General features: G+C 37.0%; 2 protein-coding genes and 1 pseudogene across 3 annotated transcripts; 1 reads left to right on the forward strand and 2 right to left on the reverse strand.

Annotated features, from left to right (window-relative positions):
* Positions 1–258: 258 nt before the first annotated feature.
* On the reverse strand, positions 259–84,354 carry LOC306860263 (elongator complex protein 4). The gene is made up of 10 exons (XM_079401874.1): positions 84,145–84,354; positions 83,338–83,373; positions 79,173–79,294; positions 74,689–74,820; positions 64,718–64,851; positions 55,363–55,447; positions 44,610–44,798; positions 35,984–36,092; positions 32,261–32,367; positions 259–2,441 (listed from the first exon to the last, which is right to left on the reverse strand). The coding sequence occupies exons 1-10, from the start codon at positions 84,311–84,313 to the stop codon at positions 2,331–2,333; spliced, it is 1,194 nt and encodes a 397-aa protein (XP_079258000.1). The 5' UTR covers positions 84,314–84,354; the 3' UTR covers positions 259–2,330.
* Positions 84,355–84,414: 60 nt separating this feature from the next.
* LOC306860414 (mitochondrial inner membrane protease subunit 1-like) lies at positions 84,415–98,608 on the forward strand. The gene is made up of 6 exons (XM_079402116.1): positions 84,415–84,503; positions 94,071–94,207; positions 94,304–94,392; positions 94,504–94,630; positions 97,658–97,768; positions 98,479–98,608. Exons 2-6 carry the CDS (start codon positions 94,103–94,105, stop codon positions 98,539–98,541), a joined length of 495 nt encoding a protein of 164 aa, XP_079258242.1. The 5' UTR covers positions 84,415–84,503; positions 94,071–94,102; the 3' UTR covers positions 98,542–98,608.
* Positions 98,609–134,207: 35,599 nt separating this feature from the next.
* LOC306878866 (E3 ubiquitin-protein ligase TRIM47-like) lies at positions 134,208–137,346 on the reverse strand (annotated as a pseudogene). Its single transcript has 5 exons — positions 136,957–137,346; positions 135,201–135,362; positions 134,970–135,055; positions 134,649–134,877; positions 134,208–134,567 (listed from the first exon to the last, which is right to left on the reverse strand). The product of its transcript is annotated as an E3 ubiquitin-protein ligase TRIM47-like (transcript).
* Between the last annotated feature and the right edge of the window lie 6,833 nt (positions 137,347–144,179).

Below are 144,179 nucleotides of genomic sequence, written 5' to 3' on the forward strand. Positions count from 1 at the left end.
TCATGATTTTCCAAGAATGCAGAACTTTAAGACGACTCCTAATGAAAGTGAAAATCATTTTCAAGTAAAACCATTCATAATTAAAAACATTACCATTTAAAGACACACCAGCAAACTGGAAAGGATGGAGAAATCTCAAAATCACAACTAAAGCCAAGTTATACTTGGACAAAGCTGTTATATTTTATTTGCATGTCTTATAATACATGCAGTTTTGGGCTCAAATTAATTGATTAACTATGTTCGTTCTATTTTGTTAACAACTTATTCAATTTTATTCCTGAAACAGCAGTGACAAACAAAAAACAACTGTGCAAATTCAGAACCCACAATAAAATAATTCTCACATGGATTCCAGAAAAGATGACAACATCAAACGCTGAATGACACAAACTTCTTTTGGACATTTTGGAACGGAGCAATAAACTCACTAAAAACTGAACACTGATACAGCTGTATCTGTTTACAGACAATGAAAATGAGGCTATGCAACATTAACGTGTGTATAAAAACAAACCTGCCTCATGAATATATGCTTTTCGGATCTTATTTTAATTAAATTGTAAATGAATGCAGTATCTTATTGTGGAGCCTGTTTAAGAAATGGAGAAAGAAGATTATTGCATTATATCATATTATATTATTTTGGTCATGGTCAGTATTAAAACACTTGAAAAACAGGTCACCTTTTACCCCAAAAGGGAGAAAAACATATATATTTGCGTCAATAAAAAGAAGCCTATATTTTTAGGAAAATTAAGTTAAGTGACAATTATGCACATTTTCCTTATAAACTTTAATTACTTTAATGTATTCGGACATAATTACAAATAATTACCATTATTCTCAATGGTGATTTTATTTACTGTAACAGTATTTTTCTTACTTCACTAATGTAAATCCTAACTGTAGATAATGGATTTTTTTTGTTAAACAGCAGGAATTAAGCGCAGTACAACAAATCTTACTATGATGAATGCAAACAATTTAAGTACTGCTTTTATACAAAAAAAATGTATGTTATTATAAACATGGCAGTAAAGAGCATGGCAAAATGACAACACTATGCAAAACAGAGAAACTATGTCAAGTCCTATATTTATTTATGGGTAGTTGACAAATAAAAATTGGACTGTCCTATAGTGTGACATAGCAAAAAAAAAAAAAAAAAAAAACTTAACATACAAATAACATGAGAAAAATGGATCTTCATTCTTAGAGTTACAAATAGCATGAGAGATTTAATTTTCAATGTTAGAGGTTATTATAATTTTTCTTTTTTTTTCTTTACATTTTTCTGTCACACCATACACTCCAAAAAAATAAAATAAAAATGGTGCTATAAAGCACTAAAAGTGGTTCTTGGCTCGTTGGTGCTATACAGCACATTTGTCAAATGGTGCTATGTAGAACCATAAGAGGTGCCATATTGCATTGTATTTCTTCAACAATAATGGTGCTAAACAGCACCAACAGTGGTTCCTTGGCTCGTAAAGAACCTTTAAAGGGGCTTAACAGGTTCTTTGTATTGCAGTGGTGCTATATAGCACCTTAATCACCCCAAAGAACCACTGAAGAACTGCCGAAGAACCATACAGGAGCTTAACAGGTTCTGTATATGGTAGAGGTGCTATATAGCCCCTCAGTCATGCCAAAGAACCAGCGAAGAACTGCTGAAGAACCAAGAATTGGTGCTATACAGCACCAAAAGTGGTTCCCCTATGTTTACGAGCCAAAGAACCACTTTTAGTGCCATATAGCACCATTTGTTTTTTAGAGTGTAGGACACATTGATATGTTAACTACCCATATATTTCAGCTTTAATTATATTCTGAACAGAGCAACATTATGAACCAGATATAATCAAAAAAAAAAAAAAAAGGATCGAGTCAAAATGATATTTTCTGCCACAATCCTTGTTTCGAACGTGAATAAAAACATGACAGTGTTGACATTTTTGGTTGAAACTTAATTGATACCAAATATTTATTAGTTAACTAAGCTAATAAACATCAGGAAGCCATGAAGTGCATTGAAAAGACACTGGTAGCCAAACTACGTTACTGTTATTTGCATCACATTCTTGTTTTATCCAAAGATAGCAACAGGTACTTGTCAGATGTTTGTGACACTGAATATCACGGTCTTGTACGCTTCTCCATGTTGTGTCGTTACTAAACGTTGCTCCATCTTAATCTCATTCACTAATAATGAGAGTAAGTGTGTCAGTGCAGGTGTGACCGTAACCTAGTGCTGGCGTAGTGCAGCTCCAGCGCTCTCCTGCCCTTGAACATCACGGGGGTGGACGGTGAGGAGGAATGGGAATACACTAGAAATCTAGGTGCTTGTTGCCCGTGGCAGTGTTGCCACATCCTGCTGCCAGTTCTGTTTTACTCACTCGACTCACCGTCTCTGACAGGTCTGGAGGCAAATGCAGTCTCTGAAAGAGAAAGAGGGAGGATGTTAGAGGAAGGCGGAAAGAATAATGTGGAAGGCATGTGATAAAGCTACAAACGCAGAACAACTGGTACACTGGTATAGTGATGGTATTAGATGGTATTTTGGCGTAAAACATAATACTGGAGTACTATATTCAAGCAGCTCAGAAGAGTCTCTTATGCTTATCAAAGCTGCATTTATTTGATCAAAAATACAGTAACGAGGAAATTTGTGATATATTTTTATTATTTAAAATAAACATTTTCTATTTGAATATATTTTAAAATTTAATTTATTGCTGTGATGCAATGCTGAATTTACAGCATCATTACTCCAGTCTTCAGTGTCACACGATGCTTCAGAAATCATTCTAATATACTGATTTGCTGCTCAAGAAACATTCCTTATTATAGTTGCTTAATATTTTTTGAGGAAACTGAACTCATTTTCTCTTTGATGAACAGGAAGTCCAAAAGAGCAGCATTTATTTGCAACAGAAATAGTTAATAGTTAGCACGTTGCTAAACTATCAATGCACTTATCTAATAAACACAAAGCACACAAAAAAGTGGATATATTTCAATGAATTCTGCAACTGTCTTCTCTGGAAATATCATATGTGAAGCTGCTTTGTATATATTCTTGTTAATTATCAAAAGCTGAAAAAAAAGTACATACTAGATAAAAAAATTTAAACATAAAAAATAAATGAAAATTTGAAATGTCTTGGGTAATAAAATTACTAAAACTAAAATAAATTAAGATTAAATGGACATTGAAAAAAATGACAAAAGCAAAACATTACCAAAACTTAAACTTAAAATTATAATGAAAAATGAAACTAAAGTGATTTTAAAATATTAATAAATATTATAAAAGTATAAACAACAAATAAAATAACACTGGTTTATATGGGTAGCTATCATTTTGGAACAGAACTACAGTTGTTAGCGTCATTCAGTATTAAAGTTTCACATTGCATTAATTTAACATTTGTACAAACTGTAAAAAAGGCATCTGTATATTGCTGAATAAAACAAACTGAACCTTTACAATCTGCAAAACTACAATCAGTTTAAACAAGTGCTCATGAACACTTTTAGCCAGAGATGCCTGTTTCATCTTCTTTGCTCCACACTGAAGACCTGTAGACGTAAGACAGGCGAGAAAACATCCTAGCCTGTGTTTGCAGACAGACTAAACGGAGTGTGTGAACACAAATCGCGTTAGATGCTTGGCCATGCACCTTAAACGGTCCGAGAAGTGTAACTGTTAGTGTGCAGCTAAAAACCCTTGAGGGAGGCTCGAGCTTTTTGGCGGTTCAGGAGAAAGGTTTGTGTGTAGAATTACGGCTTTTAGGAGAGTCATTTGAATCAAGCGTTTTATTACGGTAACTTGGCCCCACATGGGCACTAATCTCTAACAAGGCAATGAGCTATGCCAAAAGCTTGTGCTAAAGAGGCTAATGAGGGAGCTCAGCGCAAGGTTTACACACACACACACACACACACACGGTGTCGAGAGTAGTCAAGTGTATGGTTGAATACACTGCAAGTCAGTCACCACAAGCTGAACATACCTGCAACTGCAGCCTTGATTCAGGTGACCTTTTTCCACAGGTTGATGTTTATCTCCTACCAAACAATGGGCTTCTAAAGCTCCTATTGTTTGTTGAACAGCAGGTAAGTCATGTTCCTAAAAGAGTAGGCCGGAGGAAGCTCAGGACAATCTGTAATTTCCCTGAGCCTCTTCCACATGCCTTTAAGAGCTTCAGATCCTTTTCCTTCAAAACCCTCCAGGCTACCTGGAGACACCCAGGATCAAAATGTTAAGCTTATCAGGAGGAAGCCTGAAGAACATGAGAAGGGATCTACAGATCAGAAAACGCTGGAATTTAAAGGGATAAGTCATCCAAAAATGACAATTTTGTAATTTTACAATTTCACTCTCATGTCATTTCAAATCTTTTTGAAATGTTTTTGTCAGTTTTGGACCTCAAAAGATGTGGTAACACTATATGGGTTTGTAACATCATGAGGGTGAGGATGATATTATTTAAATTTTTGGTTGAATCATTTCTTTAAAAGATGACCATGATTTCTTTAAAAACTGACCATGGTATCGAGGAGAATGGTTATTTCTTAAGATTTCCAAAAATAGTTGACAAAAAATATATTATATATATAGTATAATATTTAAATCTAAAAAAAAATAATATTATAATATAATATTACATAATTCTATTACTAATGGTAAAAACATGCAAGTTAAATATTTAGTACTTTCCAAAAAATATACCACTTTGACTTGGCTTTAATATAATATATTATTACATAATGGTAATAATTTATAATATGAATATAAAGTAATACTTATATTTATAATATAATAATAATATTTAAAAAGTGGTTAAATATTTATTACTTTGCTAAACATACAATTTTCAAGCTTCACAACATTCCCTCAAAGTGCAATTAAAAAATAAAACATGAATTACAACTATGAATATAATATAAGGTAATATTTTAGTTAAACATTATAATACTATAAAAGTGGCTAAATTATTTATCATTTGATTGCCTCCAAGAAAAATTGGGTTGAAATTACTTAGCAAAGCATACAAGCTTTTAAAGATCTGCATGCAACATTCTCTCATCTTGAAGTCACTCAAGTGTAATTAAAAAAAAAAAGAAAATATACAACTTTGACTTGGCTCCTCAAAGCCCATTGTTGCATAGACGTGCTGATATCGCGTTTGGTCTCGTTCTGTCTCGCGTATCTTGTCAGTGTCTACACTTGCTTGGCCATTTGTTGTGGAAAAATAAGGAAAGTGTGTTCAGCTAAATTCAATTAGTATTTTGTTAGATGGGTAAAATAGCTTCGTTTACCGTGGCAGCGGTCGCGGCAGTTGTCGTGTGAAGTCCTCCTTGTGTGATGACCGAAGAGTGTAAAGACCATCGACTCTACCGGGCAGGGACACCGGCAAAGGATAGAAGTATCACTTTTTATTTCTCCTCTTTTCTACTACTTGTTTCACTTCTGTTTCAGTTTGTGTAATGTGTAATTAAGTTGTTGTTTTTAGCATGTGTGTTTGGCAGTGTTATTTCTTAGGATTTTATAAACTACACTGTCGTGATTTGTATGTGTTATCTATTTTAATTTTTAAAATGTGCATAAGTAGTATTTATAAAGTTTTAGCTTTTAGTTGTTTTAATACTACAATTGATTGCTTCTGTTGTCCTCATTTGTAAGTCGCTTTGCATAAAAGCGTCTGCTAAATAACTAAATAATAATAATAATACAATTTGCAATATCATCATCATTTCGTCACATGATACTTTCAGCCTCAAGGCAGTCCAGACCAATCTGTATTAGATAGCGTGACTAAGACGACTTGAACATGACACATACTTGATTACACAATGTCCTACTGTGTGAGGGAATACAGGAACTCTACTTCCATAATGCATTTGGTACAGTATACGTCTTAGATAGAAAAGAGTTCATTTCTTCATCATTTACATCACAAAATGGAAAAATAATAAAGACTGTTTTCAAACACTTTTTCCAAATACTGCAGCTGTCTGCCACAGGCTGGATGAACAGAAAAGCTTGCCTCAAACTCACTGGTTGAGTCAATGCCGCAGTTTCGTGATGTTCCAACAGACAAAACCAGAACAGCTCCTTTATACTTGCAAGCTGGGATACAAGAAAATGACTCTTATAACATAATAGAAAAGACAGCAAACTGAGTACACAAAAACCTCTAGGATCATTAAAGGGATGAGTGGATTATTAAGAGGCAATCGTTGTCATGAAGTGCTTTATGCAAACAGCAACAACAATTTCTGCCAGGAAGTCACTTGAACAAAATCAGTTTAAAACACTTGAAGTGATTTACAAGAGGCTCTCGAGAGGAACATTAAGAGTGGCTTTCCTTAAGAGGGTTACAAATAACACTCCACGCTGAACAAAACCTTGCACTGATAATAGCTTCAAAGCCCTCCAGCTACTTCTTGTTGGTCGCACCGGCACTTGTGAAGAATCACCACAAATCTCACAGGAGATTGTGTTTCAAAACATTTAACATGCTTTGGGATCAGAGGAGCTTGGATTAAAGTAACAGTCTTTATATAGAGTGAATGCAGTTTAATTAGGCAAGATGAAATGTAAAAGTAGCCCAACTTATCTGAATTCACTCTGACTTGCCCTAGCTCAAAAAACAAACCAAAACTTAATTTGTTTAACCCAATATATTAACTTAATATATTCACATGGCAGACTCTTATCAAACATTGGGATTCTTATAGCTTGTGGTTTTTCTTTAGAGGCATGTCTTCATTTTGCACCAAGCTTTGCATTTAATAACCAAAATGTTAAATGAAGCATAGAAGTGCAAACCATAGTTTAAACTTGTTCAAAATACCATGTAATATTGAAGCATAGCTCAAATTGTAGTTTAAACTTGTCCAAAATCCCATGTAATAACAAGAGTCCCCGGCCGGCAGGAATTGTAGGTGGGGGGAGTGAATGTCCAGCGCTCTCTCCACCCTCAATACCACGACTGAGGTGTCCTTGAGCAAGGCACCGAATCCCCAACTGCTCCCCGGGCGCCGCAGCATAAATGGCTGCCCACTGCTCCGGGTGTGTGTTCACGGTGTGTGTGTGTGTGTGTGTATTTGTTCACTACTCACTGCTGTGTGTGTGCACTTGGATGGGTTAAACGCAGAGCACCAATTTCGAGTATGGGTCACCATACTTGACAATACGTCACCTCTTTACTTCTTTTTTTCTTTACTCTTTATAATATAATAGAATAAAACATAATATCTAAATATTTTGATATACATAAAAGCTTAAATTAATGTGTATATATCCATACACATACATTTCCAAGTCTTCCAACTGTGATTTCTGCATGGCAGGTTTTTTAATTAACCATGTTTAAACAAGTAACATGACTTAGTATTCTGAAATACAGCTCTGTTTCACAATGTGCAATTTGGGGGACTACATAATACATAATATCAGAACCATCGGACATGAAATAATGTGAAGCAATAACTTCTGGCGTCAGCCCTATAATTATCACAATTTTCTTTTTCATTTGCTTCTTTCTGCACGTTATTCAAAATCCAATCCAAGTGACAAGCACCCGAGGACATGCAAAAGTAAAGGAAAGGAAGGAAAGGGAAGTGGTGTGTGGCCAAGTATGGTGACCCATACTCTGAATGTGTGCTCTGCATTTAACCCATCCAAGTGTACACACAGTAGTGAACATACACCCGGAGCAGTGGGCAGCCATTGTTGCAGCACCCGGGGAGCAGTTGGGGATTCGGTGCCTTGCTCAAGGGTCTGACCTCAGTCGTGGTATTGAGGGTGGAGAGAGTGTTGGTTATTCACTCCCCCACCTGCAATCCCTGCCGGACCCGAGACTCAAACCCACGACCTTCGGGTTACAAGTCCAACGCTCTATCCATTAGGCCATGACTGCCCCGCATACAAGTAACCAAGAGAATTAAAAAAAATCCCAACTGTGCACCAAAATCAGTATCGTTCTCATTGCATCCCACCCTCTGGCCAGCTGTGTCCATTGTGCTGTGAGTCTTTAGGCCGCTGACTGCAGAGGTCAGGAGTCTAGGGGGAGTTTTCACTCCTCTCTGCTCGTTCGGATTTGGAGAGGTGCCATACGAAAGGACCCTGAGTGCTGTCGGATGGGTTTTGGGTGTATGTTAGGGGCTTAAGGTGCTCGCGGGCTAGCTGGCCAGAATATGAATGCAGGGACCCTCAAGCTACTCTGGGGTGCAAAAGGCACAGAGGACAAACACATGTAAGTGCTGCTTTCATATCCGATTGGCTGAGCTGAGAAATGAAGGCAGTATATGATATGACAGTGTATCACGAGAAACATCACCTCTGCTTCTGCTAGCTTCTCAAAATGCCTGTTTTAACCCTTGTGTGGAGAGTTACATAAACATTTTACATACAAGTGGCAGTAATATGTGTGTTAGCACTCAAGAACTGCTAAGCCACTGTACTACATCAATCTGAATGTATCCGTTTCTTTTCCTTTTCTGAAAACAGAACATAAAAGCAAAATGTGATTATTACACAATGATTGTGTACCCAGGAAATTTGGTGATCATATAAATGTAAATAATAATAATAAAAAAAATAACCTCTGACTGAACAGTTTTAATTGAATTACTAAATATAAATCCTTTTCTCACAGAAAATCAACATGCACTATCGTTCAAACGTTTGGGGTCGGAAAGATTAAGTCTCTTATGCTTACCAAAACCGCACTGATTTGATCTGATCTGATTTGAAATATTACAATTTAAAATAACTGCTTTCTATTGTATAATATTTGAAATTGTAATTATTCCTTGGATGGCAAAGCTGAATCTACAGCATCATTTATTACTCCAGTCTTCAGTGTCACATGATCCTTCAGAAATCATTCTAATATGCTGATTTGGTACTCTGAGAAACATTTTTATTTATTATTTTTATTTAACTTACTATCAATGTAAAAAAAAAAAAAATATGGAAATGACATATATTTGTTTTCAGTATTCTTTGAAGTTAAAAAAGACAGCATTTATCTGAAATAGAAATCTAGACATTATAAATGTCTTTACTGTCACTTTTAACCAATTTAATTCATACTTTCTGGATAAAAATGTTAATTTCTTTAAAAATCTGACCACAAAGAACAGATTAAAGGCTAAATACAAACAACCACAGGTTAGAGTAACTAAATTAATTATAATTCAGTATATAACAATTGTTTATTGTTAGGTCGACTTAAGGCTGATTTACATTTAGGACTTTTACCATCTGAAAAGAACAGAAATATGGACAGAAATGGCCCAAGTACATTTAAGTGGCATTATAAACACTTGAGATTCAGATTTTAGTCATCATTAATCATAAACTACCATATTAACTCCATAGTCTGCCCTAAAATATCAAACAGAAGGATATCATATAGTCTGATGATCATATAATGCTACATGATACATACAATTTGACAACTCCGACTGTGCAAAATATGCAGACTGGACTTAAAGGGCCACAGAAATACTAAAATCAATCTAGAAAAAGGCTGAAATCAGTGTTGTCAAGTAATATAATGCAGCCCTAAGGTTCATCCCATCACCTTATTGTTTCCTCTGCAAGTTTACACTGAAAAGAGCAACATGAAAGGATCCTTTGTTGACCTTTTTGACCTTTCCTGCTCATTAAAGACTGGAGGCGCTTGGAAACGGTCAGGGATAAACTCCCCAAAAGGGACCACAAACAAATACATTGTGAAGCCCTTCCAGTCCCTTCTCCACTCATCCAACAAAACCCAGTCCCTGTTCTCCTCCTGCCCACCTCCCCCCAAACCAGAAGTGGGGTTCAAACACAGTTTAAACACATTACGTGCAGCAGCGGCGAGGTCGGCCACGGGTTACTGTGCCGTTGCCTCTGTGGACCTGACCAGCCGGTGGAATGGTGGAGTCCTCTGGTTCACACTCATGTGTGCTAGCGGTTTCCCCTCAATGTCTAACAGAACACAAAAAAAGAAACTCCGTCTGATGCAACTACAAATGGAGGTGTGGGACTCAATCCTTCAGCCCAGTAAGAGCAACCCACAAGCTTAAGGGAAGTGTGCGTGAGAGTGTGTGCATTTGTGTGTGTGACAGCGAGCTAAAGGCTTCTGCTGTTAGCCTTCGCTGCTCTTTATGCGTGTGCAGCACCGTGAGGAAGGAGCTAATGAGCCAGCAGGTATTTTCAGCTATCAAGACGACATGGGAGGAGAAACGCTAGCGAGAGATGGAAAAGGAGAAAGTGGGGAGAGAGAGGAAAAGGATAATGGCAGATAAAGACGGGGTTTTGTATGGGCGACTTGCCTTTCGCAAGGCTGCAGATCAAAACGAGACAAAAGGAGAACCGGGTGTATGAGAGGAACTTGGAGACAGAGAGAGGGAGAAAGTGGGCGAAAGAGAGTCTAAGTGTGTGTTTAAGTGCTTCTCAGAGTGTTAATGAATTGGGGTGTAATCCATCACAGGTTGTAACTCTTCACAAGAAAGAGTCCCTTTAACTAAAGGACAGCACTTGTGAGGACAAAGGCAGGCATAGTGTGGACTTCATACTGCAGCGCTGAAAAGGTGTTGCCGTTAGTAACCCCATCCTGTTGAACCATAACCTGCACTTTAACAGTCACAAGCCTGACCTTAAACAAAAACACAGAGCTGAATAGAAAGACAACTTCAGGCCAAAATGGTATTTTTGTACACAAACATGCATATACATATTTAGAGAACGTTTTATCAAACTTTGATATAAGTGAATTAATCTTTTAAACAACCAAGAAGATGGTAAATGCATAGTTCATGCATTTAAAAATGTCACTACCCTAGCAAACTTTTTTCTATTGGACTGACGTTTATTCTCTTTAGCTTGCAGTGTGAAGTATTTCACTCAATTCCCTGATCATTCGGTTTCAAATTCAGTGAGTTGAAGAACAAATTTATACTTGCATGTGTACATTTATGCATTAGGTACATTATCGTACGCCATAAGCTTAGAATAAATTACACAGACAGTTGTTTGGCTTGTTAAAAATGTTACATTAAGCTGTCATAATAAATGAGTTGACTTTTAAGAGATTAAGAGGACTTTTAATAGGTTTTGATGCACACAAATGTTTTTATTGTCTTATACTACAAAAACCTTTTATTTAAACTAATCTTAAATTAAAAAAAAAAAAAAAAAATCACTTTTGAAAACTGTTGTTCCATTATTACCCCCTTATTAATAAATGTATTTATACACATATTATATATATATATATATATATATATATATATATATATATATATATATATATATATATATATATATATATATATATATACATACATATATATATACATACATATACATACATATATATATATATACATACACATATACATATATATACACATATACATGTTCCATTATTACCCCCTTATTAATAAATGTATTTATACACATATATATACACATATATATATACATACATATACATACATATATATATACATACACATATACATATATATACACATATACATGTTCCATTATTACCCCCTTATTAATAAATGTATTTATACACATATTATATATATATATATATATATATATATATATATATATATATATATATATATATATATATATATATATATATATATATATATATATATATATATATATATATATATATATATATATATATATACACACATATATACATATACACACACACACATATATATATATATATATATGTGTGTATAAATACATTTATTAATAAGGGGGTAATAATGGAACAACAGTTTTCAAAAGTGATTTTATTTTTTTTAATTTAAGATTAGTTTAAATAAAAGGTTTATATATATATATATATATATATATATATATATATATATATATATATATATATATATATATAGCACCGCGGAACGTTTCTCACTGGATGAGTTTCGGCGGACCGATTATACTGGAACACCAACTAGCGTTCAGACTAAAGGCTGTTTCTCAATTCCAAGAACGCAAAGAACGGACTTGCGTTCTCGTGGAGACCGGTCTTGCCAAGCTTCCTTGGAAGAATAAACTCGGAAGGACGCGAGAACACAGAACGCACACTTATGAGAACTGAGATGTACTGCATTCTTGCTTAACTGACCGCATAGTCTCAGCATAAGCAGCGACCAATGAACAATAAATATTACAAAATGTCATAACTTATTAAAACATTTCATACTATTATAGATATTACTTTCATATAATTGTATTGTTTTATTTTACAGCGTTATATGTTTTACTGTTAAGATTCATTTTAATATGCCAATAAAAATGCAGACTTTCTCCGGGTCTTATAACTTTATTAAAATTAACCAAAACAAAACGATAAATGTTTACTTTCAACTTGAAGAGCCGTTAAGTATTTGTGAGAGCGACTTTAAAGCTTACAGGCTTCCGTACACCGGCTGCCCACAGCGTTTTCTGGGATTTCTAACGGCTCGATTCTCTCAAGTCTGCACTCGATGCATCCTCAGTTTCAAGAACATATCCGGGCACTTTCATGCATCCTCTGTACTTGCGTTCTTGAGAATTGGAACTGAACTTCGACGGTTAATGATGACGTAGAACGAGAACACAAGGACGCAAGATCGCTGAAGAACGCATATTGAGAAACAGACAAAAACAAACCACAGTGAACATGGACAAAGAAGCTGATGAGACTGCTTTGGTTGGCCCTGTGGATGGGGAAATTTAAAAATCCATATAAAAAAACTTACTTCTCACTGTTCTCAGGTCAAATATTTATATGAGATTAAAATGCGATTAATTACGATGAATTAATTACAAAGCCTCTAATTAATTAGATTAATTTTTTTAATCGAGTCCCGGCCCTAATATACATATATATATATGAGGGGCCGTATTTTTTCTGGTGCTCTCACACACAAACATTCTCCATTCACATACATACATTTCTACTCTTTTTCACACAAACAGTTTTTCAGACTGAGCGTTTTGATTGGACGAACATTTCTTGGTCAACGGAGGCTACAATTCGCATAGGCTCACCAAAATTGGACAATAGAACATGAAAGCATGGATCCGTCCTGCCTTGTCTCAACGGTTCAGGCTGGTGGTGGTGGTGTAATGGTGTGGGAGATATTTTCTTGGCACACTTTGGGCCCCTTAGTACCAATTGAGTATCGTTTAAACACCACAGCCTACCTGAGTATTGTTGCTGACCATGTCCATCCCTTTATGACTACAGTGTACCCATCTTCTGATGGCTACTTCCAGCAGGATAATGCACCATGTCACAAAGCTCAAATCATCTCAGACTGGTTTCTTGAACATGACAATGAGTTCACTTTACTCAAATGACCTCCACAGTCACCAGATCTCAATCCAATAGAGCACCTTTGGGATGTGGAGGAATGGGAGATTTGCATCATATACACACACACACAAAGTATATACAGTGTATACACACACACACACAGAGTATATATAGTATACACACATACACACAGAGTATATATAGTATACACACACACACACACACAAACTAATATATATATATATATATATATATATAGATAGATAGATAGTGTGTGTGTGTGTGTATAACAGAAGACACACACACAGTCTCTTCTGTTTTCCATTTTAAAATGTAATTAATATTTTTGTGGAAGCCCTTCAACAATTGTTTCAGGATTCTGGGTTTTAAGGATTCTAAAAAAGTTTATAAGAACAGCATTTATTTGAAATCTTTAATGTCAATGAATGTCTTTACTATAAATTTTGATCAATTAAATGCATCCTAACTGAATACATTTTTTTATTGTTTTAAAAAAAACTTACTATCTATCCATCCATGACAAAAGTTGTCATTCTAGATGGATAGATAGACAGTAGCTGCATGTGTATATGGCTCATGTAGACAATGTAGATTTGCAATTGTGAGACATTTGAAGGTCACTGAAGGACACAGAGGGGAGAGACAACAACACTCCAGTGACTCTTCTCCTGTCACAACAGGTTTAGCCCAGTAGACATTATACCAGAGAAACAACAGCACCGTACCTCTGTTACGCTACATACACACCATTCACATCTGCTGGAAGAAAAAGCCTACTCTAAAAGAATGAAGTAAAAATCTCACCCTGAAAGATTGTAGGATGTTGAAAAATAGTAATTGAAATACTATTTTTAATACAAAAGAGTTGACTGAAATAATATTGCAATATAATTTAGAACTATCCTATGTGTGAATTTATTACTATGTAAATGAGTGATGTTTTTAGACAATGTCTGTCCACTCATCTTTTAACTATAACTTGCAAATAACTGAATATAGTTGAAATTCCTGGTTGTGAAATCACTCGCTTATTTTGTAAGTGCTCAGTCGGCCCATAATGGAGAAAGCACAATGATGCTTGCGTGCAGACAGTTCTGTTACAATCATATCAAAATTACATCAACTTCAGAGAGGATTGTAACCAACTGGCCACTTTTTCAGACAGCAAGCTTTAGCTGATATGAAGAAACAGCAGGTAAAGGAAGCGAGAGAGTGCGAACGAGAGAAAGAGGCAGAGAGAGAGACGGCGTGGGTGCTTGGCTACAGTTTGTGCTGTGCAATTGAATTTCACACAATATGAGGCAGCAAATGACATGTAAATCATGAACAGCGTCCTGCTTGCTTTTCCACGACAGAGTTAAATACCGGAGGTGTTACAGAAATCATACGGCCGCTCCGGAGGGCCAGGGAAGAGAACAGCAGGGGTGCAGAGGGCTCTGAGACACTGAAAGGTCTTCCTCGAGCTCCACTGAACAGCCAATCTGGCGCGCACACACACACACAAACGATTGCTTCAGACTCTGGGCCACCACAATGAGGACGAGGCCTGTAATTGTGTTTGTCCACCTGGGTATAAAATAAGCATTCTGGCGATGTGATGCTGGCTTGCTGTGCTGCTGAGTCCTGCGCAGAGGGGAGCAGCCATGAGTGGATACACTTCATTACCCCCTAGATTCTCCCTCCAATTACCCCTAAATAAATACACACAGCCTACTGACAACAACAATGACATATAGCCCGAAAGGAGAATGAAAGGACAGCGTATCCAACGCAATTCGTATGCATATATGAGTGTTGCTGGATAATGACCAGGGACAAAGACAGATATGCACACAGAAATAATATCAGACCCGAAGGATCTACATATTTTAAAGATAAAGAGGGTCAGTGTAAAGAGACTGCAGAGAAAATGCTAAAGATACTAGAGATCTATTGATACATTGCATTGAGCAATATACTGAGGAAACTAAAGGAAAATTGCATTTCTTTGCTTGTAGCAGTATAGGTGGAGATGCAGATAAAACAGCCAGACAGAGATTTACAGACAGACAGATAGATAAACTGATAGACAGACAGACAGATACAAACACATTGAAAGAGACTAAAACAGGTATTATAGACATACTGTATAAAGGGTCCTTTGATTTCCATGATGCGGAAAACATGGGGAGAATTGCACAATCCAGTCATAAAAATGGAATTTACTGTATAACACAGAATGTCATTTAATGTCAAATTTTGAAGGAATAAATCAAAAATAGGTCAATTCACTCAAATCAAATGGTGATATGGACTAGTGTCTGTAAATTCTAAACAGCAAAAAAACTGGATATGAATTTTGCATGTTCTGCATATCTGTGTGAATGAATGGTGCAGACACGTGGTTTCAGCTAAGCGCGCGTGACGCTAACAATGTTTTTTAACGTCTGCCGTCTCACTAAATGAGGACATAAAACACAAACATCTCCAGAACTGCTCTGAGAGTCACTTCATGAGCATCTGACCAATTCATTTGAGAAAAACTACCATCACATCATATACACACACACAAATAAAACTCTTCACAGCAACCCATCAAAATAAAAGTTCAGTTTAACTTGAAGAAATTTTCACAGAAATATATTACTATTGTACAGTAGAAGGTACATCCTACTACTACTAAAATTATTATAAAAAAAAATTATAAAATTATAAAATTATATTTTATACCATCATTTCATATTTGATTAAAGTACATACTGTAACACAATTTCTGAAAAAAAGAACAATAAGCTTGTTATTGCTTATAGGGCCCTATTATTGTTACAGTTTTGATTATTACAATTTAATTAAACCATTAAAATTGAAAATTGAATCCATAAATTAAAATGGAAAACAGAATTTGGTAAGCAAGCAAGTAAATAAATAAATAAATCTGAGAAGAAAATAAAATGCCCAGGGCCCTAAAAATGTGATTTTTGTTCAAATATATATATATTAATTTGTATCCGTTTCACGATTTCAAATAATTAAACATACTTTTTGATAAATACAATTTTATTTAATCATTAAACCAGAAACAATTACAGAAAAATTGGAATTTGAAAGAAAAGTAAGCGGAATTTGGGAAATATAAAATGGATTTCATAGGGCCCTATATATAGATAGACTGCAGTTTCAAAGGACTAATAGATTTATAGACAGAGGTATAGATATAGAGCTGTTGGGCAGAAGGGCGTTTAATCATAAGGACAGAGCATACGAGCAGTCCGCGCACCTGCCAAAAGGCTGTTTCCCACATCACCAGTTTTTAAGTCCTGCTCAGCAAGAGACCAATCACACTCAGGGGAGCATGAATGAACACGGCCATTCACAAAGCAGGAGGCGTGCGTTTGCTCGTGGCCAAGCTAATGATTTTGATGAGAAAATCAGTTGAATACGCATCCTGTGCAGTTGAGTGACACTGACAGATGTGAACTGACACCAAAAATGAAACTGGCTCATCAAAATTCCTGTACGGTTGGGAACTAATTGGAAACCATCACAGGTATAACATGAGCGGTGGGGGTTTTAACATGCATCCAGTGCATTGTCAGCATTCTGCCATGCTAGAAGAAACACCTTTCAAAAAATACCTTCACACCTGTACACAAGCACCACCTTGGCTCTGGGCATACAGTTAGTATTTGTCATGCCATTCGATCTGTCGTTCCCACGGAGGAGGGAGGGAGACGCATATTTTCACCAGCTCACAAATGGGCTTTCGTCTCAAAGAACAAAGTGAAACTGGGTTCCATGAGAAAAAAAAAACAGGACACCTAAGTCAAGAATGGCAGCTATGAACAGTGGCATCTTGTTGCTGTTGCTTAGGACAGCATTGCGTGTAAGCATTCACAAGATCAGTGCATACAATTAGTCACAATAACGATTAACGTCAATGCATGCAATGTGACAGGTGTAAAAGTCTGTAAATAAAATATATATACACACATACACTATATATATATATACACACAATAAAATATATATACACACATACACTCACTGGCCACTTTATTAGGTACACCTGTTCAATTGCTTGGTATCACAAATTACTAACCAGCCAATCACATGGCAGCAACTCAATGCATTTAGGCATCTAGATGTGGTGAAGACGACTTGCTGAAGTTCAAACTGAGCATCAGAATGGGGAAGAAAGGGTTTAAGTGACTTTGAACGTGGAATGGTTGTTGGTGCCAGACGGGCTGGTCTGAGTATTTCAAAAACTGCTGATCTACTGGGATTTTCACGCACAACCATCTCTAGGGTTTACAGAGAATGGTCTGAAAAAGAGAAAATATCCAGTGAGCGGCAGTTGTGTGGACGAAAATGCCTTGTTGATGTCAGAGGTCAGAGGAGAATGGGCAGACTGGTTAGAGATGATAGAAAGGCATCAGTAACTCAAATAACCACTCGTTACAACCAAGGTATGCAGAATGCCATCTTTTTTTATCAATTTTTTTTCCATTTAGTACTGCCCTTCGGAAGCAACAGATGATACTTGCTTGTTTTCCCGGAAGACAAATTAAGTACAATTTTCCTTGATCTTCAAATTCGTGGCCAGAAAACCCCCAGCTCTTAATACATCATGTTTCCTTCGGGAGCATCAGTGAATGTTTGAACCTTTTTTAATAGTTGTTTGAGTCCCTCAGTTGTCCTCAGTGTGAAAAGATGGATCTCAAAATCAAATACAGTCATTGCTGGAAAGGGATCAAATATGCAAAAGATGCTGGAAAACTGAAGAATCTGTAGGACATGGAGGATTTTCCTGAAGAACAGTGCTCAGTTTAACTGTTCAGAACAAACAAGGGACTCAGGAACAACCATCACAAAACCAAAAAAACAGTCGTAGATCATCCAGGTAACCACACACAGTATTAAGAACCAAGGGTTCCCAAACTTTTGAATGTGGTTATTTTAATGACTTCAGCAACTTTTTTTTTGTCTAGTGGACTAAATGTAAACATATTTTATGTAAAATAACTTACTCAGGCCAGTACTAAATAAAAAAACAACATGCAAGGGGTTCACAAACTTTCAAGCAGCACTGTATATATTATATATATATATATATATATATATATATATATATATATAGTGCCGTCAAATGATTAAATTGCGATTAATCGCATACAAAATAAAAGTTTTTGTTTACACAATATATGTGTGTGTACTGTGTACATTTATTATGTATATATAAATACACATGCATGTATATATTTAAGAATTTTTTTATGTTTATATATTAAATATATTTATATGTAATATAAAATGCATATATGAATATATAAATGTATCTACATGTATTTATATATGCATAATAAATATACAAAGTACACACATATATATTATGTAAACAAAAACTTATTTTGTATGTGATTAATCGCGATTAATCGTTTGACAGCACTAATATATATAGTTTTATTTTATTTAAAGACTTTTACATTGTTACAACAGATTTTCAGCATTTCGAATAAATGCTGTTCTTTAAACTTTCTATTCAATGTATCATGGTTTCGACAAAAATATTAATCAAAATGTTTTTTAAACATTGATGATGATAAGAAACATTTATTAAGCATCAAATCAGTATATTAGAATGATATCTGAAGGATCATGTGACACTGAAGACTGGAGTAATGATGCTGAAAAAACCGGAATAAATTACATTTCAAAAAATATATATTTTTTCTTCTACCTACTTTGTTTTCTTAAAAAAAAAAAACAACAACAACAACCTAGCTTTCTTTTTTTTCTATTCTACTTGTTTTCTTTCATAAAAAAACAAACAAACAAACAAAAAAACCTTGCTACGTGTACTGCGTCCTCATTTGTAAGTCACTTTGGATAAAAGCGTCTGCTAAATGACTAAATGTAAATATTAAAATAGAAGACAGTTATTTTAAATTATAATAATACTTCACAATATTACTGTAACTGTATTTTTTGTCAACTAAATGCAGCCTTGGTGAGCACGTGACTACTTTTAAAAAAACAAAACATTAAAAAAATCTTACCAGTTCAAAACTTTTGAGCAGTAGTGTATATTATTTATACTTTTACTATTGCCTTTATTTTGAAAGATAATTATCAAATCCATAACACAGTAAAGCAATATGTTTTTTTTTTTTGCACAATTAAAGGCAGTACAATAAATACTACAATGATGTACTGCATAAAACAATTAAATAATATCAAATTTTGTTTCACAACTTGATCACATTATGTTAATGTGAATGAGGAAAAAATAACATGTTTAATTGCCATAATGAAAAATATATTCAAAATGTTAATAAAATCTTTTAAAAAAATGCATCATATTCTTTATGAAAACTGAAATGTCCTATTTTCTTAATGTGACCCAAGTACACACAGCTGAAAGACATTTCAAAGAAAAAAGGGCTGTGGATTTTCACATGATCGTCAGCATCTGAACAGCAGACCCCACCCTACCAATAAAGACATAAATGCATGCAGAAGCTCCATGGCCTTAGTCTAGCCAGTCTGACCCTCGCTTACAGGAACATTAGCATGCTAATGTCAGTCGGCATGCTTAATTGATTACCAGTCCACTCGGGCCAAAACCGCTCGAAGCAAGGAATAAAGCAGATATCCCTAGGTGGCCATATTGTTTGGGGCAAAAACTATTAATTTGTCCACTGCCAAAAAAACCCTAAATGAACACTAATTTTTTTGCTTGTTCCCTGGCAGGGTTTCTCGCTTTCTGTTGGCTTTCAAAGGGAAATTAATTATCTAAGAAAAATGTAGCTCTTCGGTGGGTCTGGGCTTATTTGCATTGAGGAATATTCAGCAGAAGTAATGGATGCACAATCAAAATACTGGCACTAAATGAACACAATTTTCAAAGGGATTTCTCCCCAATCCCACAGGAGCAAACGTATCACACACGGGTGAAATAAAGATACAAAACCAAACAAAAGGTACAGGAAATGAACTGAGAATATTATAATAGAATAGCTGGATTGCACCTTCATAAAAAAAAAAAAAATGAAAGGAAATGTAAAGAAATTATGATGTGTACGTAGACTGGCCATGAAAGGGTGGAAAAAGAGATATAATGACATGGCGATGTGACAGTTGACGTCTTCATCTAAATGTAAGAATTTACATTCCAATTATGGGTAAATTTACATCTTAATCAGGTAGTTGTGCTCAGTGCCCCGTTAGCATTAGCACTGGCAGGTATAGTGCCAAGGCCACTGTGCCACTTCAGCTGGAAACAGACGCCAGCCGCTCTGCCATGATCTGATAATACTTTTAATTAATGCCTCTACAATTGTGGCTCAAATAAAAAAAATAAAAAAAATGAAAAGGTTTATAATAGTCATAATATTTAAATATTGTGACAATCCTGCTTAAATGTCAGTTTGCTCATTATACGCTTATGGACTAGTTTTATGGTGCTTTTTTAGTCATTTTGAAACTTCACAGCTTTAGTCTTCATTCACTTTGTCAATTATGAAAACTGGCCAGTAATTTTTATTTTACATCTTTGTATACTATATTAAAGCAAACTATCCTCGTTAATTTCTCAATTAAGCACCTTCATTCTGTACAAACTCATATGACGAGCTAACCCTACGCTGCACAAAGTAAATGAAGTGTGTCCTCGTGACATCTTTCTATCGCCTTCCCTAAGCCCACACTAAAACATAAAGGTCAATGAATGTATCGGAGTTAGTCCTGCTTCACTGATGCCCATTACCAGCACCTTAATCAAATAGTAGTAATAAAAATGCTAACTGAAAGATGATGTAAAAATGCAGAAAACCCAGGTGATTAGCAAGTGGAGACTTTAAACCATTAAATAAGTTAAAAAACTATTCATAAGTAAAAAAAAAAAAAAAAAAAAAAAAAAATCAAATCAAGAAATATTTAAATAGGGCTATAAAATAATTTTTATTATACAAACAAATTATGATTAACGTTCTTAAAAATGAGGACAAAAGCAACTTAAAGTTGTTATAAACTACCTTTTAAAACTACCAGAGGAAATACTAACTGAAGTATCACCCATTTATTAAATGTAACATATACACACACATATATATATACACATACATATATATATATATATATATATATAAAGACTTTACTTGAAAAAAATGAATTTAAATGAAAAATATTTAACAGTAAAAAAGTAGCACACAATCCAACAGTGTTTTTACTTTATTATAATTATATTTTATTTAAATGATTCTAAATGTATTATAAATCATTCTTTTAAATATAAATTATTATAATAGTTATTATAATTGTAAAATATTTATATTATAAATATTAATTTATAAAATTATATTATTTTCAAAAAATGGGAAAAGTCATCTGAGAACACTATCCATACAACCAGAATGTGTTGAGGGGCAGAGAAAAGAAATGAGTTAGAAGCAGAAAAAAACTAACAGAAATAGTATGACTTGTCTCAGATACGACTCTGCTGCTTTCATATTCACTCCACACCGGCCCAGCACGCAACCCTTCATTTCACAACACACACAAACTCACCCACAGTAAATACTATGAAAATGTCCCAGTGCTTTGAACAGCCAGAAGACACACTGACATCCAAAACATCTTCGCCACTTTAACTCTGCCACTTTATATCTCCATAGACACCAAAAGCCAACAGGCTAAATGGCTGTCCATGTTTGACAACAGCAGGAAATACAACAGACTGAAAAAAAAAATCCAAAATAATAGTTCATATAACAAGGAAACTAAAGGAAATTGAAAAGATCTCTGCCTAAACCCATTATGAGAAGCATGAAACGTTTACCTACTTTTGGCACTTATAATTTCCCACTCTGTCTAAACTTCTGACCCCAAAATCAAATACAAACTGAACTATATTACAGTCCTATCCAATCTAATACTTCATTAAAGAATTCAAAATTAAACTAATGAAATAAAAATAAAAAATCTGCAAGATGGACTGCATTCTTAATAAGATAATCAATTATATCATGAACACCTGTTAGATAGCTTGGGTATCTCTAATAGAGAGAATCTAATAATGGAGAACTAATAATCCCAATACACAAGTACACATATGCACGTGAGTATATAAACACAAACACTTTAAGCAATGTTTTAACAATGCAGAGTTCACAGCAAACGTGCGTGATTGCAGCAGTGTGCATATGAGGGGGGGTGGGACAAACTGGGGCACGCCAGGGATAGGTGAGCTGTCACTGCTCATTAACATTACCGCTGAGATACAAGGAAGCAGGGGACGCTGGGGGAAGTGGACGGAGATTTTTTGGCCATAAAATGTAAGTGTAATGGAAAACTTGCTCTCCCACCCTTCTGAATTGCCACACTGCAGTTGCCTCATGGGAAAGCCTGGCACGCAAACACCTTATATCTCAATAGTTATTGCCAAAGGGAATGCACACCAATACAGAAATACACAGATTAATTCTCTGTCGAGGTATTCAGAGTGACTGAGGGAGGAAAAGTACTATTTCAAAACAAGATATAAAAAAAACATAAATTGATACAATAAAGACTAATCATATTTCATTTATTCATCTCTCTCTCTCTCTCTCAACACACACACACACACTTTTTTATAGAAAGTAGTGTTGTCAAACGATTAATCACGATTAATCGTTTGACAGCACCAATAGAATGTAATACTTTTATTCAGCAAGGATGCATTCAATTTATCATTATCATTTATGCATTAAATGACATTTATAATATTACATAAGATTTATATTTAAAATAAACGCTGTTCTCATGAGCTTCTTGAAATCCTGAAAGAAAATATCATAATTTTCTCAAAAATATTAAGCAGCAAAAAATGTTTTTAACATTGATTATAATAAAAAAAAAAAATTTGAATACTTGAGTAAAATAACTGAGTACTAATAATAACTGACCACCAAAAAATACATTGCGAATAGCATATTATATAAAAATAAAACGCGTTAGAATGAGTTCTAAAGGATCATATAAAATATTTAATAAGCCAATATTTGTTTTTAAATACATTATATGTATTTTATTATTATATATTAGATTATAAGTTTACAAACAACTTTTATAAGCCTAAAATAACAACAACAAATACACAAATATGTGAACCTGGAGCACAAAACCAGTCTTAAGTCGCTGGGGTATATTTGTAGCAATAGCCAAAAATACATTGTGTGGGTCAAAATTATAGATTTTTCTTTTATCATTAGTATATTAAATAGATCATGTTCCATGAAGATATTTAGTACATTTCTTACTGTAAATATATCAAAACTTAATTTTTGATTAGTAATATGCATTGCTAAGAAATTCATTTGGACAACTTTAAAGGCGATTTTATCAATATTTTGATATTGAGAAAATATCAAATAGTTGTATCCTGGCCAAATATTGTCTGATCCTAACAAACCATACATCAATAGAAAGCTTATTTATTCAGCTTTCATGTGATGTAGAAATCTAACTTTCGAAAAATTGACACTTAAGACACGTATCAATTCAGTCCTTTATTTATTTCTATAAATTACATTTATCTCCAAGTAATTATGATGGGAAATGAGCAAATAATTAGAAAAATAAGCATATTACACACAAATTTTACAGTCACAACTGTGTTTCTAAAGTAGTGGGCTTTAGCTTGAACGTAATTTGCCAGTTCAAACGTGATTGGCTCTGATATACTGTAGCCCCGCCCCCCTACAGGCCCAATAGCACTGTCACTCAGCATTACTCCTCCTCATGAGCTACGATGGGAAAGTTTGTCTAAAAGCAGAAATAGCCCAGCTCAGCTCACAGTTCACAAAGCTGGGGTCACAAAACTCTGCCAACACACGACTAGGCTTTTGGTCTCATAAACATTCTTTAATATGGATCAGGACCCTCCCATTTTGACTCATGAATAATCTATTGATCTACATTAAAGTGCATTTGAGAACTCATTAATATACATCTCCAGTGACCTCGGCCATCTGTTTAGGTTCCATTGAAAAGCAGCCAGCTGTAGGTGTCGGGGTGAAGATGGTCATAAAATTCATCAAGTTTTTATGGCCAGTTACTCAATGACTGCCTGTTTAAAGGTTTTATGCAAGCTTTAAAAGAACCTTTCCTATCCATATTCAAAAAGGAGAGAGGTCACAGCAGCCCAATAATTCATCTTTTAACATTCAAATCTTAAAAACACTGCATCATCATCAAGTGTTAAGTACATGGTCATAGACAACTGGATACCAGAGGCCTACCATTACTAAAACTAACTGCAGTTCTCAAAAACCCTCACCTGAAAAATCTCCTTTAACCTTTATGATGCACAAAGCTATTTTTACTCGGAGTTCAGAAACTGGCTGTCAGTTGAAAGAAAGTACTGCAGAAGCCCTTGGAGCATTTCAAGAGTGTGGGAAAGTTATTTTTAGCAGCCATGCCAGAACCGACAAAGACTTCTACTCGCCCATCTTCTGCTCCGGATCAAAATTCCACATTTGAACCGGCCGGCCGGCAGTGGACCAGGTGGGGGAGAGGCCGGCTTTGCTGATGATGGCAAGTTTAGCTCAAACGGAGTCGCCACTATTTAAAGTGAAGCAGTGGATCTGTAAAAGAGGGTTTTCTTTGCTTTATATTTGATAAATAATAATTGCAACTGACCGGCTCAAATATACTAGGAGCAGAGAGCACTGTTTAACATTTAAAGTCAACATCAGTCTACAAAACTACAAAAGATTTAACAGTTACCACTTCTGTGCAAGACTTTTAAATAAAGACATTTTGATCTGGGTCTCCTCCAAATAATCCATGCTACAGTCTCATTTTCATAACACATTTTCATAACATGTTCAGAATGGCATACTACCCAGTATTTTTTTTGAAAGAAAGTAGTATGCAGTATGTATACCATGAACAGTATGCACATTTTCGGCCTACAACATTTACCAAAGCAAGGCACATTGTGTAGAACATGCACTGTATTGCACAATGAAGTGTTTGACTTTTGGAACACCTACACTGTAAAAAATAAAGTTGATCAACTAAAATATTCCAGTTGTCCCTTAAATTAACATTGACTAACTTCAAATTTCAAGTTGACTAAACTAAACATTTTAAGTCATTATTTTAAGTTGAAACAACTTTTTGAAACATTTGTTTTTACAGTGTATTGTAACACCTATTTCGAGATGTCACCTGCTGATATGAACATGCAACATAATGGTGATTCAGCAACATATGAAACTACTGTACATTAATGTTGCACATATATAGAGAGAGGGGTATATGCCAAAGTACTTTGTACTTAAATTTGTCCTAGGCAAAGATAAATTAACAGTATAAACATATTTCTATTGCATTACATATTTCTTTTACTTCTAAATATATGGTCTAAAGATGACTGGTCAGTTTTTTTAGGTGTGACACCCATTTACATTGTAAGGACATTTACAATGTTACAAAAGATTTCAATTTCAAATAAATTTCTTAGAAAAAAATAAATAAAAATTCATAAGGGAAGTCTGAAAAATGTATCTCAGTTTCCACAAAAATATTAAGCACAACTGATTTCAACATTGATAATAATAATAATAATAATAATAATAAGAAGAAGAAATGTTTCTTGAGCACCAAATCAAATCAGTAATTTTTTTCTATTAAGTACAATGAAGTTTCAGTAATATTTGAGTAAAATGAACTTGACTTAGTCAATTTGACTGTGATTTTCATCATCAATACTCCAGTCTTCAGTGTCACATGATCCTCCAGAAATCATTCTATTCTGATGATTTGCTGCTTAAGAAACAATTATTATTATTATTATTATTAATATTATTAATAATGTTGAAAACAGTTGTGATGCTTAATATATTTATGGAAACTGGTGCATTTTTATAATGCAGCCAGGGAACATTAGAGACTTCTTTCAAAAACATAAAAATTATTTTCAAACAATACAGTACATGCCTGAAGTTTTACACCGTAACAAAAAGGTACATGACTAAGAAATGCACACGTTTCTAACATCTCTATAACCTTTGGCATTTGGGGGAAAAGCGCAACACTGAAATAGGTGCAACTATGCAATAGTTTTCGCCCACACGCTAACCGTCAGATTCAGGTGAGCTTGACGTCTCTTTGGAATCTTTCAGCATGCTTGGGTTGAGGAAATGCATTAATACTAGATTGCACACACATGTAGAAGCCCATGCAGTATCTGATGTCTTGACTTAAAAACTTGACTTAAAAAAACAAAACAAAAAAAAAAACCAATCAAAAACTGGTCGACCGCTTAAACCAACCACACCATTCAGCAGCAAGGCCCAACCAACAACAAGACCTAAACAGATCAGGCTGGCCCAGACACAACCAATCAATCAAGATCTTGCCGCAGGAGCAGAACCTTCAAAAAACAATTACTAAAGGAATGCTTGTGTGGTTATGAGAATTATAAAACCAATGTTCTGAGATATCACCATAAATATGCCCACACAAGTCTTAAATATGCCCTCAACTGATAAAAAAACAAAAACTTGATGGTTCAACCAGTCCAAAGAAAACAATGCAGATATTGCAATTAAAACTTTCACACCTGATGACACTCAATCCAGTGCTGAGCTTTCAAGATTGCACCTCCATAAACCACGGCTAATTTGACCTAAATCCTGGATTGAAGATCATCTGACCTCACCTCCAGAATCCTCAATTCCCTCAAGGTGTGTTTGGCTCTAGTTTGGGTCAGAGGTCACGCTAGGGTAAGTATAGTTTAATCACATACCTCTTACATTCCTGTCTCAATCCTCAGTTGATCACCTCACTCGTTGTCGAGCGTTCAACTGACATGTATGCGTATGCGTGAGTGTTTGCTAATCACGCTTTTCCTCATAACGCCTCTCTCTATACCTGCCGGAACAGGGGCAGAGGTTAATTCTGACCGCAGGGCATTCTGGGCAATTGACTGCTCATCAACCGCCAACTGAACTTTACCAGTCAGTCAAAGACAAGCAGCCAAATGCTCCTCTGGGTAGCTGAGTGATCGCATGCAGACCATTAATTACATTACATTACAGTAACTCGCCTCAACAGACAGGCAGAATATTAGCAAAAAACTCATAATTCACGCTCGACTGTATTTGCAATCAGTATTTAGGATGCAAGATTCACAAAAAAAAACAAAAACAAATGAAAATGTTAAACAAATTAAAAGACAGACTTTAGCTTCTTCTGTTGATTAGATTCTAGCTTTTCCTTCCTTCACTGTATGGTGCAAGACAAGAAAAGTAAAGAAAAAATTAAAGTATATATATATATATATATATACACACACACACACACACATATACATATCTATATATATATATAAAAATTTATTTTCTGCATGACCCCAAGTTTCTACATCAGTGCATCTCTAAATATAATGAATGAACTGCATTTTATAGCAGTATACAAGAACAGCTAGAACATGCAATTTAGGAATGATTCAACCTAATATTTCGATTTTCACATGTCCTGTATGGTTTCTATGTGTGAAAACTCATCTTGTGGTCATGTTGTCATGACGTGGCTGATCTCTGATTGACGTGTGCACTCTGAGCGACCTGACTGACACACACTTGGCCTGCCAATCACCTTTCAAACACAATCACTGAACACAGATCAGACCTCCGATTCACACTGACTCATCTTAAAAGGAAGGCAAAAGAAAATTGGTGTTAAAATGGTCATATCATACATTTTTACCCACTTTTATAGGTTGATAGTCATAATTCAGGACAGTTCAGAGGTTCTGAGCACTGAAAGTCCATCAAGCTCTCAAAGTCAAAAGATCAAGGATGATTCTACATGATATTAACTTTTGAAAGTAAAGCGAACACACGCTAACTCAGTGCTGCAGGGCAAAGTCATTCACTCCGCACGGCACATTGTTTGTGTGCGTGACAAAGGTGTTGGTGTAAAACTATTTGTCAAAGGCCTGTCTGTAGGTTACTGGCTAGATTGGGATGGTAAGATTGAATGGGAAACACCTCATGAAAACAAGTCTCTATCCTTTCACTAATGATCTTTTCATCACTTTTTTCTTTTATTATTATTCACCACATCTTATTGTGATTGCGAGTTCCAATTAAGAACATACGTAACCCTGGACCACAAAACCAGTCTTAAGTCGCTGGGGTATATTTGTAGCAAAAATACATTGTATGGGTCAAAATTATTGATTTTTCTTTTATGCCAAAAATCATTAGGATATTAAGTAAAGATCATGTTCCATGAAGATATTTTGTACATTTCTGACTGTAAATATATCAAAACTTAATTTTTGATCAGCCATATGCATTGTTAAGAATATTTGGACAACTTTAAAGGCGATTTTATCAATATTTATATTTTTTTGCACCCTCAGATTCCAGATTATCAAATAGTTGTATCTCGGCCAAATATTGTCAGATCCTAACAAACCATACATCAATAGAAAGCTTGTTTATTTAGCTTTCAGATGATGCATAAATGCATCATCTGACCCTCATGACCCTTATGACTGGTTTTGTGGTCCAGGGTCACATATTCTCATGTGATCTCATTTGAACTGTTCTATTTATTACAATGTTTTCCATATACATTTGTGAAATAAAATATAGTGTTCGTGTCAGTGACAATGTTATGGATACAATTCTTAGTGAATGTATAAATGTATTACATAACCTTGAATACAAGGCACATCATCAGCATATACAGTACTTCAGAAATGTATAATTGCATTAAGAATTACAGTTTTACATACACTTTGCAGCATCTGCAAAATATTAATTATTTTACCAAAATAAGAGGGATCGTACCATAACATCATGCATGTTATTTTTTTATTTAGTACTGACCAGAATAAGATATTTCACATAAATGACGTTTATATAGTCCTCAAGAGTAATCATAATAGAATTTATAAAAATGACCCTTTTCAAAAGTTTACATACGCTTGATTCTTAATACTGTGTTGTTACCTGGATTATCCACAGCTGTTTTTTTGTGTGGTAGTTGTACACAAGTCCCTTGTTTGTCCTGAACAGTTAAACATTTAGGATTAATAATACACCTTTCAAAAAATTTGGTCTGTAAGAATGTTTATTTTTTTATTTTTAAAGAAATTAATACTTTTATTCGGCAAGGACACATTAAATGGTTCAAAAGTTACGGTAAAGACTTTTACATTGCTACAAAAAATTCTACATGATAAATATTATATAGATAGACTATTCTATATAATATTCTACTTAAAAAAAAAAAGTTTTTTTTTTTACTTTACATTCACTAAAGAATCCTGGGAAAATGTTTTCACAAATATTTTAAGCAGCACAACTGATTTCAATCTTGATTTCAAGATTTCACCTTATGCTATATATTAAAATGCAATATGTTAAAATGTAATTTTAACATGATAGCACAAGGTGAAATCCTGTTTTTTTATTTAATTCAACATTTTCATAAGTTAACATTTTTGCTGAAGCAATATTGTCCCTTCAATGCTTTAGTTTGGGCAATTAGGACCTTTATACTTTATACATATTTAGTTATGATATGATATTTACATTAATGCATTTGGCAGACACAAATTGAATTATATTGCACTTAAGGTATACATTTTATGAGCTCATGCACTTCTTGGGAATCCAAACCATGATCTTGGTGTTGCAAATGCCATGCCATGCTTCAATTAGAGTTACAAACTATTATACTATCCTTTAAACGAGCATGTTGAAAGATCTAAGGAAAAGATGTTAAGGTACATTCCGCTGCACAAAAAAGATACACAAATTCTTAGCGCTGCTACAACACAAACTCACATTTGAGGCCCTCTACAAACTCAAAGCGGTCGGCTCACTAAACAGCCATTGAGGGAAACCACCTTGACTTTTATTGACCCTATAAATCTAGTGAGGAGTGGATGAGAGGTCTCTGCCTCAGAGAGTGTTTAAAGACAAAGACTGCTGGCCCTTCTGAGACAATACACTTCCTGATTAACTATTAACAGCTTCACCACTGATAACTTAATTAGGGGCCAATGATGGGGCTTCAGTAAGAGCTTGGGCCCTTTCATTTGTCTCCACTTGATGGACAGGCACTCATTGGCTGGAAGTGGATTGTGTCTCTACTGAAGGGTTTGTAATGGTAGTAAACATACAACATAAAATTACCACTCGACCAAGCGTCAAATAGAAACTTATTTTTGAAACTTTTCTAGAAACTGAAAATAAATGCACAATAATTCACGATGAACTGAGGAAAGTTTAACCAAGAAAATTTAGATAAGAAGCCAAACTGTTAAGTGGAACTTTTTTTTTTCAAAGAGGATAAAATAATATTATAAAGCTAGGTTGTACTAGTTAACAAATTATTATTAACATGACACCGGGTTTTTACCTCAACAATTTTCCATCAACAAATGCTTTAAACCATCAAAATAGACATGTTAATTTTTGCTGAAAGTTACAATATTAAATTTGACAAAAAACAGCTAAATTATTCCTCTCACAGGGACAAACATATTGAAATGATAAAATACATGATAAAAAAAGTGTAAAAGAAACATAAAAATATATATAAAAATTAGTGCCGTCAAACAATTAATTGTGATTAATCGCATCCAAAAATAAAAGTTTGTGTTTACATTGTATGTATATGTTCTGTGTATATTATATATATATATATATATATATATATATATATATATATATATATATATATATATATATATAAATAAATAAATAAATACACACACATGCAGTATATATTTAAAAAAACATTTACATGTATATATTTATATTAATATAATTTTTATTATATATAAATATTTGATATATAAACGTAAAATTTTTCTTAAATATATACATGCATGGGTATGTATTTATATATAAATAATAAATGTACACACATATACTATGTAAACAAAAACTTTTATTTTGGATGCAATTAATCACGATTAATCGTTTGAAAGCACTAATAAAAATATATTTCATTTCTTTTAATTATTCTGAAACCCTAAAGTGAATTTTACACACCCACACACACGCACGCACGCAAACGCACACGCACGCACGCACGCACACACACACACACACGCACGCGAACGCACACGCACGCGCACACACACGCACGCAAACGCACACGCACGCACGCACACACACACGCACAAAACAGAGACTCCCAAAAGTTACTTTAGTGGCCGCGTACAATTCACTTTTGGCAAAAAAAAAAATCATTTTGGACCCCAAACACACAACACAAAACCTTTCATAGAGGGACAAGATAGATCATCCTTTTGGCTATTTGCTAATTTACTAACAAACTAATTTCTAGGTTTTAACAGACAGTTATTTTTTACGACAATATATTTACCTGGGCACATTTCCTCAAGTGAATGCATGCAAACAATGTCTGATCAGACCTGTCTGAGTTCTATATAATTCCCAGTTACAATAAGTTACACAATAAGGACTTTTAGTGTATTTATGAGACTTCAGAAAAGCTTTTGAGGTTATTCTGAGGAGAGGTGTAGCATGTCCAGTTTAAAATCAATAATTTCAACCTTTCAAATTGACACTCAATAGCTCAGGAAGATAAACAGGAACTAGTGAAACACAGATAATGTGGACATCAATTCATAATCATGACCTCCTAATATGTGCAGTGGTTCGAGAGACATGGGGGGAGGAAAATAAAATTAGCAATTAAAATGTCCTACTTTTACTGCTCTCCACCTGTAATTATTAGAACCTACAAAGTTGAAGATAAAAAAGCTTTGCTTGCAAGAGGAAAAAACAAGTGAATACACTGAAGAGAAAATTATTAGAGGAAACAAATGAGAGGACATGACTGTACATTTTCTAGTGACACCATTATTGTGAACTCACCTCAATTGTGAACTGCTTTCTCTTGAGTTTGAAGGCCAAGTCTTTCGTATCGGGCACCTCACAAGACAAACAGTTCAGACGGGGCAACTGACGAACATGCAGGAGACCTGAACAAACACAGAAGACATTAAAAGAGAATCATATCGCTGTATAAACGTGCGGGTAAGACATACTGGGATATAATTGTTCAGTATAAACTTCAAATGTTTTTCAAATTTTTAAGGCTTTTGAAAGAAATCTCTTCTGCTTACTAAGACTGAATTGAGCTGATTGAACATATTAAAACTGTGAAATATTATTACAATTCAAAACAACTGTTTTCTATTTGAATATATTTTAAAATGTAATTTATTCCTGTGATGCAAAGCTGAATTTTCAGCATCATTACTCCAGTCTTCAGTGTCACATGATCCTTCAGAAATCATTCTAATATGCTGATTTACTGCTCAAGAAACATTTCTTATTAACAATGTTGAAAACAGACACGCTGCTTAATATTTTTGATGAAACCACAATATATTATTTTCTTTGGTGAACAGAATATAGAAATCTTTAGTAACATTACAAATGTCCTTACTATAACTTTTGACCTAATTAATGCATCCTTGCAGATTTAAAGTTTTAATTTCTTTTATAGGTTGTGAGCAACAACTTTTTGTAGGTGCATGTTTTGCATTAGGTGCAACTTGTGTGAATGGGTTTCTAACACTGCAACACTATATTATTTCAAGCATAAAGTTTTAATACTTTTTTTGTTGTTGACTGAAATTGCATGTCTCAAAAATCTGAGGCATTACATTTTAACAAGCATGACGTTTCTTACTATATTCACAATATTACGCAGGCTAATAAACAAGTTCTCTATAGCAAATATTTTTCCCAGGTTTGTTATGCTTATTACCCATTTAAACAGACCCTGGTTTTCATTGTCTGCTGAGTTTTACTGTGGGCACATGTAGCTATCACCTTTCACACTGGCCACTATAGCATTGTATCAACCATTATTTTATTAGCTGCACCAATGGGTAGAAACCAAAACATACGAGAGAAGCAGTGCAGCGGAGGGAGGAGAGAAATAGATTGGTGGGAGGGAGAGAAAGCAAGAGAGGTGAGTGGAGGATGGGGGTAAAACAAGGTCAGTCGGCACAGGGGCATGTTGGGAAGAGAGAAAGCTTTTTTGCCCTCTATCTCTCTTTAATTCCAAACCCAATTTTTTTTTTCTCAGTTATGCGGCCAGTAGAAATATGACATTAAAAGGAAGTGCTGAAGACCAGGATGAGGGGGATGAGAGGATGGAAAGAGCATGTGTGTATGTGTGCGAGTGTGTGTGTGTAAAGGCTCCGCTTGTAAAGGGACCCATGCGCTAGGTTGATTCCGCTCGAGTTGATTCGCTGTGACAGGACTCCCAACATGCTTTCTGCAGTGGACGCACCACAGAAAAGAAAGAGTGCCCTCATGTACGTCTTCACATTCACTATTGTCTATAAGACCATTAATTCATTAAACAAGGTAAAAATCAATACCAAGAGCTAACAATAACTCTCCGAACACTCCGAAAACGTAAGGATACATATGTTGAGATGTGCCCATAATCTGGAGAGCACTGCATTAGAAACATCTTTAAAAGAGATAATTCACATACAACTGAGATAACATTAATATCATAATGTTAACAACTGAGATAACATTAATAACTTATTTCTTTGCAAGCATCTGATAAATCTAAAAAAGAGCTAATTCACAAGTAAATGAAATAATTTGCATTTTTTTGTTTAAAAATCTTACTAGCATCTCAAACTTCCTAAAATGTCTGAATTACTGAAATTTAAATGATTAATTTGTTCAAGAAAACATATGAGAAAAACTGCTGAATGTTGTTCATGTTGTAACATCCACCAGCAAATGTTTTAGCAAATATATTGATGAAAAGTACACTGAAATAATTGTATTATTTTGTCAAAGAAATAAACAAACTAAAACTAAATTAATAACATGTTAAAAACGTGAGTGACCGAACTGTTTAAGCAATATAATAAATAATAAAACAAAATAAACAAGACTTTGACATGTAACTGCGACCTGAAATTTAAAATAAGTTAAAATAAAAAAACAAATAAAGCTGAAAAAAGCAACTGACAGATTTAAAATACAAATTTTAAATAAAACACATACATTAATAAATAAATACATAAAAAAAGAAAAAAAATCTGAAAATTGAAATCATTAGCTTAGAAAATGTTCATAAACATCTGATAACCTTCTAAACACAGAAATGACTACATGAACAATTTAAAAAAATATATATTAAAATGACAAAATTGAATAAATACAAAAAAATAAACAGAAGAGATTATAAATAAAGATGTTAAGAAATGAATGACATTAACATAAGATTATAAAATAACAAACATTAAAATTATAACATCACAATAAAATGACATCATAAAATATAATAATACATACATAAATAACTAGAAAAATAAATAAGAACTTATGAAATTGAACTCATTAGCATATAATTTGCTTATAAACAACTGATAAGCATCTAAATAAATACATATATACATGCATGCATACATACATACATAAATGTTGACTCATCTGAGGTCATTACGGTTTGTAAACCACACCCCCTTTGGCCATTATACACACAGAGCAAAAGAGAGCAAGAAAGAATAGGGGCAGGGGGTGGAAACAAGGAGAGAGAACTGTAAACAAACTGACCTTTACAGAAAGATGGACACAAAAGAGATGAAAAGATAAAGCATGCAACATGAAGAGATGAAAACAAGGAAGAATATAAAGAGGCAGAATGAGAGGAAAAAGTACAGAACGGAAAGAGCATGAGCCCCAAAGATCTTCCTCATCTGTAGTCTGGCCACAGAGAGGTTTTAGCCAATATGAAAATATTGATTCTGCAACTCTGCGGCCCCTGAGGGCTGTGCTGGGTGTTTGTGATGGGGCGGAGGGGATCTCTGTGTGTGTGTGTGTGTGTTTGCCGTGGCAGCTGAATCTCCCCCTGGCCTGTCTGCCAAGGAGCACGTCTGATTGAACACGGCCACACTAACACGAGCTGACAGCTAGAGAGAGGTCCACCCTGCCTGCCCCTCTCTACTAATGCACTTTACTGAGCCTGTGTGTGTGTGTGTGTGTGTGTGTGTGTGTGTGTGAGAGAGAGAGAGTCAGAAAGATAGGATGATGCAAAAGGCATGAATAAGATGAGGGACCAATGAAACATTTTCAAAATAAATTTTCTTTTGCCTGTGTAAAATGCTCTGGCATGATTCTAGACTGTTGTAGAGGGTTGCCAGGGTGTTGCTATGCTGAGCAGTGTTATTTATGTATTATTTATATACTATTATAGTATTAGCAGCTTTTATTTTTTTTGTATATATTCAGCTGCCATATTAGATGAAGTTTTAGTAATTTTGTAATGTGCTTTTGACTTTTTATTATTATTTTTTAATATTCTACTTAGCTTTCATCTTAGTAATTTTAGTACTTCAACAAACTTATTTTACTTCATTGCAAAGGGAAAATTTTAAATTGTTAAATATACATACATACACACACACACTATTTAATTGTTTTATTTGTTTACTAATATATATATATATATATATATATATATATATATATATTTCACTTTTTTAATCCGTTTTATTGTTCGCCATTCGTTTTTTGCTAGTGTATTTGAACTCTTGCATGTATGTTTCTTCTCACCGTGATAGTCTTTGTAAAGTGGGTTGGTCTCCTTCTCCGAGCCTCTGAATGATTCCAGAGCGATGGCTGTGTCACTCAGTCTGATTATTCGTCCCATTACGGCTCTGTTCTGAGAGAGTGAGACCGGAAGAGAGAGTGGGAATGGATGAGAGAGACAGGAAATACATGAGAGGAGTGTACAAGTAAATGCAGGAACATCTAAAGCAATGCTGAGAGCATCTCTTGCTAATTAAACCCCTCCTAACGAGCAGAGGTTGCACTGCTTTTGCTGTGAGAACAGAATTAGGTCATCATTATCTCAGGAAAATGGAGCAGGAAATTCCAGAGACTGAATTCACAAGCTAATGTATCCATTTTTACCAACACCCTTCTCTATGATGACTGTAATCGTTAGCGTTGGCACAGGATTTTTTGCTTTGTGGGATCAATGATGTCCATTTGAGGTATAATTAAAAAGTTTGGTGTCAGAAAAAGTGGGTTCTTTTGACTTAGGCAAGTAACCAAACACCTAGCAATCAATACAATGTTCAATGCATCATAATTACTTTAACATTTTGGATAAGCTCTTGCAGTCATGGCATCCAAACGGGTATTATTACATTATCTTTGGTAAAGATATCAGATGTACTACATAAAGGCACCTCTGTAAACTGCTGCCTTTGGTTGCGTCGTGTAACATTAAATCCATCAGATCAGAGCATAACATACGTTTGCTGCTCAAACACATTGAGTGCTTTGATTCCATCAAACACATGCTCTCCAAATCTGTCTGTCTCTCTTTCTCTGATCGCACGACTCATGCAGTCACCATATGGCACAAATCTGGATGAACGTAAGCATAAAGCCACATCAACTCAGAGAAAGAGCCAAAGATCCCGTCTCCATCTGAGTCAAAGGAAAGACGTCTCGCCCATTAATGCTTTCATTCTAAAAATATCTGGTGTAAAAATGTCTTCAAGAAATTTAAAGCATTTCAAATAAGCCTTTCAGCTCATCAAGGTTTTGTGTCACACATGAATTATACAAGTTTACATTTCACACTTTGAAATGGCCTGTTTTGGTCTGACGGTTATGATTTTAACAGGTGTAATTCTGCAAAACTGCTTACAATGTGGTAAAATCATGGTAAACACAGATAAAAACATGACAGAATGGGCCAAACACACAATGGGCTTGAAAAACAAGTCATGAAAACCTGTGACCTTGACCTTACTGATATGAAGCTCATGCTCATAGGTAAAACGGAATAAACATAAATCAACATCTGCAAAGACACTTAGGCCAATACAGATGAGAAAATAAACCAGTTTAAAGTATTAAAGAACAAAAATGCACAAATACACATCAAAATCTGTTGAGAGCGCCGCCTCCTGGCAAAAACAAATACAGAGTCTCTTCAAAAAGGAGGGAACACTCCAAAGAAAGACAGAAAGATAAGGCCGTTGTGAAAAATTAATCTCTATGCCACTTGTGAATATTTCATACGCTCCCTCTCTGTAGCAGCTGACGAAGCCTAATGCAGTTTTCATGCATCCGTGTCCTTTCTTTTTTTCTTTCCTCCTTTCTCTTTTCCTCCCTTCCTCTCATACAGCGGACTTTGAGAGCATGCTCTGTTCGTGTACGCAGCCGTGACCCTTTTCCCAAATCTAGCATAAAAAAATTGAACCCAAGCAACTGTGTTAGTGACAGTCGCCGTTAACTCAGCTTCATCACACAAGTATACAAAACAACAAAAAAATGCTACTACAAGAGTTGAGCCAGCATATTGAAGGTTCAAGTCCAGGATGGTGTTTAATAAAACAGACAGGTTAACGAAATTAGTGGAAGAGACAGTTTTAAATCTACTGCTTGTGTTATTTATAATTCATAACTACACTAGGAAACATTATGTGTAGTTGAATTGGTTAAATTACTTGAATCACGTTTTTGGCCTTTGTAAAAAAAAAAAACAAAAAAAAAAACATTAATTTAAAAAGATAAAAGGAACAATATGTCTGTGAATTAAAAATTCACAACACAGAATAAATCTTTGATTTAGCAACATTCTTGAAATATATTTTGAAAATTGCATATGTAAAGAAAAATGTAAAAATAATATACATTTCCCAAAGACAAATCATGTTAAGCTCCTTAAATGTAAATATTATAGGTGCAACGCAAAACATAAAGCAATGCATCTAGAAATTGCTTATGCAGTCCATTATTACATTCCGTTCCGCTTTGATAAATAATAAACAAAAATTAATGATTTTTTTCTCAGATTTAATTAAAGAGAATTTTAAAATTATCTTTTAAACAAGGGCTTAATTTAATGATACACAAGTACATCAAGTTTCTATATATATATATATATATATATATATATATATATATATATATATATATATATATATATATATATATATTCAGAATACTTTACATCAATTGTTACTCAGTTTAATATAAAATGGTTTTTAAGAATAAGAACAATGGCACAAATTTGTTTCATGAATGAGATCTAATATACGTTTATACATATGTGGAACTATTTTATGAGTAAATCTGTGGAATTATGGCAAAGATGTTAAAATATGTTCATGCTACATGAAAATGTCTTCTTGGTGGCTGAAAGTATGATTAAAGTAGGAAATAAAATATTTAGTAAAGAACACAGCGAATGTGTAAAATTTTGTGAATAATTAGCCTTTGCTTTCTGCCAATTTGGACACAGATTGTATGCAGTCCTACTAATTAAACTGCTCTACAAGTCACATCGAAATGCTAACTTTAGCCATGACAACTGTTCAGCTCTTCACTAAACTTCCTTCCAGTCTCTGAAGCGGTCATTCTTCAGACTGGGTCTCTAGGGTCCTGACCCGACAGCGGCTGTACCTGTAGGTGTGTGTGGTAGTGGACTATGGCTATTTGAACAGAGATTGATTAAAGTTTCAGATGGACTGTGGCTTTAATCTCGTCAGAGGAGGCTTTCAATGCCTTGCCCTTTCCTGTCGACATTAAAAATACATGACAGGACTTTTCATTACAAGTCACATCTGATGGATTTCAGACGAGGTGCTAATGCAATTTATGGAAGATTAACACAACAGCTGTAAAAGTTGACCCCAAGTTTAGTAGTGCAAGTAGTGATCCATCAGACAGTATGCTAGTAATATTACTGTACATTAAAAACTTCTCTTCAAGCTCTAAACCTCTAGAAGCAGATGTACAGTTTAGAGGTTTACACTGAAGTGTAATTTTCATTACAAAAATGTTGCATGATATTGTTGCATAATAAATTACCTCAAGACTAAATCACTGAATATCCAAACGCTACATTGTATTTTTAAAAGGTAAAGCATAAATGAATTAAAAGACATTGCAACAACAACAACAACAACATGGTTTGTCATTACAGTTTAGCCTTCCCACCCCAAACTCACAAACAATACATTCAGGTATCAAAACCTTTGTCAGAAGAGAAAAGAAATTACTGAAAATTGATAGTTGACTCATCTTACCCCACTGTCCTATGCAAACATAAGATATAATATGCCAAAAGTATTGGGTCACCCCCTAATGAACAGGTTTGACTACTTTAGTCATTTCCATGAGAACAAATCTTTATGTTTAAGCATATAATGATATTCTAGGGAATTGTGTGCTTCTAATTTTATTGCAACAGTTTGGACAGGGCCCTTTTCTATTCTAACATGACAGTGCCTCTGTGTATAAGGCAAGGTTCAAAAAGAAATGATTGATTCAGTCAGTGTGGAAGAAATTGACAGGTCTGCATAAAGCAAAGTCCTAATCTCAGCTGAACACCTCTGGTGTGACTTTAAATGTAGACCTTGAGCCAAAAACTCATCACCAAACACCAATTACTTGTATATGGGTCATTTTAGACACTTTCAAAACTGTTGCAACAGAGATGTAAATACAGTTTTTAAATACGTGAATTATGCTTCCATCTTTGTTACCACAGTTTTGGAAGTGCCTTCTTCTGTTCTAAAGAAGGGGGTGTCCAAATACTTTTGTCCATATAGTGCATGTACAAATCATTAGTGTTTGGTGATGAGTTTTCTATAAGAAGATTGCCAAGATCCTGAAACTGAGCTGCAGCACGGTGCCCAAGACCATACAGAGGTTTAACAGGACAGGTTCCACTCAGAGCAGGCCTTGCCATGATCGACCAAAGAAGTTGAGTGCACGTGCTCAGCGTCATATCCAGAGGGAAATAGACGTATGAGTGCTGCCAGCATTGCTGCAGAGGTTGAAGGGGTGGGGGGTCAGCATGTCAGTGCTCAGACCATATGCCACACACTGCATCAAATTGGTCTGCATGGCTGTCGTCCCAGAAGGAAGCCTCTTTTAAAGATGATGCACAAGAAAGCCCGCAAACAGTTTGCTGAAGACAAGCAGACTAAGGAAGGACATGGATTACTGGAACCATGTCCTGTGGTCTGATGAGACCAAGACTTATTTGGTTCAGATGGTGTCAAGCGTGTGGGGCGGCAACCAGGTGAGGAGCACAAAGACAAGTTTGTCTTGCCTACAGTCAAGCATGGTGGTGGGAGTGTCATGGTCTGGGGCTGCATGAGTGCTGCCAGCACTGGCGAGCTATGAATGCCAACATGTACTGTGGCATACTGAAGCAGAGACTGGGCAGTAGGGCAGTATTCCAACATGATAACGACCTCAAACACACATCCAAGACGACCACTGCCTTGCTAAAGAAGCTAAGGGTAAAGGTGATGGACTGGCCAAACATGTCTCCAGACCTAAACCCTATTGAGCGCCTGTGGGGCATCCTCAAACAGAAGGTGGAGGAGCGCAAGGTCTCTAACATCCACCAGCTCCGTTATGTCGTCATGGAGGAGTGGAAGAGGAATCCAGTGGCAACCTGTGAAGCTCTGGGGCCCGTTTCAGAAAGGAGGTTAAGTGAAAACTCTGAGTATGTTAAACCTGAAATGAGGGAAACTCTGGGTTTTCTGTTTCAAAATGGGAGGTTTATCAAACCCAAGAAAGCAGGGTAAGTCAAGCCCATTTCTGAAAGAGAGGTAACTTATGTTCAGAGTCAGTTACTGTGGTAACTTATTCTGTGAACCTAACCTGGTCGGGAGCAGGTTTTCTTCAGGTAAACCCGGAGTTCCTTTCGGTCTCCTCCTCCTTTTTAAGTGTTAGTGAAGTCTAAATACCTTATTGATTCATTCACGCTGCAAAATTGCTTTTCTTGAGTTGCTTTTTACTTTTGTCTTATTTCAAGTACAAATATATAAAAATTCTTAATATGCAATGTATATATGAAAATTTTTTCTATATTTAGTCTTGTTTCCTGGGGGGATTTTCCTTTTAAGTGCATTTTACATAAAACAAGTAAAATTGTCCACCATAGTGTAAGAAAAAGAATCTTAATGCAAATGGAAACAATAATATTTTTTAATTTCTTAGCCCACTGGAAGATAATTTGCAAAATAATAAAAATGTCGGAGATGCAGAGCACATTATAAGTCCACTGTATGCAGATTTAAAGGAAAGTGTGCATCGCTCTCATGCTCTTTCTGATCTTTTTTTCCTGGGCACAAATCCGTCAAAGAGGAGTATCACAGGACTGTAGGTCAGTGGTGTAGAAATCGGTTTAAATGAGGCTAATCTGATAAATGACATTCACTTGATAACATCTTTCTGTGACCTCTGGAAGTAACCCAATAATCAGATTTTCCTTCAGGATTTCCACTGTGGTTGGATGCATTGATGACAAGCATATCCACACCATCGCACCTTATGAAAATGAAACCGATTACTGTATGGAATGGAAGGATGCCAGATGGTGGGGGTAGTACGAACCGTAACCACCACCACAGCTGTTAAATAAATAAATTATTCACAATTGTTTTGGTCATCTTTATTTCCTAATACAAAAGCAAAAGTTATTCTATATTTTAGAAATCTTTCAATACTCGACCATCTCCTCTTCATCTGCAAGTGGTGCTGGTGCTTGCTGTCGACAAGTCAGTAGTTAATATTATTACGTTAATTAAGATATGTAACAGGTTGGATTAGAGAATATTTAATTATGTGAAAAGAGTGTTAGACTATGTGGAAAAAGCTGCATCGCATTGAAATAGGCATTGAATGATAATGTCAAATGTTTGTAAAGTCATTTAGCCCACACCCATGAACCTTTCATGTTTAAAGCTTTACCTTGATAGAATTGTGTTTTTATACTTAATTTTTACCTGCTGACACGTTCTAGTTTCTTTTTTGTCTTTTTCCTTTTTTTTGGCCATGGGGTACCATTAAAATGAACAGTTTTCACTTCTGATATTGTGACAGTTATTAAGTTATTGACATTTATTAAGAATTAAAGTTACGCATTGACGGAAGGACGCGCGCTGACATCTTTTTGGCGGGAGCTGTTGCCATGGTGAATCGTAATTTCGGCGCTCCGCTGATCATGACTTTTCATAGTTGTGGTGCACGCGCTTAACTCAGAGTCAACCTACTCAGAGCTGTTCTGTAACCGAAAACTCTGAGTTTCCCATCTCAGAGTAAGCCCAATTTGGACATTTTCACTTAGGGGTGTACTCACTTTTGTGGCCAGCGGTTTAGACATTAATGGCTGTGTGTTGAGTTTTTTTTTAGGGGACAGCAAATTTACACTGTTATACAAGCTGTACACTCACTACTTTACATTGTAGCAAAGTGCCATTTCTTCAGTGTTGTCACATGAAAAGATATAATAAAATATTTACAAAAATAAATATTCTGTGAGATACTGTATATACATAAATATACACCGTACAAATACATATATTATGTAAACAAAAACGTTTATTTTGGATGCGATTAACCACGATTAATCATTTGACAGCACTAATTAATATATATATATATATATATATATATAAAATAACTGTTTTCATGTGCAATGTATTTCAAATTTATTCATTTGATAGCAAAGCTGAATTTTCAGCATCCATTACTCTGGTCTTTAGTGTCACATGATCTTTCATTCTAATATGCTGATTTGTTTGAAATAAATATTTAGTAACCTTATAAATGTATTTACAGTCACTTTTGATCAATTTAACGAATCCTTGCTGAATAAAAGTATTATTTTCTTTCTTTCTTTCTTTCAAAAAAAAATCCTACTGAACCCAAATGGTAGTGTGTTTATATATTAGACAACCAAATCTGTTTCTGACTAGGTTATGACCTCACCTCCTCATAACATACTGTTATTTACTGATAGGTCTACTAGTTTACATCACATCCAATCCACAAAACTACTTTCAAACCAACATTTACTCCACCTCCACCGCAGAAAACCGCTGTGTGCCCCCCAGCCTCCCTGAGAGGGGTTTTAGCACTTTGTCTCCTAACGGACAAAGAACAGCGAGATCTTGTCTTTTGAAGCGATCTTAGAGCACAGCGGCTGCGGCCTGACTCTCGTTGGCTAATGGAGGCACAAAGAAAAGGGCCTCTCAGGAACCGAGAGACGCTGAAAGAGAGAAGCGCCCAGAAAGACTCAAGACTGACCATTGGCTGGCTGAATGCAAAGTTGAGGGCCTCAGACAAAGAATGTGGGTTCACGCGCCAATGAAGATGCTCCTCTGAAGGCCAAACATACATGTACTCAAACAGATACACACACAGGCCCCTGAACCCCAGCCAAGCGGAACCTCATTCACACAACGGAGGGGGGTCGACTCTTTGACTCCGGCTCATGGGGCGGTTATGGTGTGCCAGGGTCGACAAACTTATGGTGACCTTAATGCTGGTCCATGTGACTGGCAGTCAAGTTCAAAAAAATCTAAAAAGGCTGTTCTGTGGGATTAGTTCTGGAAGTCGATGGTGGAAAAGTCTAGCATTCATGATGATGCCATAAAAATTTAAAAATTTGGAAATGATAGCAAAAAAAACAAAACTACAACAGATACCTTTTTTGAAGAGTGTCTGCACAAGACCTGTTGCCAAAATAGTGTTGTGAGTGGTTACGAGGGTGTTGCTAGAACAAACCTAAGTCTCTATAATGTCCTTGTGCCTCAATATTGTGTGTTCTTCTTTCAATATAAGTCTATGGAATTTTGCAGGTTTGATCATAAAAATGTAGAATCTTATTGATTGAGAAAATTGAGAAAGATAGACCTCAACTGTCCTTAACAAGCAGCATGATTTAAAGTATCACTTGCATCCCTAGTTTAATACTTAGTGTAAGATTTTAACATCCCTAAACCTCAGTATGAGAAATAGCCCTAGCAAACACCACAGATAAAAAACTGGAGGAAAAAAAATGCACTGCAATACAGTAGCTGAAGAAAAATGTGTGCAAATAAATGCAAGAAAGACAATCAATTACAGTTCAGTACACAAATATTACAATGACGTCATCACTGATAGAACGACAGACAGACAGAAAGAAGGACAGATAAACAGAACGATAGACAGAACGAAAGAATGACAGATAGATAGAATGATAATGCATTCTTGCTGACTAAAAACATTCATTTCTTGATTTTTTTTTTTAAATGCTAGTGTATTTGGAAAATGTAATAATAAATCATAAAAAAAAAAATAATACCAGCATTTAATGGTGACTACAAACATAATATAAAAGGATTCTGAGAAACTATGTGATTAATCATACCTGTATGAGGTGGGAGGGTACGGTCACCATAGCGACTGAGAGTGAAGTGCGTAACAGGCCTCGGAGGGCGTAGAGAAATGTAGTGAGGTCGTGGCAGTGGGCGGGGTTATCCTTACAGCACACATCATCCCCCCAGAGCACCGATCCCAGAGAATGAAGACCCAACCGCAGGACGTTCCGAACCTTAGACTACAGAAGAGCAAAAAAAGACAAACAAAAACATTTGAATTTCAAACACTGCATTCTTTGAGACAATCTGTATATGTACAATTCATGTGAACAAATCCACATCTGGCTTGTGTAATGAATATTTAATTAAAGCAATGTAGAATAAACTTTGTGTTCAAAAATGCATGAATGAATATCTTAACAGTATTTTAATAAGTGCACCTTAATTTAAAAGAGAAACAAGGAAAAACCTGTTGTGTTGCATGAAATTTATTTACAGTAACATGTCAATGATGCTTATAGAGTTCTAAAAACTGTAGTGAAAAATGTAAGTAGCAATTCTGCAGCAAAATAAAAATTTTGTAAACAAGTGAAACGTATGACCTAGATGTAAATTTAGAGTTTGCAATGTAGCAAAAACAGCGTTAGTTTTAGGTAAAATGCTGTATCAGAATCAAATTAATCTTTATTGTTGTCATTATATTCTGCATTCTTTGTCTTTCTTTCTGCTGTGCATTAAAATCAACACATAACAAATTTTGTGATACTTTGCACTGCAAAGACAGCTATGGATTGATTAATGGAACAAATTCAATGTGTATAAATGCAAGACAGACAACCAATCACAATGAAAAAGTCCACCTCCTGTTGTCCTCTCACATCAAAATTCACTGATGTATTTGTTTATAAGTGTTTTCGCTTGTAAACGTTGCTTGATCGGTGCATATTTCTCTCCTGATTCAGCCAAGATGACTTTTTCACTTTAGAAAGCAATATTATGGATAGAGGACTGGTATATTATCCTGAAGCAACAGTTTGAAGTTAAAAACTTTAAATTATGGATGTGTTTCTTAAAAACACACAGCTTTTCACTTCACATGACGTTAATTGAGTCCTGTGGATTACTTGTGGATTAATGCTTAGTTTTTATTAGCTGTTTGAACTCTCATTCTGACGGCACACATTCACTGAGGATCCAATGGTGATGTAATGCTTAATTTCTCCAAATTTGCTCAGATGAAGAAACAAAGTCATCTATATCTTGGATGGCCTGAGGTTTATTTTAATTTTAAGGTGAACTATTTCTTTAACTGTACTCATTGTCTTGTACTTATTGCAGTAATGAAAGTACATTTAAGATCACAAACAACACTTAAGCAATTTACTCAATTAGAGACTCTCAACAGGATGTGATTAACCATTGTACAATTTCACATTTATACTCTCTCCATAATGAGAGAGAGAATGGTGAAAAGCAAACAAAACAGTGCCCAAATAGTATGTCATACATACGTTTGCAATGACTTGTGTAACTAAGTCAGTAGTGGAATCCTGTCTGTAGTGAAAAGCCTTTTGTCTGTTGGAGTGAGGGTCATGTACCTCTCAAACAACTTGAATCAATGAAACAAACAGCCCAGCCAAGACCACTCAACAGCACGGTCAAACGGAACACGGTGGTCAAAAGTGATTGGATGACATCTTCCAATCAGGACAGTTGCCTGACATGTCCACAATGTGGCTGTCAACCTAAGAGCCAAAATGTCTGCTTCCAACAAGTGCCAGGAAATTCTTGGCACATTATCCGCCAACATCAGCCAAGCTAAGGGGCCATGGATGAGAGATGTGCCCTCTACAGTATACAAAGTCTGACAGAGAATTGAACCTTATTCACAAACCATCAAAGAGCTGATTCTGAACCTGCTTAATAAAGATCGAGAGGACACCTCAGATCAGAACAACTAGAAAACTGGCAACTGGTTTGACAGCAATACAAGTTTCAGATGTCCCAAAAAAGCAGCACAACTTCATATATGCATATTTATGAAGATGTGAAAGGTAGAAGCTCTTTTCCACACTTTCAGTTTAGAATTATCTAGTCTTTAGTAAGCCTCTCGATAAAAATACACATTTTGGACAAGCTATAGACTTTTATATACACATATTTTATATACACATATACACACACACACACACACACACACACACACACACTCATACAGTGCCCTCCATAAGTATTGGAACAGTAAAGACAGAATTGCTCTGTTGGCTGTGGAGTCAAGACATTTACAAATATGATTAAAAGATGAATATGAGACAAAAATACAGAATGTCACATTTTATTATTGGATTATTAAACACATGTTTTACCAGCTAAGAAGTTCAGCACTTTTAGAGATTCATCCCTCTATCTGATGTGAGCATAAGTATTGGAACAGTTGCCTCTCAGGTCTTTCTAAGTGATCAGCTGTGTCCTGTTGCATTAATTCTTCAGATATTAAAAGCAGGGAATGTGTCGTATCAGTGATATCCATTACTTCTGTATTCTGAATCTTGCATTCGATGATGACGCACACAAACCAGGATGAAGACGAGGGGGCTGACTTTGAGAGAAAAGCAAGCAATTTGGATGCTAAAACAAAAGAGGAAGTCAATTAGAGCTCTAGCAAAAACAAAGGGCATGGAGAAATCAAGAGTTTGGAAACCACCAGCGACACAAGCAACCAACAACAACCTGATCGGCTGAGAAAACAACAGTAGTTGATGACAGACAAATCATAAAAGCTGTGAAAATGAACCCTAAAAGATGTGTCTGTAAAATCACCAACAACTTCCAGAAAGCTGGGGTGATGCTCTGACAATCTACTGTCCTCAGGAGACTTTGACACAGAATTACAGATGCTACACAGCAAGATGCAAACCTCTGACCAGCACCAAAAATAGAAAGGCAATATTAGAGTTTGCAAAAAAGCACAAAGGTGAGCCAGGAGAGTTTTGGAGCTGTGTTTATGGACCGATAAGACAAAGACGAACCTTTATCTAAGTGATGGGAAAGCAAAAATGTGGAGAATAAAAGGGAACTGCAATGATCCCAAGCATACAACCTCATCTGTAAAGCATGGTGGAGGTGGTGTTGTGGCATGGGCATGCATGGCTGTCTCTGGAACAGGCCCTCTCAACTTTACTGATGACTTAATGTATGATGACAGTAGCAGAATGAATTTGGAAGGGTACAAAACCATCTTGCCTACCAATATTCAAGAAAATGCCACCAGATTCATTGGGAAGTGCTTCATATTGCATCAGGACAATGACCCAAAACACCCTGCCAGTTCAGTCAAGGAATTTATAAGGGCAAAGAAATGGAAAGTCTTAGATTGCTCAAGTCAATCTCCAGATTTAAATCCGATTGAACATGAATTTCACCAGCTGGAGAGGAGAGTAAAGGCAGAAACTCCCCAAAACAAGCAACAATTGGAATTGGCCGCATTAAAGGCTGGGAAAAGCATTTCAAAGGATGAGACCAAGAGTCTGGTGATGTCTATGGATCACAGACTCACTGCTGTGATTGTGTGCAAGGGATCTGCAACTAAATAATAGCTTTTAATCTTTTATATCTGCCTTATGTTCAACTGTCCCAATACTTATGCTCACATCAATGAGTGGGATGAACTCTAAAAGTGCTGTTCTTTTTATTTGGTAAAACATGTATGTGTTGAAACGGCTAATAATAAAATGTGACATTCTGTAGTTTTGTCTTATATTCATCTTTTAATCATATTTGCAAATGTCTTGACTCCACAGCCAACAGAGCAATTTTGTCTTTACTGTTCCAATACTTATGGAGGGCACACATATATATATATATATATATATATATATATATATATATATATATATATATAACATATATATATACATATATATATATATATATACACACATACATATATATATACATACATATATATACACATACATACACATACACACATATATATATATATATATACATATATACACATATATATACACATTTTTGACTCAAGTGATCAAATACTTATTTGACACAGTAATTCACAAATAAATTGTTAAAAAATCATACAATGTGATTTCCGGATTTTTATTTTTAGATTCTGTCTCTCACAGTGGAAATGCACCTATGCTGAAAATTGTAGACCCCTCCATGATTTCTAAGTAAGAGAACTTGCAAAATCACAGGGTGATCAAATACTTATTGACCTCACTGTATATGCATGTATATATATATATATATATATATATATATATATATATATATATATATATATATATATATATATATATATATATATATATATATTAGTGGTGTCAAAATTAGCGCGTTAACGCATGCTATTAATTATTTTCAGATTAACGCGTTAAAAATATTTAATGCAATTAACGCAGGGGCTGGGCTAGGGTTGGCCACCCCATTCGCAACTGCTGCCTCTGTCTCTTTTTTTCTTGCAAAGGATTGCGTTTATTTAGATGATGCAGAATGTCTTTATGACCACATCAAACGGGAGAAGTTTCAGACACGTGCTCTATACGTCGCCTCCACGCCAGACGCGAGTCAAACAAGCGCATAAAAGATACTGTGCTCGTAGCGCGCACTCTTCAAATACACGCACAAAGGTGCCGGTGCGCGCTGTAGCCTATATCATTTCATATCATACAGCGAAAGAAACTACGTGCATGCAATGTCGTAGTTATGCCGTCAGTTAAGGCATGAAGTTACCAAAAAGGCGATTAAAGCTGCCTTAAACTGTGTGCAAGCATGCAATAGCCTATGTTATATATGCGTCACATTTAAGTACATGTCTCTGAAATGGTTTTAAAAACTGTCCTGAGGCACCCTAGCACTGTCTCCCTCATCTAAAATACCCAATTCAACTCATCCGCTCATTAGTTGAGACTTTCAGACCTGAAGTGAGTCAGAAAATGTAAAGAGATTTGTGAGAAAATAAGATGCATGTCAGATCCCCATCACCTTCAGCAGCAGCAGCAGCTTTTAAAGCAATAGCAGGCAAATAAGTTAATAACCAGCTGCTGTGATGTCTATTAATCCAAGAACAAAAGAAAAAAAGAGGAAATCAATAACTTTTATAGTTTTAAGGGGTTCATCTATATTTAATTTAGAATTTAGTGTTTGGTAAGTATTAATTTTCTGTATATTTCTGCTGAAGGGCACAGGTAGCTAAATATGTCATTTATTATAATGGGTTCATGTGAAGATTGTTTTAAGTTCACTTAAATTAGACGTTAAGTGTAATAAGTGTTAAAATTGATAGCTCTCAATTATACTGTAATGCTGAATGGCTACAGTCAATGGTTAAATATTCAGGGGGCAAAAAACATTTTTTTATAGAGACATCAGTAGTATTGATATCAGTGATGCTGGCCTTCAATCATGAAAAAGATACCATTAAAGAAATATAAAAAATATACTGTCTTTATGTTGTTTGTACAGTGTACATTTGAAGATTATTTAAAAACTTGAATGTTAGGTGGGGTTAAGCGTGATTAATCACGACTAATTTTAGAAAAATGTGTGATTAATTAGTTATTTTTTTTAATCGGTTGACAGCACTAATATATATATATATATATATATATATATATATATATATATATATATATATATATATATATATATATATATATATACACACACACATACATGCATACATATACATATATACACTCACCTAAAGGATTATTAGGAACACCATACTAATACTGTGTTTGACCCCCTTTCGCCTTCAGAACTGCCTTAATTCTACGTGGCATTGATTCAGCAAGGTGCTGAAAGCATTCTTTAGAAATGTTGGCCCATATTGATAGGATAGCATCTTGCAGTTGATGGAGATTTGTGGGATGCACATCCAGGGCACGAAGCTCCCGTTCCACCACATCCCAAAGATGCTCTATTGGGTTGAGATCTGGTGACTGTGGGGGCCATTTTAGTAAAGTGAACTCATTGTCATGTTCAAGAAACCAATTATCCTGCTGGAAGTAGCCATCAGAGGATGGGTACATGGTGGTCATAAAGGGATGGACATGGTCAGAAACAATACTCAGGTAGGCTGTGGCATTTAAACGATGCCCAATTGGCACTAAGGGGCCTAAAGTGTGCCAAGAAAACATCCCCCACACCATTACACCACCACCACCAGCCTGCACAGTGGTAACAAAAGTGAAAGTGAAGTGACATACTGCCAAGTATGGTGACCCATACTCGGAATTCGTGCTCTGCATTTAACCCATCCAAAGTGCACACACACACCGTGAACACACACACACCGTGAACACACACCCGGAGCAGTGGGCAGCCATTTATGCTGCGGCGCCCGGGGAGCAGTTGGGGGTTCGTTGCCTTGCTCAAGGGCACCTCAGTCGTGGTATTGAGGGTGGAGAGAGCGCTGGACATTCACTCCCCACACCTACAATCCCTGCCGGCCCGAGACTCGAAACCGCAACCTTTGGATTACGAGTCCGACTCTCTAACCATTAGGCCACGACTTCCCCAAGGCATGATGGATTCATGTTCTCATTCTGTTTACGCCAAATTCTGACTCTACCATCTGACTGTCTCAACAGAAATCGAGACTCATCAGACCAGGCAACATTTTTCCAGTCTTCAACCGTCCAATTTTGGTGAGCTCGTGCAAATTGTAGCCTCTTTTTCCTATTTGTAGTGGAGATGAGTGGTACCCAGTGGGGTCTTCTGCTGTTGTAGCCCATCCGCCTCAAGGTTGTGCGTGTTGTGGCTTCACAAATGCTTTGCTGCATACCTCGGTTGTAACGAGTGGTTATTTCAGTCAAAGTTGCTCTTCTATCAGCTTGAATCAGTCGGCCCATTCTCCTCTGACCTCTAGCATCAACAAGGCATTTTCGCCCACAGGACTGCCGCATACTGGATGTTTTTCCCTTTTCACACCATTCTTTGTAAACCCTAGAAATGGTTGTGCGTGAAAATCCCAGTAACTGAGCAGATTGTGAAATACTCAGACCGGGCCCGTCTGGCACCAACAACCATGCCACGCTCAAAATTGCTTAAATCACCTTTCTTTCCCATTCTGACATTCAGTTTGCAGTTCAGGAGATTGTCTTGACCAGGACCACACCCCTAAATGCATTGAAGCAACTGCCATGTGATTGGTTGATTAGATAATTGCATTAATGAGAAATTGAACAGGTGTTCCTAATAATCCTTTAGGTGAGTGTATATATATACACACATATATATATATATATATATATATATATATATATATATATATATATATATATATATACACACACACACACACACACACACATATATATATATACACACATATACATATATATATATATATATATATATACATACATATACACACACATATACACATATACATATATATGTAAATTGTAATACATAATTCTGATAATGACACCTAATAAAGTTACTTTCAGATCATAATGTAAAAATATTAGATTTATGCTATATTTCTTACATGTATATTAATATAATACTATTTCTGATTTCAGTTTTTTTTATTGGATAAATATTTCTATGATTTTTATTTTACAAATTTTGAGTTTTGAGTTATTTTGAGTTTTACAAATAAAAGAAAAGATAAAAAGTAATTCTGATAAGCGTAACATTCTACTCTTAAAAATTAGGAATTACAATTAAAAATACAAAACAATACAATACAAAATGTTTAAAGCTTTTATAATCTTTTAAAACAGGGGCCAGAAAAGTTCAACCAATGCAAGAATTTCCCTTTTTCTTTGATATAATTCTAAAAATGCCTTCATTTAGTTAAATCCTTGTATTGTGAATCACTGATTTGCCTGCTTATATCTTTGAAATAGAGAAAAGGAAGCTAGATATCTTCAATAAACCAGCTGAAAATAGCTGTGGTGTTGAATTGTCTCCCGCCCTGGTTGTTCTCCTCACATCAGCCTTCGTCCACTGACAATAAACAGTAAAGTTAACATCCTCTACACCGTCCAGCAATCACAAGCATCTCAAGTTAAATAAACCTCATTTTTTGACTGCGTTTCCAAAGCTTCTTGAGGGTTGAGCTTGACATTTCCACAAAGAGGGTGTTCCTGACTCACCGACTTCCTCCTTCCCTTCGGCCACACTCCGGCTTTTTACTGCTCACACTCTCTTCCCCGTTATGTGCATGTGAAAAAATTCTATGCTTTTAACAATTTGTAATGGTAACATGAACATACAAGAAAAATGAGAAATAAAAAATCTCAAACTAGCAGTAATGAAAGAATGAAAAAATTAAAATTAAAATTAATAACAGAAAATTAAATAAAAAGTTTCATTAATGATTTTGCCAAACCTACCATGATCAGCAATGTTAGTGCATTTTATTCAAACTTTATAGGTCATTGCGGTCAAGGCTAGAATTGAGTCACCCAACTGACAAACGTTTTAGTCAGTCTCACTGTTGCCCTGTTTGCTCTCATTCTGAGCATTCTTGCCTTTGTGCCCATGTTCTCTCAACCTCATCACATTCTACAACCTCTGCCAACAGAAAGGCACTGTTTGATGATGTAAGTGCTTAATCTGTCGGTTGACTGACAGGGGATCGAGGACTTCCAGAGTGAGGAGCCGAGGTGTCCATCAACAAGAAAGAGCTAACACCAACTAGACCTAAGCTACAGATCAGAATAAGACTTGATTTGTGAACTTGATTCCATTAAACTTTAAACTATAGTTTAAAACAATTTAACAACACTGGAATCGCATGAATTTGAAATAAAATTTTGGTTTCCAACATTTTTATTTTCCAATGTTATTAAAAATTATTCTAAAGAGTAATTCAATTTTATAGGCTGTCAAATGTTGTTTGTGACATATTGTGAAATATATTTCAATAGCATGATTTCGTGTCAGTGATGGGACTATGATAAAATAAGAATATTCAAATAAGAAAACTTCAGCAAGTTACTATAAACTTACTGGCCTCATGGCGAGCAAAAAAAAAGGAGCATTATCTGACATGCATGGATGTATATGGAGATTTAGTTGAAAAGCTGAATGTAGATGACAATCAAAACCTTCATCAGCATTTCTCCTGATTGGACAAACAAATACATCTGGAGTATCATAAGTTAAGACACAGCGCAGTACAATATTTTGTAAAATTGTTAACATTTATATAAGGCCCATTCGCACTGTGAATGATAACCATAAAGTTTTAGAAATCATTCATACTTTAGAATTCATTAGTTTTTGTCCTTGGTCTGTTTGTTTCGTCATCAGAAAAGATTTAAAGAAATTTAATGTGGATTATTGTGATGTTTTTATCAGCTGTTTGGACTTGGCACCCATTCACTGCAAAGGATCCATCGGTGAGCAAGTGATATAATGCTAATTATTTTTTGCAGTAAGATTGAAACTGAAAGAAAAAAAACGTTTTTGGAAATCTTTTTTTTTTTTATTAATTTTTGCCTTTATTAAGATAGGACATATCAGAACTGACAGGAAGCGCTGGAAATCTTTTTCAAATGTCTTCATGTAATGTAACAAAACTGTACACAACATGGGTTTCCTGTCTTTAACTAAACTAGACTTTTTTTATTAATCGCTTGTTGGGTTCACATAAGCCTACGGTGTAACTTAAATGTGTGTAAATACAAAATAAATCTCTAAAATATAAAATAAAATAATAAAGGTGGTTTTAAAGACTTCCTTTAATAAACTTATAGGCCTGTTTACTTTAAGCCAACACAAACTTTGGTCAGGAGACCATGTCTGGAGCTCACCGCATGACAAAAGCCACATTAGGGCCACAAAGTTGGAAACTGATTAAAAATAGCAAGTGTATGCTCAAGCGGCCCGGTCCCAAGAGCAGCTCAGCAGATGCAGTGCTGATGTGGAAGTCAAGACAGGGGCTATCATGGGGCCGTTTCTGAGAGGGGCCTCCAGAGGGGCCGAGCTCCCCTGCTTCTCAGTAGGAGCTAATGAATATGAACAGACAGAGGGCATATTGCCCAGTGTCTGTCTTGGCCTGTTTACCACAAAACTAATAGGACTACGCTTTAAGGAAGAGGAACCCAAGGGAACCCATCTCCCCCCTGAGAGCGATTCAAGCACAACATGGAGGAACTGACAGCTGAGGATGAGACGAGAAAGAGAGGAATAAAGTTGGAAAGGAAAAGAAAAATAAAGCCTTTATATTTGAAGCTCTTTTCCATTTCCTAATTATCACAAGCTATGAAAGCCACACTACAAAGGAAGTGAAAGCAAAGACAAAATCAGGCAACAATTAGCCAACCGAGACCAATCAATGAAACAACAAATTAAAGGTCTTGTAAAAACACTGCCTGCGGCAAAAAGCTTTCATTGTTCCAGAGGTGTGAATGACAGAGTGTCTGTTAACTGTGCATTTCATTGTAGCCTTTTTGGTCAATTTAAAGCGATAGTTCACCCAAAAATTATATTTATTAATGTGGATAAGTATAATAAAAGAAGTAATTTAGACTCATACACTATATTCCATGCCTTCTGAAGCCATATGACTGAAATCACTTAAATAATCTTAACCATGCTTGAAAGTTGTGGTCACCTTTCACTTTAATTAAACTGAAATGAAGCATTCTGGTACGATTGACTCCTTTTTTGTTCTACAAAACAAAGAAAATTTCATGGATTTTGAAAGACATGAGAGTGAGTACATAATGGCAGTTTCTTTAAAGTAATCCCTGCTGGAAAAAACGTTCTCTGTTATTTGAAACGGAGCAATAAATGGCTAAACAAATGACAACCAACCTGTGGTGTGGATCCGTCAAACCCTTCTTTCCGGATGACCGTCTGGATAGACTTCAGGAGAGCATGATAGGGTAATGGTAACGGACTGAAAGAACATGACAGAAGAATAAAATATACTCATTTTGAAAGATGGATAAACAAATAGGCTGAGGAGCTGAAATGACTGCAATTTGAGATTGTAAATGTAAAAAAAGTGAAGCTAGTTAAAATAACCACCTAAAACAACCAACCATAGAAACCACCCAAAAACCTGGCATCATGGAGACGACTTTGATGATGATTTTAAAATAATTATTTGATCAACTAAATTCCATTCATAAAACAATGTGCATTACCATTCAATAGTTTGGTCAGTATGATTTTGTATGATTCTTTTTTAAAGAATTAACAAAAGATTTCTATTTTCAATCAATTTTGTTCACTTTCAGTTCAACAAAGAATCGAGAGAGAAATGTATTCCGGTTTCCACAAAAATATTAAGCAGCACGATCATTTTCATCATTAGTAATAATAAGAAATATTTCTTGAGCAGCAAATCATCATAAGAACCATTTCTGAAGGATCATGTGACACTGAAGACTGGAATTATGCCTGGTGAAAATTCAGCTTTACATCACAGGAATAAATTACATTTTAAAATATATTGAAACAGAAAGCAGTTATTTTAAGTTGTAATATTTCACAATATACAGTTTTACTATATTGTCGATCAAATAAATGCAGCTTTGGTAAACATAAAAATTCTAAATGATCATATTTAACCCTAAACATTACTGTAATTATTGTAATAAAATAAATGCAACCTTTGAGAGCATAAGTGTCTTTCAAAAATATTAAAAAAAAATCGTACAGACCTTTCTTTTATCAGACGCTTTAATCTAAAGTAACAAGTGTGGAATTGTGCAATCGTAGCAATGTGTCAAGACTCAAAATTGTAAGAGAAGTTTTGAAGTTGACTTAGAATAAATGTGCAAACAAATGATAGCTTCAAACCATGTTTATTATTATTTATTTATTATGCAAAGGTTCAGTTTCAGGAAAATGCTTGAATGTGGACTATTATGATTATGGCTCCATAACAGGCCAAAAGCTGATGATATCTGTGTACACTTCAATTAAAACCACTAATTGTTGTGGCATATGCTGCCGACATAAAGTGGGATTTGCTTTGATATCACAAAAGCCTGTTGACATCGGCAGTAACCCTGGCAACCTAGTCGTACATGTAGACGCAAAGAAATACATCACTAATTAAATGAAATGAAATGAAATCAATTAAACACTTTGGCACCTCTGTCAGCTCCGGGCGCTCCCCCTGAGGCCTGCGGTGAGTTAACGGGACAGTGCTTCTGATCCCAGTGACACAGCGCTTCTATGTTAAATCAGGGGTAAGATGTGCAACTCATAACAAGGGAGGTCAAAGCACTTGACCTGCTCTGCGTTGCACATTTTGTCTTTGGGTGCAAAAAACTCTAAATACTGAGAAAATCACCTTTAAAGTTGTCCAAATGAAGTTCTTAGCAATGCATATTACTAATCAGAAATTAAGTTTTAATATATTTATGGTAGGAAATTGACAAAATATCTTCATTGAACATGATCTTTACTTACTATCCTAATGATTTTTGTCATAAAAGAAAAATTGATAATTTTGACCCATACAATGTATTTTTTGGCTATTGCTACAAATATACCCCAGCGACTTAAGACTGGTTTTGTGCTCCAGGGTCACATTTCAAGAGTAAAAATAAGTATATTAAGTTTAACATTATTCAACAATAGAAACACTACTATTCAAAATTTTGGGGTCAGTAAGATTTTTTTTCTCATTCCGTAAGACGCATTAATTTGGTGAAAAGTGACAAATGTTTTGTAACATCTTGAAAGTCTTTACTATTTTTAATAAATCCTGTTCTTTTGAACTTATGAATCAAAGAATCCTGAAAAAAGTGTATCACAGTTTGCACAAAAATATTAAGCAGCACAACTGTTTTCAACATTGATAATAATAAGATTTGTTTCTTGAGCAGTAAATCAGCATACTGAATGATTTCTGAAGGTTCATGTGACACTGAAGAATGGAGTAATGATGCTGAAAATTCAACTTTGCATGACAGGAATAAATTAGATTTAAAAATGTATTCAACTATAAAACAGTTACTTAAAATTGCAATAATATTTAACTTGAAATGCAATGACATTCAGAAGACTCCAATTACTATTCAGACCAAGTTAATTTTTGTTTGAATTATAACAACAATGATCAAGCAGCCTGTTGAGATTAAACTACTAGACTGAGATTTATGTCTTTGCTCATTTAAAGATATATATCACACCTCAGGGGTTTTGTAAAGTCTTTCATTCTGTCACTTCAGTCATTCATTTCAGTCTTTCCCTCTCATTTTGGTTCACAACATGTTGTAATGACCACTCTGTGTCACTCTGCATGCAGCTACGACAGCCATCAATTACTCAAAGATTGAGAACTGAATTTAAATCCTGACAAACAGCAACCTCCAGGCCTGACACAGACGTTTAGTTGTGTAAGCTGATTTTATTTTATTCTAGCTCAAATAATCGGATTATAATTATTAACTTTTATGACACAGGTTATATGACACAGTCACATTTGAACACACATAATGTTCAAATATCGAAATATCAAAACAATTTTCTGTGGCAATCATTATGAACAAATGGTGTCGATATGACCGATTATGAATCTTCCATCTGATTATGAATCTTCCATCTGCACATATTCACATACTGTTCAAAAGTTTGGGGTCGCTAAGCCTTTTGAAAAGATTTTTAAATCTCACTTATGGTTTTGTAGAAGTCCACACCAAGGCTGCATTTATTTGGTCAAAAATATAGTAAAAACCTTAATATTGTAAATACTGTCAATACAACCGTTTTCCTTTTAAATATATTTTAAATGTAATAAATTCCTATGACGACAAAGCTGAATTGTCAGCAGCCATTACTCCAGTCTTCAGTGTCACACGATGAACAGAATTTATTTGAAACTGAAATATTTTGTAACATTTATAAATGTCTTTACTGCCACTTTTTTTTTTTTCTTTAATTTACCAGGATAGTCCCATTGAGATTTCAAATTTCTTCTTCCAGGGAGTCCTGTAAAATGGCAGCACAAAAAGTTGATTAATTTAATGCATCCTTGTTAAACAAAAATATTAATTTCTTTAAAAAAATATATATACAGTAATTGACCCCAAACTTTTGAATGGTAGTGTGCAATTTCACGCTCTGAAGCCACCTCACTGATTTGCTCCTTAATGGGGTGAAACACGTGTTTCCCTCCTTTGATTAAGACCTGGGGAGGTGGGGGTGGCGGCAATCAAAAGAGGACACACCCCCATTGTGTCTGAGACAGAAACCGCAGCAGCCCAACAGAGCGTGATCGCTTAAGGTGCTGTCCGTAGAGGATAATGGCCAACAGGTGAGCTAATTAAGATCACAGTGATGCGAGTGAGAGGGGAACCAGAGGGGCGCGTGGAGGCAGCATCCGTCTTAAACAACAGGCTCCGCTTTCACCTGGAGAGCAATTTGTGCCAATTACGCCACGTAGTGAAACGGAGCAATTTAACAGTCTGGAAACGGCATGGGGCTTTTTATTCTATGAGCTGTGAAACGTGGAAAGACAATGAGGTTTTTTTGTATCTCAAGACATTTGGTTGTTGCTTAAGCTTGCTGATTAATTGATTTCTTTGAAAGGGATAGGAAGCAGTTTTCTACATCTGATTCTGCCCCAATTTGTTCTTTATAACAAAATTATCAGCATAGTGTCATTGAAAAAAAAAACATGTTTGCAACTCTAAAAAAGTACCTATATGTACTGTATAGCTGCAGTTTCCAGCTCAAATAAACACTGAAGGTAGTAAAACAGCAATAACTTATGATCACAGAGCAGATTATCAATTAAAGACTTCTTTCTGTGCTGTCCTCCTGCACAATACTATATTATGACTCCAAAACACTTTTAGCATAGTACATGATTTACAAAGTAAAACATTTGACATATGCATCACATGACCAGCTCCATATGCATGGTTTCTCTGATGTAGTATACTTGCTTGGTAGCTCACCTGGTACAGCACTACATTGTGATGCCAAGCGTTCAGGTATGAGTCCTACTTGTCTTGACACTCAATACAAGAGTTCAAAGAGTCGGTTAGGTTTAGTGTAGGAGATATGTTATTGCCAAACACAAAAGAGCATTAACTATTTAGTGTAACTCACCAGACATTTCATTTCTGAACTGCAGCAATATGTCCAACAACCAATGTAATAAAATTGTCATATTCACGTTTCACTGTTTCGGATAAAACTGAACATGCTTTTAGCGCCAAACATTTCATTTCCAAACTGCTGCAAAACGTACAACAATCACCTTCATCTGTTTCCGATAAAATGTAACATTTTATTTCCATGATATGCACAACATCCAACGTAATACAATTTTCACATTCATCTGTTTCAGATCAAACTGAACAAGATTTTAGCGCCAATCACTAGATATTTCATTTACAAACTGCCACAATACGTACAAAAATCAACACAATAAATTGTTCACTTTATTCTGTCTCGGATAAAACGGAAACCTTTACTTTGCAAGTGTCACAAAACAGGCAGCATAATATAATTTTTGAGTTGGAAATTACATGACAATTAGATGCCCTTCAGCAACAGACGTACTAGGAATAAAGTCTCTTCGTGTTCATAAGGGATGGAAACACATCTAAAAGGTGTGCTAAAACAGCTAGTGGCTAAAAGCTTTATGATTCCATTAAAACACGTTATAAAATCATAATAAACTGAAGGCAGAGGAAGGAATGACGGCAAAATTCCAAAAGCAACACCTATGTAGGCCACAGCATCCATCACGTTTCTGCCATGGCACAAGCTGTTCCGCGGACAAAGTATCTCCACACAGGAACACATTTACTGATGCGAGTAAACACAGGCTTGGGAACACGGCCCCTTCACTATGGTGCTGTTATGCAGATAAACAATTAGAAGTCCTTTTTGTTTGCGGACATAAAAAGCAGAGAGAGGCTCCATGAACCAGGGGCTCCAGATTGATTTGTTTGCACTGTGGCCGTGCCGTAGACTTTAATGTAACCAAAGCGCCTGCCTCCTCTACACGTGCACCCCTTGCAACCATAAAACAACCGTATCGCAAACACCACTGAAGACTCAACCCTGGCTTTCGTAGCGTTGCCGAGGACCTGGAAGTACAGAGACGTTTTTACGAAAATCTTTATTAGGCTGAACACCTGTCATAAAACGAAATTGCAGATGTGTTCTTCAGAAACATGACATCAGCATTGAGAAAGCATTTTCTTCTCGGAGATATGCGACGATACTTAGCGCACTTATCATAATAGAAGTAAGGACGTATATGAAAGATAAGTGCAGAAGGCCCTGCATGTGTTTGGTTATAATCAGGGCTGGAAATGGGGGGGGACGCGGGGGGACGGAGTCCGGGGAGTGAATTTCGAGGGGGGACGGCGTTTCATTTCCAACTGGTTAGATTTATTTGAAAATTAAAATGATTTCTATATTATATCCATTCAAAGACTACAAAAGCGATCCCAGTTCTGCATAAACCGTAGTTAAACAAAATGTAGTGGGATATTTGTGTCTATGGTTTGCTGGGCAATGCCGTCTTTGATTGGCCATCAAGAGCAGACTGCAGCCAATGGAAATGCTTCTCTTGCTGCACATGCTGCTCCTCACAGCACAGATCGTGAAAGCAGACTGCAGTTTGTTATTCATTGTAACAAACAAAGTGTAGAAATAATAGATTCAGTTTGCAGTGTAGAGAGCTTCATTCACTAAAATAGAAGTTTGTGAGATCGCGATGAACTTAATGATTATAAAGAGTTTGCAAATGTGAAATTTAATTAATACAACAGATTTATACATTATTGATTTTATTCAAAAGTTAATATAAAGCGACTTGCATTTTAGGAACACTTGTCTGATCTGTTGAGAACTATTTTGTTAATGAAATAAAGTCACAGCTGAGCCACTGCGCATCTCCAAGCAAACAGCGCTGTTTCAATTATGAATGAATCTTTGTTTTTGAACAAATCTAGTGAGTCGATGATTCTATGATCCATTCATAAAGAGAGTCACTTGCTTCATTCCTTAATGAATCAGCAGTTTGAACGAATCGATTAGATGAATGATTCAGTGACAGACAGTGACTTGCTGCCACCTACTGGGAGTTTCATTTTTAAAGTATAAATTTTAATTGTTTAATGTTTCTGTATTTAATCTCATAACATTGTTTTTATTAAATGTATTAATGCCACCTCTGAGTCTTGTTAAAAAGTCTGTAAATATTCCACATTTGTGCTCTTCTGTTCCGTGCAAAGATTAATTGTTGCTGATTTCAGGTCTTCCTGATTGTATCTTATTATTTTAAATGAATTTATTGTTTAATAATTTATTTATTTATTTTTTACAAAAAGTTAATAAATCTAATTTTGGCACAACATATGACATGCATTTAATAAAGATAAAAATGGCATTACAAAGGTTAAAAAAATACTTTAAGGAGTCAAACATCATCTTATAATAGTAAGTTTAATTTCTGTCATTGATCAGAAGGTGTTCCTAATGTTTTTTAAGAAGAAGCACTAGTGCTCCTGAAAAGAAACGTAAGTGTAGAGTCCTTAAGAATGTAATGTTACCTTTTAAAACTAATTGAAAAGGTTTTTGCAAAGTGTAAACTATTAAATATAATCTACAAATACTGTACCGCTAAATAAGACGTGTTTTGAGGACTTAGCTAATCAGGCCAATGAGAGACAATCATTCTAATATTTTATGAAATCATTAGTTCATTTCACTAATCAATGTTTTTTTGTTTGTTTTTTATTAAACACAAGAGGTCATTAATAATAATTATATTATAAGATGTACAAATTCAAACACAACGCATCTTTAATTTGGGCAGAATTGCAGGTGCCTGTCTCAATGTAGGCTACAAGAAGGTTTAGAGAAAATATGACATAAGTTCTTAATAAATGTTTTCATAGATTATAAATGTTTTTATGATAAAATACATCCGAAAGGTAATCTAAAATTACCATTGTTAATCCCCCCCCCCCCCCCCCCCCCCCTCCAAATTAGAGTCCCCCCAGTAAATATCGGCCATTTCCACCACTGGTTATAATGTTTGGTTAAGCTGTCTCCAGAGGTGGGTAGAGTACCCAAAAACTGTACTCAAGTAAAAGTAAAAGTACTTCTAGAAATATTTACTCAAGTAAAAGTAAAAGTAATCGTCTGAATAGTTACTTGAGTAAGAGTAAAAAAGTATCGGATAAAAAAACTACTCAAGTAGTTAGTTACTAGTTACTTTGAATCATATAGGTACTGAATATAGTCTATTTTTATTTAGATATATAGATTACATTTATGTAATGTGTATGTGTATACACACACACACACACACACTGCCATTCAAAATATATATATATATTTTAATGTAATTTATTTCAGTGATGCAAATCAGAATTTTCATCAGCCTTTACCTCAGTCTTCAGAGTCACATAATCCTTCAGAAATCATGTTGATTTATTATCAGTGCTGCTCTTTTTAGCTTTCTATTCATCAAAGAATACTGAACAAAATGTTACAGGTTCCAAAAAATATTAAGCAGCAAAACTGTTTCCAACACTGGTAATAAATCAATATATTATAATGATTTCTGAAGGATCATATGACTCCGAAAACTGGAGTAACAGCTGATGAAAATTCTGATTTGCATCACTGAATTAAATTATATTTTAAAGTAAATTAATTATGTATTATCCTATAACATCTGACACTGAAACCTCTGAAAACGCCTCACATGACTGCTCTAAACATAACGAAACAAATGCATATTGACGGATCTTCTGTTCTGCAAAATGTAAACAAATGTAGCCTATATTTTTGCAAGCGTAAATATTGTAAAAATATGAATATTAATTGTGTCTAGAACAGGCCGCGCGCCGCTGCGCAGAGCTAACGCGGGTTCCGCGGGTGTTCATTTCATACTCTGTGACAGCTTATTTAATGTATAAATGATACATTGTATTTAATGTAAGGTACATGTACAACAAACTGGTAATGTCATCGTGGTATCGTGGCCTATAGCCTACCTGTGGAACAGTAGACAGCACACGCGGTGTTCATCTAATAAAAGATCTTCATATAGCTCTAGCAAACAAGCCTTTGCAGATTTGCTTTCAACTGACTGTAGATCCAAAGCCACGTCTTCAGCGCTCTTGATGTTCTTAAACTCTCTGTTATCTGAGTGAGAACCGCTTCAGAGACGGCAGGGAACTGAACGAATCATTCAAACTGATTCGCGAACCAATTCACTGGTTTGCCAACTGGTTTGATAAAGCCTTTACACAGAATCGACTCAAAAGAATGAATCATTCGCGAATGGGCATCGTTCATTGCCCGGAGAAAAGTAGACGGCGCATCTGGAATAAACCGAAGCATTTTTAACTTGTATTGCATTAAGATAGAGTAACGAGAGGAGAGTCGCCCACAGTAACGAAGTAAAAGTACCGTTTTTTCTCTAAAAATATACTTGAGTAAGAGTAAAAGTACCCATTTTAAAATATACTCAAAGTATTAGTTACCCAAGAAATGTACTCAAGTAAATGTAACGAAGTAAATGTAACTCGCTACTACCCACCTCTGGCTGTCTCTAATCATAAGCATTCTTTTATGAACTTCCATGAGTAATAATAAAAGCTCTGTCAAGGCAATATAGATATTTACGCAAGACAAGCTGATCCATTTAAAGTTGGATGTTGAATATTCCTTCTTAATATTTCCGACTTCGAACCACATGGCGCTCTTTTGTTTCATGCTTCGAAGATTAAATATGCACATTGCATAATTCAAAAAGTTTGGTGTTGATACGATTTTTTGTTAAAGAAATTATTTTATTCAGAAAAGGATGCATTGAATTGATTAAAAGTGACAGCATATACTTTCATATTGTTGCAAAACTTCAAATTCTGAATTCTAAGAATGTTGAAAAAATTTTCAACACTGATAATAATAAGAAGAAATATTACTTGAGCAGCAAATCATCATATTAGAAGGATCATGTGACACTGAAGACTGGAGTAATGAGACTTGTTTCAAAAACATTAAAAAACCTGCAAACCCCAAACTTTTGAAAGGGAGCGTACATCTTGGCAAACAAAACGTCAATGCAAATTTTGGGGCACGTAAACATCTTATTCTGAATATTCGCCATAACTGAACATTTATTTTGATATACCTAACAGATATTCAAGTGGACAATAGTAGTTACCTTGATCCTGTGGTTACTGGTGTTTCCTGTAGCTGATAAAAACTGTGGCATTTAGCTGCTTGCCATAGCTCAGGCTCCATGGTCTTGGACACGTCATAGTAATGACCAAACCTCACTGATGACGCCAAAGCAGCCTATAAATACAAATAAAACAATTATAACAAAAACTTTATTCTCTAGGTGTGTAAAATGCACTAAATACAGAATTTAATAATACTTTTTTTATTTAACACAACAATACAATTATTGGCCTATTTTCAGTTTTCCAATCTGCTTTCTGCATGAACAGCTTTAACTGTCCCTAAAGCTACTTTTGTGTCCCAAACATTATCGAAATTGAGATTTATACATGATCTGAAAGCTGAATAAATAAGCTTTCCAGTGATGTATGGTTTGTTAGGATAGGACAATATTTGGCCGAGATAAAACTATTTAAAAATCTGGAATCTGAGGGAGCAAAAAAATCTAAATATTGAGAAAATCGCCTTTAAAGTTGTCCAAATGAAGTCCTTAGCATATTCATGTAGCATATTACTAATCAAAATACAAAATATCTTCATGGAACATGATATTTACTTAATGTCCTAATGATTTTTGTCATAAAAGAAAAATCGATCATTTTGACCCATACAATGTATTTTTGGCTATTGCTTCAAATATACCCCAGCGACTTAAGACTGGTTTTGTGGTCCTGGGTCACATATTTGTTCAAATAATCAAAAGAGTCAAATCACGATAACCAAACAGAATCATGAACAAATGACAAATCTGATGCTACATGTAATTAAGTAAGGAATTGTAATCAAATCAATTATCAGAGTAAATATGTACACACTAGGAACAGTTTTGTTGCATTTCTTTGCTGATGTAAGTGATATGAAGTCAATTTTAGACACCCATAGACAATCCCATAGACTGTCATGTCTCAATTGTTGCAACTGATGGTAATCACAGTATGTAAAACAAAATATGACATTTTGAATTAGAATGTGAAAAAAATATGTACATTTCCTACAAAAATTTTACTAGTTTATAGTAAATACCTATCTGTAATTTACACACTAGCACTCCAAAATTTGAGGTCAGTACAATTTTTTATATGTTTTTAGCGAAGGCTTATGCTCACCAAGGCAGCATTTATGTAAAAAAAAAAAAAAAAAAAAGTAAAAAAAAATTGAAAATAATAAAAGTAATATTGTGAAATATTTTTACAATTTAAATGAACTGTTTTCTACTTTAATATATTTTAAAATAAATGTAATTCCTGTGATGGTAAAGCTGAATTTTGAGAATTGATTACCCCCCCCCCCCCACTTCAGTCTCACGTGATCCTTCATAAATCATTATAATATACTAATATTTGGTGCTCAAGAAACATTTCTTGCAATCATTAATATTGGTAATAGCACAGTTGTGCTGCTTAATATTTTTGCGGAAACAATTATATATATTTTAAAAAATTATTTGATGAACAAAGTTAAAAAACAGAACATGTATTTTTTTTATCTTTCACAACATTAATTGAATGCATTATTGCTAAACAAAAGCATTAATTCCTTTAAAAATATATTATTTTGTATTATTTAAAATATAAATCTTACTGACAAACTTTTGAACAGTTGTGAATATAAAGTATCATCTATGAAACGATGACCTATTATAGTGGACCATTCTTTACATAAGACAATAACAAGAAAAGTTAAGAATATAAAAGACTCCAGCTTCCAGCTATCACTGATGGCTTATCCATTGTTGAAACCGTTAGAAACCCAGATGATTCATTAAGCCATTGAGAATTTAATCACTTTCTGATGAGACTGACCACTTGGGCTTAGGGAAGCACACTTGCACGCGGGCAGATGTTTCCTCAGGTTGTGAGGGGGTCTGGTTTTTGCTCTAGAGTTCCCTATCAGTCAGTCACGTTCGACGTAACGTCAGTGTGACTGACTAATGGGAACTCGCTCGAGAGCCCAATCACCTTCGAGTGTTAACAAAACAAGCCAATGACAGTTGGCGTGCGTGTTTCGCCACGCGCACCCCGCCCCGCAGTGCGGGTATAAAAGGAGAGCGCGTGCAAACGCACATCAGCTTTTCGCTTCGGAGCCGAGCCTTGCTGCGAATCTCCGAGAGTGTACAAGACAGCTGACGAGTGTTGGTGTTACGGCGCGTCAGCGGAGGTTGCGATCCAGTGCTGCTGCTTCATCTCGGCGTGCTGCAGCTCTCATCCTGCGGTCGCGCTGCGACCTCTCCTGGGCGCTTCAACACTTTTCTAAAAGAGCAAATTCTGAAAGAGCTCCACGAGCGACGGGCGTCTTTTTAAAGATGGCTTCCCGCTCGTGTGTTTCTGGATGTGGCCGTTTCCTGGCTTCATCTGATGGTCACGATCGCTGTGTCTCGTGCTTGGGCTTTCAGCACGCTGAGGCAGCGCTCGTGGATGACTCATGTTCTCTGTGTGGGAACATGACCATCGCGATGCTGCGCTCCAGATACCTCCTCGTCAAGCGGGGGGGTATCCCCCTTGCCATGCCCCGTTCTAGTTCCTCCGGTTCTCGGAGGGCTACTTCGGCTCATGGTCAGGGTGACTTGAGGATCACAGTGAGAGCTTCCCCGTCGAGTGCGTCTCCGCGGGCCTCTCACTCCTCTAGCGCATCGCACCGTCTGGGGTTTCCGGACGAGTTTGTGGAGTCCTCGGACAGGGCGGGGCCCAGCATCTCGTTCGGAGCTCCAGCAGATGACAGGATGTCGGTCACTGCATCGGGGGATGAGCTAGGTTCTGGAAATGATGATTCGGCTGCGCTGCCTCCATCAGGAAGAGTGGTGTTGACCGAGTCAGATCCAGAACTGACTGCTATGCTTTCCCGGGCCGCTGAGAGCATCGGGCTGCACTGGAGGCCTCCTCCTTCTCCCGAACGCTCAAGGCTGGACGATTGGTTCCTGGGGGCGCAGGCCGATCGCAGGCAACCGCCTCCGGTTCCATTCTTCCCGGAAGTGCATGAGGAGGTGACTAGGTCTTGGAGGGCACCTTTTTCTGCCCGAAACAGACCTAGTGCCTCCTCCGTCCTCACCACCCTCGACGGTGGGGCGGCCCAAGGGTATGTGGAGATCCCCCCAGTTGAGCGCGCCATTGCAATGCAGCTCTGCCCGCAGGGCGCTGCCGCCTGGAGGGGTAATCCACGCCTTCCGTCCAGGGCCTGTAAGTTCTCGTCCGCTCTGACGGCCAAGGCTTACAGTGCTGCTGGACAGGCCGCTTCCGCCCTGCACGCCATGGCCCTCCTGCAAGTCCACCAGGCCAAGGCGTTAAAGCAGTTGCACGAGGGTGGTGCTGACCCAGCCGGATTGCAGGAACTGCGCACAGCGACGGACCTTGCCCTACGGGCGACGAAAGTCACGGCGCGGGCCCTGGGTCAGACGATGTCCACGTTGGTGGTCCAGGAGCGCCACTTATGGCTGACCTTGGCGGATATGAGGGAGTCTGACAAACACCGTTTCTTAGACGCCCCGATCTCCCAGGCCGGCCTATTCGGCGAAGCGGTGGAGGGCTTTGCCCAACAGTTCTCCGCCGCACAGCAGCAGACAGAGGCGTTTCGACACATCCTGCCCCGGCGGTCCGCTGCTGTCTCCACCCCACCGCCGGCTGCAGCCCCTCCGTCTGCTCGTCGCCGAGGGCGCCCTCCTGCGGCCTCCACCTCCGCTCCAGCTCGGCCCCAGCAGCAGCCTTCACAACGGCCGCAGCGTGAAGCTGGCCGCAGGAAAGCGGCGCAGCCCGTCTCTGCCCCTGCCAAATCTGCGAAGCGCCAGGGCAAGCGGCGGCCCTGAGACGGGCGACCCGGAGTCTCTGGATCCTGCTCTTCAGGAGATGGTGAGTGCACCACTCCTTCCCCCGGAGGAGGGCCGGGTGGAGAATCTTTTGTTCCCTTTTTATGCTGTTCCGCCACTGGCTCTCCAGCCAGTGGTACCCAAAACCTCAAAAAAAGAGCAGTTTCCTTTTTCTCCGGGTCCCAAGAGGGCGAGGATGGCAGTGCACGAGACCCCGTCTCCACACTCCCGTCCCCCTCTCCTTTCGCCTATGAGCAGCAGGGTCCGGTCCGAGGACGCGATGCCTTCTCCCGCGCCCCCTGCTCAGCCTTGGAGCCAGGTAAGTGTCGCACTGCACACTCAGACCCCACTTCGGAACGCACTGCCTTCCGAGGCGGGCCCCTGTGCTCCACTTCGCTGCCCCGCCGCGGGTACGTCCGTGGCTCCCTTGGTCCCGCTTGTACGGTTTCTGGGGGCCTGGCTAGCGCTCCCCAGGCCGTCTCGCTGGCTCATGAGAACCATCAGACTTGGCTACGCGATTCAGTTCGCCCGGCGTCCCCCCAAGTTCAGGGGCGTTCGGTTCACCTCGGTGTTGAGCAAGGATGCCCCTCTCTTGCGTGCGGAAGTCGCGGTCCTGCTGGCGAAGGACGCGATAGAGCCGGTCCCTCCAGCCGAGATGAAGTCGGGGTTTTACAGCCCGTACTTCATTGTACCCAAGAAAGGCGGTGGGTTACGACCAATCTTGGACCTGCGCGTCCTGAACCGGGCCCTTCACAAGCTCCCGTTCAGGATGTTGACGCAAAGACGCATTTTTCAATGCATCCGTCCGTTCGATTGGTTCGCAGCGATCGACCTGAAGGACGCGTACTTTCATGTCTCAATCCTGCCTCGACACAGACCGTTTCTCCGCTTTGCGTTCGAAGGACGAGCATATCAGTACAAAGTCCTCCCCTTCGGGCTATCCCTGTCGCCTCGTGTCTTCACCAAGGTCGTGGAGGCAGCCCTTGTTCCATTAAGGGAAGCAGGCATTCGCGTTCTCAACTACCTCGACGACTGGCTCATACTGGCCCAGTCTCGAGCACTGTTGTGCGATCACAGGGACACGGTGCTTGGCCACCTCAGCCGGATGGGGCTTCGGGTCAACTGGGAAAAGAGCAAACTCTCCCCTGTGCAGAGGATCTCTTTTCTCGGTATGGAGTTGGACTCGGTCAACCTCACAGCACGTCTCTCAGTAGAGCGTGCTCAGTCGATGCTGAACTGCCTGGAGTCTTTCCAGCGCAAGACAGCGGCTCCACTGAAACACTTTCAGAGGCTCCTGGGGCATATGGCATCCGCAGCCGCTGTCACGCCGCTCGGGTTGCTTCATATGAGACCGCTTCAGCATTGGCTTCACGACCGGGTCCCGAGATGGGCATGGCGACGCGGCACTTACCGGGTCTCAGTTACCCCGTCCTGCCGTCAGACCTTCGGCCCGTGGTCGGATCTTGCTTTTCTTCGGGCAGGAGTTCCCCTAGTGCAAGTATCCAGGCACATTGTTGTCTCAACAGATGCCTCTGCCATGGGCTGGGGAGCCATGTGCAACGGGCATGCAGCTGCAGGGCTCTGGACAGGGTCCCGGTTGCAGTGGCATGTCAATTGCCTCGAGTTGCTAGCAGTATGGCTTGCGCTGCGCCGCTTCAAAGGGCTGCTACACGACAAGCATGTACTGGTCCGTACGGACAACACTGCGACCGTTGCGTACATCAACCACCAGGGTGGTCTACGCTCCCGTCGCCTGTCGCAACTCGCTCGCCATCTTCTCCTTTGGAGTCAGAAGCATCTGAGGTCGCTTCGCGCTGTTCATATCCCTGGCGAGCTCAATCGTGCAGCCGACGAGCTCTCACGTCAGCCCGCCCTTCCGGGAGAATGGCGACTCCACCCCGAGGTAGTCCAGCTGATTTGGAGACACTTCGGGGACGCTCAGGTAGACCTGTTTGCCTCCCCGGACACGTCCCACTGCCAAATGTTTTACTCCCTGTCCGAGGGTACCCTCGGCACGGACGCGCTGGCACACAGCTGGCCTCGGGGCCTAAGCAAATATGCGTTTCCCCCAGTGAGCCTTCTCGCGCAGACCCTGTGCAAAGTCAGGGAGGACGAGGAGCAGGTCCTCTTGGTGGCACCGTACTGGCCCAGTCGGACTTGGTTCCCAGAACTCATGCTCCTCGCGACAGCCCCTCCTTGGCAAATTCCCCTGAGGAGGGATCTCCTTTCTCAGAGAGGGGGCACCCTCTGGCACCCGCGTCCAGACTTGTGGAATCTCCACGTATGGTCCTTGGACGGGACGCGGAGGTTCTAGGTGGGCTACCTCCATCGGTAGTAAACACAATCACTTCAGCTAGAGCCCCGTCTACAAGACACGCTTACAGGCTGAAGTGGAACCTGTTCGTCGATTGGTGTTCTTCCCGTCGGGAAGACCCCCGGGGATGCCCGATCGCGGTCGTGCTTTCTTTCCTGCAAGATGGGTTGGAGCGAAGGCTGTCTCCCTCCACCCTCAAAGTGTATGTCGCCGCTATTGCCGCACATCACGATGCAGTAGACGGTAAGTCTGTAGGGAAGCACGACTTGGTCGTCAGGTTCCTCAGAGGGGCGAGGAGGTTAAATCCTCCGCGCCCTCATCTGGTACCCTCTTGGGATCTCCCCTTGGTCCTGTTGGCCTTGAGGGAGGAGCCCTTTGAGCCTCTGCAGTTAGTAGAGCTTAAGTTTCTGTCATTGAAGACAGCGCTCCTCACTGCATTGGCCTCGGTCAAGAGGGTAGGGGACCTGCAGGCATTTTCGGTCGACGATTCGTGCCTAGAATTCGGGCCGGATGACTCTCACGTTGTCCTGAGACCCCGGCCTGGTTACGTGCCCAAAGTTCCCACCACACCCTTCAGGGATCAGGTGGTGAACTTGCAAGCGCTGCCCCGGGAGGAGGCAGACCCAGCCATTGCTCTGCTTTGTCCCGTCCGCGCTTTGCGCACTTACGTGGACCGCACGCAGAGCTTCAGGACCTCAGACCAGCTCTTCGTCTGCTTCGGGGGACAGCAGAAGGGGAAGGCTGTCTCCAAACAAAGACTTGCCCACTGGATAGTCGAGGCTATAGTCTTGGCCTATCAGGCCCGGCGCTTACCGTGCCCCCTCGGTGTGAGAGCACACTCTACAAGAGCCATTGCTTCCTCTTGGGCGTTGGCGCGGGGCGCCTCGATAGCAGACATTTGTAGAGCTGCCGGCTGGGCGGCACCTAACACGTTTGCGAGATTTTATAATCTCCGTGTAGAGCCCGTGTCCTCCCGTGTACTTGGCTCAGACGGCCAGTAGCACTGGGACACTGCTCGGTGTCAATCCCGCTTGCTGCGCCATTCCCCTCTACGGACCGGATACGTGCGCCTTGTTGCTTCTCAGTTCAGTTCCCCATGGCGAACCCTGTTGAAGTTCCTCCCGCACCCTCGGCAGTCAGGCGTGGCGGAACGCCAGACGCCAGGTCCAGCACTCGTGTGTTTGCCCAAGGTCAGCCCTTGTGCTGGGCTAGGTGCCCGTGTGTAGTGATTCCCCTTCGGGTGGTCCCACATGTGTATTCTTCCACGGTGCGGTTCCCCTCACGGTGAGCCCGTGTCTTTCCCTGGCAGAGACCTTCTGCCGTCTCTGCTGTGTTGTTATCTCACCCCAGGCTGGCTGAGTCTACCTCAGAGACTTCCATATGTAGTACTGCCCTTGGTCAGTCCATATGTGTAATTGCCACGTGGTACCTCCTTACGCAGGATGTGGCTTCCGTAGCGTTCCCCTACTTGTGGTACGCTTTCCCAGTGTATCCATACCCACTGTACGGAACAGCAGTGGCTGTCATCCCTGCCTAGGCCTTGTCCTATCTTCCACCCCAACTGGTGTCGGGGACTTGCCGGCTTCCGCAGGGCACTGGAGGGGGTCAGCAATAGTGGCGTTTTCCAAGGGATCCCATTAGTCAGTCACACTGACGTTACGTCGAACGTGACTGACTGATAGGGAACGTCTCGGTTACGTATGTAACCCTCGTTCCCTGAAGGAGGGAACGGAGACGTAACGTCCCGTCGCCATAGTTGCTGTACCACCGCTGTACGGCCGGGGCACACAGTCTCGGCTCCTCAGCGAAAAACTGATGTGCGTTTGCACGCGCTCTCCTTTTATACCCGCACTGCGGGGCGGGGTGCGCGTGGCGAAACACGCACGCCAACTGTCATTGGCTTGTTTTGTTAACACTCGAAGGTGATTGGGCTCTCGAGCGAGTTCCCATTAGTCAGTCACACTGACGTTACGTCTCCGTTCCCTCCTTCAGGGAACGAGGGTTACATACGTAACCGAGACGTTTCTAATGAGCAGTGAGGTGAGCCCCTAATCTTCTCATGATCTGGATTGACAGCTTGGCGCTCATCCTCGTTTAGGGGGCCGGTCGGGTCAACCCCTTTAACGTTACGGCATGGGTTTTGACTGACTGAACTTTGATCTGGCGTCTCCATTGAGAACAAGAAATGAGGGGGGTGCTATGTGTTTAGGATGCAAATCCCTTACTAGATTTACTGGTGCTTTGTGAAGAGGACAGAGGTATGATAAAGGTTAAGGAGGGTAAGTATCCCCTCTGAAGACAGGGGGTGGGGAGAGGAAGGGGAAGATGAAAAAATGGTAGAGAATGAGCGAAAGTTGTCCGAAAATGCAGACAGAAAGAGTGAAATCTTTGGTGACGCACTATTGTCCCCCCCTAATCTCCATAGCAATCTGGATTATGGGCTGGCAGAAGGGGTCTTTTCTCAAAATGGAAGAAAGAAGGGTGTGCGGACGCCACGGCGAGGGCTGTGAAGGGATTTGGGGGTGCTGGAGGCTGCTGGTCCATTGTAAAGGGCTTGAAGTTGAATAGAAGCTCCATGTCCTCCTGTCTCCTTGGGTTTTAAGTCCACCTATAACCAGCTAAGCATGAGTAATCCACCAAAACTGTGAATGAGAGCAGCGAAAGCCCATTCACAGTGCTGGGTGGGTAGGAATTGATATATTTATTATAGGACACTATTTTTCCCACCCCCTGTTCTTAGCATGTATAAAACTGGTTCTCCACTCCAAAAATGGGTCGCATTTCTGTTCTGATTGGGTTGTGGAGAACGGCTATTAAATAATGCTAAATGCAAATAAGAAAATGCAACTAATTAACCAAAAAGGGACTACGGATGAAAATTAGCCAGTGTTGGCTAAATCTGGTGCATTTTACATATTGTTTGTGTTATTAATGTGCATTGTCCCTGATTAAAAATAAATGAAATGAAATATAATCTTGCATGGGTAGCATAGTAAAATAAAGAGGTTTGTCAATTTTTTAAAATACAGACTAAATTCTGTCCATAGCTTTCATTATTGATATAGAAAGTTGTACGTCCAATCAAACGCCATGGTATTTTGGCATTAAAGCTAGACAAACAAGACTGATGCCAACATGGACAGGTTGTGTGAAATGCACACAAAACTATGCAAAAGATTATTTCAAATCCAAATCAGTGTTATTTTAGTATCATTGATGTACTATTATAGTTTTTATTAACTTTTTTAATTAGATTTTTTTTTATGTTTTCACTTTCATTTTAGAGTTTAAATAATTTTGCTTTGCGTTTTTATTAGTTTTAGTTGATTTACTTTTAGTTAGTTTTTATTTCAAGTTGAACTAAACAAAAATGAGAAATTATGCCTTGGCAGCCAGTTGAAATAAAATAAATTCAAGTTTTCTAATATTTCATTTCAGTCAACATTAATTTTATTTCAAGTAACCAAAATGTTTTATTTATTTATGTTTTTATTGTTTTAGTTAACTATAACAACCCTGATGTAAATTCATTAACAACGAAGATTAATATTGTTTGCGCCAACCACAATGCATTTGTACAGTAAATTACTGACAAAGTAAGAATTATAATACATTTGCATTTGTTTACTGGATAAATAGTATAATAAACTTTTTTTCAGTGTAGGTCATCACTTGATCTTTAATATAAACCTGGATCCTGAAGCAAAATTAGTTGAGAACCACTGCGTTACACAGTAAATTTAAAACTTTTAACATTTTAAAATCATTGTGAATGTGTGTGGTTGATTTCTCAATATTTTACAGAATAAAAGGACCGACTTCCCTACAGATGGTCTTTTACCTGAACTCTGGGTTGGTTCTGGTAGCGCCAGGCGATTTTCATTGTGTCTGGATTCTCTGGGTGACTTGACTGAGATTGACCCTCGCTGATTTTCATGCCGGCAACGTCATCCACAATTGGAGAAGGGAGTTCCTATTTTAAAAAATATGAAAAGACAGAACATTACTTGATTAATTTACATACTACTTACTTACTTATGTCATTTAGCAGACGCTTTTGTCCAAAGCGACTTACAAATAAGAAAAAGTAACTAAAACTAAAAGTTACAACTCTATAAATACTATACCCACATATTTAAGAAAATAAAGAAATTAAATAAAATTGACATGCATATAACAACATTTCAATACTAAACATATAAATGAAAAAACTAAAATAAAAAGCGATACTTCTATCCCTTGCCGGTGTCCCTGCCCGGTGGAGTCGCACGGTAGAGTCGATGGTCTTCACACTAAGAGGGCTTCACACGACGACTGCCACGACCGCTGCCGCGGTATAATAACCTTTTTTATACCAATCCAACAAATCACCATTTCAATTCAGCTGGACCCACTTTCCTGTTAATCAACTAAAAATGGCCAAGCAAGTGCACACACTGACAAGATACGCGATACAGTACTAGACCAAACGCGATTTCAGCAACTCTCAACACAGTAAACAAAAAGCGTTTCCTAGCAACGGCAAATGCGCTAAACACCGAGACAAGTAAATACACTTACGAGCTGATTTTAAACTTCCGCTGATAGACTGCTTCTCTTAAAATCTATTTCATTACACTGCCTTCTGCTGGCGCTTGGACCCACTTTCCTGTTTATCAATTACAAATAGCCAAGCAAGTGCACACACTGACAAGATACGCGATACAGTGCGAGACCAAACGGGATTTCAGCACCTCTCAACACAGTAAACAAAATACTACAACTACTAATAACAACAATAATTTTGAAATATATTTTAGACAGAAGAAACTTCAAGAAAAATTTGCAGAATAACATCATTGCATAACTGATATAACTTTTTTTGCACCCACTGAAACTGAATTCTTAAATGTTTATACTAGTTCACAGGGGCGTAGATTACGCGGGGGACGTTTTTATAAAAAGTAAATTCGTCCCCCGCACTTTTTGACATGTTGAGGTTTTAATGGAGCAATGTATATAAATGCAGAATGATTTAAAATTCAAAGAGACAAGATATACATGACGTTTACGTTTCCATGGCAATCAGTCACTCAGTTTGTGACGTCACGACATGCCCAGGCTCGCGCCCGCGGTCCATCGTTCATTAGAGGTCGAGATGAGTTCAAAGCGGCAAGAAACTCTTCACTCCTTTTTTACGAAGAAGTCAAGCAGCGTAAGTTGGCATGTGGGATCCGAATAGTGCTGCACAATGTTCAGTGACTTCAGTGCCTATTGCTCTTGTTGAATAATTAGCAAGTTTTGATGTTCGTTATATGGAGAAAAAAAAGCTGCCTGGACAAACATGCACTTATTTATTTTCAGTGTATTTTTCTGTAACTCTTTTGTAACGTCTTTTATTTTAACACGTATGTATGTTATCAGAACCCTTCAAATAAGAATAAAGATAATGTTGAACTGAGATTTTACAGCGTTTGCAGCATTGTGACACTCACATGATGCCAATTCTACATGATGTATTTCAATCAAGTATGCAAGCACTGATCTGATACAGGATCGATCTTCATTTAGGGGTGCTCTGTCATTATTGCACTAATTTGACGTTTTTATGTGTTGTCAAGAATGAACAAGAAACCGTCAGCCTAGGTTTGTTAGGACAGAATCAGGACAACACACAGTGACAGGTGAGAAGAGTGGCTTTTAACACCTGGCTGTTTTTACATTGTATAAAATCTATTAATACACAAGCGTTTGTAGGATTATATATGGACCAATCATAGAAAACACATAATTAGTCAAATATAGAAAAATAAAAAATAACATTAGTATGATGAACAACTTCTCAGCTATCATTTTTAACTACAGTATGTAATTATTAGCTTGCATATTGGTTGTTTATTAGCACTTAAGCACATATTAATTCTGTATTCTTCATGACCATATTCTGCATCCCATAATCCTAAACTTAACAACTACAACGACTACCTTACAAGCTATTAGTAAGCAGTAAATTAAGAGTTTATTGAGGCAAAAGTCATAGTTAATAGTGAATATGTGTTCCCCATAAGTGTTAAAAAAATAATTTAGTATACAAATGATTGGTTATTGTCCAGCAGTGTACTTAATGTGTTATTTTCTTCTGTATGTCACTATTCCCTGTATGTACATGTTTCAAACACTACTTTATTTGCTGTAGACAGAGGCAGAAGGGAATACAGAGCTGAGAGTGAATGAGGCAGAAAGTTTCAGTGACGCTTCAGAGGTAAAGATTATTTACAGCATTGTCTATGATAAGATATTTCTTATACCTTAAAAAATAGTACCTTTATAAGGACATCTTTGTAACTTATACTCAAAAAGGTGCACATTAGTACATTAGAGTACCAATATGTACCGTAATGTACAACTATGAAACTTTTTGGGGTAAATAAGGTACAAAGATGTCCTTTTAAGGGTACTGTCCCAGTGACAAGCTGTTGTATTTCTTTCTTTCTTTCCTTCTGTTTTATAATCATATATAATAATATAATCATAAAGCATATTAAGCAAAAAGGTATGATTAAAAATAAAACCTGTCAATTAGACAAGGGTTAACTGAAAAAAAACAACAACAAAAAAACAGGTATAACACTAGACATTCCGCCCCCCCCCCCCCCCCACTTTTGAAATGATGGCTACGCCCCTGCTAGTTCATAAATGTAATCTGAATAAAGACTTTTTATCTGACTTTACGGAAATCTTTAGAGAAGCATTTAATATTGAAACAGCATTCATCAAATATTTGGAATAAATAAAAGTGTGTTGGTTGTATAAATTAACCAGTTATTAAATTATTACATATATTTATATTTGACAAATCAAATACATTGTCTATATTTGATCTCAAATGTGTCATCTATATTTTAACTGAGTTTGTGTGGGTATTCCTGTTTCTAGAATTTTTACACTGTAGACTGCAGCTCTTTTAAGCCAGTAGCTTGACCAAAGCTCACTGTGAAAAGGGATCTCAAGTGACCTGTTTTTACAAGGCCAAAATATGAATAAACACATCAAAATGGTGCTAGCACTTTAAAAGCTGTTGTTTAAACAACAGGGTTGATGCTGTCGTTAATGCCAAAAAATGCCAAAATGAAGGTGGGAACTGTGTCCCTTAGGGGAATGTTCATACAGACCGTGCAAAAACAAAAAAACAGAGACTGTTTCACAAATAACAGCTCATTGCAGGAACTGTCTGAAGGGCAACAACAGGCCCTCATTAAGCTTGTGTTGACTGGGGGCCAATCAGAGGCTGGCGAGAGAGGAACTCCTGTCCACTGTCATTAAGGTGAGACTCATTAACGCTCACAGGTAACTCCCTGAGCTCTCGCACAAAAACATTCATGCATCAGTCTATGAAAGCTTAGATGGGGAAGGAGAAAACACTGGCTATGTTTGGAATGGAATATTAGTGTACTGCTTAAAAGCACACTGCACATGACTACTGCCTAGAGTTGTACCTTTTTAAATGCAGAACAAGAAACAGTATGCACATTTTAAACTACACTGATGCCTTACAGTCTTACTCAGTGAATGATGGAAAATGAAATATGAATATGAATGAATGATTAATGTGCGTCTAAAATTAATAAATAAACTGTCTGGTCAAATACCAAAGATGCGAACAATGTAAAATAAATTTAATTAAATATACTACTACTACTACTAATAATAATAATGAAGAAAGAAAAGATTTGAATGGCAAATTGAAATAAAATGCAATAAAAATTGAATAAAATGCTTGATCAAAAAATGAAGCAGGAAGATGCAAATAATGTCAAAATAAAATAAAATTTAATAAAGTGTCATATGAAATAATGAAGAAAGAAAATATGTTAATTACAGCGCATACTTCTGGTTACTTCATTGCATAAGCAATGCAAGGTCAATTTGTCTGCATTGCATTGTGGGGCATATTTGGACTGTACAAAGCATGTACAAACTGCTATGCAGACTATACATGCAGAGAAAAAAATAATACTATGACTACTTTGACTATGGTATTCTATTCCAAACAGTTTCAAAGAGTCCTTAGACCAAAAGTAGATACAGAAATCAGACTATAGCACAATAATACATACAGACATTGTGTCATGTTCAGTCACACTGTTCCTGGCCAATGCTGAGAAAAATATTTGACTGAAAAAGACACAGATTTCTCCAGGTTTATTGTTTTGAGAGCCAGTTATATAAAAAATAATACGGCTGTAAATAATGGATTTTGATGTATTTGGAGTTCCCAGAACCAAAAAACCTGACCAAAGTGTCAAACAGGCTGAGTGTGAACACTTGATTTGATTTTCTTCATACCTGCATGATCTCATCAGGGTGATCTCGGGCAGATGCCAGGAAGAGTTCATGTCCGCACACAACTCCCTCCGCCAGGAAGTACTTGAGCAGCATGCGGGAGTAGCTGTCATAGCGGTCCTCCTCTGTGAACAGGAATCACCATCAATGCCACATATACCAACCCAAACATGAACGCTGAGCCTTTTGAAGCTCCTTGTGACAAAAGAACTGTCAGAGAGTCACTATCACATCAGATACTGTAATTATCCCAACACAGAGAACAAAAACAAGACTAACCTCAGATGAAATAAGAAAACAACTGTTTATTCTGGTTGCTAGTGATGCCAAACAGACTAGGCGCTTTGTGATACATGCCACATGGTGTGTCTGACAATAGCACATGAGGCCAGTGTGATTGTAATGGATTCAGAATCCTTCAGCAGCTACACTGTACGTGAAGTGTGTGAATATGACACATAATTCCTCCTGTAGTGGAAATATACCCATATGTCCGTTACAAAGCTGAACTGAGGAAAAGAGAAGAGATCACTTGTCTCGATCTGTAAACCAGCTCTTTACTTTGTCTTCAACCCTGTGACGAACCTCCAGTGATGGAACCAGATACAAGTATGCAGACAAACGTTTGTCAGTGTAGACCTTGTTGATCATAGCTCTGAGGTGTTGAAATACACATTTTTGTTTATTTATTCACTTTCTAACGCCATGCCAGCATCAAGGATATTTTCATGGCAATCTCTGAATAAATTATGCAAGGTATACAATTAACAAAAAGTTATAAAAGACATTTCAGATGAACACTAGACAAAAAATCTAAAATACATTCAGGTGATACATTTTCAAATTTTAGATGCAGAAATTTTTCTATTTATTAGTGAGAAAAAAATCAGAAGGTATTACTAATGCTATCAAAATGCTATTACTTTTACTATGTTTCACACATTTTTGTAAATAATAGCACCCTGAAAGCACCAAGGTGGTCTAAAATAGTTGGAGAAGGTGACTGTTGCTTGGTTGGCAATAAGCAAACAGGCCCATCTGAATTAGTCAATATATCTCAATTGAAACATTTAAAACCGATTTATATTAGTAAGTTGGTTTGTCATTTTTACATTTAACATTTATTCATTTAGCTGACGCTTTTATTCAAAGCGACTTACAATTGCTAAATATGTCAGAGGTCGCACGCCTCTGGAGCAACTAGGGGTTAAGTGTCTTGCTCAGGGACACATTGGTGTCTCACAGTGGATTCGAACCCGGGTCTCTCACACCAAAGGCATGTGTCTTATCCACTGCGCCATCACCACCCGAATCATCATCACCAAATCATTTTAAAATGATTCAGTTAAAAAAATAATTAACAGTGATTTTATGCAAGTCATTTCCATAGCAATGTAGGCTATACAACATACTGTGTGCAACATAATAATAGCTTTACAAAATATAAAATAAAATACAAATCAATATTATAATAATGCTTAATGATCTGTTTTTGTATCAGAAAAAAATAACCTTTTTTGCTCTGAAAAAAAATTGTATTGTTATATTATGTAAATTACATAAATGTTATCTAATAGTTAGAGTAATTTGGGGTTCAAAAATTTGGGGTCTGTAAGATTTTTCCTTTTAATGTTTTGGAAAGAAGTCTCTTATGCTCACCAAAGATTAATTGATTTATGCATTTTTGAATACAGTAAAAACAGAAATACTATTATTGAACTATCACAATTCAAAATAACTACTGTTAATATATTTTAAAATGTAATTTATTCCTGTGATCAAAGCTGAATTTTCAGCATCATTACTCTAGTCTTCAGTGTCACATAATCCTTCAGAAATCATTCTAATATTAATATTATTATAATATCATTGTCAATATTGAAAACAGTTATTAATTCTTAATACTTTTGTGGAACCCATGACAGATTTTTGTTCCAGGTGTATCTGATGAATATAAATACAAATCTTTTGTCAGCTTATATAATTTTTTACTGTCACTTTTGACCAATTTAATGCATAATTATTGAATAAAAACAAATTTATTTAAAAATAAATTGCATTAACCCTGTACTTTTGATCAACATTTTGTATATTTAGTCTTTTTTATTATTATAAAATTTTAAAGTAACTGCCCCAATTGGTTTAGAGCTGATATAATTACCAAAAAAAATAAAATGACTTCCTGTTGAGCAATGGCCAGCTCAGAAACACTCACAGACTGCTATTTTTTCCCTCCCCAGCACAAAAACACACACACTGACAGTTTCAACCTTCCATTCTTCCTGACAAACACCCTCAAACCCACACAGGTCTAAAGCCACTGAGTGACCTCTGAAAGATTCCTCCGACAGCAGGACAGAATGAGGGATTTCCTGTCCTTGTCCCGATTCTGCCCACAAACCTGGATGCCTCTCATACTCCATCACCAATGAAAGAAAAAAAACAATTCCTCAGTTCTTCAATTTGTCATTGGAAGAACTCCCCTCTCCCTTATTGATGTTTCTAGGTCAGCAGGCCTTTGTGGCTTTCAGCGGCCCCGACAAAGACACCCAAATGGGCCCACTCGAGATGGGGCCTATTGTGGTGGCGTTTCTATGGGGCCATACAAATGAAACCTGCGGGTGCTATTAGCCTAGCGGGGGTGTTTTGGGGGCAGGACGACATGTGTTGGGGGTGCATATCTCTGCTGTAGAGACAACACAACTCTTGCACATATCAGTCACCCAAGACATCGAGAGACTTCCTATCTTTTCTGATGCAGAGAAGAGAGGGTGTCTCTTTTTGTAGAAAGAATAATGCAAGCCATATTTCAGCATGTGTGTAAGACAGTAGGAGTGTGTGTGTGTGTGTGTGTGTGTGTGTGAGTCAGTCACTCAAAGCTGCAGGGGAAATTTGGGTCAACACTTCTGCCCTCCTGGTTCCATATGTTTGCCGTCTGTGTCCCACTGATTCACAATGGCACCGGTAATACAAATCGGAATTAAATGTGCAACCTCTGGGGACACTTCTATAATTTATTTTAATTACTGTAATCCGTCCAATTTGTGTATTTTTCAATATTAAAATAATTTCTTCTATAACATAATTTGCAGAAAATTAAACCGATTATCTAACTCAAGCAATAAAATATTTCTGTATGTTTTAGCATCCCATCCAGCCTAACACAGCAACACTGGCTCAACCAGTGATGTAAATGTGGGGCGGAGCTATCTATTTAACCAACCAATGGCAGGTGGCATTCAGATTAAAAACTTCTTTTTTTTTATACCATTTGCTTTAGTACAACTTGTAACAAAAATTGCCCACTTCACTTTTAAGTTAATAACCTCTGAAAGAAAAAGAGATGCAATTTGTTGTATATTAGATCAAGCACACAATTTAAGCAGATCATTTCTTTTCAATTTAGAATGTATAAACATCTACTTGTCTAATACACATGTGGGTCACGTGTTTGGGACATGAGTGACCTAGACAGGACTCGATACATCATAAAGAACCATGACCAATCCACTTTCAATGACGTGAAAGAATGACTTCAAAATGACAAAAGAATGCAAATAATAGAAATTAGGCCACAAAGATATAAGATCCTCATAAATATATGTTTTGACAATAATGAGCCACATCAAAATGATTCATTATTCAACAACAACAAAAAGATATGGCAGTCATGTACTAGACTCATATACTCTTCATGTACTCTTTACCTTGTGTTCAAAAAAGAAAGATAAGGAGCAACAGAAACATCCTCAAAATTAACCTCTCTACTCAGGTAAATTGCAGTTAACCTTACAGAATTAAAAAAAACAAAAACACAATTAGTCTGTAATCAGAGTTATCACCATATCTAATGAATCATAATTTGTAGAATCAAAAGCAACTACATTATCATTTGCATCTTAAATGCAAAGAAATTATATAATATACAGACACTATTGCTATTTGCACATCTGGTTAAATGCTTCTGTGTTTCATTGGCTTTAGTTTTGTACTTTACACAAAACATTATTTTTTGTAATCAAATATCTTACCTATATCTTTATTAATTATTACCCCTTATGACATGCAAAACATTGGCTGAGTGCAAACACAATAGCCAGGAATAATAACTTCTTCAACAACCTACTGACATGACTTGATAGTATAAAGACATTGCTTCATTGCTTACCTACAAGCAGCAGAGTTCCAACTGCCAGGCCACCACCTACAGAACAGTGCATATGTTTTAATGACAAAACACAATAATGTAGTTTAGCTAAACATCAATCAACACCATACACTTAAAAAGACAGCGGTACTATCCCCTAAATGTAATCAGAAAAGCTTCCGTACACCTGCATTAAAATAAACATGTTCCTTACCAGATAACATTTTCATTATTATTAAAACATCTAACTTTTAAACTAGATGCAATCAATACACTGTGGGTATGCTAAGCAAGCAAACTGAAATATAGAAATATCTAGAAACATAGTAATATGCGCTATATATATATATATATATATATATATATATATATATATATATATATATAGTGTATTCTTTTTGAGAGCAATATTTCAATTAAAGATGCACTATTAGTTATTAGTAGTAGTATTATTGAACACGTAAACCTTATTTCTCATGTTATTCTTTGTCACTTTTTACAATGTATACATGCCAAGATAAAGTAATCGTTACCGAATCTATATCTTACAGGATTTAAAATACAAAAATATTTCATACAATATAATAATATTTAATTGTACCCTGAATAAAATGAAATAAATTGAAGGAATCAGGGCATTTCTGTGAGGTCTTACATTATAATACTTGCATACATTAAGTGTGACAGTGGTGCAGAAAAAAAGTATATTAATGGGGAAGTCTTTCTAGATGTACTAATAAATATGAAGACGATAAAGTGGAGTGCAAAAATATGAATATAGTGCACAACCACTTGACAGTGAGCTTAAACCGAGTGAATTGTACTGACCAATCACGTAGTCAAGCGAGCTGACGCCAGATGATATTAAGAGCTGTCCGTTCTGTACAGACGGTCTTGTACCAGGGATAGAAACTAGTTTGCTACGGGTTTTTTTCTGAAAACTAGTTGTGTTGCTTATGTTGGTGGATCCAGCCATGCCTCTCACGGGAGCCGCCATGTTTTTCTGGTGTTGACAGCAACGCTGGTGACGCTACAGCCAATCAGCGACTGAATTGCTCTTTTCTTAGCCAATCAGAAGGAGACTTGGTCAAAGACGATGATGCGTGGAGTTCAAGGTTGACTGCAGCTGCGTAGTGAAGGTGTGATCAAGCAATACAAACACCACGCTGTCAGTGAACATGAAGCAGGTAGGATTGACTGTAGCGTTTATTATAATTACATAAGATCACGTATATCCTGCTATCGATGTTGAAACTAACCTACCTGAGCCATAATAACACAAAAATCATGATGCCCTTGTGCTTCAGACAAGACTCGTCCAAGAAATGCAGTGAACAGATCAGAGCTTCTTTCATAACCTTATTGTAAATACTGAAGCTGTCATTGTAATCGTGTTAAAAAAAAAAAAAAAAAGATTTATGCATAATCTAGTAAAGATAGCTTACTTCTAGTAAAGACATTTACAATGTTACAAAAGATTTGTATTTTTCTATTCATTAAAAAAAGCTTGAAAATGTATATTTGTATATTTTAATAAGTATAGGTCAGAATAAGCATGTTGTTTCGTTTTTGCATAAAAATATCTGTTATGCCGAAAGACCATTATTTGACTAATTTTGACATTTTATTTTCACACAAGTTATTTGAAACATTAAAGTAGACAGTTGCATACTTGCATTTAATATGCTTTCTGTGTATAGAAATATTTAGTATATTTAATTTGATGTGGCCACCGTCTTTGACCCATACCAATTTCCTTATTGCTGTGGTAGTTTCTCACATAATAAAACATGCAAGTTAGTATTTAACATTCATATATTTACAATTAATTTATAGGTGGAATAATATGTCATTTAGTGTCAGCTGAGTCTTATCTCTGATAGTTTTGGCCATTCAGAAAAGTTTTTTTTTTCTTTCTCTCATTTCTGTACATAAAAATGCTTGTCCAGATGCTGGTATCGCTTATGTTATTTTTATGATGTCAGCTTTATCAGCTCATATCTGATTGTTCCACACAGTGCTAATACTAACAGTCATAACATGTCAAATGTTTCCTGAGCAGCTTGTTTGTGTTTCCCCAATGTGATTCTCTGAGGTTAAGAATATAGTGGCATTGCTCAGAGGGGAAGTTAGATTGTCATCTGCCGAAGGTTTGTTTGCATTAGTGTTGAAAGGAAAGTAATAATCTTGGATGCCAGGACAATTATAGGGCTGTGGCTACAATTATTTGTGACCCACGGGAAGGTAATTTTACGCTCCGCTCTGAAAACTGCATTAATCTGTATTTTTTCCAATATGAAATAAAAGATATCTATAACGTAAAAACAAAGCAGGCTACGTTTAAAAATAAATCGGTGCTAGGGATTGGCAGTTAGTGAATAGAGAGAATTGTAAGATTTCTCTTTTAGCCAAAACAGAAGGCCTAACTTGGGACATCCGATAAGATCTTTTTGCCTTTCAGCTCCCTCTTGGGTTCAGACTGCAGTCAAAGGTCATTTCAATAAAGACTAGTCTATTTATGTCACGTCATTGTTACAGAACTAGCTCAGCATCCTTTGAAATCGCTTCGCTTTTGTTCATATTTATGGGGATTGACTCTGTAATTGGCTTTAGTCATTATCTACCTTTTAAAATTAATTTGATTTCCATTGGACTGTTGTAAAAATCAAGTGATGGAGAAAGGCATCCTTTATGTCATGCATGCAGACATCTGTCCTCCATCAACCAACCAGGTGCCAGCCTCATTTTGATAGCTGCGCTGATAGCCTCCCGATTACCAAATCTCCAGGTTCTCCGATCCCTTTCACTGGACATGAAGGACCAATAAGAACAAAGAGAGCAATGCGAGGCCACCCTCAGCTGCCTTCTGCCACACAGATCGAGAACATCAGAGAGGTCCCCCCTCCTCAGCTTCCTTCAATCTGGGTTCTCGGGGGAACGCCATCTTAGTTAACACTATTCGAATCTATGTAATCTTCTTAAGTCCCACAGAAGCTCCCAAAGTCGAGCTCCTCATGTATGTCTAAATTCAGATGGGCTGTGATAAGAAGCTGTGAAGCAGGCCTTGGGACTGAATTCCTCTCTTTTTGCTCAGGTTATTTTAAAGTTTAAAATATTTCAAATTTTACACATAATTTAAGATTTTTTTATTGCCTCTCTAAATCCCAGTATGTATCACTATTCAGAAACTGAAAAAACAAAACAAAGCAAAATATTTTATAGTACAGTATATATGCAACGAGTCAAAATTTTGAAATAAGATTTTCATGTTTTCGAATATTTGCATATTAGAATGATTCTGAAGGATCATGTGACACTGAAGACTTTCAATTCAACTTTGTCATCACGGGAATAAATTACATTTTTAAATATATTAAAATAAAAAAAGAGTTATATTATATTGTAATTATATTACAATATTGCTCTTTTTATTGTATTTTTGATCAAAAAATTGCAGCTTTGGGATTTAATGTGTGTAAGAAACTCCTTTCAAAGACATACAAAAAATAATTATTCCAATCTTTTACTGGTAGTGTATTATAAATTAGTATATATATTTTTTTCAATACAATATATTTATTGCTTTCTTAATTTTTTTTTTGTACTAATTTTCATTCTGAATAAAGTAGTGACGTATTGTCAAGTATGGTGACCCATACTCGAAATTGGTGCTCTGCGTTTAACCCATCCAAGTGCACACACACATCAGTGAGTAGTGAACAAATGCACACACACACACACACACACACACACCGTGAACACACACCCGGAGCAGTGGGCAGCCATGCTGCAGCGCCCGGGGAGCAATTGGGGGTTCGGTGCCTTGCTCAAGGGCACCTCAGTCGTGGTATTGAGGGTGGAGAGAGCGCTGGACATTCCCTCCCCCCACCTACAATTCCTGCCGGCCGGGGGCTCGAACTCGCAACCTTTCTATTACGAGTCCGACTCTCTAACCATTAGGCCACGACTTCCCCCATGAATGTCCGGCAATCATGAACAATGGTGCTCAGAATTACAGCCTGCTTTCCAGTGTCACCTGGGCTGCTGTTTACTTTCTTTGTTATTTCAGGAGGTCAGCGGAGTGTTAGCACATTAGATGGTGGCATGGGAGTTATTGTGACCTTTACACAAGTGTGACATCAGTCTCAATGCCTCATTGGCTGCAGCATCTTGTTTTTTTTTTTTTTTAGATATACCGTAGGCGCGCATTAAGATATGCACTGATAAGCAAATTTTCATCCCTGTCCTGAGTTCAAGATGCAACATCTTGTTTTATTTTTTCAAAGCACTTTTTTCTTTTTAGGGCCCAAGCCACTAAGGCGCAGCTCCCTATTGATCCCCTAAGGATTATTATAATTTTTATTTTATTTTTTCAACCTTCCGGCCATTTTTGGGGTACTTAACGTGCTCAAAAACTCTTGAAAAGTTGCTTCAAACTTCATCAGAATAATGTCAAATCATGGCCAATGTAAAACTGTTGAGGGGAATTGATATCTTAAATACTGTTGCCATGGCAACGTGTCAAACTTTAATATTCCTTTCTGGTGTTTTTAAGGCCCTTAACATGCTTAGAATTTAATGAAGCTCAGCACAGAGAACAAGTCATTCTGAGGAAATATGATTAATTTCATAAATATAACACACTATGGATAGCAGAAAATGTAAAAAAAACTATCAGACATCTGATGTCACTCTGGTTCTGTGTGTGTGGGGGGGTAGCGCTGTGCGATTATTCGAAATCGAATCGAAATCACAATTTGAGACGTTGCGATTTGCTAATCGCAAAGCCTGCAATGTGGACGCGATGTTACTCTGATCCAGAGCATATGCACGACTGCCAGCCTTGAGTGACGGTCTTACTAACCAATAGAATGAGAGCACCTCCGTTCTCCCCGATCAGCACTGCTCTAGCCAACTGCGTAAACACCCACCATTTAAAAAGGGTCAGATCGAAAGTTAGGCAAATTAAAACGAAAGAAAAACTTATGTAACTACAGCTTCGAAATGACAGACAACGAACAAAAAAGGTAATTTGCAAGAGCTGCATCACAACGCATATCAAGAGCTCCCAACTGCTTGCTAATTTCACTTGGATGAAAAGAAACATTCAGCACATTTCCCACTCGTTCTTAAAATCCCAAATACTTAAAAATTAATGAATCAGCCCGTGTAACATGTAATACTTTAATAATTGACTAAAGAAATACAGTTCTTTATTTATAAAAATAAACAAATCTTTCCAGTGAAATTCAGTAATTCTGTAGAAGTAGTAATACCATTATAATCTTCCCTGCAGAAAAAAAAAAACAGTAGAACCCCTCCCAAAACACAATAGAAAATGTAATGGATTTAAGGGTTATAATGGGAATTGCATTGGTTTTAATGTAAACTATAATGGTGTCTACTGGTATTTGATGCATTCTATTGGTGGGATGTAATCTAGCAGATGGAAACCAATAGAACAACTTTAATTCTTATTGGAATAATGCCTAAAACAAAAAGGAATTTTGTAATGGTTTTTATGGAAAATATAAGAATTTCTGTGATGGTTTCTATTGTTTTTTGTTGTTGCTGTTGTTTTTCAGCAGGGTAATGATACTCATACTGTGCTACACATTATTGACAATATTGAGTTGAAGCTTGACTTTGCAAATTTAAACAATCGCAAATCAAATCGCAATCGCAATATTTGTCAAAAATATCGCAATTAGATATTTTCCCCAAATCGCACAGCCCTAGTCGGGGGTGGGTGACTGTGTGTATTGAGTGTGGGTTGAGGGGGTGGGTGAGAGAGAGAGAGAGAGAGAGAGGGTCTGTTTAAACTTTTTATGTTTTAAAAGTGGTTTAAAAGTAACAGTAAAACAGTCCGGCTCACAGATGAAGACTAAGCTGTAATGCAGGCAAAAATATTTCACGAATGTTTAATCAATAAAATCGTTAAAAAATGTTTATAAATCATTAAAGGTTTTAATAACACTTTATAACAAGGTCTCATTTGTTAACATTAGTAAATGCATTAACTAACATGAACTAACAATGAAAAATATATTTTCACAGCATTTATTAATGTTTGTTGATGTTAGTTAATCAAAATGTTCATGTTAATTCACAATGCATCAACTAATGTTAACAGATAAAACTTTACATTTTAATGTTTTAGTTTTGAAATTAATATTAGCTAACATTAATAAATGCTATATGAGTATTGTTCATGTTAATTAATATAGTTAATGTTAGTATCTCAAACCTTATTGAAAGTGTTACCGAAGTTTTATGTATTGTTGTGTGGGTGTGTTTCACAGTCCTGATGGTTTGGATTAACCCTTTCGTTGCTGTATCCCTCAAATCCAAACTGCCACAGGTTTACTGTAATGTATGTGCTCGCTGTGCACCGTTTTCCTGATGCCACTGGGGTTGCGTTTGCACTGACGGCTTGGGCCCGCCATCGCTGCTTGCAGCTATATTTAGTATATTTAGTTATTCTCCCGTGAATGATAATGTAATGATATTATAATAATCTTAATTCTTGGTGCCAAATTTTAAACTGTAAATCATCCATTATTTAATCATCAGATTAAATGCTGCTAAAACAACATTGATGACAGCTCTGTCTCAAGAGATTTGTTCAATTTCAAATGTTTTACAGCAGATTTATAAGATTAAAAGAGCATTTTGATGCCACCTGCTTCTGAGCTCTCTGGGAACCCTTTCTCCCTTCTGTTGCATTATAGGTTTTGGGGGTCCAGGGCCACAGATGTCTCTCTAGAGATGCTCTATGTGACTCTGTGTAGCAAATATATACATTGTACTGTGTAATCCTGGATTAAGGGGAGACTTGGAGTTAATTATCCCATTGTTAGATAAAATTCATTTTGGTTCCGTCACTTCCCCGCCCAGGGAATCATGTGGCAGATAGTACTTGTTCCGAACACACAAGGGAATGTTCAGAAATAGAGATTTAATCTCAATTGTCTGAAGGTCTGTTTGATTTTGGCTAAACTCCATTTGATTCCAAGCAGCTGACTCACCCAGCCTCTCTCTCTCACACACACAGGGTGCCAGTGGAAAACCAGGCGGCCGCATATGGACTGTCTCTTGATATCATTCACTGGCCATGTAATCTTATTATGCTAAATCCTTAATCCTCACCTATGCTGGACGCCCACAACAGTGACAGTGCTGGTGATTGGACGGCTAGATATAGTTGGGGATGCTGTGTTCTCCATCACACATTCTGCCGAGCTGGTCTGCGCTGCGTTATGAATGCGACAGACAGTCTCTTGAGGTCAGGACGAGAATGAGAGCGAGCCAATCAGTTTGAAGGAAACTGATGAATAGAACTAGAGGGAAAAAAGTTCTGGATCAAAATCCTTTGTTTTTATCAGAATCTGAAGAATTTGCATAGCAAAATCCTGTCAGAAGTCTTTAAACCCCCCCCCCCCCCCCCCCCCATATGAATCAAGTCATACATTCAAACAGATAACTGATAAGCTGTTTTTTGAGAGCCTCACCCCCTGAGTGATTTGTTTCTTAAGAAGATCAAATATTATTTTTAAATGCACCTGCAGAACCCTGTTTTGAACTTATGTGAATGCCTTCTAAAATTGTGTCAGATCAGGGCCAGGTGAACTAAAAGCAGCAAATTATACAGGGTTTCCTTAAGACCGATTAGTTATTAGTCATTCGGGCTACTGACTACCTAGTCAAATATTTCGTTTTGCTCATCCCTAGTACTGTATCTAATGGTTACTCTGTATTGTACATCCCAAAAGATACTTTATAAAGGTTTATTAGGTGAGCATATATGTTATAGTTTAGGCAAAGAATCTGTGCCAGGGAAACGGCTCAGAAACAATAGTTTTTTCTCCCCACCCTGGAGTTTGATAAGCAAAACAACAGCTGGCCCTTTCACCGCCTCCCTGACATACGACTACATCCAGTCAGGCAGAAACATCCCTGGACGGAGGGGGCCTTTGGGCAGAGCAGCTAACTCTCGTACACCCTGTTTGTGTTGGGGGTATCAGACGTAATTATGAGGATTCAAAGGTGTGGATTCAATGTCTGACCAGAATGGAAAGAGAGGGGAGCAGGGGACAGAGGTATGGGGTGAGGAGATGGGGATTAGGTGTAACACTTTCCATGACACACGGAGACAGACACCTGACACTTGGCCTGGGACTGAGATGGAGGAAGTAGGGGACAGGAGGATTAATTCCGCCCCATATTGGAGATATCATTCCCGAGGCAATAGGGACTTTTGGGATAGGGCTCGGTTTCGTTCAGTTTCTGCATGGCTGGGTCGCCTTAATACTTTTGGTTTGTTTCAAGAGAAAAGATTGAGGTTTATCCTTCATTGGACATCCAGTGAAGATTTGTTTTCTAACTGTGCAAGAGCTTGATTTTCAGAGTTTCTTATTGGAAAGCAGTTCAAAAACTAGCAAACGTCACGCCGTTGAAGTGTTGGGTTATCTTTCGAGCAGTTTCTTTGCCAAGTGAGGTTCAGTGGATGTGTACACGCTTAAAAATAAACATTCTTCATCAGCATTGATGGTTCCATGAAGAATTCCATGGAATCTTTCCTTTGAACAGAAGGTTCTTTGGGGAACCCAAAATGGTTCTTCTATTGCTACAAAAACCCTCTTTTGGAACCCTTATTTTTAATTTAGTAGTTCACCAATTTTTTTTTAAATGTGCTTATAATGTACTCTCCCTCAGGCCATCCAAGATGTAGATGAGTTTTTTGGAGAAAGCATTACATCACTTGCTCACCAATGGATCCTCTGCAGTGAATGGGTGCCGTCAAAATGAAAGCTGGTAAAAAGCATCACAACATTCCACAAGTAATTGCCATGGCTCCAGTACATCAGTTAAGATATTGTGACGCAAAAAGCTGCATATCCATGCATGCATAACAAATCCATCATTAAGAATTCTTTAACTTCAAACCATTGCTTCTGGCTAAAATAAAGAGTCCTCTAGCCATAATATTGCTTTTTCCAATAAAGAAGTTGTCTTGTTTGAAGCCGGAGTGAATTATGCACAGATCAAGCACCGTTTACAAGCGAAAACAGTCCAAAACAGTTCTAAATATACGTATGCATATACTTCTTGGGAGAGGACAACAGGAGACAAACCTTTTCAATTGAGAAAGCTTGTATTGGGGACTGGGATTTTGGCTAGAAGTTAAAATGCCTTAATGATGCCTTTTGTTTCTTATAAGACTATGGTGGACTGCAGTCATGTGCATTACTTGTGGATTATTGTGATGCTTTTATCAGCTGTTTGGACTCTCATTCTGACGGCACCCATTCACCGCAGAGGATCGATTGGTGAGCAAGTGATGTTATGCAAAATTTCTCCATATCTGTTCTGATGAAGAAATGAACTTATCTACATCTTGGATGGCCTGATGTGAGTAAATATGAGGTGAACTATTCCTTTAAGAGTGTACAAACATCTAAACACGACCTTTATTGACTCGCGCACGCTGCTAGCTTGATGGCCAAGGAAAAGTCAATAGTTTGAGAGAGGATGGACTGTTTATTCAGACAACGCACCACAGTTTTATCAGTTAAAGTGCTGGGGTGTGAGGACAAACAAAAGTCCTCGTGTTCTGTTGCTATGGTCATAGCGTAACTCTCTTTTTTTTCATCTTGAGGAGATGAACCTGTGCCTGCTAGCGCCGTCACCTACTCCTGCAGGTGTAGATTGGGTTGTCTGAGACAGGGTCAGATGCCCAGGGGTCACTCTTTGTGTCTTGTTGATGGGTTGTAGAGGCTCCTGAGAATGAAACACCATCTCTAATGATCACTTTGGTTTCACAGTTTTAACCGTTAGCCATTAAACGTGTGAGGTTCATTTACCCACCAACACCACCTTAGTGACAAAGTGTTTAAAACTCTCTTTCGACCCTCTGGCACAGGCCTGTGTCATCAGTTTTTGTCATTGAGTGAGATTTCCAATTGAGAATTTCCATACAAATGTAAGGTTCATTTGGAGTGGCAGTGCAGTGGTTAGTGCATGTGCTCCAGAGATGTTTCTCATTAAGAATGGGTTAGAATGGTCAACTAGTAATACAATAATTAATCAAAATGGTAATAGGATGTTATATTCTAAATTCAGGGTTCATTTTCTAAATTCAGGGTCTTGAATCTACCATACACCCATGTTATTTTAGTATTGTTTATACTGTTATAGTAGTTATTAATATAATTTATATCTTTAGGTCTTCTGTATAAACTTATGTCAGTTATTTCAGATTTTCAGCATTTCTAAGATTGATTTAGCTTACATTTTTCATGTAATGTTTATATTTATTTTATTTCAGCTTTATTTCAGTTACTGAAAATGGTTTTTAATATACAAACGTATACTATTTTGTAAAACTGTTAGCATGCTAAAAACTTCTCCAAGGATGTTATGAAATTCCAGTGAAAGGTGTCTGGTGGATATATCCCTGTATCAATTCAACGAGCCATTCGGATGCCTTATAAGATACTCAAAATACTATAATTTACACATGCTTAATTTTTATGCAGGTGATGATGTTTTGACTATAAATGACAATAAGATCAATAAGCTACAGTATTGTATTATCCCTTTTTCATTTCCACAGTAATTTCTTGTTACTCTTCCTGAAAACCAGATTTAATTTTTAGAACTCAAACAAATCAGTACATGTGCTCAATATCACCTTTATGGCAAAATCAGTGTTGGTTGGGAATAATTGTTTTTAAATGTAGACTTTTTTTCAGCATTTTTTCAGCAATTTCTGAAGACTGGCAGGATGTTTCGCAGTTTCTTTGTGAAGACGATTAGCTTTGTCGGTTACACCGTCCAGTATGGCTGCGTCGCTCACTGTGCCTTTGAGTATATTGGCGAATTTGTGTCGGTAAGTTTCTTGGAGCTGTTTGGTCCAAGCATTCCCACTGACAGTAAAATAAATACATATAAAAGTTTATTTCAACCCACAATTCACCTACAACAGTGTTCAGGACCTTCCATGGAGCCTACCATCACTAACCACGACGTGGTTTTTTCAGAACGAGTAAGCCGCCACCTCTGTCGTATACAAAAGTGAGTATGAAATGCTTACTTAAGCTTCTATTTGACTTTTATTGATAATACTGTCATGCAGAATCTTTGAGTATCTGCTTTATTTTGACCTCACTTGTTATATTCTTCCAGAGGGGATATTGTAATAGCCAAAAGTCTTTTTGATCCAAAAATTAACATTTGTAAACGAGTGATCGGCCTGGAAGGGGACAAAGTTTGCACTAGCGGGCCATCTGACATCTTTAAAACACACACTTATGTGAGTACCTGCTGTACCGCACCTGACATCAACTCTGCTTGAAGAAATGATTCCTTTTCCATAAACCCATAGACACTTTCTGAAGTCCTTTACTACATTTTTTTTTTTTGTATAAACCACTGTGTTTACTATTAAGGTGTATGCATTTGAATTTCACGTGCTTTCACCTTTGCTGGGTAAAACTTTTACCTTATGGCAACAACAAATGCTTGTTTCTCATTTATTATTGGTCCAGAGGGAGCATAGCCACCCTGTCACTGAAATAGCTGTTATTGCTTTTTTTGTATCACTTGTTTTTTTTACCTTGACTATGTGCGGTTCTGGCCTGTAATTTTTCCCGAAGCTGTTAGTGTTAGTGCCAGATGAGTAGAGCAAGTGATGAAGAGAAAGGAGAGAACGAAAGGCCTGTCACCGCAGTCATTTCAGGTAAAGAAATACAAACCCTTAAATGAACAAGGACCCAAGATTGTAGAAGTTTGCTCACTCTCGGTACTAGCCATCCTAAACCGATTGCAATGTCAGAATTGAAGAATAATTAAGACAGTCTCTTTCTACTCTTAAAAATGTATGAAAAGTGATTCAAGCATGAAATCTTAAAATGCTAATCTAATTCAATAGCGATGGCGTAATAGCAGTATTAACATACTGAGTTGTAACTACTCTTCCTTCTTGCATTTATGTGTGTACTCCTATTGATTTTTCTTTCTAATGCTCATTTTGCTCAGTTTATAGCTAACAGAAAATGTGACATGTTTTCTATAATTGAAGTAATGCTATTGTAAGTCAGATCTGTAACTTTGTGGTATCTAATAACATTGAAATATCAATGTTTCATAAACATTTTTTGAAAAGAGTGTCTTGGCAAGTATGTTTAAATACTATCTTTAGCATGACAGGGTAATTTGTTTGTTCCTATATATAAAATGCCTTTGAGTAATTAAAGGATTTGTCAATCACAGATAGAACATTAATAACTGATTTGGCTGTGATATCTAGCCGGCTGTTTTTCACTGCATGTCTCCAAACCACAACATGTTCCTGGGAAAGATCTATAAACAGGAGAAAATGTGTGATAGTTCAATACAGTGCTGCAGGAAATAATCATAAAACTTGCATTAGTTTGCGTGTCTGCGAACTGCCGGTTACATCATTCTGAAGTCAATGGGTTTATGTTTTTGTTTTTTCACTCATCATGAGTTTAAGCTTTTACGTGTCTTGAAAAAGTCGGTTACTAACTAGTTGCTAGATAGACTACAGAATTAGTTGAGGAGACTGAACATATCTGCTCACTAGTCCATATTTACAACCTTGTTGCATGCTCTTGCAAACTTTTCTAACTCAAATCATTTTAAATAAATTTTTACTTAAGATAAAAGTTGTCAAAGTTTTGTGTTGGTTAAAGGGTTGGTTCACCCAAAAATGAAAATTCTGTCATTAATTACTCACCCTCATGTCGTTCGGTGACCTCGAGAGTGTAAGGACCCTTGCTGTCTATGGAGGGTCAGAGAGCTGTCAGATTCCATCAAAAATATCTTAATTTGTGTTCCGAAGATGAACGAAAGTCTTACGGGTTTGGAACGACATCAGGGTGAGTAATTAATGACAGAATTTTCATTTTTGGGTGAACTAACCCTTTTGGAAAGTTGGGAAATTGTAAAATAATGCAGCTGTAGTGTTCTTTGTTCTGGTGATACTTCTGGCGATTGTATTTAGGCTTCAAAATGTAAAAGTTGTGTTTATTTGTGAAGACTATCTTGAGGAACAAAATGTGTAAGAATCATAAACTTGTGTTGGCCACAGAGCATATTTTATGCAAACATCTAGTTAAACAGCTATTTGTTGAGGGAATTAGAGCGATGCAAACTTCCATGTTGAACTACAAAATGGCATCATGACTTCAAGACTCTATTCACTTAACAGAAAAATATTCATAATAATCTGATAGCAAAACAAAGTTTTGTTAAGATAAGCCCTATACTACCTATAACTTGCATAATTCATTGTAGAGGTATTTTGTAGACCAGGATCTAGATGTTAAGCAATCAACAACAGTAACCATAATATGTGTCTAACATGCTTCCCATTTGTAAGATCGAACGCAGGGTTGTCAACATTTGTGTCTGGTCACAGTATGGTGTGATGCTTGGCTGACAGACAGGACAAAAGCTTCGCTTCGGAACAGCAGATTATTTCTTGTGGATGGGATCAAACATATGTTTCCATGATAATGAGAGTCGACTGCAAGACGACTCCATGCTGACATGTTTATAATTCTTTTTTAATTTAATTATTTTCACGATTCTTTTGCATGTGTCAATGATGCATTTGTTTGCAATAAAGAATCACTTTATGGGTCCTATTCAGTCGTTCTCTCACATTAGTGCATGACTATCTAGTGTGACTAATTGAGAGTATCAAATCCTAAAGATTCTTTGGAATTCTACTTGATTGGGAAAAACGAACTTAAATTCTTCAGTTTGGTCAGTGTCAGCATCTCCATACTGTTATGTTTATAATGACAACGTGATGTGTTGTTCACCCTCGCCTCACATATAGAGGGGGTGGAGGGGACTTAATTAGGGGCTTGACAGCCCCACTCTCCCTGTGTGATGAGATTATTTCTAATTGATGTCAGTGTGGATCAGGCATCGCTCTGTTGCCAGCCCAGCCTGGCAGGTCTGTCCGTGGTCTAGACCCATGGAGCAGCTCACGGAGGCTTCACCCCTCGCCGAGAGGATAAAAAAGTTGGGGGGGGGGGGTTCAGCGGTCAGTAAAAATGATCCCTTTCCCATCTGAGATGAGCAGTTAAGTCATGTGAACTTTCTCACAGTTAGGAACTTCTTCTTTATCCTCTAATCCGGCGAGAACCTAGGGTTTCAATACAGTGTGTTGCATGTTAATGTGTTTCATAGTGGGGCAAAGGATCATTTTAGATGAGTGTGGCTGCAATCACAATAAAATGTACAAATTTTCTCAAGTTAGCATGGTGGTTTAACATTTTGGACTTCCAATTCTGCTGTAATCTAGGTACCAAGAGGGCATGTGTGGCTGGAAGGCGATAACCTTCGGAATTCCACAGATTCCCGAAGCTATGGCCCAATTCCCTATGCCCTGATCCAAGGACGCGTTTGCTTAAAGGTAACGAGGATACAGTCTCATTTCTTGACCTATACGCTTCCCCAAAGGCAAAACCACAAGCTTTTTAAGTTTGAACTGTTGCCCTTTTATTAGTATTTTTTTTAATGATTTTTTTTTCTCAAGCAAGCAGTACAAATGATCATTTCTTAATTTTACTTTTATTTGAAATTGCAAATAAATTAACTCAAAGTATAATTTAGTAAGTGTCTCAAAAATTGAGCGCCATCTTCATGTGTTTTCGGCTGTCGACTCGTATAGCATCATGTGCCCATGACCCTGTAAACAGGTCTCCTCACCTTCTGTCAGGCCCTGATTGGAAAGTCAGAGGCAAATGATATGGGAGTGGAGGGTCTTACAAGGACAAGATGTGTTTTCTCCACTTTTTTGAGTTGGAAAATGTATGTTTGAAGTTGAAAATAATATAATGCATAGTATGTTCATAAAATGTTCACGTTCTGAAAAATTTACAAAAGCTGTCACTGGGGTAATACCTTTTCAAAAGCTAATAATATGTGTACCATTTAGATACTAATATGTGCATTTTAAGTGCTAATATATACTTTCACGGTACTAATACTCTCTAGGGTTTAAAAAAAAAAAAAAGTACAAAGGAGTACCTTTTGAAAGGATACCACCCCAGTGACAGCTTTTTTATAATATAAAATATTATATACAATTCATATTTTTTTTTTCTTTTTTTGGTTTTGCAGTTGTGGCCCCCACATAGTTTTGGCGTACTGGCTGAAAGTCCAAACGACGGGCGCATTTTATGAAGAAGCTGCATGTACAGTCGCAATGTAAATGATATTTTGCAATGTTTAAAAATAAATTCATATTTATAATTCATGTCTGTTTCATTGTTTAGGGCAAATAAGAATTTATGATAATGAAAAAGACAATGCATCATGCCTCAAAATGCACAAATGCATCATATCAGCAACATCATGCTGCAATCAATGCTTTCAAATGTTAATGAAGAAACTGCATTAAATGCTAGGAAGATCTGGTAAGGTTTTAACACAGACTTGTGTTGTTTCAAATAAGTTTCACAACATTCATCAATGCAGCTGACCTATAAGTAACACTCTTAATATTGAAATTTCTTTTTTGCATGACTTTTTAAAAGGGAAGGCACCCTAAAATAAGATTAAATGAGAGTACAGAGACTAAATGTGATGAAACTTCGTTTTCAACCATTAAAAATTGTTGTTTTTAACAGTTCTAAAAATAACTAACAATGTGACTTAAATTATGTATATTTTATTTTTTATTACATATTATTTAAAATCCACAATTATTTGAATTTCAGATTAATGTTGTTTAGAAATGCAGTTGTGTGGTATAAACACATTTCCAGACATGCTACGCTATGTTGGCATTGTCCTGATGTAGAATTGAATCATGAGGAGCAGCATTTTTGGTACAGATAGCACCTCCACTTGCAAAAAAGCCACCATTTTTTCTATTTATTAATGTCTGCTGTTTGAGGGGGAGAAACTTGTTAAGCTAGATATGTGTCTTAAATGTTTTACAACCTTATATCCTCCTTGATGTTTGAAACATCGTATGGGTTTAAGCACACCTGGGATGTAATCCACTATTGGAGGTATTGATTAATAAACTTAATCATAATTAAAGTCCAAACAGAGACTTCTACACACCTTCAAAGACAAACTCCCTCAGTTGCTCTTTCTTTCAGTGTTTATTGGTGTGTTTGGATGTGTGCATTCAAGGTAATGAGAAATTGACGTCTTTCTTTCAAAGCAGAATGTGTTTCTTTAATCAAGTTTTTAATTAAAACTTCAGAGTATCATTTGATCTCAGCGCAGGATGAGTCTGTCTTTGGATGATGCTGGCTGACATCAAATGTGAGACTACAGTCACAATTTATTTTCAATAACGTGGGTGTTTGCATGGGATGAGCCTCTTAATTTGGCTGAAACATGTTTTTGTGTGCTGATCTGAGGTCAGATTTGTGTTTTTCATTGTTGTTGTTGAGAATGAGGTTTGTGGAAAAGGAATTTGATCAGTTCAAAAGGGAATTTTCTGCCAACATTGGATTTTCCCCCTGGTGGATCCATACCAGACAGATGGCATTGAAGGGGAGACAGACTATTGGTGGCTGCACCAAGTGTGATGTCTGTTGTGATAGATAGATAAACCATACTGATCAAAGCCTTTGATTTCAAATGTGAGCCAGGCTCCCAAGTTATTGTAGAGAGCATAAAAGTAAAACAGAATGGAAACACATTTCCAGGTATTAATTAAAAAGTCTTTCTTTGTCCATGACCAAATGAAAAATACATTTACAAAAACTTACTATAGATATTATGACAACCACTACGGTCATTTTAAATGGCTCTTAGCCACTTTTACACACAAAACCCATTATATTACAGTAACAGTGCCTTTTCCAGTAAATGTACCACATGCATGCAGCGGTTTTCAGTCTTTTATCCATATAGTTATTATTCACACATCAGTTTTCAGTCTTTTATCCATATATACTGTTCACACTTTATTTTTTATTCAAATTTTAAATTTACATTTTTTTGTGTGTGTTGAAAAATCTGTATCCATATAATGTGAATGGTAATCAAAAATACAAATTTAAAACGAAGTAGCTTAATTTAAAACAATATCAGACTTGTTTTGATCAAATCAGAATTACATGATAAAATACAGTCAAAGGCAATAATATTGTGAAAAAGTATTACAAATAATAATAACTGTTCTCTACTTTAATATGTTTTAAAATGTAATTATTCCTGTGAGTGCAAAGCTGAATTTTCAGCATCATTACTCCAGGTCACATGATCCTCCAGAAATCATTCTAATATGATGATTTGCTGCTCAAGATTTTTTTTTTTTTTTTTTTTTTTTTCCTCAGGATTCTTCAAAGTTGGTAGAACAGCATTTATTTGAAATTAACATCTTTTGTAACATTATAAATGTCTTTATATCATTTTTTTATGATATTACCCAAACATTTTAATAGTAGCATTTATTTATTTATTTATTGTTCTCCTTTTTTGGGGAAGTCGTGGCCTAATGGTTAGAGAGTTGGACTCGTAATCCAAAGGTTGTGGGTTTGAGTCTCAGGCCGGCAGGGATTGTAGGTGGGGGGAGTGAATGTCCAGCGCTCTCTCCACCCTCAATACCACGACTGAGGTGCCCTTGAGCACGGCACCGAACCCCCAACTGCTCCCCGGGCGCCGCAGCATAAATGGCTGCCCACTGCTCCGGGTGTATGTTCACGGTGTGTGTGTGTTCACTGCTGTGTGTGTGCAGGTTGGATGGGTTAAATGCAGAGCACGAATTCCGAGTATGGGTCATCATACTTGGCAGTATGTCACTTCACTTCACTTTTTCCATGTTTCCATATGCATTTTCTTCTAACATTTTGACAGTGGTTCCTGTCCACACATGGTGTTCAAATAGCAAAATGCCATTACATTTATAGAAAGGGCTGTATAAGTTTGCTAGGAAATGTTCAAACAAATGGCATACATGTTTTTTCTTCCAATGGAGACTGATACAAACATTGTAGATCTCAGACCTGAGGCAACTTTCTTCAGAAGAGCACAACGGCGGCGTTGAGCTGCTCTGAGGTCTGTGGCGTGAGTTTGCACTGCTGTGTGGAAGTGTCCTCACGCCACAGGCATTCAACACCATTACTGTCGCTCTCCTCGACTAATAGTGGCAAGAGTTCTGGGGAGGAACACTGTACACTCCTAATGGAGGCCAAAGGAATATTTTCCCCAAGGCCTGCAGAGATGGGCAGGGGGCGAGGTGGGAAGAAAAAAGGGGCTTAAATGGGCAAAAGACCCATCGGTTTGCGTAAAGGCAGGCTGATTCTGACAGTCCTGACCCACATATCCCCCGTGGGTCTGCGTACAAGAACTCCTGCTCAATGAAAGCATTATTTGAGAAACAAAAGTCTAAAGGACTCTGAATGCTATTTCTTATTCTTGTTCCTGTTGTTTTCAGACTTTGTCCTCTGGGTCCTTGGCAGTAATCTCTGAATATACAATTTAAATGTGTCAAATGAAATGTGGTTTTCTTCTTTGATTAGAACTAATACCAATTAAGCACCGCCTCCAACCCTGTCCTGGCAGTTTCTCATTGGTGATCTCCAGAGAATTGACCACAATTTCCAAGCTCCAATTGGCACAGTGCAAGAATAGTTATTTTATTCTTTGTTGATGTTTTATTTCTCTCTATAAAGTCTCCAGCTGTTTTGTATTTGGGCATAATAGTGGGCCTTGAATAAATCATTCTCAATATTCAGTCTGGCATTGATGTTTAGTCTTGAAAGTGATTTGAAAAGAACTTCACTTAATTCCTACAGGTTCATGCATCCCAAGCGAAGTCCCACATTGTAAACTTGATCCACATCCAAAGCCAGATCTAGTATGATGGTTGAATAAATTATTAAATATGGAATAATATTATTAAATATGCACTTTAAAAGTTTGATTTCAGTGAAACAATCATTGTTTTTTTTTTAAATGTCTTGTAAATATTTAAAATAATTATTATTATTATAAAACTTTTCATTAATTTCTGACTAATTTATCACTGGTAACTTGCAGAAATATACTTGAAACAAATGAATGACTGTTTATTTTTCAGTCCCCTCAAGATTATAGGAAACTGAAGAGTGTTGAAACTAAACTTTTAATGGAGAGAGGCTGCTATCAGACTCCAGCAGACCTTTCACAAAAGGTCATCGATCCAGGCTTTAATTAAGGGCAGCATTAGAGAACCACCTTCTAGCACATTTAACACAGCTTTGATGTTCAGTCATTGATTTAATTTCTTTAAAAGCCTCGCAGAGCACTGATACACCTTCACAGAGACAGTGGAGAGGATGGCATTGACTCATCTGCTTGAGAAGTTTGAGAAACCAGAGGAACCAGGTTAACACCGCCTGTATTAAAGGACAGTGTTTCTAACTCAGGGTCATGAACCAGGAGTGATGAAGTGAGTTTCCAGTGACAAGCAGGTAGTCTGTCCACACTGAATGCTGTGTAAACAATCACAGTCAGCCAAACATATTTACATTTAATATATTTAATATGTTGAGCAGGATTTTGAACCAAAAATATACTACTGTGAATCAAAATGTTTGATTGACTGTGACTGATTGTCCTTCATCAAGGTCAAGTCTTTAAAAAATATATGACCAATTAGTTATGACAACGTGAGTTTTTACATTACTTTAACTCATCAAAATAAAGCAATTTTCAACTTTAATTTATAAGATATACAAGGTGTATCTTAAACTACTCATTATTTTAAGCCAGTTTAATGTAATTTAAGTTGAAATAAGTTACACAGCTAAGTAGATTGTACTTACAAATTTAAGGCAGCAAATTGTGCAAAGTGAGGGTTGTTGTTGTTTTTTCCCCAAACATTTTTATGCTGTGGACACCCAAATACATGATCACCTCGCAGGAGTCTATCAAATATATATAGGCAACTATGCATAAGGGGCCATTTATATTGTGAGAAAGTATAAAATATTATCTGAAAAATATTTATTTTCTACAAGACATATTATTGTTTGCAACTTATCTCTCGATAGAATAATATTATGTGTGAATTTATTATTTTTGATCAGTGTTTTGAAAGCAGAGTGTCAAATTTGAGTTTGTTTGATTGTTTTTGTGTTTTTTCGGAGCCTCAAATCCGAGAATGTTGTTGTTTGTCACTAGTATGTCATGATGTGGTGACATTTCTTTGACAGAACACTTAACAGCTCTCTTTTTTTCTCAGTTACTGTGAGTTTTTAAGTCCAAGACATCAGAGACAGAATAATACAACATGCCAGAAAATGTGCAAATTTCAAATAGATTTTTTTTTTTTGATGCAATGTATTGCATTACACATTATAACGGAAGTTTTGTCATTCATAATTATTGTTTGGTCTGTTTGGATGGTGCAACAGTACATTTGAATAGGTCATGTAAATATAAAAATGTAAATAACTAAAAAGAACATTTGAATCCTCATGTCATAATAATAATAATAAAAATCATGTTGAGGTTTTACTGAATACATACTGATTACATAAATAGATTTATAGCACTAACTATAACAAAACCTGTTCAAAAGGTGTTGTTTTCTCAGAAATAAAATCATCATCTGGTTCTCTTTGGCAGGAGATGTTTGGGCCGACATGCATGACTGTCTTTCCAACACTGCTGGCCCAACCAGTGAATAAGGCTAAAGTGATGCCAAATTTCCCGGCTATTCCTGCCCTTCCTTTACCAGACCAGTGAATCCAGACCTTCTGCGAATCTGGTGCTGTGGCAGCTTACTGACTGATCATCAATCTTCCAAAAGCCTGGTGGGACCCAGTAAAGCCCAGTGAAATGAGAGCCACTGGGGATGATCAGTGGTTTCTAGGCCTGCTCGGGTTCGGATGTGGCGGCACGGTGAACGGCAGATGGGTTTGAGTGCAGAATGAGCCAAGAGGCAGACAGGAACAGAAAACTGAATATTTAGCTGTAATTACAACAAACAGATTGTTTTATCATGTAAATGAAAACAGAGTTGTCAGGGTTTAATTCAGTTGATTGACTTACTTCTGGACAGTGTTATTTTAATATAATTTAGGTAAATTTGTTGTTTTTGTCATTTGTATTATTTGCTGGACTATCTATCTATCTATCTATCTATCTATCATCCATCCATCCATCCATCCATCCATCCATCCATCTATCTATCTATATAGAGAGATTGATATATGGAGATATAGATATAATAAAAAAGTTGTTGAGATCAATTTTATTAATATTGCATGAAGAGAAAAAATTTCCTTTGAATGCACTTGATGTCAGGAAAATGCTGTCATGCTTGGGTTAATATCAACCTTATCGCTATACAAGGTGCCGATCGCATATGAATTAATTTTCGTTTGAAAATTGAAATTTTTTAGAAAAAATAATTAAATAAACTAACTAACTAAAAGGTCCAACCCTAAATGCAAACATCACTGGGACATATATCATACAAAATCATACAAATGAAATCATACAAATTCATATGAATTAGCCACCAATTTGCCAAAACATAAAAGTTACGAATTGCCAATAGATTGTGTTGGTTAATTTGTTAAAGCTGGCATAAGAATTATATTATCAAGGTGGAAAGTAATATAAGGACAGGCAGAAAACGTACTGCTGTTTAAGAAAATGAAAATACAATATAAAGATGCTGTGCATGCATGCATATTAATAGCTTTGTTATATCCTTTACAACTTACTGTAAATAATAGTACTTACTATAGAAATCTTTGTTTTCAAGATGGGATGGTGCAATACCTGAACAATTGTGTTTCTCCATTATAATTATTTTATTTGCACTGATAACAAATGTCCATTAAAAAGTGTTTGCTGTCTTTTCTGTGCTATTCTCAAGAAAAACATACAAAAGCTGTCTAGGGCAGTATCCCTTCAAAAAGGTACACATTTGTATCTTATTTACCCCTAAAGTGCATATTAATACTTTAAAATTTGTGATATTTAGTGCTTAAAGTGTACATATTTACATGGTACATACTGGTACCTTTTGAAAGGGTGCCGCCCCGGTGACAGCTTTTGTTCTTTTTTTTCTGTGAGTGTACAGTCATGTGGTGTGACACAACTTAACTCAAATGCAAATAATTCTGTAGTATTCAAAGAATGTAGACAGTGTACACTCAGGTCATTCCATTCTGTCATAATGGACTTATTCAACAGAGCGTTGCTAATGCAAGTACATACACACACACACACACACACACACACACACAAGCACGTCAGTGACAAGGTGTCGAGAAGAGCTTATTAAATTCTGCATTTCAATAAACAGCCCTGTAGGCCAGAATGGGAGACACTCTCCAACATGCTTCTGGCCTGCGTGTTTATAATTCCTCCCTGAATATCTGCTGTACATTGATTGCATTAGTGTTTTTGGGGGGAAATTATTCAAATCTCCTGCCACTTCCCATATTTTTTTATATTTGAGGTCAGATTTCCACTGTCCCGCAGATATTTGTTTGTAATAGTACACTTGGCATGGTATTTATACTCAATACTTGTGAGATGAACTAAATGAATTGGGAATCGCAAATCAACCCATCTGAATGCAGAATAGGGACGTTTGTCTACTGTCTACTATGCATCATCTCACTAACACTGACTCTAACTTAAGATACTCTTCACTGCCAATTTTCCCTGTGCTTGAGATGAGTTGAATCTTTGGCTCTCTGAATGTGATGGTGGAGAGAGTAGATATTGTAATGCCTGATCAATCTGCGAGCGAGTGTTTTCACAGAGATGCATTAGTCCACTCGCTCGAGCAGATGATTCCAGAGCATATCTAAACGTGGGAGTCGTGCGGGTCGAATTCAAGAGAGACTGTGCATCTGTAGAGAGAGCGAGAGAGAGACTGTGCATCTGTAGAGAGAGCGAGAGAGAGAGAGAGAGACGGATGCAATCGAGACATCAGCAGCAAACTGATGTCACCCGAGAAACACTGCAAGTTACAGGCACTTGTTTGCAGTTAAATATGGTTATTGCAACAAGTGAGATTACTTTTTGTACATTTAATTGCACACAAGGTAAAATTTCTAAGTTTGCTTAGGGTTAATGGTTTAAGATAAGAACCTTAAGAGACCCTGTTCAACTGCTTGTAAAGTTCTAATTTTCTTCAGTGCATTGAGATATTTTTTATTAAACAGGAAGTGGAGAAGAATTTTTTTTTTAAAATAACTTTTAATAGCTTTTTGTTCATGATTTCCTACTTGCAAATTTGAATATGCATGCTAGTCACAAATATTTTCGGTCAGTTTTCATAGAAGATTTTAAAAAAATGTAAATGCGTGTGTGTGTGTTTGTGTGTGTGTAGGCTGCATTTACGTGATCAAAAATGCATTAAAAACAGTAATATTGTGAAATGTTATTACACTTTCAAATGTTTTCTGTTTACATATATTTTAACATGTAATTTATTCCTCTGATGCAGAGCATCATTACTCCAGTCTTCAGTGTCACATGATCCTTCAGAAATTTTTGTGAAATACATCAGGATTTTAAGATTCTTGCTGTTCTTTGACAAATAGAAAGTTTAAAAGAACAGCATTCATTTGAAATCGAAATCTTCTGTAACATTATAAATGTTACTTTTTTAAAACACCATATTTACCTCAAACTTTTGAATGGTAATATATATCCACTAAAAGGTTAATTTTGTCATTGTTTGAGTATACCAGAATATAGATGACCTGAAAGCTAACAAATTTGAGCTAAGAGCCACAAAACTCTAATTTTTACTTCATTAAGTATGAGCAAAATGCCTGCCTTCACAAATACCTCTAATAAGTAATCAAACAAATTAAAATATGTAGTGAACTTTGTCAGCTCAACTTGTCCATTGAGTCTTTTTAAAGGATTTTAAAAAGTTTGTCCACAGTACATACAGTATGTATTTCTGAATTATGAATTTCATATGTCCTTACTGAAAAGTTTTATTGTGTTATTAGAGAAAGAAAAATGGACTGACAGGAAGAACTGCCTCCAAACCAGTGTGGACTACAACTCCCAAGGTCAGATCTGAGTTTGCACCGCTTTTAGTGGAAAGACTTAAATAATTATTGAGTCTGTCTCTGTGTGTGTGTGTGTGTGTGTGTGTCCATTGATTAGCAGAAGGTGTAGAGAGATTAAGTTGGGATGATCAGGAGAAGGTTCAGCATACCTTTACTGAAGTGACCATGACCTTCTTGAGCCTGCGTGCCAGAGCCCAGCAGGACGCCATGCTGCTCCTCTCTGATCTCTGCTGCCTCAGTAATGATTCTAATTGTGCCTGTCTCGCAGTTGTGTTTTGCCTCATTTATTTTGCTCTCTTTGTTTTTTTTTTTCTCCTTCATGCATCTTTTTTTTTTCTTTTAGGAAGAGTGAAAACCTTTGCATGCAACCATTATAGCAAACCAGATCCGGGTGCAATCTCTCTTTATCGCACACAGTCACAGTCTTGCACTCCTTCTTTCTTTTCACTTGTCTTTCTAGCTTTTTTATCCTCTTTCCAGAGATTTATACATGTTTACATGGGTGCGTAAGCACATGATTAAACCCATTTTGAAATATATAGTAATTTTAAAGTCTTAACTCCTTTATGGGTATGATTAATCTTACAAGTTAATTTGCCAAGTTTCAGATTTTAATAAAATTCCACTTTAAGTGTGTTTATTAACTCTCATACTAACAAAAAAATACATAAATGTATGTGAATACATTAAAAAATTAAAAAATAAAATGGGAAAAAGATTAAATTAATTTCAGGGGGAAAAAATGGCAGTGTACATAAATATTGTTGTATGGTAATTTATGAAAATAGACAAAACTACTGAAGAATTCAGTGTTCATGCCTTCAGAAAGCCAGGTACAAACTGCGAGTTACAGAGGAGACAGAGCCATCAGTTTCAGCCACACTGTAGAATTCACTTCATTAGGCTGATGGTGAGAGACTGAGAGCACTGCAAACAGATCCAGACAGGATGACACAAGCTGCCAGCATGACAACACTGCCACCTAGAGCCCTTATGCATGTATGCAAAGTGAAGTTAAGGCCTGCCTTTTGATTTTAAGGGTCATTTGCAGTGCTCTCTCTGGTTGTGTTTGCTCTGTGTGGTGAAGCCGGACAAGACTTGGACAATATAGTTTGGAAATATGGGTATGTATTATAAAAATAATCAATGTTGCAGTGGAAAATAAGAAATTACAATCTGTGAAACATATTTGCTAAACAAATGCATATCAATTCTTTGCCAAACCAATTTTACCCATGAGTGAATCATGTTGGTGGTACTGGGGTGCTGTGTGTGGTGGTCATGTGGTGAGATCACCAAATGGTCCTGACTTTGAGCTCAGCCTCAAAACAAAAACAGAGGCATTTTTCCATATGCTACCCATTCAAAACCCAAGGGATAAACACGGACAAGAGAAAGACTGTGGAATGAAAGGAGAGAACAAGACCACGACACAAAAATAACTCCACTGGACAAGCATGATCAAAGGTAGAGGGTCGAGCTGCCAATACTGCTCTGGAAAATGCTCACAGGTTCTGGTGTTAAAATGAGAGATTTTTTTTTTTTTTGGATAGAAGTGTCTCACCTGTGGAACAGATGGAACCCACACCTTTGATCAATGAATATCCATAACTTTTCATTTGATATGGATTTTCAATTTAGCAATTTCTAAAAATCTTTAACAGAGATGATATGCTGAATTTCCATTTATGTCAGAGAATGATTCTTGAAACCATGCAAATTATACTATATAACTAGTATGAGAAAGCCATAAGATTTGAATGTGACTCTGAATGTGACAAGAAAAAAATTGCTGGTAAAAAAATTATGAAAATGAATGAACTAAGAGTCTCTTGAAAATATTCAATTTCACTGTATGCATTTCAATTTCTATGCTTTTCCAAGTACAGCAATATTCTCATGTTTCATGTTGCATGTTTCAAGCAATAACGTAAAGTAATGGGGTTTTACTGAAGATAAAACAGAAATTTGGGGGATTTAATTTCTCAGAAATTCATGCACTGTAAAAAATGATTGCTTAAAACTTTAAATTCAACATTACAATAAGTAATAATATGTTGTTTCAACAAAGTAATCGTGCATGCTTGACTTAAAATACGTTTAGTTACCTTTCACTTAGTTATCAACTTAAGTCAGTAAGATATCTCAACATCTTAAGTTATAACTATTGCAGCAACATTTTTATAGTGTCATGAACTGTAACAGTTCCTTAATGTTGGTAATGGTCACAAGACATGCAGGTAAACATTAAATATTTAATCTTTTTATATAGATTTTTTTAAATGAATTTTTACATTTTTATGATTTAATTCATTATTAGTTATTCTATCAACTCATGAACCCCCTGCATTTCCTCACAAACCCTTGTGAGGTTTGACGCTGGGGCTCTTCTGTAATCCCAGATGTTTAATCACTAAACCTCTCATGTTTTTGAATATGAATCAGTTGATTTTGCACCATTGATGGCCCTTTAACTGTTCTGTTCTCTCTGTGTGTGTGACATCTCTCTCCAACAGCAAATAAACCAAGAAGAATTGTCAGTTCTGTCCACATCAAAGGCCGTTCAGACCGTAGCCTGCTGTTAGCGGAGTGCTCTGTCAGTCTTCAGAAAACATAGCTTGAGTTCTCCATGCCTGCTGTTATCCACACAGGGTGCCTTCAGTTCTGTATTTCAGAGATTGTTTTGCCCCTGATGACGCTCCATTACCAATGTGGAAGCATCCAACTTTTTACTGCATGTAAAGTTCCACCTGTTCATGAAGCATTTATTCAGCTTCAAAACCAATAACTAAAAAACAAAGTTCACAATAAATGCCCTAGACAGATCTCCTGACTAGTTCTCAAAAGAAAAGTGTAACCCAACAAAACAAACGGAAATCTTTCTTCTGCTTTTTCTTGAGACAATAACCCCAAATATCCTTCTTTCTGTTTATCTTCCTATTTGTCTTTTTTTTTTTAAGTCACTCTCTTAAAATATAAAGTCATTTTAAGTCACACTCAGTTCAACCATCAGCCTTCAAAACCATCACACACACACACACACACCAATTAGGTGAAAGACCAAAACTGAAATCAACCAATGTAAATTTGTAAAATATATTGCATCACTTGCTCACCAATGGATCCTCTGCAGTGAATGGGTGCCGTCAGAATGAGAGTCCAAGCAGCTGATAAAAGCTGATAAAATCCACAAGTAATCCACACAATATTTTCAACTTCAAACCACTGCTTCTCGCTAAAATACAAGTCCTGTACTGTATATCTATAATATTTCCTCCTTCAGTGAAAATGCCCTCTTATCTGGATCAGGAGATACATATGCACAGATCAAGCAGTTTACAGATGAAAAGAGTCCAAAACAATTAAAAAAATATATGTACTGGTGGATTTTGATGCGACAGGGGATGGACTTTTTTTTTTTGCTGGAGAAAGCATTATTATGGATAAGGAACTCATATTTTGGTCAGAAGTGACGGTTTAAAGTTAAAATGGCACTATGTTGGATTTGTTTCTACAAACATGCAGCTTTTCACTTCACAATACGTTAATCAATGAACCGGAGTCATGTGGATTACTTGTGAATTACTGTGACTCTCATTCTGACGGCACCCATTCACTGCAGAGGATCCATTGGTGATCAAGTGATGTAATACTACATTTCTCCAAATCTGTTCCAGTGAATAACAAACTCATCTACATTGTGTTGGCCTGAGGGTAAATTTCAGCATATTTTAGTTTTTGGGTGAACTATTCATTTAAAACAAAAACAAAAAAAATTGAAATAAATATCTACCAATGGAATAAATAAAATAAGCTTGTTTTTTCCAAAAACAAGATACACAAAAACATATTATTTCATTTTGCTTTTTGCAGTGTAAGTCACAAAGACACAAATGGCAATGTTACCTGAGAATAAACATGAACTCCTGTCTCAGTCTAGATGATGTGTTATCATGCTGGAAGGCCGACCTGCTCTCTCGTGATCATCTTTAATCATACACAGACTCTGTCATATTCCAGCTGTATCAAGTCTTTAAAGTAACAGTGCTCTGTTAGCCTCTCACCCCTGACAGGCTAATGTAACAAACTCCAGTGACCATAGCTCATGACAACAAGCACCAGTTTTGTGCTCGGCTGCCCTCCACGGCTACATATTACAGCTGCGGCTAAAAGTCCTGTCACGGCAACGATTTTGAAAATAACAGGAGAATGAGGATGACACGAGAGGGGATGTGCACCCTCTGTCCCCTGTCATTCTGTGTTATTGAGAACTTACCGGAAAAAATCACCTGAGGCAATCATAGTCCATCTGGCTTCCGTCACAATCCACTTAACACAAGCTGATGGCACTGAGGCCTCTGTCTGTTTCCTTCTTCCGTTCTGTTGTACTGTATCATTTTTCTTTTCTAATCTTTTCTTTTCTTTAGTTTTTTTTCTATTCTTTTCTTATTTACCCACTTTTCAAATTATTTTTACGCTCAAGAAAACGTAAAAAAAAAAAATGACGTAAAAATTACGCTCAAAAAATGTGTTTGTTGAAAATGCAAACAATGCGTTTTAAGTACAGTTCAGTTAAAGAAGAAATCAATATGATTTGCAAAACCTATAATCTGAAAGCAAAAACTTTATAGCATTATATAGCAGCTCAATAACTCTTTTGCAGTGAAAAAAATTATCCTGAGGAGAGAGAGAGAGAGAGAAAGAAAGAAAGAGACAAAATAATAAAATCTCTTTAATATCTCAATTTTGTCTCTTAGAACAAATTGAGAACTTTTGCTTTATTTGTCTAAAGGTTCCCAGATGTTTCCAGTAAAAACAGTAATATTGAAAAACATTATTACATCTTAAAATAACTGTTTTCTATTTGAATATAGTTTAAAATGTAATTTATTCATGTGATGCAAAGCTGAATTTTCAACATCATTACTCCAGTCTTCAGTGTCACATGATCCTTTATTTTTAATTTTAATATGCTAATTTGGTGCTCAAGAAACATTTCTTATTAATACCAATGTTGAAAACAGTTCATTCATATTTTTGTTTAATATTCTTGTAATTCTTTGATGAACAGCATTTATTTGTAGTACAAATCTTAACAGTAGATTTATTTTGTAACATTATAAATGTCTTTACTGTCCCTTTTTATCAATTTAATGCCTCCTAGCTGAATAAAAGTATTGATTTCATCCCAAAAATAAAATAAAAAAAGAAATAAAAATCTGACCTCAGATTTCCAAACAGTGGTGCATTTGTTTGTCAATGGTTCCATAGTTTATTTCCAAGTGATTTCAATATTAAATCACACATTTCGCATCAAAATTGTGTTTTAATAATGTTATCCACATTAATTTAATTACTCTAAAGCACTGGTCTCAAACTCAGTTCCTGGAGGCACTGCACAGTTTAGCTCCAACCCTAATCAAACACACCTGATCCAGCTAATCAAGCTCTTCAGGATCACTAGAAACTTCCAAGCAGTCAGTGTCATTTGGAGCTAAACTCTGCAGAGCTGCGGCCCTCCAGGAACAGAGTTTGAGACCTCTGCTCTAAAGTCTTACTGTGTGTCAATTATCGACTGATTTGTAAAAGAAAGATCTGAGGAAAAGTTGACAAGATCTCAATTAGGACTCTTCAGGCCGGCACTGAAGGCAACGCCAGCAGGACTGAGCTGTAAATATTATTCTACTCTCTGGGGATTATTAATTAACATGACAGTCAGAGCAGAGTGTGAGTGTGTGTGGTGTTTAAGAGCAGATGTTTGCTAGAGGGCATCTTTCATTTCATATCTACACATGAAACGCTGCATGGTCAAAGAGAGAATCAGGAAGTGCCATGTTGGAGAAATGTTGTCTTATTTTTCATAATGTTTATTTAGTATTTAATTGTTCTTCATGTTCAAATGATTCACAGTTTATGATGTTAACTGCTCTTATTAAAGCGTAAATTTAAAACAAAATAATATAAAGATCTATATTGTATCAAAGCATTGTTTCAGGAGAAATATGCCTCTTATTGTAGACTCAATATTAGAAAATAAAAATTCAAAGAAGAACATAATGAGCATGTACTGTTGTCTTTTAATCAATTCCATAAAATCAATTAAATGAACCATAAAAATTAATTATTAGAATCTAATTTTGCCTTGCCTAAATTATTTTTTCCTATCTACATCCACCTTGTTTTGTGGAACAGGAAGGGATGATTATTAATTATAATTTCTTTGGTATCTCAGAATATGGCAGATTCATTAAAAAGAGCCATTATAAAGCAGAATGTAATTGGAACTTTGATCAAGGTGACCACAGACATGAAAAAAAAAAAAAAAATTGACATTTTATTGAAAATAATGGTTTTCAATTAAATGATGGTATGTCAACCTTCCATAATGCCTTAATTAATTAATTGGGCTAACTAATAAGGGAGAACACTACAAAACAAAGTTTCATGAAATGTACTACTGTAAATAATAAAATAAACAGACACCTCAACAACCAGTCAGTAACTCCATAGCAACATCCTGATCACAACTGTAGTATAATGGCAGTAAGCTTTGCATGCACAAGCATCATTCACATTTTCAGAGAAATATATTTGTTAAATATTGCTTGTAATATGTAAATATTATTTTTATATTTTTGAAATGGCATTGTTAAGTGTGGTATTTTTATACAAAAATATGTTGAATTTTTGTGTAATTATATTTTGATTAAAGTATTATTATTTCAGTCCTAAAGCAATTGAAAAAGAGGAGAGCCTAAATATGTCATAATTTATCTTTATATATTTTGGTATTTATTATTTATTAATATTTTGTTTCATACTTTTGCAATGTAGGCGGTTTATAATTATTGAGGTTGTGTTAAAAAATAATTAATTGATTAAAAAATAATAATAATAATAATAATAATAAAAAAATCTGAAAATATTTTCTATACTGGTTTGGAAATAATAAAGTGTGTTTTTTTAATGTAATTTATTATTCTGTGAATCCAAAACCTTTTAGTTTGAGTCCTAATCTCTTCCACAGGCCTGAATATCATGTCTAATACCTGGAGAAGACAGCGTTTCCGTCATTTTCCATACTGATGAGCAGAAATGGTTTGGTTGTGCTTCGGCGTCTGGGGCCGGATTAAAGTCAGCAGACGAGTGCATAATGCTATGAGGTATTCATAAAGTCTCCACAGGAAGGTCAAGAATAATTGGATTATCTTAAAACACCTGATGCCTGAATAGATGTAATGATGTCAGAGGAAGTAATGCTATATAATCCAAATTTGATTCCTTATTTGGACAAATTACAGACTTCTCATTAAACCTTTTTTTTTTTTTTTTTTTTTTAAAGAATCTCATTTTGTATTTTTTTTTTCTTGAAAGCATAGTAAATATAACATATTCCTTAAACAAAGACCTTTGCTCTTGTTATTTTTCTCCATATATACAAAATCGATACAAACAGACACACACATGCAGACAGGGGCCCGTCTGCCGTTTTCACAAGCCTGGAGCTACATCAGAAGGCTGGAGGAGACGAGCAAACATTTCAGCAAGACGCAGATGTCATGATCAAAAATCAGAGAAGTTGCTCTGAGCTGCAGGGAGGATGTGTGTGTGTGTGAGTGTGTGTGTGTGTGTGTGTCAGATACAGAGACAGAAAAATAGGCATGTTTCATCCACACAGCCTTTACAGTCAAAATATCAAAATATTCTCATGGTTTAAAACATGTTGGACAAACATCTTCACATGATTCTGGTGATGTGTCAATTCTTGTATTATTATTATTATGTGTAAAGTCATACCTAAAAATTCTCTATGAAACCAGAACTGAAATTTTAGAAGTAAAAAAACCTATTTAATTAAGAAAAGTAGATATATTTAAGTTGTTCAGGAAAATGTAATAAATTACATCTGAATCGTTAAGACATAATATCTGGATTCACCAACAAATCTCTGTTTTGAAGCAGCTTATTTTAATGATTAATTTAAAATGATGCACTTTTTAAGTCAGTGAAGCATATTAAACCCACTTCATGTGGACATGTAGACTCAGACAAGTCAATGAATCTGTTCAAAAACTGATTCACTGAAGAGTTTTATCTACAGTAAATGAACTGATGTGACATCCCAATCTTATGCTACCACACTTCCTTATCATTAATACAACATTCTCTCTATTTGTTATTGACTCTTTTGAATGGATCTTAGCACTTGACTCATATTCCTGTTTCTACGTTATCCACAATTTATCTGTTCCAAAACATTGAATGATGGCTATGCAGACAAAAATAGGCAACTTATCCATGATGCCATTGGATGTATCTTATGGCAATCCCAGAAAATGTACTGAACTTCCAAGTACTGAAAATAAATTGAAGATGGTGAGCAAACCGAGTGAAATGTTTATTATAAATATGATAAATATAAATGTTATGTATTTTTATGCTTATTAAAGTACAGTCTCTCTTGTGGGGCATTGTTTGTGTGTGGCACAAATTTTCTGCTGTAGAGTCTTCAAAATCAGTTTCTTATGTGGGTTAAATTTTAGTTAGGATTCTGCCACTTTCTTACAAAATCTTTGGTATGAATGTCTGTTAAAAACATAAGCATAAGCTGTGGCTTGGTGGTAAGCACAACTGATGCACTCATACGGGAAATATGGGTTTGAATTTGTATTGTGCAGTGGACTAAAAATGAATCATGCTCTAGTCATTATTTACTGTCATTTGCATTACTTTTAAATTCCTCTATCAATAAAATTTAAAACGATAAAAGATTATTACATTAAAAATGTTTTTATGTCATGCAGGAATATACGTCCATTTATATTTGGATGATATTCATCATCATTGGCGAGGTGAACAATCAGCTGCTGCAAATTCTCTGTTTATTCCCACATAAAATCTGTAACTCTCACACACACACACAAACAGAGAGAGAGAGAGCAGATGGTTCATTTGTAGCTTCCAGATTCTGCAAAACGGGCGCAGAGCCAACTGGGTCATGCATGCACACACTGAGAGAGAAAAATTACACTATTTCTTTATTAAGACACACACACACACACACACACACACACACACACCATCCCTGCATTTCCCACTGCTGTCATAAAATATCTGCTATCTGTCATGCACTATGAGGTGTTGAATGCCCCTAAAATTAATTTGCCCCCCACTGAGCCTCTTGATTGTAGGGAAAGCTGAGGTCAAAATGATATTCAGATTAATTTTGTTGATAGGAAGAGAATGTAAGCTGTCATGGAATAGGGAGACACTGCGCCCTTACAGATCACTCAAAATCAAGTGTTTCCTCGTAATTGATTTCTCAGGACATGACCAGAAAGAAATTGAGACCTTTGGGCTAAACAGGGGCAAGTGCTTTGTTTTGTCCTGACTTTTTTAACTCTGATGTGAAGAGGTTATGTGATAGTAGTCTATGGAAGCTTTGTTCACATCCAGTTAAATATCTCCTGCATGTTAACTATGAACGTAGGAAACGGACAGTAGAGAATTGACAAGGATTGTAACCTCCTGCTAGCAACTTGTCTCTTAGCTGCGTTTTTAATTTGTAATAGCTGGGTTGTGATCGTAGGTCAAAGGTCAAGCAATCATCAAGTTAAGGGGCTCACAAAAGCCCCTTAACTTGTTTTTTTAGCACAAATAAAATAAAGTAAAATAAATTGTCTATTGCCAATAGTGTAGATCACTGGTCTCAAACTCAATTCCTGGAGGGTCACAGCTCTGCACAGTTTTTCTCCAACCCTAATCAAACACACCTCATCCAGCTAATCAAGCTCTTCAGGATCACTAGAAACTTCCAAGCAGGTGTCATTTGGAGCTGGTTGGAGCTAAACTCTGCAGAGCTGCGGCCCTCCAGGAACAGAGTTTGAGACCTCTGGTGTAGATGAATGAAGGACAGCTCACACAAAACTTTCAAAACAAGCAGCTTTCTGTTGGGTAACACAACATATTCACATGATGAGCTTCCTTTACATGAAATTCCAAATTTCCTATTGAAATGACTGTATTTCTTCAGCAAAAATTCACAGAGGAACAGTAGATGTGACCACACCTTAAGTCTGATCCTTTAGAAAAGCAATAGCACACCTCTCCTAAACAAACTGCATGATTTGAGGTATAATTCACGTCTATAATACAAATATAATCCCATTTAACCTTTAGAAATATGTATTTCTGTACTAGACAGAATCTGAGCCCTGGTTTGAAATATAATAATCATTTTGTTGCAATAGCGCTTCATATTCATGGCAAATCCACTTAAGTCTCACTCTGTGCTGAGTCCAGTGGATGTCACCATCATAAATGTCTTGCGACGCTGACTTTAAGAGAAGTGACCTGCTCTCACAGCGAGTGGTGCTTGAACTGCTGGACCAGAAGAATCAGCAGTGAAAGTATTGGGCAACTTTAGCGTCCACCCTGCTGGGCCCTGCCATTTTGCCCACGGGGCCAGAGCCCCGACCGGTCAGGGGCAATGCACTCATGGGGCTGTGGACAGGGAGTCATAGCAGGCACAACAAACAAAAGCAGAGGAAGGATTTCATGGGTTGTGAAGATGTCAGATGGGTGTCAGAGGTCTGAGGACTATAATAAACACCACTCAAACAAGCACAAAATAGATTCAAAAGGCGCACATTCACTATTGTTCTGCAGAAAAAATCTGTTGCAATTGGCAGTTTTGGTAATTTGATACAAATTATGCATGGATGATTTTTTTTTTTTGGATGTCACAAATTTCAATATGAACGCTTTCTCTTTTTTTATGAACATTTCTCGTAAATTCTTCAATTAACTTTTTAAACATTTCTCAACTAATTTTAAAAGAAACATCTTCCACATAAGAGCATATTAGGCGAGAATGTCTTGAACTAAGAAAAACCAACCTCTGAGCAACAAAAGTTTTCCATATCATATAAAAAGTTTTTAAATATACCTTGCATCTCCTTAATGTATATTTGTGTCACACTTTTAGGTTTGTTGAACTAACCTGAGTAACTCAAAGCCTATTAAAATGCTTTTGTCAACAGAGAACGGCAAAATATTTAAACAGAACTATGAATGCACTTACTAATCCTGCTAATTATAAATCAGCTGTCTGGACTCTAGGTGTGTGCACTGAGGGGAACATTAAAATGCATGATAATTAAATCAAGGCATGAGAGCAGAAATATTAGTGAGGGACAGTCTCTCCAATCTATTTTATTGCGCATTTCTTTTAGTAACGTACAAAAGATGGTACCGAGTAATGTTATGATGTTACTGAGAGACAAAAATAATTATTTATTTATTAATTTATTTATAATTTCCACAGGCTGTTGGTCATTTCTCACAGTGAACAGTCCTCTAGCGCCTCCTAGTGGCCGACACTGTTATAGCAGAGTCACTATAGAGTCACTATGTTGGCCAAACCTCAAAGAATAAAAGGGCAATTTCAAGCGTTTAAAATAGATAAAATCCCTGTTTTTCAGTCTTTAACCTTGATCTTGGCTCTGAGGAGAGAAGAAATCACTCTTCTTGGTGCGTTTATGACAGAAGTATAAACGTACATGGTCAGTCGTCTAATAATATGATAGTAAAATCAAAATAATATTATTGTTTTAAAATTTAGAGTAGTGGAGTCTTACAAAGCAAGTAAAATAAATTTTAAAATGCTACAAAACTGCCAAAGTTCTCTCTTACATAGGCTACCCCTTACGAAAAATAACCATGGTAGCCTATTACTACAAATAATAATAATAATAAAAACATGGCTACTAGTTAAATCATAGTAACCACAAATTAACCATGGTTTTGCTACACTAACCATAGATTAACCATGGTATTTGTTGTAAAACTGGTCATCCAAATGGTATGTTAATCAATACACCAAAAAAAAAAAAAAGTTAGTTTTTCATAAGGGACTGGGTCTGACTTTCCCAGCAATATTTTTGTAATTGTTGGCCTCAGATATATTTCATATCAAGTTTGAATCCTCATTCAGTCTCTCTGATTCATTCTTGCTGTTTTGAGAGGGAAACATGGTTCAGCGTGACCCATCTGTGACACTTTGACTTCCACTGTGTCTCTGATCCTGAGTGAAAGGAGATGGAGAAGGGGGAATGTCTACTCAGTCAGAAAATGTGCTGTGATAACACGGATCTAGTATCAGTATCCTCTCTCTGATGTGTTTTAAACATTTACATTTAGTCATTTGGCAGACGCTTTTATCCAAAGCGACTTACAATTGGGGAATACAAAAAGCGATTAATCTTGAAGAGGCAATCAGACAGAGGAAGTGCTCGTAACACCAAGTCTCAGTCATTCTTCAAATAAGTACAAGTTAATAAGCGGAGAGAAAGAGAGGGAAAAGTTTTTTTTTTTGCTCACTAGCAGATCTCAGACTTCTGGAGGGGATGTAGGTTCGTAATAGTGAGTGGAAGTAGGAGGGTGCTGAGCCTGTCGTAGTTCTGTACGCAAGTCTTGAACTGGATGCGAGCTGCCACTGGTAGCCACTGCAAGGAGATGAAGAGAGGTGTAACATGCACTCTTTTGGGCTCGTTGAAGATCAGTCGTGCCGCTGCATTCTGAATCATTTGTAGAGGTTTGATTGTGTTTGATGGCAGACCAGCCAGAAGAGCATTGCAGTAGTCCAGTCTAGAAACAACAAGGGCCTGGACAAGAAGTTGCGCAGCATGCTCTGTCAGAAAGGGCCTGATCTTTCTGATGTTGTGTAGTGCAAACCTGCAGGATCGAGCGGTCTTTGCAATGTGCTCTTTGAAGGTCAGCTGGTCATCAAAGATTACACCAAGATTTCTGACCGAAGTTGATGGGGTAATCATTGATGAGCCTAACTGAATCGTGAAGTCATGCTGTAGAGTCGGAGTGGCAGGGAAGACCAGAAGTTCCGTCTTTGCCAGGTTGAGCTGTAGGTGATGTTCTTTCATCCATGCCGAGATGTCTGCCAGGCAGCCTGAGATCCGTGCAGCTACCGTTGGGTCATCTGGTTGAAAAGAGAGATAGAGCTGTGTGTCATCGGCATAGCAGTGATAGGAGAAGCCATGTGCATGTATGATGGGACCCAGCGATGTAGTGTATGTGGAGAAGAGGAGGGGTCCAAGAACCGATCCCTGAGGAACTCCAGTGACCAGTTGATGTGGTTTGGATACCTCCCCTCCCCAGGCCACCCTGAAGGATCTACCGGTGAGATAAGATTCAAACCAGCGAAGTGGAATCCCAGTGATGCCCAGTGATGAGAGTGTAGACAGGAGAATCTGATGATTGACAGTGTCAAAAGCAGCAGAAAGATCCAGCAGAATGAGGACTGACGATTTGGAATCAGCCTTTGCAGTTCGCAGGGCTTCAGTGACTGAGAGTAGCGCAGTCTCTGTTGAATGGCCACTCCTGAAACCTGACTGTTTAGCATCTTGTACTGTGACAGAAACCGCGAGAGCTGGTTGAAGACAACTCGTTCGAGTGTTTTCCCTATGAATGGAAGGAGAGAGACAGGTCTGTAGTTATCTAAAAGAGAAGCGTTTAATGTAGGTTTTTTGATCAGTGGGGTTACCTGAGCCTGCTTGAATGATGTGTGGAAGATGCCTGTGAGGAGAGATGTGTTGATAATGTGTGTGAGTGCCGGTAAGAGTGTGGGAGAGATTGTTTGGAGAAGGTGTGAGGGGATCAGGTCGAGAGGACATGTTGTAGGATGGCTGGAGAGGAGAAGTTTGGATACTTCTGCCTCGGTGAGGGGACAGAAGGAGAAGATGGGAGTTAGAGCAGTGGATGTGGTTGATTGGAGGTCCTGTGGAGTTGAGAACTGGTTACTGATTGTTCTAGTTTTGTCTGTGAAAAAAGAGGCAAAGTCATCAGCGGTTATCAAAGTGGTGGGAGGTGGAGGAGGGGGACAGAGGAGAGAATTAAATGTTCTGAAGAGATTACGCATGTCTGGAGCGCTGGTGATCTTGTTGTGGAAATGTGAGGATTTGGCAGTGTGGACTTCAGTAGAGAAAGACACCTAACATTTCTTGCAGCAGATTGTTGACCTTGAATTCACATGTCTGTGGTCTGTATGAATATTGTACGTGTATAAAAGAAAAAAGATATAAGAAATTGCATTTAATATTAGAAATTAAAGGGATAGTCCCCCCCAAAATAAAAATTATGTCATTATTTACTCACCTTCATGTCGTTTCAACATGAAACCTGTATGACTGTCTTTGTTCTATGGAACATGAAAGAAGATATTTTGAAGATTGTTGGCAATCAAGCCGTTTCTGTTCCCACTAACTTTCATTATATGGACAAAAATACAATGGACGTCAATAGCGTTAACAACATTCCTAAAGATATGAATTTTTTATGTTCTGCAGAAGACAGAAATAGATAGAGGTTTGGAACGGCATGAAGGTAAGTACATAATGACAGAATTTAAATTTTTGGGTGGACTATCTCTTTCAAATGGTCATCTTTTACCCCCCTCAACAAGTCATCCCAAACCAACACGACTTTCTATCATGGAAAGACAAAATGTTTTTTGTTTTTTAACAAAAAATATCCTGCCATTGTTTTTAATGCAGTGAATGTAGGTGAGGATTCATAATTACAAAATGACAAAACAGTACCATAAAAGTATTGATAAACTACTCAAAACTAAAACTATTCAAGTACTCGAGTTGAGTCAGAATCAGTTTATTTTTATGAATCAGTTTATCTATTTCATAGAAATGGTCTAAATGATTTGTTCATTATTCAGACTGATCCAGTTCAGAAGTAAGCGGATACAATATAAATTTGGCCTGTTTGTTACTCAAACTATCTTATAGCTTCAGAATTCTTGAAATATGTTACATGAATCATATGGACTATGTTTATAATATTACTATGTATTATGTATGTAATATTAAGCTTTTTATGATACTTTAGAATTTACCTAAAGCTTAAAAGGTTTGATCCACATCTTTGTAATTGGAAAAAACAACTAGTTTGGTTTTTGACATTTTTCCTTTTGTTTTCCACAGGTTTGCAGTAACATAAATGTGAGCAAATTATGCTTTTTAATAGGTTTACAGTTGTAAATCTGGTATTTTGGCAGAAATTACGATTACTACTTCTGCATTTGTTTAGAGTTGCAATACCAGATTAGAACTGATACTGTACACAGGACCTCTGGGAAAACCTCTGGCATCTCTGACTGGCAGGTTAGCATGGCAAATGTGATTAATGTTAATATCTCTGACTGATTACCCTCTTCATGAACTGCGCTAACTCAAACTGTCCCTGTGCAGTCAACAGCCAGCGTGAATGAAAGATCAGTCATTAGCATTAGCAGGCCGGGTGTGAACCGTGATTACAGGAGTTCTCTCAGCCCATTGAGTGGCCTACTCTAGTGTAGTCGACTGTGTGAGGTCAGGGCAAGACTCCTCACTGGTGCATATGCTTGCGTTTAACGCTCCAACCTGCTTCCACATGGTGAGTTTACATGTCCCCTGCAGTGAAGGTGCCGTGTGTCTGTGTGGGTGTTGAATGTGTGTTTGATGATGTGCATTGGGAGTTAATATCAGTAATCAGTGTAGTGCAAACGGTCGGGGTATAACTAGGCCTGACGTGTGGGACTGTGTTTGGTATACTCTGGTGCTGTTTTACAGGCTGGTTCTGTGGAAGTATCTGCTGATAATTGGGGAGACTGTGATTCAAAACATGCAACAGTGGTCTTCATGAAATCAGGTAAAAACTTTATGAGACTTTATACTACAATTTTCTTAGTAAACTTTAAAATGATAAAAAAGAATTTGCACATATGTAAATATGGATGCATATGAACATATGGATGCATACCTGTTTGAGCTTAAAAGTTGACCCATCATTTACTCATCCTCATGTTGTTTTGAACCTGTATGATCTTCTTTCTTCTGTTGAACTAAAACTACACTAAATGAGGTTCAGACAACATTAACTTTCATTGCTTGGACAAAAAAATGAAAATAAAATAATAATCTAATCTAAAATAAATATCTTCTTTGGTGTTCCACAGAACGTCAGTCATTGGTTTGGAACAACATAAGTTTGAGTAAATGACGAAACTGTCATCTTAAAAAATGCATAATGCATCTGTATGAACTGCTGGACATTATATTGCTTTCAAAATATTCTTACTATAAAATTGATCATTTGTTTAAGTGCAGTGCTTAGTGTTGAGTTCATAACCTTTGATCTTGTCATCTGCAAGAAAATAGAACTCAAACTGAGACTTTAAAATTCAAGAAAGGTTTGTTAGCCCTTTAGCTAATACATTTTTGTAATTGTATCCTTTATTTACTAAGTTAGTATTTATAGACACATGCACCAATGTGTTTTCAAAAATCTCTCTTTAACACAGTCTAAGATCTTGTTTTCTTGTATTTAAAAAAACATTGTTTTAATGTAAGGTTAAGATGAAAATTGATGATGAAATGAAAGATGAAAATGAATATTCTGTCATAATTTACTCACCCTCATGTCATTAAAAATATTTTAAGAAATGTCTCAATGTGTGTGTGTGTGTGTGTGTGTGTGTGTGCTTGTTTGTCTTAATCCATGAAGTGTGAAAGTCAATGGTAAAAGAAACTTTTTTTATTCACATTCTTCAAAATATCTTCTTTTGTGTTTGATGGAAGAAAGAAAATACAGGTCTGGAATTACACGGAGGTGAATAATAATGACAGAAGTTTCATTTTTAGGTGAACTATCCCTTTAAGGCCTCTTGTTTGTTACCACCTTTAAAACTTTTAAAACTTTTTCTTTCCAAACCAGATCTGACTCTGATCTGCGCACTGCGCATTTTACATTTCGTAAAAAAGGCCACTGGACTCATTGTATCACCCTTAGTGGACAAACTCTATATACCACAGGGTTCAGATTACAGATTTTACAAAACCATGCACTGCTATATTCATGCTGGATAAATTTTCATGCGACTCTATCTGATTTTCACAGTAATTTGGACACGTAATGGCTGCACCTTAACTTCTCGCATGGTGAACTCATATCGGTGGCCATTCCAGCTGTGTGTTCATCATTCACACATAACAACTGTGGCCTCATTACTGCCTACAAAACCGGAGAGCTGTGCCGTATGGAAATCCTGGGAAATGTTCACACTTTGGTTGACTTTCAATTCCACCCATTGGATTTAGCTTTCAGCATCTGTGACAGGAAATAATTTGAACCCCCGGCTCATTCATTTAAGTTATTATTGAATCACTTTGCCATGTGATTTTCTTAATGTGACACAAATTATATTGCAGGAGATATAATTGGCAGTTAGCACTGCCAAGGCCCCGGTGCAGAAGGCGATCTTCAAATTGAGTTGCTTACAGTTTGTGGAGCATTCACACAAGCCAAGTGTGAAACCCATAAACACTCCGCCTTAGAGACTGTACAACACACACACTGGGTGCGATATGAGCTGTGCTTGTGTCCAGTCTTCTCGAGTGTGTTAATGCTCTTCCTGGCCAGTGCATGGCCTAAGGGTCCATAATCAAATCTGAGACTGCAACCCAGCGGTGGATTATTTGTCTTGTTTGTGTCGAGTGGTAAATTTCCATAATATGATCCTCCACCGAACAAGACGTGCTTGTTGGTTTTGGGTGGCTGAATATGTGCTTGCTTGTTAATGGGAACTTTTATGGTTGTGCATTATGAATCCAAGCCTTAATCCAAGGCGTTATATTTGACAAGAGTTGCAGAATATAATAAGATATGTGTGCATGGGGGCAAGAAGAAAAACAGAATGCCAAACTGATGTTATATTAAATATTCTGTCAGTTAGTTTTTAAGCATGATGTTAGGGAATATATTAAAAAAGACTAACTATGAATATTTGAAGCGTGACATCTCACTTTCTGAACAGGATTTGATTAATTTGTTTGTTTGGTGATTCATCCATTATGACCTTTGTATTATCCATGTCCTGTTTATTTATTTTCTGTTTTGCTTCACTCATCCTTGCCTTGATCCAGCAATCACCACCCAAAACAATTGCTGCCCCCTGTTTTTCACTTCCAGCACTGCAGATAATATAAACATGTCATATTTGTTGTGACTGTGTATATTTAAATGTATGTTCTGGGTTAAAAACAAGTTCAAAATGATTACCTCAGACAATAATTTTGACTTGCAGTTATAGATAGATAGATAGATAGATAGATAGATAGATAGATAGATAGATAGATAGATAGATAGATAGATAGATAGATAGATAGATAGATTTTTAAGTCTTTAAGATGTAAAATCTACTTTTCTATACAAATAAACTTTCCTGTTTTCCTTTTCTCTATATGTTCTCTACTGTAAAAAGTAAAAATTTTTGTTAATTTTATTAATTCATTTAGCATCCTAAGAAACAACTTCTGCAAAAGTATACAATAAAATTATTATATGGTTAAACTAATTTTGTATGGTAGATGACAGCTTGGCTTCTAATTGACATTTTGAAGAAGACTGAAATAGTATTTTCTTGTAAACATTCTCTAATAATCTGTTTTATTTACATAAAATGTTTATTTACATTTATTTATTTATTTTACAGTACATGAGCCTTAAAGATTATATAATATTCACCTAGATTTCTAGAGGGGAAAAAATTGAAAGATTGTATTTGTAAACACTTTTGTAGAGTAATTTAAATGTCAAATGGAAAACCCACCAAATAATCCCCCCCCCCCCTTCACACATTGAGTTGTCCTGGAAATGCTGAAGAAAAGAGCAGCTGTGCAAGTGTGTGTGTGAGTCTCAAGATAAGACCAAGAGGCCAAACACACCCTAGGCTCTCGCTCTGAGGTTTGTCGTTGACAGGAGAGAGTTATTGCTCAATGACATTAGATGTTTTCCTTCAGTTTCATGTTGGATTGATTTCTCAGATTTTTCCGAAATACCTCCAGAGCCCCTGAGCACTGTGACTGCCATTACTGAATCAAAACAGTGACAAGGACAGAAAGATGGGGGATGAAGATGACAGAACAGAGGGGAAGATAAGGTAACAGGCGTATAGAAGAATTTACAGTGCATCTTCAGAAAATGCAAAAATCTAGTTCATAGTTTACCATAGTTCTTCAAAATGTTGTTTATAGTGCTCCATTTCTTGTTTATTAAAAGAAAAAACTGAGCCCAACCGCTGTTTGCCGGTGTATTACTCAATTATCATTTTGCATCTCCTGGCGTTTAATGCAATTTCACAATAACACTCACTCTACGACTCATTAGCAGCTCGTGTTAAATCACAAGGTTCAAGTTACAATGTGACACAAAGTCCCAGATTCCTACCTCTTGCTCCAGATGTGCTACTATGAGCCAGAATAATCGCTTAACAATGTGCATTGTGTGAATGCACACCTTGACTAACACACCCTGTTCTCGGATCGGAAATGTATTCTGCACAGCTGAAGCAAATCACATTGAGTTTAATCAGAGGATCTCGGCCTGATTTACATGCTCTGCTTGTAATGTGTCGTGTCGTGAAAGTGAAAAAGCAATTCATTTACATGAGAGCAAACAATACATGAGCTCCGAGACAAAGGATGGAGTTAAAGTGCCAAATAACGACAAGTCTCTAATGAGCCTCATCATGGCCTGGCATTAATTTAGATATTAAGAGGTGGCACTGAAGAAGACATGACCAGACAAAGTAAACACTGTTATCAGAAAGTAATCTTGAACCCCAATGAAGGTTAATAAATTAGACAAGTGCCTAAAAAGAAGATAAAACATTTGCCAGCTTGATGTTGTTTGGGGTATTAATGTCAAATAAATAGGTTTAGGTCAGGTGTTTTCCCCTATTGGTTGTTTTGTTCAGTAATTAATAATACAAATAAAACAAATGCAAATGGATTTGTTTCAGCACTGTTATATAGTGTTTCTTCAACTAAAATAAATCCTAACACACGTTTCACATTCACTCACTAGTTTCTCTATTTGTCTGCTAACAGCGTCCAACACATTCATGCATCACATGATGTTTGAATTTCCACCACAGTGTCATTTGTGACAAATCTAGTCATTATTTTGTCTCTGAATGTGTTTAACAGCATTCTGTGATGAAAATGACAGGAGTGGAAATAACTTTTTCTTGCTGTTGTTAATTATATAGCTAGCAATGTACTGTATGTATTCACACATAGTTAAATATTATAATAAATAATGTTTATGTGTGTGTGTGTATGCTCATTTTTGTGACAAATGAGTACATAAATTTGTATAATGACACAGGTATGACATAGGTATTACAAGATGAAGGTGACTTATGAGGACATTGCCCCATGTCCCCACTTTTCAAAATGCTTATAAATCATACATAGTGTGTTTTTTGGGGGGGAAATAGAAATGCACAGTTTCCTGTGAGGGCTAAATTTAGGTGTAGGATTGGTGTAGGGCAATAGCACACACAGTTACTTTATACAGTATAAAAACCCTTACGCCTATGGGATGTCCTTTGTATATATATATATATACACACACACACACACACACATATATACATATTGTGAGGAAATTAATAGTGGACCCAAAAATATAGACAAACACAAATGGATAAGTTTTAGAGAGTTTATTTTCAGTTTCCTTAATGTTACAGTTCTCAGGATGCCTGCAAGTCTTCTCCAGGCCAGGGAGTGGCAACAGTGAGGTGAACAATAGGTAGTGATGGGAGTAGATAATCTGGAGGATCACAAGTTAGTTGAGCGTTTCCAAGCAGGAACTGTGAGAACTGGCTTACTGGTATCACCTTGATCAGTTTTTAGATGGTCTTTTGAGGTGGATGGGGTAACCGGCTTGGGAATTGAACCCCAGTCTACCACGTGACAGACAGAGACACAGTCCACTGCTCCACACAGTAAAGTCTATCAAAGGATTCTAGAATCTGTTCTGAAGATTAATAGAAGAGTAAAGAACAAACAGTACTGAAGACAGCACAATCCAACTTCCTCTATTCTCTTCCAGTCCCAAATCCAAAACAATAATTCCACAATCCAAAATCCTGATGCAAAATGAACTGACAATCCAGCTTCCAGAGCAGCAGATAAAGAGTCAAACTTACTGACTCTTGATGGGGGTTCAGGCAGAGAGAAAAAAAAAATCAGATTCCAGACAGGATCGAGTTCACACAGGCTTCAGGAACAGACTGGAATGTTCACCAATGAACTGATGAGACAATCTGGCAGAGGGGTAAGAGTGAGACTGGCCTATATAGTTAGTGACACAGGTGAAACCAATGAGGATAATTAAAGAGGAATTAAGAGATCAGGAACAATAAGCTGGGTGCTGGTTGACAAAATAAGAGTTTAACAGAAAATAGTGACAAAATCATGACACATATATACACACATACATATATACACATACATATACAAAATGACAGCTTAATGAAAATGACACAAAATAATATATATTTACAAGTTATTGTGATTTTTTATTTTTTTAATTTATGCATTCAAGTTTTCAAATGTCTTTTACCGTATGCACTTGAAAAGTAGAAAAAAAACTTTCTCTGAGTTTGGGTTAAACTTTTTTTTGTGGTCCATATGGTTCTTTTGTTTGGTAATCAATATAATTAATTGTTGATTACAATAATATCCATATATATTGTTATTTTTGTTGTCATTACTATATTGTTCCAAACTCACACTTCCATCTTGTCTGAAAGAAATAATGATTGAAATATAATAATTTATTATAAAGACATGCATTATTGCAAACTTGATGATCTACAGTAAACAGTGAAATAAACAAAGAAAGTAAAAATATTATATTTAATTTATACATCAGATGACTTTTATACCAAGCTTTTTTATCTCATGTTCTGACACTTTTTTGCTCTGTGGTAATAAAGTAACTAACTTTTGGCACAAATTTTTTAATTATTGTGGTGGAAATGATCATCAAATATTTTTATAATTGACATTTATAACTGATACGATTGACAGTCTGAGTTTGGGACAAAATATATCTTTACATAAAAACGGAAAAAAAAAAGAAATAAATCCCTGGAACATAAAAATACACAATGTTGATATGCTGATGAAATACCTATATACTGTGAACATTCAGCATACAGGCAAATTTAGTAGCCTAATTAGGCAATAATTTATGTAATCTAGGGTTGTCCAAACTCGGTCCAACTTGCCTCAACACATCTGCCTGGAAGTTTTTAATATGCCTAGCGAGATCTTGATTAGCTGGTTCATGTGTGTTTAACTGGGGTTGGAGCTAAAATCTACAGGAGAGTGGCCATCCAGGAGCAGGACTGGACATCCCTGCTGCAATCTAAATATGGATCAAAACAGATGGGAAAGGTTGCATTAGTCTTGAGTGTTTTGACTGAACTTGTGTGTCACTGTGTTTTAGACATCTTTTGGCCTTTGTGATTGGAAAGCTTGTGACAATGATATTAGGAGGACAATATGTTGTTTTAATGCAGGCGGGGTGACGGTCTTACAGTTAGGTGGGGTGTATGTGTGATGCCCTGGGGTGGCTCGGCCCAGCAGTGTGCAGTGACCTGGCTTGTCGCTCACTGACCTGTGAGACAGACATAATGAAGTGTGAGTGGCCGTCACCTTAACCGTCTGTGACAAGCCATCCCAGCCCGGAGCACATCTGTGTCAAGCAGCTCCGCCATCAGAGCCGGGCTCTCACTGGCGACTCCGCATCCGTCCACACTGCGCCCCGGCACCCCACTGCTGCAATATGGCCCTGTTGTCCAGCGAGGTCACGGGGGAAGAAGGAAGCAGAGCCAAAGCCAGAGGTACAGATATTTTTTCCCCTACTTCTACTCAATACTGCAACTATACCTACACTTGTAAGCCACTTGTACACTCTTAAAAATAAAGGTCCCAAATGGCAGATGATGCCATATGAAAACTTTTTGGTTCCCCAAAGAACCTTTCAGTGAACCGTTCTTAAAAAAAAAAAAAAAATTTTTTATATATATATATATATATATATGAAAAGGTTGTGTAAAATACATGCATTTAAAAAATATTTTATAAATCTCAATTATGTATTTTTCTATACATGTACACCACTTCCGACCTATATACTTTAGGTTGAAGATTTTCTGACTCGATTGTTATGTATATTTGTGCTTTTATTTATTGCTGTCTACTGTGTTTCTTGTTTTTATACTGGAAAGCGCCCTGGGCACACAACGTTGTTGTATGGTGCTATATAAATAAAATTTGATTGATTGATTGGCCAACATGCTGTCAATACATTTATGCATTCAGCAGATGCTTTTGCTCAAAGTAACAATTTATATATTGCTTGAGAATTGAACCCACGATCTTGACTTGCTATACCTTTCATCTGTCTGTAGAAGACATCTTGAAATAAAAATACATTATTTTTAAGAGTCCACTCCATCAATTGCAAAATAAAAGTAGAAGGTGGTACACTTTCTGGAGATCTATCACTCAAAAAATGTTCAACAGCTTCAAGTCCCTCCACTTGATCAGTATTGGTATACAGGGATTCAACATCCATGGTCACTAACAAAGAATCACCTGCATTTTTTGGTTTTATAAAAAAGTCAACATACTGTGATGCAGGTTCTGTCAGTGATCCATTCCTACCTGGCAGAGACTCTAAGTTCTTATGAATCTTAGGCAACATGTAAAAAGATGGAACACAAGGATCTTTACAAAGTAAGAAGTCATATTCCTTTTGGGAAATCCAATTATTCTCCTTCGCTGTAGAAAGAAGATTTGTCAGCTGAATCGTCATGGACTCCATAGGGTTAGCAGTTAGAGCTAAATAATACTCAGGATTGGCAAGTTCTCTGAGTCCTTCCTGAATATATTGCTCTCTCCCCCAAACAACCACAGCGCCTCTGTAACGAGGAGGCATTGTCATTTAGATCCATGTGCAGCTTTATTAGATCCACAGAATAGTCATACAAGCAAAGGTCAATCACAGACGGTAAACACAACGTAGACAAGGCAGAATCATAAACCCAGTTCAGGCTGAGGGTCAGGGCAGGCGGCAGACAGAGAATAGAGCAGGTTAACAAGGCAGGCTGAGTCAGAGTAGGCAGGCAGAGTTCGTTCAGAATCGATATAACAGTCCAGGTCGGCAACAGGAAATCAAACACGGGAATAACGCTCGGAAATGTCTGCATGGGCAAGAACAAGACTTCACACTGAGAGAGGGGAATGACTGGTTTATATATGCTAGTAGATGAGGAACACCTGTACAGGTAATCAGTCTCAGGTACGGGGTGACATGGGAAATGGAGTCTGAATGATGATGTTAGTACTCAGGAGATGGTTCCCTCTGGTGGTGATCAGAGGGAGCCACAGAGGCTGAGTTTGTGACAGCCTCCTTTATCCGCCGGTTTTACAATGACTTCCTTATTTTCAGATAACCACTTCAATGCTGTAGATTCATTCTTTGTGAGGTTATAATGTTTCGGTTTACTCTGATTATCAAACAGACAGTCAAAGTCATATGTGATTTTGTTGATATACGTATTGAGTGTCGAATTAGAACTCCTGGGAAAAAAAGGGAGTAAATTTATACTGCAGTAAAATAGTTTTATGTTAAACTGTAACTTCATTAAAGTTCATCAGTAACTTCATCATTAATACCAACACATACTTCTAAGTGAAAATATCACTTTAATAACAGCGTTACACCTGTAAAATGACTTATAATGACAATAATCATTAAATGCAAACAATTAATTATACTAATTTAAATGATAAGACCTTTAGATTTAGGACTACATTATTAAACTTCAGCAAGTCTGTTTTTGTTATCCCATATTAAAAAGCTTTGTGCTTGGCTTTTTGCCTCAATTAAATATGCATCTTTTACAGACAATGTGTTTCTCAAATATATAATTTATGTTCATGAAACTGTAAAACTTTAATTAGTTAAAGTTGATTTAATCGATAATCTACTTGCATTATTTTTCAAAATAAATAAATTGCACAGGTATTCATTACTGTACGTCTAAATACAGAAGACTGAAAGCTACATAATTTTGACTTTTTTGGTATGGGAACATGGTGTAAACGTTATGGGAAATAGTGTTAAAAATGTCAAACAATTTATGCATTTTATGAATTCACATTTCAATAAGTTCAGTTTTTTCAAATCTATATGAATAAATATTTATTTTATATTTATAATTTAGCATTTAACCCCTTTATGAAAAATAGTGATCGTGATACATTAAATGTTTACATCTAATGTTCTTCTATTTAGCATGCACACACTTCTCTGTTGTAACAGGTGTATAACAATAATTCTCGTGTCAGGAACAGTCTGTTAGAGATTTGTCTGTCTCTCTCACTCAGTGTCAGCATGGCTGGACCTTCTGTGTTGCCCACAGAGACAGAGTCTTCCTCTCCTGTCATTTTGCTTTGTGGTGTGTGTGTGTGTGTGTGTGTGTGTGTTGGACAGGACCCTGGGGCAGGACAGCCACATCTCTGTTTGTCAATAGCTAGAACAGAGAAGACACAGTGACAGAGGAGATGAGATGAGTCAAGGAGATGGTACTCTTAACCTGCACATAGATACTGTATTTAGGAAAAAAGATTATATAGCAGTGAATTGCTCATATTATAGTTTACTTAGATATTGCAGAGCTGCACAGTGAAAGCTTAACATAGATGTAAGTAACTAAGTTCAGCAGTTAAATTGAGATTTATAAAAAATCTTAAACGCATATAAATTGACTTCACATAAGCATTTACATCCTGTTTTATTCTTTTCTGTATGACTTCCAAAAAGCTTTTTTGTAATAAGATCAACACAGCCGTAAGGCACACATACATTAGTCCTGAAGTAACTTTTATGGCTAATTTATTCCTAAATCAAAGGCACATTTTAATACTGCATTCAGTGTCTATATGGAATAATTTCAGCAGATTATCAAACAGATAATCAAAACTAAACATGTATAAATATATATTTGCATCTGGATAAAAATATAACTATTTTATTTTAACTGCTTAATTTCATATCTGGGGTGTAAATTCATTTATTTGTAATTACCAAGTGCAATGATCAGTGGGGCATGGGCTAAGGTAAAGGATAGACTTTCTCAGTGAAAGACTGTGTCAGGAATCCTGGCCATGAACTTCCATTAACTCACCACCAGAGGTTATTCGCTCACCACATGAACTCTTGCACTCCACTAACTGTTGCACGCCACCTCAGTCTACAATTCCCATCATGCCTCATACCTGGGACTGATTACACTCCTCACTGCATCTCATTAACACACACACACATAAAAGCCATTCACACACAGCACCTCATTGCGAAGTCTTGATTTGCCCCGGCTGTCATTTCTGAGCTTTATTTACCCGTGTTTGTTTTGTACCTCTCGACCCTTGGACTGTTTAACGTTGCTGATTGTTCTCTGCCTGCCTCGACTTGGATTTGTTTACTGGACTCTTGATTATCGCTGCCTGCCTTGACCTTCTGCCTATTTCTCGACTCTGTCTCTGCCTTGCCTCCATTGTTCAAGTTTGCTGGTGATTTACTCTGCCCGTTTGACCATTCTTAATAAAAGCTGCAAATGGATCCAACCCAGTCTGGTCTTTCGCAACAGACTGACCAGTGAAAGAGTAGATATGAGATCTGGACTCCACATCATAGGAGGAGACCAGACCCTCCTCATAATCCACAAACACCCCCACCTTTTGCTTCTTCACTCTCAGAGAGAGAAATAAACACAGGGATCAACACAAGCCCAATATTCAGCCCAGAATCCATCCTGAGGACTCTGATCTTTCCCTTCCTGTTAAGAGATTTTCGGGCCACTACTAAATCCTACTTACTCTTTACCTTCAGCTGCACTTCAAAATAAAATCTACCTCAGGAGAATCCATCTTTTCCCAGGACACCAGCACAGTGATCAAACCTCTCTGGATTGTTTGGGAGCTTTTTTTAATGTCCCTGTGACTCACTTGTTTCTTATCATCAGATAGGATGAGAATTGGATGAGCTGTATCAGGAACCAGAGTCACATCCACTGAGAGAGAGATCAGAGAATAGGAATCACATCTTCATAATATAAAGATCTTCACCAGACCTACCAGATTGACTGAGTTTGTCGTCTAGAGTTTCCTGCAGCTGAGTCAGAGCTCTCCTCAGAGTCTCCACACTCACATCAGTGTTCATACTGATCTCAGGCCAGTTCCTGGTGTGTGGAGGACTACACAGGGATGGATCAATCTACAGCAGGAGAGAGGAGAAATCCCTCAGCATGAGGACTGAGTGTTGTCCTGTGATGTGAGCAGACAGAGAGACACTGACCTGTAGGAGCTGGAGGTGATCCTCAATGTGTAAGAGATGATCCAGCTCAGTGTTTCTCATCTTGAGTTCAGTGATTTCCTGCTGCAGCTCTTGAATGAGCTTTTCCTCCTGTTTCTCTGCCGCTTTCTGCTTCTCCTCCATCATCTCCAGCAGCTCAGACTGACATCTCTCAATGGAGCGCATCAGATCGCTGAAGAGATCAACATGGGCTGCTTTCTCTCGCTCTGTGCTTTCCTGAAAAATAGTTTTATTTATTTTTTGTAATTAAATCAGCTTTATCAAATAAGAGCATTATTCATCAAATATTGAAAGTCTGCTCACTTTTCTGAGTGTCTGATGTCCTGAATCTTCCTGATTCTGTCCTGGATCATCATCTGCATGTCTTTCTGTGTCTTCACCAGCCGATCCTATAGACAGACATGAACATATTTTATCAAGACATACCTTATCACTTTTCTTAACATGTATTTTCCATTTCTGACAAAATATATTGTTGGAATATTTAAAACCAGATTATTGAAGTAAGTTTATTGTATTGTTAGTAACTCGTGCCTTCTTCTTTTTACCCTCCTTCTCTAGGGGAACAGTGTTGTGAGTCTTGTGGTCGCCATCAGTGCAAAACACACACACATACATCTGATCATCTCTACAAAACAGCTCCAGAGGTTTCTCGTGCTTTTGGCATAAATAGTCCCTTATATTTTTCACAGGGTCCATCAGTGTCACAGAACAGCCAGGTTCTCCCGCCAGTCAATTACCACGATCCACGTCACCTGAGTTCTGATCACACGCACCTGCACCCCATCACCATCAGCACCCAGAACCAGATAAAAGCACTCACCTCCAGTTACTCAGTGTCCGATCTCGTTGCTACAACGTGGACTCTCCCCGACGATCTCCAAGACTAGATTCCAGTTCAAGATCTCCTACCGTCCAGGCCCTAGAAATGTCAAGGCGGATGCTCTGTCCCGCATTCATACCTCCGTGGAACATCAGGAGGAACCTGAGGGAATTCTACCAGCGGAAATGATTGCAAGCCCCATTCAATGGACCTCTCCACCAGTTGTCTCCGACACTCCACCTGCCAATCCGCCAGGCTGTCCCCCTAACCGGCAGTATGTTCCCAGGATCCAACGCACACCACTCATTTACTCCACACATGCTTCTCTCGGTACTGGCCACCCAGGGGCCAACGCTACTCTCTCGCTGCTCAAAGAGAGCTTCTGGTGGCCCAACATGGCCAGGGACGTGAGACGTTCGTTCAGGGCTGCCCAGACTGTGCCATTTCCAAGAGTTCCCATCATCTTCCTACCGGTAAACTTCTTCCACTACCCATACCCAATCGCCCTTGGTCACACCTAGGAGTAGATTTCATCACTGACCTACCCCCTTCGGATAACAACACTCGTATCCTCGTAATAGTGGACCGCTTCTCCAAGTTCTGTCGGCTCCTTCCTCTGCCTGGTTTACCCACTGCCCTCCAGACAGCAGAGTTACTATTTAATCATGTCTTCAGATATTACGGTCTCCCAGAGGACATAGTCTCAGATCGAGGAACCCCCTCTCCCACTCATCTTGGATGAAGGTGCCATCTATAGGATCCAGGAGATCCTGATTTCTCGGCGCCGTGGTGGTAAACTAGAGTACCTAGTCGACTGGGAAGGCTACGGTCCCGAAGAACGCTCCTGGGTCTCCAGGGAGGATGTCCTAGACCCAGCACTGCTGGACGAATTTCATACCAACCATCCTGACCGCCCAGCTCCACGAAACCGAGGCAGACCACAACGACGCCGAGGTCGGCCTTCAGGAGCAGGCCGTGGAGAGGGGGGTACTGTCACAGAACGGCCAGGCTCTCCCGCCAGTCAATTACCACGATCCACGTCACCTGAGTTCTGATCACACGCACCTGCACCCCATCACCATCAGCACCCAGAACCAGATAAAAGCACTCACCTCCAGTTACTCAGTGTCCGATCTCGTTGCTACAATCTCGTTGGACGATCTCCAAGACGTTGAGTATTACCTCTGCAATCCTTACCTGTTGAAACTTACCTCCTGTTCTCTTCCTCGTTGTCTTCCCCGTCTCCAGACCGTCCTGTGTGTCCTCGGATTCCCCGCTCTCCAGTGCGTCACATCACCGCCTCGGCCAGCACCTAAAGACACGTTAAGACACTTTAAGAAGCACGAATCATCACCTGCAAGACTTCTCAAGTTCACGACTCATCTCACCATTCACAGAACCACTCATCCTGTTACAATAAACACCACATGTTTTACACCTACCTCCGTGTTGCGAAGTGTCTGTCACAATCAGTTTGTTTTTCTTTAAGTTTGGGACTCTCTGATGAGGCTCCAGGTGAGTTTGACAGTAAGAGTTTTGACACAGCAGACAGGACTTCAGGGCTTTCAGCTTTCTTTCATCACAGATGTCACAGAGAACATCAGTTTTACTCAGACTGAACTTTTCCTGAAAGAGTTGTACAACCTCTCTAAGTGCTGGGTTGATCTTGAGGTCGGGTCTTTTACTAAATGTTTCTTTACAGAATGGACAGTAGCAGTTCAGACTGTTGTTCCAGCACTGGTTCAAGCAGCTCTTACAGAAGTTGTGTCCACATGGAGTGCTGACTGGATCAGTGAACACATCCAGACACACTGAACACTGAAGCTCCTCAGACAGAGAACCACTGGAGGACGACATAGCTGATGAGGAAAGAAATAATAAAAAAATGTATCACCTGCAGTTTATATCTGCACATAAAAAATTAAGTGATTTCACAGTCAAAGAGTATTGTTGTTCCAAATATGATATCAGTCACAGCTGAAACCAACGGAATCAATTTTATACAACCGATCAATAAACAGGGAATCAATATCAAGTAACTTGCATTTTAGATACAGTGTAGTCAGTTAATCTTTGCGCCGCCCAGAGCTTCTGCCAAAACTAGCTCTAAAGAGAGCCAAAGAAGAAATGGGGTCCGTTCTCACAGAATCTGTGCTAGGTCGCCATTATTTTTAACTGTAAACATGCATCTTTTACAATTGCGCTCACATCTCTTGTTGCATTTCATGCACAACATGCTAAAACAAGGCGCTCAAGTTAAAAGATATTCAATATATAACCCAGAAACTAACAATTAAAGATGTAATTGTTGCAATAATTATTATTTGCATCATTCATTCATTATCTTGGTTATTGACTTACATGGGGGTTTATCCATAAGTTGTCTCCTGGTTTGTCTTGGTAAAAATTCTGCCATTGCTCTTCTCTTTGTGTCTTTGCAGGAAAAGGCCAGAACACATTTTTATTTCACAGGATAAAATCTGTTCATCACTTTTACTTCCAAGTTTCTCAAATACAGCCAATGCTGTATTTATTTTAAACTCTCTAACATGTCTGCAAATATTTTATACTACTGTGAATTCATTTATTGATACCAAAACTGCTACAACACAAATTCAATTATTGGATGTGAAAGAGATTCACTCTTTATTGAATACAGCAGTAAAATTACTTTAAAAATTCGAATTATTTCGAATTTTCCCATTCAATGGCTTGCAGTTGTTGTTACTGTATTTAGTCAACTGAACTATATAATGACTATTTGTTTTGATCTGTTCTCTGTAATAGATCTGGAATATTTATATACTCAGACAGATCTTTTACAGATTCAGCCAGTAGTTCACAATCTTCCTGTTTTGCTTGACTGACTGATATTCCAAAAATAAACCAAACAATATTTTAAACATTTTTCATCAATAATCAAAGCTAGTGTGTCGATTTAATTAAAAATCCACATATTATATATTTTAGAAACTCTAAATTAGAATATTACATAATTCATCAATGCCCATTAGTCATGTAGCCTAGATATTAAACCAATCGTGATCTGACACAAGAAGTTCAAATTTCATTGGACAATAATGTGAAGTGGAGTGGTTGTTTTCCGTTCTTATTCATAAATCGTTATTCATAAATAACATTTTCCTTACACATACATCTAACCCACGGAGTGCAGTTTTCAATGTGTTCAGTCTGTCTAAACTCAGACTTTGACCCTGTATCGTGTCTTTTATGGATTTTTTATTTTTTTTATGTATTACATAAACTGTACACAAATCCAATGTCATTATATAAAGCATGTGAATACTAACTGTTACTATCACAGTAGGGCATTAAAATGCTTAAAAGATCATTACGAATCTGCTTGTTGTTCTGCACATCACTTACAGTAATAATTTGGATGCCCATGTTTTTGCAGCACAGCATCCATGTACAGAAGCTGATCAAGTTTAGTATGTTGTCTCCATCTTGTGGTAAAGTAACATAGGAAATTACAGACTGCACTACTGGTAATAATTAACAACAATGACTTTTACTTGCTTTATTCAATAATAAATTGTGAAATAATGTATATTATTATTAAATAAATAAATTGTATTATAATATAATAACTTAATAGAGTGAAATTCCCTAATGTGGGACAATTTTTGCATTTCTGACTTATGTGACATATTGTGATGTGTAGCCAAAACATTAAATCCACCATAAATACTATTTTAAAAATCAGGACCAAACCAGGATGTCTCCTAATTAAATAACCTGCAGAGATTAATTCATTACATCTCTGAAAACAAGCAGTTCTTGCATGTCAAGACACTCACCATCATCCTTATCTATAACCTCATCTGCAGTAACAGCATTCGAATATTGCATAACAACACTAACACCCTGTAAATAACATTTTTTGCCCCACAAACCATGCCCCACCACACATTTATGACTGACTGAAGTACTGTCCTACATTAGGCTAATCATACTGTCCCCCTTTTCGAAACCATATTTCCTAAAGTGGGACACTAAATTGAATTAAAATATAAAATAAACAGTTTACACATACAAAGTTGTACTATTTTTTGATGGACAAACATTTTATAAGCACATTAGCACATGATTGTTTTGCTTAAAATTAAATTTCCGGAAACTTTCCAAAAAATCCTGGAAAGTTTCCAAAATTTCTGGAAATTTACTGAAAACTTTAAACCTTTTTGCAACTCTATTTAAAATTAATTTATACTCCTTAATATCAAGTTTGTCAAAGCTCCATGTCAGTGACTTTGGGTTGTCTTCACAGAAGGTGCTTTTTGTTTGATGATTGCTCCACCCTCATATGTGAAACTGGACCACAAAACCAGTCATAAGTGTAACTTTTTTCGAAATTGAGATTAATACATTTTCTGAAAGGTGAATAAATAAGCTTCCATTGATGTATGGAAATGTCAATGTATGATGTATGGTATTGTTAGGATAGGACAATATTTGGCTGAGATACATCTATATGAAAATCTGGAATCTGAGGGTGCAAAAAGTCAAAATACTGAGAAAATCGCCTGTAAATTGGTCAAAATTAAGTTCTTAGCAATGCATATTACAAATCAAAAATTAAGTTTTGATATATTTACGGTAGTAAATTTACAAAATATCTTCATGGAACATCATCTTTACATAATGTCTTAATGATTTTTGGCATTAAAGAAAAATAGATAATTTTGACCCATACAATGTATTTTTGGCTATTGCTACAAATATACCCGTGCTACTTTTGACTGGTTTTGTGGTCCAGGGTCACATATAGGACTGGACATTTGAGAGCTTTGGCTAACCTGGAGTTTCACTGGCATTCATGTATTTATCGGGGAGCTAGAAACACTTGACCTTAGGCTGTGTCCCACTTTAGGGCAATTCAGCCTACTCAATATTAAGATTGCACTGCTGAATGTGAATGTATTATTTTACATGAACACACACTCAGTTAATTCATACCAACAACTGAATGGATCTATCATATAAGGGCCGTTCACACGGATATAAAATGAGCAGTCAACAATGCATTGAACACCATTGGGAGTGAAACCATTTAACTTGATTCTACGCAGTACATTGTCAAAATACTATTTGCAAGTCTTGGTGAAATTATCTGATTACTGAGGCAAAACATAACACATCTTGTAATGGAGAAAATGTGACAAACAACGCAGAAACTCTAACCTTGACCATTGATGACATCGGAAACGTAATAGCGCAACTTAAAGCAACTATTTGATCACATTACCACCTAAAATCTTCGTGTAGCGAAAACAGACTTTGTGAGAGGGGTTTCACTGCCTACGTTTGGAGGCAAAACATATTGCACATGCGCACATAACACTATGCAAAATGAGAAATTTCATGCTTTATGGAAGGATGTTGGTGTAATTCAATTTGCCCCCTACAGGTGTAATGATTCACCATGCTGCTGTTCTCACATAATCATCTATTTAATACCAATTTGCATCCACTTCAGTTCATGTAGACTAGTGACTAGGATCTCATGATAACTGCACAACTTCTGTGAACCTGTGTGAGACTTTTCTTTTGTTTTAGGATTTAATGCTGATTGTTTGGCTTTGGTTAAATATGAAAATAATTAGATTTGGCATAGCTAGTAATTTCAATTAATATTCTTCTGTCATGTAACATAGCCAAAATGTTGCCAGACAACAACAAACTTGGTGCATTCATATATAATTTCATTAATGCTTTATGTTTACAGAGTTTTGTTGTATTTTTCATTCAAAAATGGCTTTTTTGCATTTTTCAAATTGAGTAGCTATGGAAACTGGAGTTTGTTTTCTTTCATGAGTTGGTGGGGCCTCTGTGTTTTCCAATCATATTTTAGAGCAGAAACATTTGTAATAATATCCATGCTTCTGCAAATAGAACAGACACTGTATTGCAGGAATATTGGATGACTTTGTGCTTGGCTTTTGAATTAGGAGTATTGTATGGTGGCCGAGAGAGCTCAACACGCTGCAACTTCAGAAAACACATGCAAAAAGAAAAAGCACCAGCAAATCAAGAAAACATCATACGTTTGACAGCAAGTGGTGCAAATGCTCACAACGCAAACAAATAAAGAAACGCGCTGCAAATGCTCACAATACAACCAAATAAAGAATTTTATTTGCAGTGCGTTTCTTTATTTGTTTGTGTTGTCAGCATTTGCAGCACGAGTGTTGTCAAATTGATGAAGTTGTTTACTTAATTTGCAGGTGTTGAGCTCTCTTGGCCACCGTAGGTCTTGTACAATTATGCTCAGAAGCTTTTACGAACAGGGGCCACATTTCTTTTAAATTAGTATGAAAACTGGTAGTTCCAAGTACCAAATTTTCCATTAGAAAAATGTCATGACTTTTTACATTAGGGGTAACATTAGGCTACATTTGTAAGCTGAGAGTGTATGTTGGCTGTGGGCTGTGTAAAGGTTAAAAACTGGTTGGCTGACACATTTATTCTTTTAGCTGAAATTACTTTATGGCCAAAGATTATCAATATGGAAAAGGCAAGCAATTCTGCTGAAAAAAAAAAAAAATATATATATATTAGTATTGTAGTGCAAAGACATCCTTTTCTTTTATCATCTTTGACAGCAGGTGGCGCTGAAGTATTTGTTTTTTACTGTATGCTGAACTGCAAACTGTCTTTTAAAGTGAACACTAGTGCTGTCTCAAGGAGAAAGTTAGTGTAGAGATGAGTGTTTGCATCTATTTCACCCACATCTATTTGATTTTTTTGTTTTGTTTTAAATATGTATTTTTAATTCATAAAATATCTAAGATAGGATGTGATAGGATTTAAATCTGTATATTTTTCAAATGTCATGCATTTCAGAGATGTGAGATGCTGTCAGTTGTGCTACTGCATTTATAAAAGTAATTTTTTATTCATTGTAATCCCAATTGAAAATGGACTGTATCACAGCTGATGCACTGGTGGTTATCTTGACAATATACGACTAGCCTACATGGTCATTTCAAACATTTTCTGACAGAAATGCCTATTAATCTGCATTTTGTCTAACGACAAGGCCTAATTTGTGTCAGGCTATCAAGTGCTTTGATACTATTGGCTGTTTAATAATGCAGTGGAAAATATGTTGGCAGCATGTGTTCGTCTCTGTTAGGCTCCAGTACTTCATCTGAAGAGCACTATGCTTAACTTACCTGAGAGTTCATCTACCATTACATTGAAGAACCCTGCAACAACACACTGGCACAAACAGCTATAGCAGCAGCTCACACACACGGCTGCGCTTGAAGTGAATTAAAATATTGAGGACGCAGCATTATGTAAATGCAGGCCCATTCCCCTCTCCAGCTCTCGGAAAATTGGATGATGTGTTACAATGATACCGGAGTGAATAGAAGGGCACGGTCTCAGGTTCCCATCAGCAGCATTTCCTCCTCTTCTGCCATCTTACTATACTCTTTTCTCTAGCCCTATGCTTTCCTTTATTAGATATGCCTGCCAAACCCCACAACAAGTATTTGAGCTTGCACAAGAGAGAAGGCTCTGACTGAATATTTGACAAACCGAGATGTGTAAGATGCATATTGAGGGGGTGGAAAAGGTTGGGAATTAATAAATAGATTTTCTTTTTCAATAAGTAAAGGCAATACTTAAACTAATAATCCTAATAGACAATGATTACTTTGTTATAATAATGATTAGTTTAATTTTTGTAGTCTGTCCTTCATTAAGTGGTCAGTATGTAGGCACTTATTATCTTTAGCACATTTCTTGTCCCATTATGTTTTTATTATAAAAACAAATTGTACCCGAATGAATAGTAGAAATTATATAGTTTGTTAAAGAGATACAGTGCCTTCCAAAAGTAATGGAACAGTAAAGACAAAATTGCTCTGTTGGCTGTGGAGTCAATATATTTACAAATATGATTAAAAGATGAATATGAGACAAAACTACAGAATGTCACATTTTATTATTGGGTTATTAAACACATAGATGTTTTACCAGCTACGAAGTTCAGCACTTTTAGAGATTCATCCCTCTATCTGATGTGAGCATAAGTATTGGAACAGTTGCCTCTCAGGTCTTTCTAAGTGATCAGCTGTGTCCTGTTGCATTAATTCTTCAGATATTAAAAGCAGGGAACGTGTCGTATCAGTTATATCCATTACTTCTGTATTCTGAATCTTGCATTCGATGATGACGCACACAAACCAGGATGAAGACGAGGGGGCTGACTTTGAGAGAAAAGACAGCAATTTGGATGCTAAAAGAAAAGAGGAAACCAGTTAGAGCTCTAGCAAAAACAAAGGGCATGGAGAAATCAACAGTTGGAAACCACCAGCAACCAACTACGACCTGATCGGCTGAGAAAACAACAGTAGTTGATGACAGACAAATCATAAAAGCTGTGAAAATGAATCCTAAAAGATGTGTCTGTAAAATCACCAACAACTTCCAGAAAGCTGGGGTGATGCTCTGACAATCTACTGTCCTCAGGAGACTTTGACACAGAATTACAGATGCTACACAGCAAGATGCAAACCTCTGACCAGCACCAAAAATAGAAAGGCAATATTAGAGTTTGCAAAAAAGCACCAAGGTGAGCCAGATGAGTTTTGGAACTGTGTTTATGGACCGATGAGACAAAGACGAACCTTTATCTAAGTGATGGGAAAGCAAAA

The sequence above is a fragment of the Barbus barbus genome, assembly GCF_936440315.1.
Source record: "Barbus barbus genome assembly, chromosome: 1".
NCBI lineage: Eukaryota > Metazoa > Chordata > Actinopteri > Cypriniformes > Cyprinidae > Barbus > Barbus barbus.

Bases quoted from the DNA above. Each gene is read 5' to 3' on its own strand.
- LOC306860263 (XM_079401874.1), bottom strand. From the start codon at position 84,313: ATGGCGGCTCCCGTGAGAGGCATGGCTGGATCCACCAACATAAGCAAC. The intron at 64,852-74,688 runs GTAAAAGACCAT...TTGTATTTATAG, and splicing joins AGAACCAACCCAGAGTTCAG to GCTGCTTTGGCGTCATCAGT. The intron at 36,093-44,609 runs GTATGATTAATC...TCACTCTCTCAG, and splicing joins TACCCTCCCACCTCATACAG to AACAGAGCCGTAATGGGACG.
- LOC306860414 (XM_079402116.1), top strand. From the start codon at position 94,103: ATGTTTCGCAGTTTCTTTGTGAAGACGATTAGCTTTGTCGGTTACACC. The intron at 94,393-94,503 runs GTGAGTATGAAA...ATATTCTTCCAG, and splicing joins CACCTCTGTCGTATACAAAA to AGGGGATATTGTAATAGCCA. The intron at 97,769-98,478 runs GTAACGAGGATA...TTGGTTTTGCAG, and splicing joins AAGGACGCGTTTGCTTAAAG to TTGTGGCCCCCACATAGTTT.